The 143,614-nt window shown below is 40.9% G+C and overlaps 2 protein-coding genes across 4 annotated transcripts; both read right to left on the minus strand.

The window, feature by feature from the left end:
• Window positions 1–34,531: 34,531 nt before the first annotated feature.
• commd10 (COMM domain containing 10) lies at window positions 34,532–103,992 on the minus strand. Of its 3 annotated transcripts, XM_078396314.1 has the most exons (7): window positions 103,856–103,992; window positions 97,834–97,924; window positions 95,658–95,768; window positions 91,604–91,759; window positions 87,168–87,278; window positions 36,166–36,225; window positions 34,532–35,259 (listed from the first exon to the last, which is right to left on the minus strand). In XM_078396314.1, the coding sequence occupies exons 1-7, from the start codon at window positions 103,882–103,884 to the stop codon at window positions 35,221–35,223; spliced, it is 597 nt and encodes a 198-aa protein (XP_078252440.1). In that variant the 5' UTR covers window positions 103,885–103,992; the 3' UTR covers window positions 34,532–35,220. The 3 variants fall into 3 exon arrangements, with proteins under 3 accessions (XP_078252440.1, XP_078252439.1, XP_078252441.1); XM_078396313.1 differs by lacking the exons at window positions 34,532–35,259; window positions 36,166–36,225 and adding an exon at window positions 70,296–70,421; XM_078396315.1 differs by lacking the exons at window positions 34,532–35,259; window positions 36,166–36,225 and adding an exon at window positions 71,180–71,652.
• Window positions 103,993–109,188: 5,196 nt separating this feature from the next.
• Window positions 109,189–112,804, minus strand: LOC144592433 (ARL14 effector protein-like). The gene is made up of 4 exons (XM_078397023.1): window positions 112,752–112,804; window positions 112,367–112,517; window positions 110,937–111,073; window positions 109,189–109,417 (listed from the first exon to the last, which is right to left on the minus strand). The coding sequence occupies exons 2-4, from the start codon at window positions 112,505–112,507 to the stop codon at window positions 109,189–109,191; spliced, it is 507 nt and encodes a 168-aa protein (XP_078253149.1). The 5' UTR covers window positions 112,508–112,517; window positions 112,752–112,804.
• Window positions 112,805–143,614: the final 30,810 nt, after the last annotated feature.

The raw sequence follows: 143,614 nt of genomic DNA on the forward strand, positions 1-143,614 counted from the left end.
CAGTTTCCTCATTGTCTTGTCCTCCTTCCCTTCCATGCTCAAATAAACATAGAGCTCAAACTCCTCCCTCCATTGTCTCCACTCCATTGGCAGGTCCCTTGCCTCAAAATTCATTTGCCTAGGGGGCTTCAGCTGCTCCATTTTCCTGATAAATCCGCCCCTCTATCAATGGAAACAATGTAGGCCCCACAGTCGTCTCTCAGCAGTAAGTACTCACAAACATCGTCTGCTGTCGTCCTTTCGATTGATCCTGAAGCAGGCCCTGATCTGACACCATGTTTTGTTTGTGTGTTTCCTTTCTGTAACCTGCTACAGTACAGCTACACAACTAATTAACAAAGGCTTTACACTCGAGTCTACAACGGTTTTTAGGGTCGAGTGCTTGTTTCTCAAGTATCTTTGGTAGAAACAGAATCTATGAAGGTTTTTAAGGTGTCCTTAAATAGCCACCTTGAAAGCAAGAGGGTGAAAAGTTACTGTGGATTGACCACAGGGCGGAGTTGAGTATAAAATCGGATATGAGCTTATTACATGATTGAGCAGGCTTAAGGGGCTGAGTGGCCTACTCTTTAATGCAAAGGCTGATTACATGTATGTTAAAGACCAGGTTCTGGTTAATACCTTTTCCTTTATCACTATCCTTGTGCATCCCCCTCAAAACCACAATGTTAACAGTGTTCAACACTTATAAATCAGGTCACAATAAAAACTTTTACATTGCCAAATGGTTCAGGTTTTGTTGAGATGAAAATCAATTCACAGTGGGTTAATCTTCCATTTTGAGTTATTCTGATCTTCACAAACACCAGCTGTGTTTCTGCTGCAGTTTCACACATTCCAGCCCTTTAACTGCAAAAGCAAAGATAAACCTGGGAAAATAATATGCCTCATGCAGGTAGAAATATTTAATGTGAGATCTTTTAACATAAATTCTGTTTTAATTATATGAATAGCATTACACCTGTCTATTACCTTTTACTCAAAAATATTTTCTTTCATTTCAAATTAGGGACCCAAGGCAAAGAATGCAGAGGAATGCTGGACATTTAGAGTGTAAACATTAACAAGGGGTTGCCAATAGACGATTATTTCCATCTCATATTTTACTTTTTAATTATTAATTTAACCATGTAATTCGTTTTGTAAAGGTGTTCTTTGTTGATGCACCAAGAACTGAGTGAACTAGAGGCTGCATTGACAAAATCACCATTTATGAAATAGTTTAAAAGACAATTAAAGGTCCAGAGAGCCCCATCTGCAGCAGGATATGATAACAGTGGCAAGAAAATAAGCATCCGCATCATGTAGACTTGGAAACAGATTTGATCGATAGAAAGAACAATGAGCCATGTAATTTTGAGCAGTGAAAGGATATAGTTGGAGAACACCAATGAGGCATGTTTACCTTCCTCTCATCCCCACCTCCCACCTAGAAAAATAATACAATACTGTCATGCTCACTTTCCACCCACCAGCCTCCACATTCAATGAATAATTCTCTGGAGATTTTTTTCTCTCTCTTCACTGCTGGTGATTTCAGATTTTGTTTTCCACTTCAGCGACCTGAAATGTAAAGTCTGTTTCTTTCACCGCTGAATATTCCCACCATTTTCTTTTTTTTTCCATGGTCCAGTCTAAACCTGGATATTGGAGACACAAGGAACAGCAGATGCTGGAGCCTTAAGCAAAAAAATGAAGTGCTGGAGTAGCTCAGCGGGTCAGGCAGCATCTGTGGAGGGAATGGACAGGTGCCGTTTCAGTTCGGGACTCTTCTTCAGTCTGAATATTGCTTGTATATGGCTGGATCTGGAACCATGAAGAATTGAAAGTGGAACTAAATCTGTAAGTATTTACATGTCTGTCCCTAATAATAAAATAGGAAAAGATGGCTGGTGACTATCATTTATACTTTCGTTAGGCATGTAATCAGACTGAAGAATTTACAGGCACTTCCCATTGATGTCACACACCCTGCCCTGATATCACAAGAGCTAAAGACAGGCACACTCTTCGCTTTTAGGATCTGGAGCTGAATGATATTGGCAGAACCTAAGTTGGGCATTCATTAGGAAATTATCAGCAAGTGTCACTTGACAGCATGGTTGATACTACTTTCCTTTTGTTTACATTCAAGGTTAAACTGATGGGGATATAAGTGGCTGTATTTCCCTTGCTTTTTGAGGATGACTATACTCTGGTGATTTTCAACTTTTCAGGTAAGTGCCTGTATTATTAATTGCATTTAAACAATATGGTTAGGGGTACCCTTATAACACAGCACTAGCTCTGGGTGTTGTCAATGGACTTAACATTTCTTGACCTCTCTATGAATGAATCAAAGTTGCTGAACAGTGACTTCTGTGAAAGTCTGCATCTCTGGAGATGGGAGAAATGGATTATCCTCACACTTCAGGATCAAGACAGTTGTAAATGCTGGGGCAATGGTGCAGTCTTGTCTGACACTGATCTCCACTGAGATTGGCTCTGTTGTCGACCTGTTGGTAACCATCATGCCTTGCATGCCATCATTAAGAAAACATAAAATGGAGCAGCACTTCTGTGGATAGCCAAATTTGAGGAGTTTGTTGCAAAGTTTCTCCTGATTGATGGAGCCAAAGGCTTGAGTGAGATTGATAAAGGCCATGCACAATAGTTGGTGCTGCTTGTGTCGGAAGGAACTGCAGATGCTGGTCTACACCAAAGATCAACACAAAATTCTGGAGTAACACAGCAGGACAGGCAATCAGTCTGAAGGGTCTCGACCTGAAACATCACCCATTCCTTCTACCCAGAGATGCTGTCTGTCCCACTGGGTTACTCCAGCATTTTGTGTCTATCTTTGGTTGGTGCTGCTCCGTCCATTTATTTTGGAGTCATCAAGTGGTGATGATCATGTCTACATGCCACTAGGTGAATGGAATCGGCAATGCGATTCAGGAAGCAGCCCTCCGGCCACTGGGAGGAGACAATTTGGAAAGACTCTTGCGATGACTCAGTCTATCCCTCACTGTGTTCTTCGTTCTTAGTGGGGTGGAGCCTTGAGTGTTTGGACAGTAGATGGGTTTTACAGTACCGAAGAACCCACACATGTCACGACTCTTGTCACGTTGCTAAGCATCCTGCACTCCTTTTATCCACCATCTGTTCTTTACATCACGGGCTCTCTGCTGGGCTCCTGCCTTCAATATACTTGTAGAGCTATTTCTATTTTTCCTTGAGGAAGGGTTGAACTTCCAATCCAGGAATGCATTCCATTTAAAGTCAGAATGTCTACAAACAAATCCTTGTAGCATTTGTGTGTGCATTCACGTATTTCCAATCTAGCAGCTATCAATCCTGAGTATTGGTAGTATGATATAACAGGCTTTATCTTAAAACATCCTTGATCACTTTACTTTGGACTTTAGACTTTATAGGGACAGCGTGGAAACAAACCTATCGGCTGCACCGAATCTGCACCGACCAGCGATCGATCATTCCATACACCAACACTATCCTACACACAAGCGACAATTTACAGATCCTAATTAAGGTCATAAGATTATGTGATAGGAGCAGAATTAGGCCATTCGGCCCATCAATCTACGCCATTCAATCATGGCTGATCTCTCTCCCTCCTAACCTCATTCTCCTGCCTTTTCCCCATAACCTCTGACACCAATACTAATCAAGAATTTATCTCTGCTTTAAAAATATCCATTGACTTGGCCTCCACAAAGAATTCCACAGGTCCACCACCCTCTGACTAAAGAAATTTCTTCTCAACTCCTTCCTGAAGGAACGTCCTATGATTCTGAGGCTATGACTGGTCCTAGATTCTCCCACTAGTGGAAACATCCTCTCCACATCCACAATTTACAGAACCTAATTAAGGTCATAATATCATGTGATAGGAGCAGCATTTCACTATTCGGCACCTTTCAATGAGCCCCCCCCCCATTCTTCTAAACTCCAGCGAGTACAGGCCAAGTGCTGTCAAATGCTCGTCATAAGTTAACCCATTCATTCTAGTATACTTCCTCTAGACTCCCTCTAGGGCCAGCACATCCTTCCTCAGATTAAATTACAAACCTGTACGTCTTTGGCATGTGGGAGGAAACCGGAGCACCCGGACAAACCCTACGCGGTCACAGAGAGAGCGTACAAACTCTGTACAGAGAGCACCCATAGTCAGGATCAAACCCAGGTCTCAGACGCTGAAATGCAGCAACTCTTATGTTGCGCCACAGTGCTGCCCATTACATTGTAAGTATTTGTTTATTTCTCCAGGAACTCTGGAACTTTACTGTCCTCTGCAGCATCTTAAATGGCATGGAACCACACCATGAACAGACCTCTCAACCTTTCTCTAACTCAGCTTTGAAATGAATGTTTCACCAAATGCTTGCAACATGTCTGCCCAGCCTCACAAATTCTCACTGTGAGCATTTTATGTTCCAATAGCCTTTCGGTACATCAGTGTTTGATCAGATAAGTTTGATAAGTTTTATTGTTCCAACAATGTTCCTTATACCTGCAATGGCACAGGAAATACAACGAATTATTGAAAGACAATTAGATAGGCAGCCAGCAAAATAATATTAAGCATGTGTCCCTCTCCACATCATAATCAGTATAAATGTAGTATGCAAATAATACCAGAAATCCCCAAATGCCACATAAAATTCTTTGCATCCAGCTGTACAGGTTTGCCTCTGCTGAGTATAACACTTCAAATTAATATCACATTAATGTTAATGTTAAATTGACCCTATGAGATCAATGCTTTGATACAAATTCTCTACATTTCCCGATGAGTAGCAATTTCCTAAAACAATTATAATTTCAGCACAAAATACGCTCTCCTCAGATCATTTCCAATAAACAGGTCAAAATGTTGGTTGAAATCTTAGTTCATTGTTCAACATCGCTGGTGGCTAGACGGGGGGGTTGAGGGGGATGGAGTGGGGGGAGGGGAGAGGGAGAGGGGGAGTGGGGGAGAGAAGAGGGGGGAGGAGAGGACGCTGCACCAATGCAGGAGAGGTTTGGGCCCAACGGGTCCACTTGGTCTAGTCATCATTCAAAATGTCTGACCCAAAGCTGGGCTGGCTGGCAGACCATGAACCAGAAACTTCTTGCCATTGCTTGATAAGCAAGTCAACGCTGTGGTAAAAGCCAGCTTCTTCCAACTTCGAACCATAGCTAAAATCAAACCTTTCCTCCAATTCGACGACACAGAAAAAATCATTCACGCTTTCATTTCCTCCCGCCTAGACTACTGCAACTCCCTATACATTGGGATCAGCCAATCTTCCCTGTCCCGCCTGCAACTGGTCCAAAATGCCGCAGTGAGACTCCTGACGGGTACCCGTAAAAGGGACCACATCACCCCGATTCTGGCCTCTCTCCACTGGCTCCCTGTACAGTACAGAATCAACTTCAAGCTCCTCCTATTCACGTATAAAGCCCTAAATGGACATTCCTCCCCCTACATCAAAAATCTTCTAACCCCCCTCTCTAACTCCAGGTCCCTCAGGTCGGCCGACTTGGGGCTACTCACTATCCCGCGGTCTAGGCTTAAGCTCAGGGGTGACCGCGCTTTTGCGGTTGCAGCTCCTAGACTGTGGAACAGCATCCCTCTCCCCATCAGAACTGCCCCCTCCATCGACTCCTTTAAGTCCAGGCTCAAAACCTATTTCTACTCCCTAGCATTTGAGGCTCATTGAGGAGGCGCTGTGAACTGTTTGCGTGCTACTGTATGTTTCATTTTTTTTCCTTAGTACCTAATCAGATGTACAGCACTTTGGTCAACGTGGGTTGTTTTTAAATGTGCTATACAAATAAAATTGACTTGATTTGACTTGACTTGCTGTTTCACTTTTCGCCTTGAAGTCAGGTCTCTGCACAACTTGCTCACAAAGAACCTGCATGTGCATTGGGGTCAGCGTTGTGGTTGTGGGGGATGTCAGCACATTTCTCTGATCTTGCAATAAAGAGACAATATTTTTATTTCCAGTAGAAGAGTGATCTGTTCATTATGGCTGCCCTCTCCTGCTTTCACAGGGGAGCAATCTGCTGATGTGTTGCATTCCTTCGCTCCCGCAAATACTAATGGAGGGAATCCCTGTGTCTGTTGCGAACAGCAATCTCTCTGCTCAGTGAGGACATCAAGCTTCTCCCTGATAGCAGAAACTAACTGGATCAGAGTGAGATGGTCTTGAGGCAAAATAACTTTATGTGCCCTCCATCTTTGCCTCCCCATTAGTTATTGCCTTCATGAGCAGGTGCAGTGAGATGGGTTTGTAACAAGCTCTTGCAAATCAGTGTGCATAATCTCCAGAATGAACTCTTGGCTCTGCATGACCTCCCCATTCAAAATAGAGATAATTAGTTTGGGGTTATTATGGGAATCAAGGGATATGTAGTTAGTGCCTGAAACTGGTGCTGATCAAAAATCAGCCATGATCTTGTTGAATGGCAGAGCAGGCTCAAAGGGCCATATGAACACCTCCTGTTATCATTTTTATGACGTTTCTTGTCATCTCCTGCATTTAACCAGGAAAGCCCGATAACGCACCACCAACTAACTGATCAGACTTTTTCATGTACTCCTCCCATTTGTGGCTTTGAGTTGAGTCCTCTGAGTGAGTCTGGATGCATGGAGTCTGCACAGCTCCTGCACCAGATTCACCACTCCCACAGCCAGGCTGCAACCCATCCATGTTGCTGCATCTCCCTGTGATGCATTCATGCATTGCCAATGACTTACCGTACTGATTATCATAACCCCCCCCTCCTCCCATTTACTCCACATCTTCCTCTCCTTGGGAAATACATGGACTAGTGAGGTACACTGCAAAAGGTAGTTCTTCCTGTAAACAATGCCCAAATTACCTTTATGGTGATGCAGTCTGCTCTGAAGTAAATCATAGCCATTTCCATTGCCACAAAAAACTTTGAGTGAGCTTACCAGGTAGTTTTCCTTTACCCTGTGCTCTGCATTCCTCTGCTCTGAGTCTGTTTGGTCATGAGGAAAAGGATGGTATCTTGTAGCTTAGTGAGGTCCTGAGGTATTAGTGAAAGAGCTGATGGCCATATAGGCAGCCCTGATTTCAATTAAAAATTGTACAGCGATTAATAACATACTCCATCAACTCTGCATATTTCCCGTTAGTTCACACAGACATTATCTATGCAAAAAATATATGCATGCAAATTGGACACCAAATTGGAAAAGTAGGTTAAGTTAGGAATTTCAAAATGAAGAATGTTAGGGATCCATGATGAAACCCTTTATGTCTTACAAGAACAAAAGGCTTCTACTTTTCTTATGATATTGATTTCCGAAATCATAGAAGGGGTCACAGTTTAAGAATAAGGGGTATTAATTAATTATTATTAATGAAAATTACGATGCCAGATAAGGAACAGTCAGTGTATAGATGGAGACTCAACTCTTTACTATTGAAAAGACAAGACTTCTGTGATTTTATTCGAGGACAAATTGAATTATATTTGGAGACAAATTTAAATTCAGTGGATGATAAATTTATTGTATGGGATGCAATGAAGGCTTATTTGAGAGGCCAAATTATAAGCTACTCATCTAAGATAAAGAAAGACTATAGGAAGGAATCTGAAAGATTAGAAAAAGAAATCACCGTATTAGAAAAAGACTTACAGAAAACTTCTTCAGATACAAAAAAAACCCAACTTGCAAATAAAAAATTTCAATACAATACTTTACATACTCACAGAACAGAAAAACTAATATTACGAACTAACCAAAGATATTATGAATTAGGAGAAAGAGCGCACAAGGTATTGGCATGGCAACTGAAAGAAGAACAAATATCAAGAACAATAAATTCAATTAGAACAGATCAGAACATTATTACTTATAAACCTAGCGAAATCAATGAGGTATTTAAGCAATTCTACACTAATCTGTACCATTCTGAATCTGAAAATGATGAAATTAAGATAAATAATTTTTTATCCAAGATACAATTACCAACAATCTCTAATGAGGAGCAGATGGGACTAAATGCCTCCTTTACTTTGAGAGAGGTGGAGGAAGTATTATATTCTTTACCAAGTAATAAATCTCCAGGGGAAGATGGTTTTCCGCCTGAGTTCTATAAAAAATTTAAAGATTTGTTGTTACCACTATTTATGGAAGTGATACATCAAGCGGAAAAAACTTCTACATTACCAGACTCCTTCTCATTGGCAATTATCACTGTAATTAAAAAAAAAGGGAAAGACCCTTTAAATGCATCTTCTTATAGACCAATATCATTGCTGAATGCAGATTATAAAATAGTTGCTAAACTTTTAGCAAGGAGATTGGCAGAATATTTACCGAAGCTGGTTAAAGAGGACCAAACTGGATTTGTCAAAAAAAGGAAAATATCTGATAATGTAGCAAGATTTATAAGTATTTTACATTTAGCACAGAAAAGAAAGGAATTGAGCGTAGCAGTTGCTTTAGATGCTGAAAAGGTGTTTGACAGGTTAGAATGGGATTTTTTATTTAAAGTATTAGAGAAGTACCGATTAGGAAATGGTTTTATTAACTGGGTAAAAGCTCTTTATAAACAACCTAAAGCCAAAGTGGTGACAAATGGCCAATCTTCTCAATCATTTAATTTGGAAAGATCTAGTAGACAGGGATGTCCCTTGTCACCGGCTTTATTTGTATTGGCCATTGAACCTCTGGCAGAGCTAATAAGAGCAGATTTAGATATTAAAGGATTTAAAGTTAATCAGGAAGATCACAAAATTACTTTATTTGCTGATGATGTCTTAATTTGTCTTACTAGACCATTGGAATCCTTAAGAAAATTATATTTCAGACTGGAAGAATATGGGAAAGTATCAGGATATAAAATTAATAAAGATAAAACTGAAATAATGCCTCTTGTTGAAGGCAATTATGATCAATGTAAAAGAGAAAGTCAGTTTAAATGGCAAAAAGAAGGCATTAAGTTTTTAGGAGTTAATGTAGATAATAAGTTAAATAATTTGTATAAATTAAATTATAAACCACTAATAAAAAAAATAGATGAGGACCTGAAGAAATGGATGAATCTTCCAATTACATTGATAGGGAGAGTGAATTGTATTAAGATGAATATTTTTCCGAGGATACAGTATTTATTTTCAACACTGCCTATACCTTTGCCAAATAATTTTTTTCAAGAATTGAACAAAACTGTGAGGAATTTTCTTTGGAAAGGTAAAATGCCAAGAGTGTCTCTGGAAAAATTAACATGGAAATTTGAATTAGGTGGATTGCAATTACGAAATTTTAAAAATTACTATCTGGCAGCACAAATGAGTTTTATTTCATCCTTTTATCAAGAGGGTGGAAAAACAGCATGGGTTAAAATTGAAATGGATAAAATAAAAGAATCTTGTCCAGAAGAATTTATATATAAATGGGAAGCGAAGCTATTAGTTAAGGATAAAGAGTCACCTTTGCTAAAACATTTAATTAATACATTGTTGAAAACAGTTAAAGTTAAGGATAAAAGATTTTTCTTAACAGCTAAAACTCCATTAGTAAAAAATGGATTATTGCCGTTTGCTTGGAATAATCAAATACTACAACTCTGGGAACAGAAGGGTATTAAAAATATAGGAGACTGCTATGAAGGGAATATCTTTTTGACATTTTCGCAATTGAGAAATAAATATCAAATTCCAGGGAATAGTATTTTTTTCTATTATCAATTACAATCTTTTTTAAGGGAAAAGTTAGGTAATTCAATGTCTCTATTTCAGATTAAAGGAATCGAATCCTTGATTCAGGGCAAGGGAATGAAAAAAATTATATCATCAATGTATAAACTACTACAGATATCTAGTCCAAAGATAGGAATTCATAAAGCAAGACAAAGATGGGAAACAGATCTTAATATTATTATTGATGAACCAAGTTGCGAAAGACTGTGTTTAAATAGTATGAAAAATACTATTAATGTGAGATACAGCTTAGTACAGTATAATTTTTTGCAGCAACTATATTTAACCCCGGAAAAATTAAATAAATTTAAACCAAACTCATCTGAAAGGTGTTTTAGATGCAACCAAGACGTGGGCACTTTTATACACTCTACATGGGCATGTCAGAAGGTAATTCCTTTTTGGCAAGACCTAAAAAAGTTTTTAGATCAATTGATGAATAAGATCATACCAATGGATTCAAGGTTGTTTTTGCTAGGAGATACAAAAGGAATAATACCAAAACTAAGTTTGGATAAACATCAGGAAAGATTTCTCAAAATATCATTAGCAGTAGCAAAAAAATGTGTTGCGGTCACATGGAAAGAACAAAATGAAATAAGATTTGAAAGATGGCATGCAGAAATGCGGAGTTGTATCCCATTAGAAAAAGCAACGTATAATCTGAGAAATGGATATGACTTCTTTTTGAAGGTGTGGAACCCATTCATGGCAAAGCTAGGATTAAGAATAGGAAGTAGTTAACTTCAGGATTGCTTTGATACCTAACAAGAATTTAAAAAGAAATTACTCGGAAGTGACTCCCTCGGGACTCCAGGTTTTTCTTTTTCTTTCTTTCTTCTGCTTTTTCTTTTTCTTTCTTTTGAACTGGGGGGTGGGGGGGTGGGGGGGAGGGGAGAAAATACAGAACAATACGTGTATAATCGAAGTTATAGGTCAGTGACTATTGTTTACCAAGGATTGTAAAATGTATAACGTATGGGTTCTGTTAAAACTTAAATAAAATATTTAAAAAAGAATAAGGGGTAGGCCATTTAGGACTGAGGTGAGGAAAAACGTTTTCACCCGGAGAGTTGTGAATCTGTGACAGATTCTGCCACAGAAGCCAGTGGAGGCCGGTTCACTGGATGTTTTCAAGAGGGAGTTAGATTTAGCTCTTAGGACGAAGGGAATCAAGGGATATGGGGAAAAAGCAGGAACGGGGTACTGAATTTTAGATGATCAGCCATGATCATATTGAATGGCGGTGCTGGCTCGAAGGGCCGAATGGCCTACTCCTGCACCTATTTTTCTATGTTTCCATGTAACAGTTGTTGACTTGTTTAATTCAGTTACTATCCATAATTTAAGAGGTAAATGTTTGAAAATGATGTCAATTCATTAGATGTATGTTGATAAATTTGTTTTAATTTTTTTTTAATAAGGCAAACAATTAAATTGTATGTTGCAACAAACAACTTCAGATGCTGGAAATTTGAAACAGAAACAAAATGCTAGAAACACTCAGAAAGTCATGTAGCATCCATAGATGTGTGAAACAGAGTCAATATTTTAGCTCAAGGACCCTTCAACAAAACTGAAAAACTGTGGGACAAGCAGCTGTTATGTTGCAGATAAGGGGTAGGATGGAGTAAACAAATGGAACGGTGACAATTACTTTAAAAAAACAGCAGTTGGAATAAAATAATAGAAAAATAATTTGATGGCAGAATAAAAATAATTTTCTGCAAGACAACATTAAGTCCTAAGTGTGCAATACATCCAGATGGGAGATGGGGCATTGTTCCACAAGATTATGCTGGGCATCAATGACACAATATAGAAAGTTACTGAGGCCAAATTGGGATTGACAATTAAATTGAAAGGCAGCTGGAAGCTAAGGGATGCTCTTGTGGTCTGAGCAGAGATGTTCTGTAAAGTGATTTTTGTTTTGTGTCAGCATTTTGTTTTTCCAGAGTAGGAAAGATCACATCGTGACCATTAAATCCAATGTATTAAATTGGAGGAAGTGCAAGTGAATTTCTATTTCACCTGGAAGGATTGTTTGGGTCTGCAGATAGTGGGAAAGGAAGAGGCAAAAGGGCAGAGGTTGTACTTTCCCTGATTGCTTGGGAACATGCCATAAAAAGGATTGCAGCTGGAAGAGATGAAAGGATGTACTAGAGAGCAGGAAGTTAACAGTCTCTTCACAATACTGAAAGAGAAGGAAAGATTAGTCCGGTGATGAATTTCCATTGGGAATTGAAAGATGACCCACTGCATGTGGAGGCTGGTAAGGTGGAAGGTGAGGACAAGGGGAAGAACAAAGGGAAATCAGTCCTTGTTTAGGTTGGGAAGAGATGAAAAGAGAGTAGAAGTGGAGGAAATAAAGGACATGCGATTGAATGCCTGTCAAATAAGATGGAGGGGAAGCCACGGTTATGGAAAAAAGGTCAGTTGTGAAAAGTCATAATTAAATTAATAAGCTAAGATTAAATGGAGGGTCTATTTCCTGGAAATTTTGCAATTTTGACCATCTGTTAGGTTTCCACAGCAACCAATTTGAAGGCACTAGAATGTACAGGCAGGTCTGTATAAATATGGTTCTTATTATAATCTTTGCCTTGACCTTTATACGTCAACTGTTCAAGAAATGAGCTCGATTAATAATATTAGAGCAACGTTTAAGAACTTACCTCTAGATATCTTTTACCTCATTCAATTACATGCAATGATTTACTTTTATTGTACCAGTAAAATTAACATCTCAAAGAGAACACTTAGAATGCAATGAATGAATGTCAGTTGGAAATTTAATGTCTGTAACCAATTAGCCAACTCCAATAAACCTGGGAAATATTAAGATTAGACGTAATTTCTTTTCTCTACCTGCCTCCACTCCCACACAGTTCCAAATAGAGAGATCATGCAGTGTCAATTAAAATTTTCAGCGAGTGCTTGATGAATATGTGCTTCTGAATGAGAGCAGGAGTTTAAGAATAAATGCACTTTTGTGTGTCATTGGAATTGTGAAAATATAGATAAAGAATGTCGGAATTCAGGTTAGATAAATACAAGTACTTGGAAGTTTCAGTTAATTAACAGTTGAATAATAGGTTGAAACTTGCAGGTCATTTTTAGCAGGACAGTAAATGTATTTTGTGGAGAACATGTATGAAGGATTAGCACCTATAAATTCAATTACATAGCATTTTCTTCAGCATTAAGCATTCATCTTTTCCTTTTCTGGGTCATTTTACATTGTTTGGAAAATTCCTCTGGGTACTTACAGACAAGACTGTAAGACTCCAATTAGTATCAACTTCAGGAACATTTGGGATGAGGTTATTCACATGGTAGCATCTTTTCCAAGTATTGTGGATGCAACATGAATGACTGGGAAAAATGCCCTGCCTAAGGGAAAGAGCATGCATGAGAAAGACTGGAAAATCATCCTGGCAAAGAACGTACAATAGAGACAATATCAAAATCCCATGGAGTGAATGAAATTAATCTGCAGGAACAGGAACAAGGTCAGACCCAAAATACAAATACAAAGTACCTGGGTGCCAGATGAGACTATTCATGGAAAAAAATACCTACCATTTACTTCAAGACATTGGTGACATTTCAAATTTTCTTAGAAGCATCGAGCATTGTCCTCCCAAAATGAGGTACAAAATGCTTTCAGAGCATGAGAGGGTTTTTTAAAATCTTTTAGATGCTTTTACAGTTTTTAAATAGGCATCTGGATCTGCAGGGAATGGAGGGATATGGATCATGTACAGGCAGATGAGATCAGTTCAGCTAAGCATCATGTACGGTACAAACATTGTAGGCTGTTCCTGTGCTGTACTGTTCTCCGTATGGGTTCAGCTTAAATAAATACAAGTACTTGGAAGTTTTAGTTGAATGACAGTTGAATAATACGTGGAATTTTGCAGGTCATTTTCAGCAGGATAGTGTTTCATGAACATGTATGAAGGATTAGCATCTATAAAATCAATTACATAGCACTTTCATCAGCATTAAGCATTATTTTGCCTTTACTGGGTCATTTTACATCACTTGGAAAATTCCTCCACGTACTCACAACCTTGTGGCTTCCATTAAGCAATAACCTCAAGGTGGTGAATTTGAAACCAATGGACCATATGCTGCTGATATACAACAAGGCTGCACTGAAGATACTCTCAGGATGTAATGAACCATAGGATCAAGAGATATGGTTTTAATTTTCTTGCAGTAGACCAGCAATATGTCAGCTGCAGGACGGATAAAGGTACTCTGTGACAGATTCTGGAAGATTGATTCAATACTAGCAAACACTTGAGATGCGCGACGGACAGAAGAATATGCAGATGTCCTTCATGGAACATGGGAATAAGAAGGCAAATGCTGTCTTGTCCTGGATGAGAGGAAGCTGCCAGTAGTACACTCATGGAGGCAGGTTCCAGTGCCACTCAAGAAGAAAGTTGAAGGCAGGGACAGAAGCTCTTGTATTCATGGCTACCTCTTGGGTGAAATCAAGTGGCAAACTGAGAATTTGCCCAGATCAAGATATTTTAATGGAGCTTTCAAGAGGAGCCATCACCCCATGGATGATAGATTCAGAGAACGACACAGCACTGAAACAAGGCCAAACTCACTTCTATAGCTGAACTAGTCCCACCTGAAGTGTTGCCTGCCCATTTCCCTCCACAGATGCTGCCTGACCCACTGAGTTCCTCCGGTACTTTGGTTTTATTTATGGTTTGGATAGGCAAGGGCTGTTTAAGGATAATCAGCACAGCTCTGTGTTTGTTGCTTGACCCACTAAGTTTGTTCAACGCTTTGTATTTTTTCCTCAAGACTCCAGCATCTGCAGTCTTGAGTCTCCTTGCCTATCCAATACTGGTTCATTCTGTCCCTCAGAATCTCAAACAGTAACTTACCCACAATTGTTGTCAGGCTAGCTGGCCTGTTCTTGTAACCTTTTCATTTATACATTAGCCATCATCCAGTCTTCCAGTACCTCTCCTGCAACTAAAGATGATGTAAATGTCTCCGCCAGGGCTTTAGATACTTCTTCCTTAGCCTCACAAAATGTCCATGGATACACATGGTCAGGACCTGGAGATTTATCCATCATAATATTCTTTCAGACTATTAGCACCTACTCCTTCTAATTCTTCACCACTCATTTCTCTCCGTTCCTTTGATTCCAGGACCTTCTCCTCAGTAAATACAGATGAGAAATACTCATTCAACTCCTGGCCCATCTTCTATAGCTCAACATCTAGACAAATCATAGAACTCAGAGTATGTTGGATGCAAACAATGGTTTTGGCATATAGAGCTGGAGAAAAAGAGCTGATTTTTAATAATTATGAAGTAGAGACTGTTGGATGAGAATGCTCCTTGTAATCAATACACCACCAGAGGAATTTCAGTTAAGTCATGGAGTCGTAGCATCATAGAACAACAGTGTCCTCCATACTGTTTGGGACAAAGACCCATCATTTATTTATTTGCCTCTGTACTACACAATTTGAGATTTATAATAGAAGAAATCACATGTGGTTAGAGTGCATATATTGTAATAAAGGCAATTTTTATACATCTTGGTTTCACCATGTAGAAATTACAGCAGTGACTATACATGGTCCCCCCCCATTTCAGGGCACCATAATGTTTGGGACACATGGCTTCACAGGCATTTGCAATTGCTCAGGTGCGTAATAATTGCCTCCTTAATGCAGGTATAAGAGAGCTCTCAGCACCGAATCTTTCCTCCAGTCTTTCCATCACCTTTAGAAACCTTTATTGCTGTTTTTCAACATGAGGACCAAAGTTGAGCCAATGACAGTCAAAGAAGCCATGAGACTGAGACAAATGAATAAAACTGTTAGAGACATCAGCCAAACCTTAGGCTTACCAAAATCAACTATTTGGAATATCATTAAGAAGAAAGAGAGCACTGGTGAGCTTATTAATCGCAAAGGGACTGGCAGGCCAAGGAAGACCTTCACAGGTGATGACAGAAGAATTCTCTCTATAATAAAGAACAATCCCTAAACGGCAGATCAGAAACACTCTTCAGGAGTCAGGTGTGGATTTGTCAATGACCACTGTCTGCAGAAGACTTCATGAACAGAAATACAGAGGCTACACTGCAAGATGCAAACCATTGGTTAGCCACAAAAATAGGATGGCCGGGTTACAGTTTGCCAAGAAGTACTTAAAAGAGCAACCACAGTTCTGGAAAAAGGTCTTGTGGACAGATGAGACGAAGATTAACTTATATCAGTGTGATGGCAAGAGCAAAGTATGGAAGAGAGAAGGAACTGCCCATGATCCAAAGCATACCACTTCATCTGTGAAACACAGTGGTGGGGGTGTTATGGCCTGGACATGTATGGCTGCTGAAGGTACTGGCTCACTTATCTTCATTGATGATACAATTGCTGATAGTAGTAACATAATGAATTCTGAAGTGTATAGACACATCCTATCTGCTCAAGTTCAAACAAATGTCTCAAAACTCATTGGCCGGCGGTTCATTCTACAACAAGACAATGATCTCAAACATACTGCTAAAGCAACAAAGGAGCTTTTCAAAGCTAAAAAATGGTCAATTCTTGAGTGACCAAGTCAATCACCTAATCTGAACCCAATTGAGCATGCCTTTTATATGCTGAAGAGAAAACTGAAGGGGACTAGACCCCAAAACAAGCATAAGCTAAAGATGGTTACAATACAGGCCTGGCAGAGCATCACCAGAGAAGACACCCAGCAACTGGTGATGTCCATGAATCGCAGACTTCAAGCAGTCATTGCATGCAAAGGATATGCAACAAAATACTAAACATAACAACTTTCATTTACATGACATTGCTGTGTCCCAAACATTATGGTGCCCTGAAATGGGGGGACTATGTATAAACACTGCTGTAATTTCTACATGGTGAAACCAAAATGTATAAAAATGGCTTTTATTAAAATCTGACAATGTGTACTTTAACCACATTTGATTTTTTTCTATTACAAATCTCAAATTGTGGAGTAAAGGCAAATAAATAAACGATGGGTCTTTGTCCCAAACATTATGGCGGGCACTATATATATCATGGAAACAGACGTTTGGCCTTAACTCGTCCATGTGACCTCATTAATCAACCAAGCTAATCCCAATTGTCTGCACCTGGCCTATATTCCTCTAAACCTTCCCTATCGATGTATCATTCAAATGTCTTTTCTCTTAATGGAGGAGAAGCCACAGCAAATGAAATGTTAGCCTTTGGAAACAGAGAACGAGTGGAAGAAACAAAGTTAGATCATGATGACATAAGAGAGTGCAGTCACTGGAATCTTGAGTGAAGACTGAATGAGCAAACACTGAAGTTCAAAGTGAGGGAAGCACCTTTCATAGTTCACAATCGACGAAGGAAACAGTAAGCCCAAAGGGTGTTGCAGGAGTGCAATATTTTGCACTGTTCTCCTAACTGTCTGAGCATGTGCCTGCCCACCTGAGCGAAGAATTGTGAACCGCTCAGACAGCTCACCAGGGATGGCATTGGTTCGTGCTCACGCGCAAATGAACAAGTGAATGAAGGAGACAGGCTCAGCCATGTCTGTGATGTGACACAAATTGCTGACACAGCAGGAAAATGCCGGAGAAGGATCCTACAATTAAGAAGAAGGGTCTTGACCCGAAACGTCACCCATTCCTTCTCTCCTGAGATGCTGCCTGACCTGCTGAGTTACTCCAGCATTTTGTGTCTACCTTTGATTTAAACCAGCATCTGCAGTTTTTTTCTAACAATTATGATCTCGGTAGGAGGATCGGCCAATAGCATACACAAGCATGGAGGCACAAACTGAGAAGGAGCTGCCTATTGTAACTCTAGAAGAAGGCTGTTGCACGATGAGCAACTGAAAGGGCACCTGCCGGTTCTTTAAGCTGTTTCACAAATAAAGTGCCTTCAGTCATAATTTGAATTCCTGACTACTTTGAGAATCTTAAATATTAAATGAAGGAGATATTGGGACAGTGTGGAAGGAAGAAAGGATTCTTCCTGATAATTCTACCATGCACATTTTCATGAATACATCCGCAGAACATGACATAGTCCGTACTCACCATCACACAACAGCCAGGGAATGATCATCTGCAGCAAGAGAAAGTCTACTCAACAATCCTTGACCTTTAACAGCATTGTTACTGCTGTCTCTGCAACTATCAACTTAACTGGAAATAACTGTTGACAGGAAGTTCATCTAGCCTGGATGTTGTTGCTTTATCCTTTGAGATTGAAAATGACAGTGACATTATTCTGACATTAATGGCAGATCAGGGCAATTTGAACTTCTAAATGACTGTGGCTTGCTAACCAAGATGTGCATTTTGTTATAATGATAACAGCCAACTCTTGCCGAAATGGGCCAAGGGGAGTGGAGGGAGTGGAGGGAGCCAACAGTATCCACGGCACCAAGAATGTCTCAGTGAAAACCAGGAGTCAAGAAGGAGAAGCAGGAGGAAGAGGTGGAAGGCAATCGTGGCATGGCCCGTATCAGGCATCCCCAAATACTATACTTTCCAGATGGCTGTGAGACAGCATTTTATCTCAGAAAGATTCTCATAAGCCCCACAACATCACTCCTTTCCGCATACTCATTCTGAAATCACACACCTTTCTAAAATCATCATAGTCTTCAGTCAGTGCCCCATAGTGCAGCCAAGGTGCAACAATAAATGATTTCCAACAAGTAGTGCAGGAAGGAACTGCAAATGCTAGTTTATACCGAAGATAGACATAAAACTCAGTTGGTCAGGCAGCATCTTTGGTGAAAAGGAATAGGTGATGTTTTAGGTGGGAACCTTTCTTCAGACACAAGTAGTGAACTGTTAGAAAGATAGTAATAAACTTCAAGGAAATATATACAGGCTAATGTAATGGACAGGTAAGTGACAGATGAAATGTAATTTTACACAACACAAAGTGTGGTTGCAAGAATTTTGTAGAAGGGCACAATTCTAAAAGGGAGGAAGAACAGAGAGATAAGGGTACACGATGAACCATTATAAAACTCTAGCTCAATTCCAAACTGCAAGATTGTATTCAATTCTGAGAATCACTATCTTGGCAAGATGTGAAGTGTCTGAGCAGTGTGCAGAAGCCATGTACCGAGACATAGAAACATAGAAAATAGGTGCAGGAGTAGGCCATTTGGCCCTTCGAGCCTGCACCGCCATTCAATATGATCATGGCTGATTATCCAACTCAGTATCCCATACCTGCCTTCTCTCCATACCCCCTGATCCCTTTAGCCACAAGGGCCACATCTAACTCCCTCTTAAATATAGCCAATGAACTAGCCTCAACTACCTTCTGTGGCAGAGAATTCCACAGATTCACCACACTCTGTGTGAAAAAAAACTTTCTCACCTCGGTCCTAAAAGACCCCCCTTATCCTTAAACTGTGACCCCTTGTTCTGGACTTGCATCTAGCCTGTCCAACCCCTTAAGAATTTTGTAAGTTTCTATAAGATCCCCCCTCAATCTTCTAAATTCCAGCGAGTACAAGCCGAGTCTATCCAGTCTTTCTTCATATGAAAGTCCTGCCATCCCAGGAATTAATCTGGTGAACCTTCTCTGTACTCCCTCTATGGCAAGAATGTCTTTCCTCAGATTAGAAGACCAAAACTGTATGCAATACTCCAGGTGTGGTCTCACCAATGCCCTGTACAACGGCAGCAGAACCTCCCTGCTGCTATACTCAAATCCCCTCGCTTTCTTCACTGACTGCTGCACCTGCATGCCTACTTTCAATGACTGGTGTACCACGACACCCAGGTCTCGTTGCATCTCCCCTTTTCCTAATTGGCCACCATTCAGATAATAGTCTGCTTTCCTGTTCTTGCCACCAAAGTGGATAACCTCACATTTATCCACATTATACTGCATCTGCCATGCATTTGCCCACTCACCCTGAGACGATGCCAAATGAAAGATTTTCCTGTAGTGGAGAAACTGGAGAAGCTTGTAAAAGAGGCTGCTGGGAGGAGGTCTGAGTGGCATATTTAAAATCATGAAGGAATATGAGCAGAATAGATGAGAGAAATTGTTCCCATTGGTGGAAGGATTAAGAAGCGTAGATGGCGTAGAGTGTAGACGATTGGTGAAAGGAACAAATGTGACTTGAGGAAATACTAATGTGGTGAATGGTTAGGATCTAAATTTTCCACGGTGTGTAGTAATGGAAGCAGTTTCAAATGTAGCATTCAAAGGGAAATTGATATGTACCTGATAGGAAAAACATTGTAGCACGATGCAAACAGGCCGGGGGGGGTGGGAATAACTGAATTGTTTTTAACAATAGGTTAGTAGGGCATCAATAAGCTGAATAGCCTCCTTCAGTGCTGCAACCATTCTGTAGTTTTATGAAGTTACTTAACTTCAAATCGAAGCAGAGTGGCACAAACAATTTGTGTTCTCAGCCTCAGTTTCACATGGCACCGAGAGGCTTTTCAGAGACACAAACTTAATTAAACATCCGTTTATTAACATGGTTCAACCTTGGAAAACAAGCATGTTAATCCTTATTGTACACATAAACCCAGCATCTGCTGCACCTGTAAGAAATCTGAGGTTGAACTCCTCATGTAGCTCACCACATCTGCAAACTACACACATGTTCATCAAAAGTCCTACTTTAAAATACTTGTAGTCAATGGACGTGAGCAGAATGCACAGTACCGGACAACTTAATGAGACACCTTGATTCAATGGGTAATGTGAGCAGCAGCTGCATATAGTCATCATTTCACCTAATCAAGATGCCTATTCAGTAGCCTCTTGATCTTATTTGAAACTGCTATCCAATCTGCAAGGAAGCAGCCCCTTAAGTACATCAGTCATATCCATTACAAAGCTAAGTTCATAGGTTGACATCACAAGGGGGTCATATTGCTCCCACAAAGCCTCTCTAAAAGAAACATGAAGTTGGAACTGTGCAACTATGTGCTTTAAACTGATATTTGTACCTCCACTCAGTTGTGAATCTTCCAACAATAACCTTTCAATAATAGACGGTTCTCAAGCAGAAAAATATGTGATGCAGCATGCCCTGCTGGTGTTTGGCATCTGTCAGCCTAATCACTACTTTGTGATAATCCTCACATTTCCAAACCATCACTGTCGTACAAAAAAGACACAGGGTGTTGGAGTAATTCAGTGGGTCAGGCAGCATCTCTGGAAAACATGGCTAGACAATATTTTGGCTCAGGAATCTCCTTCAGACTAATTGCAATAGGTTGAAGAAAATTGAGAAAAGAAGAGGGAGCAGAACAAAGCCTGACAAGTGATAGGTGGAATAACAAGGAACTGCACAACTGACCGTTCTGTCTTGGGTCCCCTCTGTTGCCAGAGTGAGGCCACAGGCAAACTGGAGGAACAGCATCTCATATTCCGCTTGGATAGCTTACAACCGAACAGTATGAACTGAATACTCCAATTTTAGGTAGCAACCCACCCATCCTTTCTTCCCCCTTCTCTTCCCTGTGCACCACCCAGATGCACACCCCTCTTCCCCTCCCCCTTCCACCTATATCTCTTCCTCTTGTGGTTTCACAATTTACTCCTCTTCTCCATGTCTTACAGCCTTTTGTCTCTTTAAATCTCCGCTCCACTCATCTGCTAATAAACTCCCGCTCACCTGTATCCACCTAACACTTGGTATGTCTTGTCCCGCCCCACCTCCCTTCTCGGCTTTCACCCTCCACCCCCAACTACAATTAGTCTAAAGAGTTTTAACCTGAAAGCTTTATCCACGTCTTCCAGAGTTGCTGTCATTGAATTACTCCAGCTCTCTGTGTCTTTCTTTTTGTAAACCAACATCTGCAGTTCCTGGCATCTTCACTTCTCTGGTTACTGGTTTGTCTCTAGGATTGCACTTGTCATGTTATCACTCTTCTGCTGTATGATTGCTGAGGAAATGCTGCCTCTTTGGTCAGTCACCATTATAAGTCACATCTGAATGAGTCCACTATTATGCACTGCAAACATAAAACATTGAGTTGTAAAGGAGCCTGACAGCAGCGGAATGCTGCTGGCAGTATGGATTGCTCTGTGTGGACAGACACCATAAGGAAACCCGGTTAACTTTGTGTGGCCTCATGGTATTGGCAGCGCAGACTGCTGTCATGCAGCTCGGCTCACTCTCCTCTCCTTTAAATGATGATCATGCAAAAACTATCCAAGGAGTGGACAAGCAGTGCACAAGAAAATGACATAATATGCAGCAATAGGCGACAACTTGCAATCTTTAGTCACTACCAGTTAGTTTAATTTGTGTCTTTCCTCATTGGTTAGAAGCCGTGCTATACAGCGTAGGTATTTATTCACAAAATGCTGGAGTAACTCAGCAGGTCAGGCAGCATCTCAGGAGAGAAGGAATGGCTTTTAGTTCAATTTAGAGATACAGCACGGAAACAGGCTCTTCGGCCCAAGTCCACGCCAACCAGCAATCCCCGTACACTAGCACTATCCTACACATTAGGGACAATTTACAATCTGTAACCAAGCCAATTAACCTACATACCTGCACATCTTTGAAGTATGGGAGGAAACCAGAGCACCCAGGGAAAGCCCATGCGGTCACAGGGAGAACTCACATACTCCGTACAGACAACACCCGCAGTCAGGATCAAACCCGGGTCTCTGGAGCTAGAAGGCAGCAACTCCACCGCTGCGCCACCGTACTGCCTTAAATTCCCCCTATGGTTGCAACTCAGCTGTTTTAAGATTGACTCCGAGATGCAGATATGTTCTTCCAACACCCACAGTGAGTGCATGCCTTTCATGGGTTAAATATGGACTGCAAGGATACCTGTGCCTCCAGACTGGAGAAGCTGCCTTGAGTGCATAAGTGGGGACAGTGCATGCGAGTTAGCAGCTGCAACCGATATCCTAGCTTCATGGATGAGGAGTCTTAGTTCTCACGCTGTCAACTACAGATACACAGTACCAGACAGACAATGGCGTGCACAGCTGGTGCTGCCTTGCACGTCTGTTGTCATGGCCTCCAAAACTAGAGCAAGACAGGCAAATACACACAGGAACTCAGCAGTGATGTCCAGCATAAATTGTGCAATAGAAAACGGAAAGGTTTGCATGTTACCTAATCCTACAGCAATGTGGGCCAAATTACTTCCTTCTATTCCTTTTTTCTTTTATATACTTAGAAATCAGATGGCTGTTGGTTCAGATGGTCCAGCTTTAAAGGATTGGAACTGGGTCTTGAACAGAAGCAGAAACCTGCTTCGTCTGTGGCTTTGTTTCTTCAGCATTGCCATTGTCACTGAAGGATGAGTCTAAAAATTATGTCTTTTTGGCGTAACACCAATGCCCAAGAGAATGTAGACATGGATTCCTCTTCACGCTACACCAGATCAGGCAGTTCTCCAGGCATTTTGGAATGCCTCTACACAAGCCTTCCAAGTGCCATTCTACCTTGGGGATCGTCAGTACGAACTGGGCTTAACTACTGTAGAGCTGAGGCAGTAGTCCCGCTTTCCTTTCTACCCGATTTTAGTTCAGTAGGGCCAGCTGTCTACTCTCATGAAATACACCCTCTGCTCTAATCTCTTTCAATGTGTCATCAGTTCCTGACCCAGTGCTCTGCAAGAACAGAACCAAAGCAGTCAATGCCATCATTTTCTTCCACTATTTGGATGATGCAGATGGTTTTTCTCGGCCAGCAGCATAATTCAATAGACAATAGAGGCAGGAGTAGGCCATTCAGCCCTTCGAGCCAGCAACCCATTCAATGTGATCATGGCTGATCATTCTCAATCAGTACACCGTTCCTGCCTTCTCCCCATACCCCCTGACTCCGCTATCCTTAAGAGCTCTATCTAGCTCTCTCTTGAATGCATTCAGAGAATTGGCCTCCACTGCCTTCTGAGGCAGAGAATTCCACAGATTTACAACTCTGAGTGAAAATGTTTTTCCTCATCTCCGTTCTAAATGACCTACCCCTTATTCTTAAACTGTGGCCCCTGGTTCTGGACTCCCCCAACATTGGGCACATGTTTCCTGCCTCTAACGTGTCCAACCCCTTAATAATCTTATATGCTTCAATAAGGTCCCCTTATCCTTCTAAATTCCAGTGTATACAAGCCTAGTCGCTCCAGTCTTTCAACATACGACAGTCCCGCCATTCCGGGAATTAACCTAGTAAACCTACGCTGCATGCCCTCAATAGCAAAAGTATCCTTCCTCAAATTTGGAGACCAAAACTGCACACAGTACTCCAGGTGCGGTCTCACTAGGGCCCTGTACAACTGCAGAAGGACCTCTTTGCTCCTATACTCAACTCTTCTTCCAATTCAGATTCCTTTCGTGCCTCTTTGAGGAAATCCTAAAAAGAAAAGAAATATATGCTGCACGAGCCTACAGCAATACTAAGCAGTGAATAATATTGTGTCTTATCACCAAAGAGGCCTTCTGCCATGAGCACCCTGCATCTTTCAGCGGATATTGACTTCCAAATATATCTGTAATCATTTGGTAATTGCGCAAGATTAATGAGTTCATGTTGAAGCTAAGGACCTTGAAATGACTGACACAAATGGATACATTTGCAATGAAGACTGGTATCACCCGAGGCTAAGATTATGAATATGTGCCCAATTACAAATTTTAATCTCACATCTGTAGCCTTATGCTTTCTGAGTCTTGCACGGTGTATCACGACATTCCCAACTATTGTTCCCACAAGGTATATGTACAGAAATGGAATCTAAGAATCAAATCAAGTCACGTTAATTGTCATGTGCACAAATACGGTGAGCTGCAGGCTAAAATGAAACATCACAGGCACACCAAATCGGACAAACACACAACACAAATTAGACATAAATTGCACATAAAACCTCTAAAAGACAGAAACCTATGCAAAAACATAATTAGACAAGGAAACAAGTCCATAGGAGTGTAAGAGGTGGGCAGTAGTGTTTCATTGTCAAGGCAGAATTAAGGTTGTGCAGGTCGCTTCAAGATATCAATATTCTATATTGACGAGGTTCCGCATGGTAGGCCAATCTGGAAGGTTAGATTGCACGGGATTCAAAGACAGCTGAATGGATAGAAAATTGGCTTCGTAGAAGGAAGCAGAGGGTGATGGTGGAAGGTTGCTTCTCGGACTGGAGGCCTGTGATTAGTGGTGCGCCTCAGGGTTCAGTGCTGGGCCCGTTATTGTTTGTCATCTACATCAATGATTTGGATGAGAACATACATAGTTATGTTATCTAGCTGGAAAGCATACAGAGAAGATTTACGAGGATGTTGCCAGGACTGAGCTAGGTTGAGTAGGCTGGGACTCTATTCGTTGGAGCACAGGAGGATGAGGGGTGATCTTATAGAGGTGTAACAAATTAGGAGAGGAATAGATCGGGTAGATACACAAAGTCTCTTGCTGAGAGTAGGTGAATCGAGGACCAGAGGACATCAGTTTAAGGTGAAGGGGAAAAGATTTAATAGGAATCTGTGGGGTAACTTTTTCCACACAAAGGGTGGTGGGTGTATGGAACAAGCTGCCAGAGGAGGTAGTTGAAGCTGGGACTATCCCAACATTTAAGGAATAGTTAGACAGGTAATTGGATAGGACAGGTTTGGAGAGATATGGACTAAACGCGGGCAGGTGGGACAAGTGTAGCTGGGACATGTTGGCTGGGGTGGGAAAGATGGGCCGAAGGGCCTATTTTCATGCAGTATCACTATGACTCTCTGATAGCTGTAGGAAAATAGCTGTTCCTGACATTGATGCTATGGGATTTTAGGCTTCTGTACCTCCTGCCCGACGGCAGCATTGAGAAGAGGGCAGGACCCTGACGGTGGGGATCTTTAACGATAGATACCGCCTTCTTTATGTATGTGTAAGTTCCCACAACTACTCTTTAGATCTGGAAGAAGTGAGCGGAGTTACAGAAGTTGTTCAATGCGAGAACTACTTCTTACATATCAGGACACAGGTTAGTCCCTATTTCGTGCTAATGGGGGACTAGTAATTAACTTTACTAGTTAATTACTACTATGGGCAATAGTAATTAACTTTGAATGTAGGTAAGGGCTCATTGCATGGCCCGTTTTTGATGCAAATATTACTTATTATAAGAAGATAACTGCAGATGCTGGTACAAATCGACGGTATTTATTCACAAAATGCTGGAGTAACTCAGCAGGTCAGGCAGCATCTCGGGAGAGAAGGAATGGGTGACGTTTTGGGTCGAGACCCTTCTTCAGACTTATTACTTATCAGTGCATGTCTGAATGTTATCTAGGTCTTGCTGCATGCAAATATTGATCACTTCTTATTCTGAGGAATTATAAATGGAATTTAAAATTGTGCAATCATCAGCAAATATCTCTACTTCTGGGTGTAGCTGAAGATAGCTGAGCCTCAGACATTGATTGGCCTCTTCAATGTTGTACATTGTTACCTAACTTAATGACACAAGAAGAAATCCTGATAGTAAGATTTTAATCTTGCACAAGTACTTGAAAAGGATACTCAAAGGCTCTGAACATTTACAGATCCCAGATAAAATAGGAGAGATTTTGGTGAGTTGTTTGTAAAATGCAGCACTCAATATTTATTTTCTCTCACAATGGACTACCAAGCATATTATCTGATTAACTAGCTTGAAAAGAGGCATATAATTAGTATATAACAGCCGCATTTTATACTTTTCAGATATCAACTCCAACAACAGGCATCTTTGATACACTGATGTTATCATTTTTTTACCCTTCATGGTAGATTCTTTAGGTCAACATAACACAGTATGAGTAACTCACTTGTAACCTTGTGTGGGTGTTAACAGAAAGTATGAGACAGCTATCGGGAATTTAAATGGAAAAAACCCGGAAGGGTTTCAAACAGAACAACTGACTTCCTCGTAATTAAGAAACAACTAGACCAAGTGGACCCGTTGGGCCAATTCCTCGTAGAGGGGGAACAGGGAAAGGGAGAGGGTGTCATCACTGAGTGAGCCCTGGACTCAAAGCCTCTCCAGTATTGGTGTAGCACCCTCAACCCACCCACCCACTCAATCCCCCTTATTCCCCACTCCATCCCCCCTACCCCACCCCCATTTGTCCCTCCCCTGCCGCCACCCCCATTCCCCCCTCCCCACCCCTATTCCCCCTCCCCCTCTCCTGACCCCCACCTCCCTCCCCCTCTCCCCTCCCGACCCCCACCTCCCTCCCCTCCCTCTCCCCTCCCTCTCCCCTCCCGCACTCTCCTGCCCCCCACCGTTCCCGCTGTCCCCTCCCCACTCTCCCCGACCCTCCCCCCCACCCCCCCTCCTTCCCCCATCCCCCCCTCCACCCACTCGGCTGCCACGCCCACTCCCCTCCGTGGAGCTGTTGGCTGCGAAAGGTACTTACCAGTGCCCGTGCGTTCAACGTTGACTGCCGACGTGCGAGTCTCCGCCGGGCGAGAGGCGAGGGGAGAGGTGCGAGGGGAGAGGAGAGGGGAGAGGAGGTGCGAGGGGAGAGGCGAGGGGGAACGACTGAGCGCGGTCGGGCAACGGCACTGCTGGTGGCCATCTTGTTTTGGCGAGTGAGGAGCAAATGAAGTCCAACATGGAGCACCCCCACTCTCCCCTCCCCCTCTCCTGACTCCCACCCTCCCTCCCCCCCACCCCCACTCTCCCCTCCCTCCCCCCTACCCTCCCCTCCTCCCCACCCTCACTCTCGGCTGCCCCCCACTGTATTCAATTATTCAATTATTCAATTGCTGCATGGTAGACAGGCAACTCGTTTGAACAAGAGCATCCTGGTTTTATTCCAAAGATGTGTTATGTCAGCCCATCTCAGTGAGCATATCAGTGAGAACATCAGACAAGGCTCATATGTGGTGGAAAGAAAAATGTCATCCATTTTCCTGCTCATTATCAGGATCCAGTAACCCTTGGTTGGTGTGCCTAACTTCAGGGATAAGGAAATAACTGGAAATAATTCTGAGCAGCAGGATTTACGCGCATTTGGAAAATCATTAATTTTTCAGGGAAAGTTAGCATGGCTTTGTGCATGGGAGATCCTGTCACACAAATTTGGTTGAGTTTTATGATGAAGTGACAAAGATGATAGACAAGGGTAAGGCAGTGGATAATGTCCACATGGAATTTAGTAAAACACTTGACAAGGTGCCTCACAGTAAGTTACACCAGAAGATTAACTAACACGTGAGCATGGTGAGGTAGTAAATTGGATAAACATTGGCTTTGTCGTAGAAGACAAAAGGTACAGGTGGAGGGGGTGTTTCTCTGACTGAAAGTCTGTGACCAGTAGTGTTCTGCAAGGATCAGTGTTGGGACCTCTGTTGTTTTATTTTATTTTTTTATAAATATTTTTATTAAACATAAGTACATATTAATAAAATATACTTGTCACATACATTCGTAATATTATTAATATTAACAATTATGTCTTATATATTTCTATACTTTTTTCCAGAGAGGGAAAGATAGAGAAAAATAAAATAAAAATAAGAAATCCAAATTGGAGAAATGAATGGAGTATTAAAAAAGTTATCTATCATTGGAGATATATCCATGATTTATTATACATAATTCTTCCTCCATTCCATTATTCAGGCCACAGTCAGGTCCTCGCACCAAGCCATTTTGACCCTTTAAATATGCAATAAATGGAGACCATATTCCTCTGAAAAGATTCAACCTGTCCATTAGTACAAGTCTCAATCTTTCCAGATGAAGTGTCTCCGACATTCCTGTAATCCACATTTTAATTGTGGGGGATGTAGGACCTTTCCAGAATTTCAATATTAATTTTTTCCCAATTATTAAACTATAATCAATAAAAATTCTTTGATTCATTGTTATTAATTGATCTGTTTCTAATATTCCCAGTATTATTAAGTTTGAGTCAGGGATCAGCTTCATATTAACAACATTCGAAATTATTTTAAATATTTCTGTCCAGAATTTAGTGATTTTTTCACAGTTTGTGAATATGTGCGTTAAGTTAGCTTCCAATTGCTGACATTTGTCACAAATGGCAGATATATTTGGAAAAATACTATGTAATTTAACTTTTGAATAATGTAGTCTATGTAATATTTTAAATTGTATAAGAGAGTGTCTAGCATTTAGCGAACAGTGATGTATGTGTTGTAAACTTTCATCCCATATATCAGGTCTAATAATTTGACCTAATTCATTTTCCCATGATTGTCTATATATTTCTGTCCTTGGAGCGTCGTTTTCCAGTAAAATATTATAAATATATGATATCAATTTTTCTGTATTTGGGTGTTTATTTAGACATTCATCTAAAATCTCTGTCTTTCTATTTCTAATTTCATGTGTATTTGCTTTTACATAATCTCTAATTTGTAAATATCTAAAGTAATCTTTTGAATGTAATCCATAAATTTGTTGTAATTCTTGAAATGAAAGGAAAATTTTTTCCCTATAGAGATCTCCCATCTTATTAATTCCACAGTTTTTCCATTGTAAAAAACCTTTATCTATCATTGAAGGTTTAAATGTGATGTTATTTACAATAGTAAGAGCTAGTGGTATACATTCCAATTTTAATGTTTTCTTTATTTGTTTCCAAATACGTATTCCACTATCTATTATAAGGTTTTCACTATAGGTTTTCTTACTTATTTTATTATTGGCAAATAAAATCGAACTAATTTCAAAGGGCGAACAATCTTCCTTTTCCATTTTTAACCAGGTTGGTTGTTTATCTGTCTCTACTAACCAAAAGTTAATATTTTTAATATTGACTGCCCAATAATAAAACATAAAATTTGGTAGAGCTAGACCTCCATTTATTTTTGGTTTACATAAGTGTTCTTTTTTTATTCTATGGCTCTTATAATCCCAGATAAAGTTAGTGACTATGGAATCAATCTTTTTTAAAAAAATTTTAGGAAGATATATCGGAATCAGTTGGAAAAGATATAATAATTGTGGAAGAAAAATCATTTTTATTGCATTAATTCTACCTATCATTGAAATTGGTAATGTTTTCCAATATAAAATATTTTTATTTAATTTATTCAATAAGAGCGGAAAATTAGATTTAAATAAAGAATCAAATCTTTTTGTTACATAAATTCCAAGATATTTTATTTTTTCGTTTGCTATCTTAAAAGGAAATTGTTGTAATATATGTAGATTATTTACCCTTATCGGCATAAGTTCACTTTTATTCCAATTAATACTATATCCTGAATATGATCCAAATTCAGTTATTAATTTTAGTAAATTTAGAATACTAATTTCCGGGTTTGTGATATAAAGTAATACATCATCCGCATATAAAGAAATTTTATTTTCAGTATTTGTGGTGTCATATCCATATATTTCAGGATGTGTTCTCACCCGTTGAGCTAAAGGTTCTAATGCAAGTGCAAACAATAGTGGGGATAAAGGGCAACCCTGTCTGCAGCCTCGAAATAGATTAAATTTATTTGATAGTATTTGATTTGTTATTATTCTAGCTGTTGGATTGGTATATAATAATTTAACCCAAGTGATAAACTTCTCTCCCAAATTAAAAAATTCCATAACCGAAAACAAATAAGACCATTCCACTTGGTCAAAGGCTTTCTCCGCATCTAACGAAATAATTACTAAGTCTTTATTAATACCTCTTTTCGAATATATAATATTATATAATCGTCTGAGGTTATATGAGGAATATCGTTTTGGTATAAATCCTGTTTGATCGGGGTGAATTAGTTTATTAATAACTGTGCTTAATCTTTGTGCTAATATTTTCGTTAGTATCTTTTGATCAGTATTTAAAAGAGCTATAGCTCTATATGATCCTGGGTCCTCCAGATCTTTGTCTATTTTAGGTATAAGTGTTATAATAGATTCATTTAACGTTTCTGGTAGTTTCTGATAAGTATAGATATTTTCATAAAGTATCTTCAGACGTGGTGTGATCAGATCATAAAATGTTTTATAAAATTCCGAACCGATACCATCTGGTCCCGGTGTTTTACCATTTTTTAATGATCTGATAGATTCTTCAACTTCTTTTACTGAAATTTCCGCATTTAGTGATTCTCTATTTTGTAAATCCAACCCCTTCAGATTACATTTTTTAAAAAATGCTTCTATTCCTATCCTATTTTCTGTCGTTTTAGCTGAATATAGATTTTTATAATATTGCAGAAATCTCTCATTAATATCTTTAGGTTGTACTAAAGGTTCGCCAGTATGTGATTTAATCCTATGGATTATTTTTTCTCCTTCCATCTTTCTAAGTTGACGAGCCAGTAATTTATGAGGTTTATCTCCAAATTCAAATTGTAATTGTTTGGTGTATTGGTAATGTTTTACGACTTGATCTGAGTATATTTTATTTAATTTATATTTCAGTGCAGCGATTTTATTATGTATTATTATAGATGGATTAGCAGCGTTCTCTGTATCTAATTGTTTAATCTCCTTTTCTAATTCCTGTTGTTCCCTCCGATTCTTTTTATTATAGAATGCTTGAGAAGACATCATAATTCCACGGACATATGCTTTAAAAGTTTCCCATAATAGGGCAGAAGATATTTCCGGTTTATCATTTATTTCGAAAAAAATCTTAATATGTTCTATAATATATTCCTGAGTTGTTTTATTTTTTAATATTTGTGGGTTAAATCTCCATTGTCCCCGTTTTTCCATTTTACCATTTATTTTAATCATAAATGTTAAAGGTGCGTGATCTGAGATTGTAATATTATGGTATTTTGAATTATAAGTGAGTGAGATAAGTTTAGCGTCGACCAAAAAATAATCTATTCTTGAATAGGTTTTATGTACAGGTGAATAAAATGAGTATTCTCGTCCAGTTGGGTTTTCCACTCTCCAAACATCTTTAATATTACTAGTATCCATATATGCATTTAATAAGTCACTGGAATGTGATTTGGTTTTCCTTTGTCTTGTTGATCTGTCTAAATAGGAATCTAAAGTACAATTTAAATCTCCTCCAATTACTAAGTTATGTTGTGCTATTTCCGGAATGCAGTTAAATATTTTCTTAAAGAACAGTGGACTATCAAAGTTTGGTCCATATACATTGACAAAAATCATTTTTTGTGCATTTAATTCTCCTATTACAATAATGTATCTGCCATCCTTATCGGTTATAGTTGATGTATGTTTGAATAAAGTACCTTTCCGAAATAATATTGCTATGCCTCTTGATTTATGTGTAAAAGAAGAATGATATGTTTTATCTATCCATTTAGCTTTCAGCCTATGCTCGGCATCTTTTTTTAAATGTGTTTCTTGGATGAAAATCACGTCAGCTTTAATTGCTTTTAAATGTGCTAATACTTTACCTCTCTTAATTGGTTCATTAATACCTTTAACGTTCCAACTGCAAAACGTTATTCCTTCATTCCCCGTATTCCTTTTTAAATCTTGCATTTTTTTGTCTATGGGGGTCTATAATAGAGCCAATGGTTCAGTTCGACAGACCCGACCCCGCACCCGAACTCTGAATAGATGAGTTTTAAGACTCTTAAATGCCTCTCACCTATATATCTCCTTTGCTCCAATTTGTAACTCCGTTCAAACTGAAAATAATAATGATAATTTGTAATAGAAAAAAAAAGAGAATAGGTTAAAAAATTAGTATTGTGCACAAAGAAGGAAAAAACTACATCTAATGTTAGTGCAGTTAGTGCTAGCCATACTAGCATGGCTACCCATCTACCGACTTCCGTAGTTGATGTTTCGAACTTATCCAGCCCCTATATTTCTTGGAATTTTTATTCCATAGCAATATTTTACCGGGGGTATATCAAATTCCAATAGTCGGAAGTGTTAAGATACAAATAATAAAACCCAAAGTTAAAGGAAAAATAAAAGTAAAAATAACAATGAAAATTACTAGCAGGAAATAAAAAAGAAAAAAGAGAGCAGATTTCCAAACATAACAAATAAAATCAAGCTCTGTATTTAACTCTGATCATTCCATTATAAGTAACTTTATAAGTAAGTATTAGTCATTAGTAATAATTATTGATTCTAATTATTAAAAATACCGCGGTATAATTTTAGTATTCATTAGTTAATTATATTAGTAGCGCAGTTATTAATATCCATGGCAGAATTTCCGATCCACTTCTTGATCCGGGTTAAAATGTAGGCGTCTGAATGGTATGTCTGCAGCTGGCATGGAAATTGAAGCTGTGAATAATGTGGAATGTTGTCAAATGACAAGTAGGATATAGATCAGTTGAAAATTTGTGCAAATAGAGTTTAATGCAGAGAAGTGTGAGGTGCTGCATTTTGGCAGGTCAAATGCAAGAGGAAAGTATTAGGTAAATGACAAGACCCTTAGGAGTCTTTATATACAGAGGGATCTTGGGATGGCGAGACAATAAATATCAGATGCTGGAATCTTGAGCAAAAAATAAAGTCCATAGTGCAGAGGTGTAAATGCTCAGCTCCCTGAAAGTGATAACCCAAGTGAATCAGATGATAAAAAGGCATTTGATATGCTTGCTTTCAACAGTCAGGTCACTGAAAGTAAAAGTCAGGAAGTTATTGTAGCTGCATAAAACTATGGTCTAGCCACATTTGGAGACGACATGCAGTTTTGTCATTGCATTGCTGGATGTGGAGGCTCTTCCAAAGAGACCAGGTAATTCCCAGCTTTTCAAAAATGAAGATTCATATTTGTTGGATTACACTATTTCTACTGAGAGGAAGATTGCTCAGAAAAACACAAGTTGCGTTCCTTTCTTAGGCAAAGGATAGAATGCAAGGTCAGCTAAGTTGCATTCAAATTGTACACTGCATTTAGTTCAGTATGGTTCAGGGTTCCCCTCAGTCTTGGATGGTCCAGAGAAAACAATCCAAGCGCAGCTCAAATTACTCTGGTTGTGGTCACCACAATACACAAAATATATGCTTCTACTCGAGGAGATTCATAGGGACATTGACGTATCTGGAAAAGAGTTATCTGGAAAGATTGGAGTTGTTTTCTTTGCAACAGAGGAAGCTAAAGAGAAACTTAATTGAGATGTGTAAAATTGTGAAAGCCAGGTGAGAATAGGATGGAAATTTTTCCCTCCATAAAGGAATCAAAAACCAAAGGACTTAGATCTAAAGTAGCTGGTAGTAAAAAATAGGTGACAGGAAACAAGAACTATTTCAAATACTAACTTCATATTTTAAAACCTGGATGTATACTTGAAATGCCTTGATCTGCAGGACTATGGACTAGCCTCAGAATTAAAGAATGTTCTTTTAGGAAAAAGATGGAGAAATTTATTTAGTTAGAGGGTGGTGAATCTGTGGAATTCTTTGCCATAGAAGGCGGTGGAGGCCAAACCAGTGGATATTTTTAAGGCAGAGATAGATTCTTGATTAGCACAGGTGTCAGAGGTTATGGGGAGAAGGTAGGAGAATGGGGTTAGGAGGGAGAGTAGATCAGCCATAACCTCTTTGCCCAATTCTAATGAAACACATTTTCATACAAGATTATAGTTGGGGATACAAAGAATAAATGTGCTCAAAACCTGCCATTAGTCACAAGTATAACTACTGCGTGCAACAAAAGCTTTTCACTGTACCTCAGTACACATGACAATAAACTAAACTGAACTAAATTACCGTAAATCATTTGCCACTGCAATTGTATAACCATAACTCGGTGAGCATGCTCGCAGGGGAGGGAAGGGGAGTTATTCACCACTTTCGTATAGCATCGGAAAGATACCACACACAAAGATCTGCACAGTAAAAATCCACATTCAAAAATCAACAATTCTGTATTTCATTTAATGCAGAGGATTCCACTTCAATCCTTTCATCTTTAGCCTGAAACTCTATGAACATTTAGAGACAACAGAATGGGTTGTTCTGACAATTGAACTCAACTGGCAATGAAAAAAATGGCATGGCATGTAACATAATTCAATTGTTGTTTGGTTTACTTGTACAATATGGGAAATGTGGCAAGAACAGTAAAGACACAATTGTAACTTTAGCAAGTGTAATTCTACAGAAGTTTGTGCTAATAGTGTGAAATTCATGCATGTCAAATACAGCTTCAGAAAGCAATATTAAAACGGTGCTCAATCTTTCCTAAAGTTATGTTATAATTTTTTTTAATTTTTTTATTCAAACATATCCTTTCTAATCTGGCAGAGGATAAATTCAAAATCACATCATGGTTAGAACATTAATATGTACTAAAATGCAGTCAATGAGCCTGAATTAAAAAGAGGCATTTCATGGTCCATCAGCATTCAGTTCAAGTGCTACTGAATTTTCAGTAACAATTTGTGAAAGCCAAGAAAAAATAATCAGTGACGATATCAAAAAGTGGTAACGACATAGCAATGCTACATAACTTGATGGAAATAATTCATTTGATTCCTGCAGCATGTATTACGTGATGAAAACTTCAGTTATTAAATTTACAGTTGACTAAAGTATGCTTCCAGTGGATGCGAACATCTTGTTCATGTAAGAGAGTCCAACTGTGCTTGAATAGTTTCCAACTACAGAAGATTAAAAAAAAGTATTTTAGATAACTCTTATGCATTGAACATTGTCACAGAAAACATTTGAATGTAACAAATGTGAAGCAGTGCAAAGGACATTTATTGAATTCAATTTGTCCAAGGTCAATTCAGTAAGGATTTATTATGTTTCAAATTCTGTCACCGTAGCCATTTTACAGGTCATACAAACCAAAAGCACAAACAGATGCAATGTCTTGGACTTGCAGGGAGAAACTGGAGCAGATATATCAGTGCTCACTGTTATAATGGAGAAATTCTAACAGCAATTTCCGGAGTTTGTAAGTTTGTCATTGAACACAAATCTAGAATCTGGTATCAGTGGAGTACATTGACCACATCTCTTGGTCAGGACAACCCCTGCAACTCTAACCCAGTGCCACTGCCAGGACAATGGGTCTTTTTGGCCAAGTTAAAACTACATTTTAAGTTAAACTTACTATTTTCACCTTCTTGCACTGATGTCAGATTGTGCTTAATCATGGTAAGATTGTTACTGGTCTGTATGCAAAAAAGGAATTTCAATGCTGACGGGGATTGTTGTGGGTGGATCACGACCAGGCACTGGCTTAAAACACAGTATAAAATTATATTAACAAGATCTATTAGCTATTCATTGCTGAAAACTTACACCAAGGACTGCAGAACTTTCAAAAAGAGTATGTAGTTACATTCATAGGTAAACTCTAAAGGCAGCGTTCTATGCCATTCGAAATAAATCCAAAAACTAGCTCTTCATGCTTTCTTCTCAGAGGAAATATTTTGTACAACTCTGAAGCCAGGAAGCCAGATATATTTCCATCCTGAGCATCTGCCCCCTCCCCTCTTCAATATTATTAAAGTAGGCTGTCAATTGAAATTTGCCATAAAATTGAAAAAACTCACCTTGTTGTAAAAATCTAAAAGTTCTCTATGGTTAAACTCCACAAAAATGTTTTCTGTATTCTGTATAAAAACAAAAGTATTATTTTATTCATTTGTGAAATGAATGCATTTTATTAGCCATAAAAAATGTAACTCCTTTTATTACACATGATAAAAGCATTCAGTTAATGTGCAGATGAGCCACCAATGGAATGGAGGACATAAATATTCTGAGCATGAAAATCAAATTAAATTGATCAAACATCTGCATTTTCCCACATCACTCAATTTTAGAAAAGTCAATTATTTTTCCAGACATCTTTTAACTTTGCAGTGATTGAAACAGTTGTAATGAATGCCAGTTGCCAAAGTCTGATCCTCAAAAACAATCAAACTTAGAATATACCCACAAGATCAACTAATGGAACATCAAACATTATGAAAATCTATTTACCAGTAAAACTTTATCAATTTGGTTAAAACCAAACTTTTTTCTAAAAATAGAAACGCAATATTGTATGCAATTTTCCACTTCTCAATTACATAATAGTTTCTATTAGTGATAAAACAGATAAAAATATGCAATGTATATGAAAACAGTGCTTCTTTAGTTGGCACAATCCTGCCTAGGCTGAACCTTTGGTGCAAATTAAAAGTTACAACAAATATTCCTATTCACCCAGAAAGTAGTGCTGCAGCATCATACTGTACAGATAAATCCAAGTTAGAGCCCATCAGTCTGCATGACTTTAAAAGGCAATTCAACTTTCACCATCACTCAACTTATTGAGCCCATCCTCCAGGCATTTTACATGTGTAGTGCTTTGATTTGAAGTTTTGTAAGGCAGCAATCAGAACATTTAATAGGAATATTTTATAACAATAATGGGAGTCAATTAGCTAACTTTTTCCATAATTGCACAATGATTTAATAGCAAACAGTTGACACTTTTACAGACATGCATACCAGCTATGCAATCTCCTCTAATGACTTTGCCATCTGTACAGTCTCAAGTGCTTGTATCATTCCCATTGTTTCTTTTTGCAAGAATCTTTTTTGTTAATTGTAGTTAACAATAAGTTCCTCCTCCAACACATACTGTCTTCAAAATATAGAGTCATAGAGTGATACAATGTGGAAATAGGCCCTTTGGCCCAACTTGCTCACACCGGCCAACATATCCCAGCTGCACTAGTCCTACCTGCCTGCGTTTGGTCCATATCCCTCCAAACTTCTCCTATCCATGTTCCTGTCTAACTGTTTCTTAAATGTTGAATAGTCCCAGCCTCAACTACCTCCTCTGGCAGCTTGTCCATACACCCACTACCCTGAGAGTGAAAATGTTACCACACGGATTCCTAATAAATCTTTTCTCCTTCACCTTAAACCTATGTCCTCAATTCACCTACTCTGGGCAAGAGACTCTGTGCATCTACCCAATCCATTCCTCTCATGATTTTATACACCTCTTTCAGATCACCCCTTATCCTCCTGCACTCCAAGGAATAGTGTCCCAGCCTACTCAACCTCTCCCAACAGCTCAGACCTTCTAGACCTGGCAACATTCTCGTAAATCTTCTCTGTACCCTTTCCAGTTTGATAACATCTTTCCTTTATTATGGTGCCCAGAACTAAAGACAAAACTCTAAATACGGCCTTACCAATATCTTATACAACTGCAACATGACTTCCAAACTTCTATACTCATACTCTGACTGATGAAGATCATCGTGCCAAAAGCCCTTTTCACCACCTTATCTACCTGCAACTCTACCGTCAAGGAACCATGCATCTGCACTCCTAGATCCCTCTGCTCTACAACACTCCCCAGAGCCCTACCATTCACTGTGTAGGTCCTGCCCATATTTGATTTCTCAAAATTCAACACCTCACATTTCTCTGTATTAAATTCCATCAACCTTTCCTCAGTCCTATCGATCAAGATTCTGCTGCGATTTTTCCCAATCATCTCCACTATTTGCAAAACCACCCACTTCTGTATCATCAGCAAATTTACTAATCTTGCCATGTATGTTCTCATCCAAATCATTGATACAGATAACAAACAGCACCAAACCCTGAGGCACACTCTTCTTCAGCTTTTAACAATAACTTAACAGAACCAGTCTTAAAATTCTAGATCATCCTAGATAATGGAAATCCAATTTTGAATTATTTTCTCTATTTTGCTGAAAAGAAATTCCTAAAATGATCTAGCTTGTTATTTCCTGCATCAAAAACAAGCATATTGGCATCAAGTAGGATGGAGTCCATTTTTAATTCAATTCCAGCCATTCTAAAACATTTGCAATTCAAATATTAGTTTATCACCATAACTACTTTTATCAAAAGCAGTGATGCACTTCAATCAGTCTGGAGCTTGCATCCTGTTCAAGTTCCCCATATCTTTGTTCCAGCTTGAAAGAATGCTTAGTTGTCATGACCTGCAAACATGGAATCTAACCAGAAGTTAAAACAGTCGCAACCAAACAGACAAGAGAGATAGTCCTGACATGTGGAAAGAGCAGTTATAGAGGCCCATAATTTAAATAGGTGTACACAACATTATATCAATTACACCGAAAGTCTGAACTATATCATCAAAAATGCTGGAAGGCACAAACAAGAATGTTAGGAGAAACAAGAAAAATCATTTCAAGATAATTATTTTCCCAAAAGACACTGCAACAGAAAATTGTTTACATTCAACAGTACCCTCCACACATGAAAGCTAGTTACATGCAAGTGCTGCCTTCTGAACACATTTCAGAGACCATATCACACCATTTCCACAGCGACAGACTCTCGGTGCACTGGAAACAACAAACTCACTGATTGTTCCAATGTACATCTACTTGTGTGCAACCTTCATCTCTCATGGCCTCATCGTATAGATATTCCCCTCATTCTAGCTATTCCTTCCCCACCTACTCTGCATCTGAAACCTAACTTGATTCCTCCCTTTAACAATCTGACAAAAGGTCGCAGACCTGAAATGTTAACTTTGTTTCTCTCCAAGGAGAATACATAACTTGCTGTGTGCTTCCATCAGTATCTGTTTTTAAACTAGAGTCTAAACGTCACAATTTTCTCTCGCAGCTTCATACACCAGCACCACCACAATCCAACGTCTAGAAGACTGGCCCGAGAAAATGTTTTTACAAATGAAAATGTGTTTAACTGCATTAAAAATCCTACCATGTTCAATAACCATCTTTCTCGATAAAACCATGAGATTTCTGTACTGTATTTTAGCACCGTGAATTATTTTGTTAATAGCATTGGTTTATTATTGCCACAGGTTTCAAGATACCATGAAAAACTTTGTGTGCTATCCAGTCAAATTATACTAGACGAGTTCAATCAAGCCATACACAAGGACAATAGTCTCGCACGCCACAGAGAGAACAATAATCGTGTATCTTGTTGCAGCATTACAGCTGCAGAGAAAGTGCAATGGCCACAATGAGGCATGATTGGGACTATATTCTTAGTTTGTGGGGGCGACCGTTCAGTAATCTGATAATGGACAGGAAGATGCTGTTCCTCAATCACGTGGCATGAGTTTTCAAGCATCTGTCCAATAGGAGAGGGGAAACGAAGGAATGGCCGAATTTGTCCTTGATTCATGCTTTCTTGAGGCAGCATGAAGTATAGATGGAGCTGGTGGGCTGCTGCATGCACCCGGTTGGTGTGATGGACTGGGTTACATACACAATTCTTTGCAATTTTGTGTAGTTGAGTATATGCCAAGCATTGTACATTTGAAAAAATACTAATTATTATTTTGCTCTTCTGATGAGTCAATCATAAAATGAGAGTTTGCACAAAATTTGGCCACAGCAGCATAGAGACCATTTAAAATGACGACAAGCTCTTAAACAAACCGCCTTCTCACTCTCAATCAATCTATCTTGATTCTAAAAGTTTATCTGCAAAGTTCCCTCACCATAAACTCACCCTTGTGCCTTTCTCCTTGTAAATATCCAAGACAGACAAATGCAACCACCAACTCATATTTTGCAATTTAGTGGACAGCAGAGCCTTCTTTACAAGTCAGATCTGCACATGGCAAGTCAACGAGCATGAACGGCTGGCAGCTAGGCAACGTTCAGCCTTGTGTTCAAGACCTCTGAATGCAAGTTGCACACTATTGTTGCACTGAAGGTCTCAGACAAAGTCTACGGATCAAGCCTATTAACGCTTGGACATTGAGATGCATGTAGGCCTGCCTGCAAGTGGAACATCAAAGAGCATGAGCAGTGCACCTATAAATCTGCACTGGACACGGAATCCACTTTCAGCAGACATAATTGGTATACATCAACCTGTTTAACCATGGTGCAGAATATGAAGGCAGATCTCATATTCCATTTCATCACAGGCCTAAGGCATATCTCCTTTATCAGAAGTTTGGAATTCCACTTGCAAACTCAGATCGTGGCCATTCGGAGTTCACTATCAAAGGATCTATAAGATATTCATATTGCATATTCAGACCCCCAACATTTGATTTTACAAGTTCAGAATTTTGATGTCCAAAATTCAGAATTTTACATCAAAATTCATAATATGGCGCGTAGTGCAACTTTTCAACAAAAAAAAGTATGCACGCCAAATGAGCGTACACGTTGCACTACATTCACGCGTGAAAAACGACTATTATTTTTTTCCAACAGTCTGTAGTTCTTGGACTACATATACAATGTCAGGCCTATCATGAGTATATTCTACTATTATAGAAAGGTTACGACAAAGAAAAAACTGTTGGTTTTTTTCAATTTTGCTTTTTCCTTACACATCCCAATTCTCTTGGTATTGAATAAAAGAACTATGGTCATAAAATGTATGATTAAGTTATGAAGAAAGAGTTTCATTTAAAAAACTGCACATACCTAATTTAATTGAAGACATACTTGCTCCAGTGGTCTTCAACAGCAAATCACAACGGTCCGTGTGTCCCCCAACCCTACTCCCCCCACCGCCCCATCTCCCCCCCACCTCCACTACTCCCCCCCCCCAGCGGCGAGGTGAGACCGGGCCAGCGGCGAGGCGAGAACGGGCCAGCGGCGAGGCAAGACCAGCGGCGAGGCGAGAACGGGCCAGCGGCGAGGCAAGACCAGCGGCGAGGCGAGGTTAGTACAGCGGCGGGGCGAGCGGCGAGGCATGTGCTTTGCGGAAAAATGTGAGGCAAAATCAGAATGGCGGAAATGAAATAAGAAAGCAGAAACATTCCGCCAAATTCGGGTTGGGAGGTCTGCATATTTATCGTTGTTGTTGGGTCTAATGTGCCTATAACGCTGCAGCAAGAAAGAATTTCTTTGTTCTGGTTTATATCTGATGCACAGGACACAGATGCACAAAGTCTTGAACTTTTGATGAGATATATGCAGCTATCCAAGTGCTAACACATTTACTCAGACTGCTGAGCAGTGCAGCTCATGGGAAGCGGTTAACATCTTTCACAATGGCAACATCTGTGATCGTACGACTGCTGCTTGAGCAATGCCTGTTAGGTGGCTAAGCCACACTGCTCCCCACTCCTGGTGAAACAGTTCAATTTATTATGTAGTCCATCACAGCCATTTGCAGATCCCATGCTCAGCTTGGCAGCTTTGCTCAACAATCCGAAAAAAAAATCAGTGGCATCATCAATCATAAATTATAACAACAGTATATCATATCTACAACATGGATTTCAAAAGCATGCCATGATTTCCTCAGTAATACCTGGAAAAGCTGTGACCTCCATCAGTTAAAAGGACAAGAGCAGCTATTGCCACCACAGAAAGTGTGTAGAAGGATGAAAAGCAAAGACATGCGAGAGATAGGTGCAAACAGAATTGTTGAGGATGATTGGTCAATGACTGCATTGACAAGAGACATAAAATTACTTACTGTTGATTTAGCGGATTCTTTTTGTCATGACGTATGCGCACGCAGCCATAGTGTTTATAGCAACAAGGGAAGGTTAACATAGGAGCTGTTATGTTTTCTAGTTGCTCTTCATAAATAGATGTAATGATTGATCACAGCTCAGCTTGTAATGATCATCAGTAATCACCACTGAGAAGGCATTTTTCTTCACCCACTGCAGTTCAAGTTAGAAGAAACTTCTACATTACTGTTAGCTCGGCACGCAAGAATTGTGGCACAGTAACCACAATGGAACAGCAAACCATTCTCAAATGTGTACGCCATATGATTTTAAAGCCACACTGCAGGTAGTAAAGTCAAATGATTGCCGCCTTTGTCCTTTTAGCTGATAGAGATTGCAGGTGCTGCAAAGGAAATCTTAGCAAGTTGGTGCAATCCATTCTCAAATTAATTACTGTGGAATTGTTGAAGCCAATTTAGGTGATTTATGTTGATTGCAAGAAAAATGCTTAAACTAACAAATGCTGCTCAACCATTTTTCCCCTAAAGATTAACTATCAGAGTAATTCAACAAATTAACGGTATAGGAAGTAGCCACTAAGAGCATTGTGTCAATGATGGCTGAGAAATCTAATTTAGATTAATCCCACTTCCAAACATCATAGTTCACAGTCTTGTATATAATGGCCCCACATGGGCTCCTCAGATCATTTTTAAGTTACTCTATGCACAGAAATGCAAGGACTACTGATACCAAGTAGTCATTCTTCTGTCAAGTGAAACCTACAAAACAAATTCTTCACAGCTGCAAAGATTTTAGATTTGTTTAGTCTACTTCAAGACATTGAGTCTTCAAAGGACCAGAGATGAAACAGTAATAAATCCGTAACCTAAAGCCACAGTCGCTCATTTATTAAAATACCTCTACAATTTTCGAGGGCACATATAAAGTTGATGAATGTTACATATTGTAGTCAACAGCAGTACTAACTTTGATGGGATTTATTTTGTCAGTAGTATAGAATTCCTGATGTCATAGTCTAACACCATAGTGCAATAGGTTGCAAAGTTAAATTTCACATGGTGAAGGAAGGGAAAAGATAACAAAGTTAGAGATGTCCAAAATCAGAAAGTGGTACATAGCGAAGAACCTGAAAATAAAATAAATTTTAAAAGGATATGTGAAAGGATTAATTTAATAATTTACAAAACCTATCCTAACTTTCATGTGGCGCAGTGGTGCTGCAGTAGAGTTGCTGCCTTACAACGAATGCAGCGCCGGAGACCCGGGTTCGATCCCGACTACGGGTGCTGTTTGTACGGAGTTTGTACATTCTCCCCGTGACTTGCGTGGGTTTCCTCCGAGATCTTCAGTTTCCTCCCACACTCCAAAGACGCACAGGTATGCAGGTAATCGGCTTAGTAAATGTAAAAATTGTCCCTAGTGGGTGTAGCATAGTGTTAATATGCGGGGATCGCTGGTCAGAGCAGACCCGGTGGGCAGAAGGGCCTGTTTCCGTGCTGTATCTCTAAACTAAACTTGATGCAGGCATCCCACTTTAACTTCCAGCTCACCCGTTCCACCCATACATAGCCCATTGATTTTAAATAAACAAAATTCATAAACAAATGTAATTTGCAAATAAAGAATCGGGTCTATTTGCAAACAGGTCCTTAAATTAGAATTTAATTAAAATTGATTAGGTGAATTATTTGGATAAAATAATCACAGGATTATATGCTACTGATATCACAATACAAATTTGGATAGAGCATGGTACAAATCGAAGGTATCACAAAATGCTGGAGTAACTCAGCAGGTCAGGCAGCATCGCATTCATGTTTCACTGTCCGATATTTATCCTTGCATTAGGGAGACAATAAAAATGAGTCATAAGTTCTCAAACTGATGTATATACCAAAGTCTTCTCTGGGTAACATGCAGGAGTAATTTCACATAGTTGGGTGGATTCCATTTTGTTTTGTAATAGTAGTGATATTTAACAGAAACCTACCATTCATTGACCAACTACAATGAAACGGCAGTCAAGAAGGCACATCAATGCCTCTACTTCCTTAAAATAATTCAGCATGTTTCCAATGACTCTTACAAACCTCTGCAGATGCACCATAGAAAACATAATGAGAGATTGCATCACAGCTTTGCCAAAGATCGCAAGAAATTGCAGAAAGTTGTAGATGTTGCCCAGTCCAATTACACAAACTAGACTTCCGCCCATCGATTCAGTCTACATTTCATGCTGCCTTAGAAAAGCGGTCAACATACTCAAAGACTTGTCCCACCCTGGTCATTCCTTCTTCTCCCAGCTCCTGTCAGGTAAAAGGTACAGAAGCTTGAAAGGGCGTACCATCAGACTCAGGAATCCCTTCTTCCCCTCTGTCATCAGGCTTCTGAATGGTCCTTCCATCAGCTAGAGTACCATCCACTTCACCTCGACCCAATTGCAGATATTCGACTCTAGAACTGATGTGCTGCCTGCTGAGAACTACATTCTGCACCCTGTATCTTCCCCTTTGCTCTACCTATTGTACCTGAGTTTGGCTTGATTGCATAGTATAACCATATCTAATTGAATAACATGCAAAAAAAAGCTTTTCCCTGTACCTCAGTAAACATGACAATAATAATAAAGCTAAACCTACCAGCTCCCACTGCTGGACTTAGATTTGTGTCCAAGCCAGAGGCCAAAAGCTCGGCCTCTGAAAGCCTGTGCACACTGGCCAAATGTAACAATGAGCTTAACTCGTCTCATCAGTTCTCTCAATTGCTCATCGATGGGCCCCACAATGAAGGTTGTGTGTTTACCAGGCAATGAGTCCATCTTTGTTACAATCGCACCACAGACTTTTTTTCCACCTTTCTCTCTGCAGAGTGCTGCTTCTGTGCTGTCCACAGAGATCGTCCAGATCTCCTGGGTCCTTTGACCACCAAAGGTGGTTCAAAACAGTAGTGATCTAGGCCTAGCTATTATCATTTCTATGCCACAGTTCCTCCTCTCCTAATTACGGTGGTTGGGATACAAAATGTGCTGAATCTCCAAGCAGGTATGCAAACAGGGTGCACTCAAACTGTTTTAAGGAATCAGTCAGTCTGAAGAAGGGTCTCGACCCGAAACATCACCCATTCCTTCTCTGAGATGCTGCCTGACCTGCTGAGTTACTCCAGCATTTTTTGAATAAATACCTTCGATTTGTACCAGCATCTGCAGTTATTTTCGTATGCTAATATAATGTCTGCTGATATTTACACTTTAATTATTCCAATAGCGATCACTGTGCCTTCAGATGTCTTAATTCTAAGCCCCGAATGCCTTCCATATTCCTCTCCATGTCTTCACTTTAGAATTTATCTCCTGTAATTTTACCTGACGTGACAAGGTGTCATTTTGTTCAAAAATGGTTCCTATGAAAAGCCTTAGGAGATTTTCATCAGAGGAGTCAAATCAAGTCAAATTGTTGTTACTGTTGCAGCCAGACAATGTACGTGGCATTAAATTGGTCTCCAATACTATTACCAGGAAAGCAGAATAAATAAGAAAAGCATATGACGAGATAGAAATTTTTTGAATTATACAGGCATCTTACACAGATGTTATCATGATTATTTTTATTTCCAAAATCAATATTTTTAAATGGAATGCAATAATAAAGAATACACCAAAACAACAAATATAAATTAAAGTGGAGACAGATGTAATGAAGGGTTAATTATAAAAGCAAAAATTATACTCAATTAAAATAAATGAAAAAAGATGAGACAGTCCATAGCAAAAATCTATGGTTACAGTTAATCCACACCAAAGAGTGTTGTGCTTTTGCAAACTGGTTTTGTGGGCTGGTCTTATGAACAATCCTCCAGCTTTATTCAAGCCAAAGGACACTGAAATAGAGCTGTGTGTGGTCCACATAATCGCGTTATAATTAGACGCAAGATAGCTTGTCAGTATATCTACTCAGCATCAGCAACAACAGTACTTGTTCAAACATGATCACTTCACACCAACACAAAGTTGCACATATTTCTGGATTTTATGCATTGGAAAAAAGTTTGAAATCAGAAAAAATATATAAAATATTCTCAGATCCTCAGTGGTCCTATACCTAAATATTTCTGTGTGCTTTTCCTTTACACTTAAAAAAAGTAAATGTAGAATCTTAAAGTCAGAGTCATACAGCACAGAAGCAGGCCCTTAAGCCCAACTTGTCCATGCCGAACAAGATGCCCTATCTCAGCTAGTCCAATTATGGGCTTAAAGCATTGTGAATCATCGCAACTAAGGACTCATATTGCAAAGTAAAAATACTTTTCAAATTCATAACGCCGGTAATATTTCACTCATTTTATTAATATAAAAATCACAAGTTCTGGAGTCAATTATTTACAGTCATTTGCCTCAGCTGAAGGATTGATGCAAACCAGCTTGGAGAGGAAAATGTGCTCCTTTTGCAGAGCACATTTTAAGCATACATTTCCTTTTGACACAAGAATTCCTTTGATTTATGAGCGCCAACAAGCCACCCCATTACAATTCTCAGAAGGGGAACTGTGGGAATGATGGGTATCTACATTTTAAATCCTAAATAGTCTTGGTCATATGTATTGTAATATTTTCCCGCTACTGAAACCGGAACGTTCTTATTTTCCCTTCCTTCCACCATCCCAACTTTCAAACAAACGCTCAATTGAAAATCAGGGGACAAACCGATTATTACAATAAACAAAGGATATTATCAGTTCCCCCAAAAAATGCAGATAGTGGAAAACCCACAGTCACAGGGGGAACATACAAACTTTGTATAGACAGCACCCGTAGTCGGGATCAAACCCGGTTCTCTACTGCTGCGCCACCGTGCCGTCCACAAATATTACCCCACTGTTCAAGAAAGGAGCAAAGCAGAAGAGTGGAAACTATAGGCCGGTTAGCCCAACTTCAGTGGTTGGTAAGATTTTAGAGTCCATTATAATGAGGTTTCCGAGTACATAGAAGTTCATGATAAAATAGGCCAAAGTCAGCATGGTTTTGTGAAGGGGAGATCTTGCCTGTTGGAATTCTTTAAGGAAGTAAATAGCAGGACAGATAAAGGAGAGTCAGCGGATGTTGTTTACCTAGATTTTCAGAAAGTCTTTGATAAGGTGCCGCACATGAGGCTGCTAAAGTAGAGGAGAGCTCATGGTATCAAAGGGAAGATACTAGCATGGATATACAGCATATAATCCTCCAACACCTTCGCCACCTCCAATGGGATCCCATGACTGGCCACATCTTCCCAACTCCACCCCTTTCTGCATTCTGCGGAGACCGTTCCCTCCGCAACTCCCTGGTCAACTCCCTTCCCACCCAAACCACCCCCTCCCTAGGTACTTTCCTCTGCAACTGTAGGATATGCAACACCTGTCCCTTTCCTTCCCCCCTCGACTCCATCCAAGGATCCCGACAGTCTTTTCAGGTGAGGCAAAGGTTCACTTGCACCAACCTCATCTACTGTATCCGCCGTTCCAGGTGTCAACTTCTGCACACTGGCGAGACCAAGCGCAGGCTTGGCGATCGTTTCGCTGAACATCTCCGCTCAGTCCGCCTTAACCTACCTGATCTCCCGGTTGCTTAGCACTTTAACTCCCCCTCTTTTCCCAATCTGACCTTTCTGTCCTGGGCCGCCTCCATTGTCAGAGTGAGGCTCAGTGCAAATTGGAGGAACAGCACCTCATATTTCGCTTGGGTAGCTTACACACCAGCGGTATGAACATTAACTTCTCGACCTTCAAATAGCCCTTGCTTTCCCTCTCTCTCCATCCCCTGCCCTTTCCCAGTTCTCCCACCAGTCATACTGTCTCCGACTACATTCTATCTCTGTCCCGCCCACTCCCGTTACATCAGTCTGATGAAGGGTCTCGACCCAAAACGTCATCCATTACTTCTCTTCAGAGATGCTGCCAGTCCCGCTGAGTTACTCCAGCATTTCAATTTAAACCAGCATCTGCAGTTCTTTCCTACACATACTAGCATGGATGGCAGGCCGGTTGGATGGCAGAAGGCAAAGAGTGGCAATAAAGGGGGCTTTTTCTGGTTGGCTGCCAGTGACTACCGGAGATCTGCAGGGGTCAGTGCTGGGGCCACTACTCTTCACGTTGTATATCAATGATATGGATGAGGGGATTGAAGGTTTTGTGGCTAAGTTTGGAGATGATGCGAAGATAGGTGGAAGAGCAGGTAGTGTAGAGAAACCAGGGACTCTGCAGAAGGACTTGGACAGGTTGGGAGATTGTGCAGAGAAGTGGCCACTGGAATACAGCATAGCAAAGTGTGGAGTCATGCATTTTGTAGTAGGAATAAAGGCATGGACTATTTTCTAAATAGGGAGAGAATTCAGAAATCGGAGATGCAAAGGGATTTGGGAGTGCTGGTGCAGGATTCACAAAAAGTTAATTTGCAAGTTGAATTGGTAGTAAGGAAGGCAAACGCATTGCTAGTATTTATTTTGAGAGGACTAGAATACAAAAACAGGGATGTAATGCTGAGGCTTTTTGTAAGGCGCTGGTCAGACCACATTTGGAGTATTGTAAGCAATTTTGGGTTCCATATCTAAGGAAGGATGTACTGGCCCTGGAGGGATCCAGAGGTTTCCGAGAATGTTCCCAGGAATAAGTGGGTAAACATATTATGAGCTTTTGACAGATAAATGCTTCAATACACAAGAATTCATCAAGATAAGCATAGAAACATAGAAAAGAGGCGCAGGAGGAGGCCATTTGGCCCTTCGAGCCAGCACCGCCATTCATTGTGATCATGGCTGATCATTCACAATCAGTAACCTGTGCCTGCCTTCTCCCCATATCCCCTGATTCCACTAGCCCCTAGAGCTCTATCTAACTCTCTTTTACATTCATCCAGTCAATTGGCCTCCACTGCCTTCTGTGGCAGAGAATTCCACAAATTCACAACTCTCTGGGTGAAAAGGTTTTTCTCATCTCAGTTTTAAATTGCCTCCTCTTTATTCTTAGACTGTGGCCCCTGGTTCTGGACTCCCCCAACATTGGGAACATTTTTCCTGCCTCTAGCTTGTCCAGTCCTTTCATAATTTTATATGTCTCTCTTAGATCCCCTCTCATCCTTCTAAACTCCAGCGAATACAAGCCCAGTCTTTCCAATTTTTCCTCATTTCACAGTCCCGCCAGCCCGGGGATTAACCTCGTGAATCTACGCTGCACTGCCTCAATAGCAAGGACGTCCTTCCTCAAATTAGGAGACCAAAACTGCACACAATACCTCAGATGTGGTCTCACCAGGGCCCAATACAACTGCAGAAGGACCCAAATCCTCTCGTTACAATGGTCAACATGCCATAGTCTTAACATTTCTAAGGAAAGCCTTCTTTTACTTTTAACTCGCCTCATAAGGGCTGAAAACTAGTATTTGCTATGGTCTGTTTGATAACTCATCAGGTTTAACAACAACAAAAAGGGGATACACAAAGGAACAGGAAAATGATATGCCCTCCAGGCTGTAGACTATAAAATGATTGAGGAACGTTTGAAATTTCAACATAACTGAGGCCAGTAAAGTAATTTATACAAGATGTAATTTTAACAGCTGAAAGCTCTTTACCACTTCATTGCCTACTTGCACTCAATATTATTACAATGCGCTAGTAACAATACTTCTATTGTTATTATACTGGGTATACCTAGGCGTATTCCAAAGCTTGGGGCTGCTGGCAATATTTTAAACCATTAAATTCACACTCAAGTTTACATAAGCATTGCTGATAACTGCATTAACTGTTCTATTGAAAATCAAGATTCTAATATCCTTAATGCACATAAATCAACATAATTCACTGCACACAGAAAGTAATTAAGAAAAATGGCAATTTTTTCATAAGAGTATTTTTGTCTAGAAATTAAGCTACTCAGAAATCAGAGACCCATAAAGGCTTTGCACTAGCAGTTTTTAAGTTAGGAAAAGATCACAAATTATGACCCTCTTCCAATCGAGTCCTCCTTACAAACACAACTAGAAAAGAATCTCCACCACATATCTCATGCCAATTAATATAATCTATACCAATGTGACACAGCTACAAACTTAGCTCCCTATTGCACCCTCATAGCACCAATATTGATGACACCTGCTCAATCTTGGCACAGCATTGTTGCCACTAGTTATAGGTGTTTTTGTGATTCAAATGACTGAGAAACAGGTAGGAAAAATAGAGAACATGCTTCCAAATTCAGATTTGGAAAGAATGAAAGAGATCCACAACTCGAAAGAGATCATTTGTGACAGGGAGGTGTGGAAAACTCGAGGGGTACAACCAAGTACTAAAGTCTAGGATCTCACGTAGTAAAACCCACAGAATCGAGAAAGAGGATGGAATACATGCAGCGAGGAATACCGTGATATACAAAGCTTAGAGATGAAAACCCCAAACTCTTGTTACTATTGACATATTCAGCAACCATTAGTTCCAACACTCTAACCATTCAACCAGCATTTCTTCCTCCATCCACAATCACAGTCTCCCTCTATCCTCCAAATCCTCCTGATCTATTTTAAAGTAATCAAGATTATCTAAAAGAAAAAAAAATCCCACCTCAAATATAAAATTAATATTATCATGGCATGCAGTATTTTCTTCACATATTCTATTTTGGGTGCAAGTTGTCTGTAAAGAAATACATTTGACAGCACAAATGCTGCTTTTTGACAAAGAAACAATTTGCATATTGTAGACAGGTGAGGCTACTTCATTAACAAGAAAATAATTTAAATTCATAGATTGCGTATGATCGAATCAAGTTATTCACTGTCCACAGTTATTCAGAATTAGTCACTAAAATTATTTTTCATCCGAAGAAGCACAAATTGTTTTAAAGACATTTCTTCCATGTATTTTAAAAATGTTTCAAATGATGTGAAAATTTTATGCAATTGCAGCAAATTGCATATTTCATTTCTAGGAAAAAAAGATTTGTTTTCCCAAAGATAAATATCCCTTTTCTCAACGATGTAGAGCATACACAAGTTCTTTATGAGTTTGTACAATACTGTATAACTTCACGCAAACATTAGATATATGCTGCAATGAGCAAAAATAGAACAAATGAAAGATTACTAATTATGTTTCATTAACCTTGCATTCATCCAGACCAGGGGCCTCCAAACCTTTCAGCATGAGGGCCACATTATATATTTGCCACATTTTTGCGGGCCGTAGGAAAAAATAAAGAAGTGTGAGTTTAATAAATTTAATGAACTCAAAGTTTAGACTAGGTTACATTAGATTAGATTAGGAAAGGTTAAACTAGGTTAGGTTAGATTAGGTTAGTTTACATTAGGTTTATATGGCAACAAATAAATAATATTCAATTTTTAAAAAGCGCTTGAAATATATATATATACCGTAGGTATACAATTATTTATAAAAAACAGAAAAAATACAATGACCACTACTGGGGGAGAGAGAGAGGAGAGAGAGGAGAGAGAGGGGTAGAGAGGGGTAGAGAGGGGGAGGTGGGAAAAACAAACACAAGGGCAGTTGTTTTTCAGAAGCCCTGCATCCCCGGGGTGAGCGGCGGTGGCGAGGAGGGAAGTTTCACTTGTGATTGTTCTTATTTTGCTGCGTTAGAGGGAGACGGGGCCGGGGAAGAGAGTGGAGGAGCGGCGCAGATCTCGCTGGCAATGGGAGAGAGGGGAGAGGGAGGGACCAGCCTCCGCAAGTGGCGGCGCTCCTTCACCGGACCCTCTGACACCCTCCCTCTCCCCGCACTCCCACTCTCATCCACTGCTCCCTCTACCCCGACTCTCTCCCCGGGGTGAGCTTTGGCGGCGGCGAGGAGGAAAGTTTCCTTGAGTTTGTTGTTTGTGAGGCTCCGGGTCGGTGGTGATCTGCTCTCCGGTGACCCTTCGCCGGCAACCTCTGTCCCCATCACCTAAGAGCTTGCTGCGGGCCGGATAAAATCTGGTGGCGGGCCGGATGTGGCCCGCAGGCCATAGTTTGGAGATCCCTGATCCAGAATATAGAAACCTAGGAAGTATTTTCTTAGTCCACAAAGTGCACAATATTTTAAACAATTTGTTGTTACAAATAATAGTGGACAGAATTTAGAAATATAATAGGACACAGAAGGTGGTATATTTGCCATCTATTAAAATGCAATTTTTGGTATTTCATCGTAACATGCCCTCACTTTAATGCCCTAGATGATATTAAAAATCCTACACCATGATTAGAGCAGCCTAAGGATAGTGGGTTTGAGAAATAAATTCTGTTTCTCCCACCACAGGTCCGGAGAAAAAAACCCCATCTTGGTCAAAGCACATAACAAAAGATTATCAGCGGTTCCTATTGTAAACATATTCAACTGAAACTAGAACAAAAGAGCATTATTTCAAGACCTAACAAGAGAAAAAAAGACCATGGAGTATTGTGTGTAGTTCTGATCGCACCATTACAGGATGTGGTGGCTTTGGAGAGGGTATTGAAGCCATTTACCAGAATGCTGCCTAGATTAGAGGGTATTAACTACAAGGAGAGATTGGACAGACTTGGATTGTTTTCTCTGTAACGTCAGAGACCGATTAAAGTATATAAAATGATGGGATGCATAGATATGGTCGAGAGTCAGAAGTTTTAAGGTGGGAGGGGTAAAGTTTAAAGGAGATGTGCAAGTTAAGTTTCTTGTTGCACGGAGAGTGGTGGGTGCCTGTCATGCACTGCCAAGTATGGCAGGAGGCACGTACACTTGTAGAATTTAATAGGCCTTTAGACAGACACGTGGATATGCAGGGAATGGAAGGATATGGATCACATGCAAAGATTAATTTAACTTGGCATCACATTCATCACAGATATGGTGGGGCGAAGAGCCTGTTCTTGTGCTGTACTGTTCTCTGTTGTAGAAGGATCAATGTTGGGAAAGTTATTTGAATGAGGATTCCATGACAAAGCAGAGAAATTGATCATTATGTGTGAACAGTAGGTCACGATTGACTAATGTAATCTAAAAAAAGACAAACTGCTGAAGCTACTCAGTGGGTCAGACATCTCTGGAGAATGTGGATAGGTGACGTTGACAGCCTTCTTTAGACTGATTGGGATGGGTGGGGGAAGAAAAATGGAAGAGAGCAAGAGAGGCAGAGAGACAGTACCAGTCTGGTAGATAATAGGATTATACAGTGGGTGGGGGGGTGGCGGGTGGAGGGGGGAATAGGTTGATAGACAGATGGTTGAGCAAAATTTAGTTACCTAAAATTGGAGAATTCAAAGTTCTTACCGTTGGGTTGTAAGCTACTCAAGCGGAATACGAGGGTCTTATCCTCCAGTTTGCATGTGGCCTCACTCTGGCAATGGAGGCCCAAGACAGAAAGGTCAGTATGGTAAAGGGTAGCAAAGTTAAAATGGTTAACAACCAAGAGATCCAGTTGACCTTGACAGACCGAGCATGTGGTCGGCGAAACGATCATTGTATCTGTGCTTCATCTCGCTAATGAACAGGTGGTCACATAGGGAACACTGGATGCAGTAGGAGTTAGAGGAGGTGCATGTGAACCTCTGTCTCACCTGGAAGGACTGTTGGGGTATCTGCATGGAGGTGGTATAGGGGTATAGGAACAGGTGTCATAACTCCTGCGGTTGCAGTGGAAAGAACCTGGGGAGAGGGTGGTATTAGAGGTTTGTTAGGAGGTAATGAGGATGGTGGCCGGGGCAGTATCTACCATCTTGTTTACATAGACTTCCAGAAGGAATTTGATAAACCAAGAAATTATCGGAAAAAGGTACATTAAATTGCGGTGATTGGATGGCAATTTGTCTGGGAGGTTGAAGAAAATAAGTCACTGCCTGAATGGATTTGACAAATGTGTTCCACTGGGGTTGCAGCTTTTCACCAAACAAATAAATGGCACAATAAAGAAATGGAAGGCAACAAAGAAACAAGACTGATTCTAATCAACTCTGCCAATCAGCCACATTGGAACAAATGACCACCTCCTGTGCAGTCATTCTGTACAATTCAAAGGTTATGATTGAGGCACAGAGTTACCCATCCAAATTTACAGCTGATAGATAGTAAGTTATGAGGTATAGTAAAGCAAAAAGAGCACAGCTTTGGAAAATGTTCAAAATGGCAATAATGAGATCAGTTAACATTAAAAACAAAATGAAGCATTTTCTTCTTTGTACCAGATCAAGCAGCATGCAAGAACAGCTCTTCAAGTAGTTATGTAAACATTAAAACTGGTGCATAAGTACAACATTTAAAAATGGACTGTTGACCTTTATCTCAAATAGAATGGAATTTTAAATTGAAAAAACTTCAACTGTATAAAAACGTACTGAGATCCCACTGGAGTATGGTGCTTGATACTGAACAGCACGTCAGGAAAAACACTTGGCCACCATAAGGTCACCATTATTTTATTACGGGGAGGAGCATTAAATTAAGAAAACAGGTGGTATTTGAGTTCATGGAATTTAATTTAAGTTCGCAAAATGATAAAATAATTTTCATAGATTTCTTTAAAAATATATTAGTCATGCCAGGGGAAAATATGGAGTTATCTTACAATCAGAACAAGACCAGAGAGAAGCGACATTAGGAATCATTTTTTCCACACGAAAGGCAGTAAAAATATGAAACTCACATGCCCAACGTGCCCTTAGATATGTTTAAAAAAAAAACTGCAATAAGACAAAGGGATAAAAGACAATACCAGGTAAAGGATACTGAGGTACAAATTAGATCTTACAGCATTGATCAATTGAGTTGAATGCTGAATAATTCACGGGCGTTTCTCTGATCTTTATTCTGTGTTCATCTTTGTCTCATCCAGAAAGCTTGACATTGGAATGGATGGAAAAAATTGCTAAAATGTTCAATTCAGCATCTTCTCAAGAGTACAAAAGAAAAATAAATACGACAGTATCTTGGAAGTATGACTCCCAAGGTCCATAGCGGAACGGTGGCCAACAGAACAAGATGTTACATTGCAGAATAGAAAAACTACATTTTCTACCACTGGCATGTAATGTAATGGATACTTCTGCAGCAAAGTTGCCTTAAATTTAGACCAACGGTCATATGGAACCCCGAATCAGACACTGTAGCTCATGACATTCCCAAATCATTCATTCACCTCTTTGTTCCTTACTAGCTTAATAGTTTGTTTTAAATTTTGTGGGCATGGAGTTTACAAAGGACCAACCAGCCATATTTGTGAATACATTTCAAATCAAAATATTTTGCAGTCAGATTGCTCTTCTTTCTTGTCAATCACCTATTCACTAATCTCACTCTTAACTAAAGCTTGTTTAAAGGCACTAATTTCCCTAGATGAGGCTTATCCAAGTGACTTGTCAAGTGATCAAAACTGTCAGAGATTTAATATTCATCAACATCTCTGACATTCACAAAATTTTAATTTGCAGTAATGTATGACTTTTTCAAAAAAAGATCTTAAACATTTCATTAAATGATGATAGTTATGCAGTAAACCCTAATTTTAATTGACCCTTCTACAACTGATTTCGGTTATAGCAGATGGACCTACCCTCGCCAACCCCGGCTCAGACCGTCTCCCCGAACGCTTACAGCACCGACTTCCAACGCCACCCCCAGCTCGCAAGATGCGCCAGAGAGCCCTCCTTCACCCACCAAATGGTCCGGTTAACGCGGCTGCTGTTGCAACTCACATTGTAACCCCGGGGACAGCACTTTCTTTAGGCCGTCACCACCAACAACAGCCGGGTCATGTGGTAACAGATGAAGGAAGGCTCGCTGGTGCAGACCAGCTGCATCAGCACTTAGTTTTAGGGTGAAGCGACACAAAGTGCTAGAGTAGCTCAGCAGACTGAATCAGTCTGAAGAAGGGTCTCAACATTACCTATCCATGTTCTCCAGAGATGCTGCCTCTTCACTTCAAGTGACCCATTTTCCCTCTCTCTGTTCCTCCCCACCCTAGTTCTCCGACTAGTTTTACTATCCTCCTGATTAATTTTACTGTTTGTATGCTTCGTTGTCATCTTTCCCTCAGCCAACGATTAACTATTCTACATTTCCTTGAACTTAGTCTGCTTTGATCTGTTGTTTTCACACCTTACCAAAGAGAATTCTTTGTACACATCCACATCTCCAATTTCCCTCTCCTCTGACCGTCTGATGAAGGGCTCCACCTGAAATGTCACCCATTCCTTCTCTCCAGAAATTGTACCTGCATTTAGAGTCTACAAACGATGATAACACCATACTCCGTTAAAGCGGACAATCTGCAATAACAGACACCATTCCCCCCCCCCTCCCACAATGGTCTGTTATAACGGGGGGTAAGTTATTTGAAGCATGTGAAAACCTTAAATAAATATATGCAAAGCATTCCCAGCAAAAAAATGGTTCAGGAATTTTTAATCGTTTTTTAAAAAGATACTAAAAAGACAACATTATTACACGCGTTTAAATTAACAATTTTTTTAAAAATCAGCAACATTGATACTCTTGCTCACAAGAGCTATTCTCCATTCCAATGAATGGGCTCACTGTTCCAACCTGGCACAACTTCAATGGATAGATTTCCCAAAATAATTCCTGAGAAGCCTGTGTAGGCTTATGCTTCACCATTAAGAAAATCTCTTGCAGTTGAGTGGAAATGTGTGTGGAAAATGTGAGCCTCATCATTCTTCTGAAGTCATTTACCTACAGTGCAGAAATATTAGCAAACTAGCCATTCTACATGCAAACATATGCAGAGCATAGCTTCTGCTGTTAGACTTAGATATTTCAATGTTTCTTGGTCTCTATTGTCAGGTAAATCCCCCAAAACGTTAGAGATTTGCTGTTGTCAAGGAAAACAATTGTTGCCATTTATTATCAATTACTAACTGCCCTTCTTAGAACTGAAGTTCAACCAGTTTTAATCCAGCAACAAAGAAACAATGATACATATCCAAGCCAGGTCAATGCGCAACATGAAGGGAACTTCAGATGGTGGCATACCTTGTGCTTTATGGGGATGGGAATGGTGCATTTAGGTGCTGCCAAAATAGCCTGTTATTTACCAGCTACTAAAAAAAATTGTTAAAATGCACCAGCAGTGGCAAGTCAATATTTAGTATTCTAAAGGTTACCAATTAAGTGAATACTTTGTCTTGGTTTTAGTTTAGTTTAGAGATACAGCACAGAACCCAGTCCACACCAACCAGCGATCTCCGCACATTAACACGATCCTACACACACTTGGGTCAATTTTACACATGCACAAGCCAATTAACCTATATACCTGTACATCTTTGGAGTGTGGGAGAAAACCCACGCGGTCACGGGAAGAACGTACAAACTCTGTACAGACAGCACCTGTGGTCGGATCAAACTTCGGGATGAAGTTGAAAGGCAGGGCAGCAGTTTCTCGTGTACTGCAAGATAAGCACGCCTTGTATTAGATGTACCTCTGCCTTTAGTATTCACTCGAGTCAAATCATGCAATGCACCGTTATGCTAGACCTACAAAAAGAAAACTACATTTATACTTGCGTGTACCTATGACATTATGCTGTTTGTACTATATTATATTCCAGAATGAACTCAGTACCTCGCGAAATAAAATAGATAAACAAATGAGTTATAAAAATAACTATAGCGTTGCAGCTGCAGGATGTGACGATACACCATTCTTCAACTCTCTTTCCCATAAATTTGCAATAGAAATAGTTGGTGACAACTTCAGGCCTTTTTCAAGATACTGATTGGGAATTTAAATACAAATTCACACCTGCTTCCTTGTAACTCCACTCAGATCACAATAGAAAGTGATAAACATTTCCTCTCAAACTTCCTGTATCTACAAGGCACATTGGCATCAACATTCATTTCTCAGCACCCTTCCCAGAAAACACTGGCAACAAAAAAGAAGCTGCACAAACACCCAATTCTACACTGTACAAATAAAAAATAATTAATTTTCTGATAATCATCTTATATCCTTGATATATTCAGGATAAATCTATAAATGTAGAAAATATTGATGTACTGAATCAATTTGATACCTTAGTTGTGGCAGGTAGTAGTACGTCAAAATACCTTTGGCATTACTGTTAATAGATCTGCTATGAAAGTGTTAATGTATGACCTGAATCAGAAAACTCCAGAGATTTCCAAAGTTAGCAAGGTCCCTCAAGACACTAGTAAAGGACAGCATATGCTGTTCATTTGCCGAACAATTGAGAATCACATTGGTTGGAAGTATGAACAGCGTTTGGGGCAACCAAGGCATCACAATTAAGGATCAGAAAGCCCTCTACCAATTAAGACTATGCTGCAGCATTTCTTGATAAAATAGATTGGTAATTATAGTGTACTACATCAAGGTTGAAAAATAATAGCACACTTCACTCAAATAGCTGAGGAAGATGGTTAAAATACTTACATGCTGTTGCCATAATATTTGATTTCTGATCAGTTCTTGGAGATTAAACAAATTGGCACAATCAAAAACAAAAGCAGAATAGTTAAGCTTAACTCTCAAATAACAAGAAACATCTTTCAATTTTTGTACTAGCCTCTATCTGGTCACTTCTTGTATAGCAAGACTGAGCCTTGGGCTTTGCCAAGTTGCTTAATCATCCAGACATAATGTCCATTTTTTCAGCATGCAGACTTAGTTAAAGCACAAAGAAATTTGTTATTGATATCTATCCCATCCTCAGTTGGGGATTTTGAACCTTTTCACAGTTGATGATTGAGAATCAAGGAGGAATGTACTGTTTTAGTGATCCTACAACCCGGACACAATAACATTTTTGAAAGATCTTCTAAATTTGAATCTCGATCAAAGGTAGCAGTGTCTTTACTACACACAAAGCTTTTTTGATTTCTCAGCTAAGAATTGTTCCTCATTCTGCATTATTTGATAATTAAAAGATGTATTTCCTACTTTCCTATTTTAGTTGTGCTGTTTAACTCAAATAATTAGGCCATACAATTCCTAAATTCATTAAGTGTTCATATTATTAGTAGACTGCAGTTTTTCCCCATTAGTTAACCAAATAAGTTTCTAGAAGAACCTGAATGTGGAGGAAGACATAAATGAATCTGTTACACATATCAAATATTGTAATGAATATAGATGGTATATATAAAATAAATTCTAAAGGCTTACAGATATACTGTTCAAATAATATGTGGTTTCACATAAAGATGTACCATGTTTCAACAACTTAAAAATGATTGGGAACAAAATAAAAATTAAAATTAAAATACGTTAAAAAAAGCACTATTTTCAATTCTAATACACACATTTCACACTAGTTTTTAAATATTAAATGAATACAGTAAACCCTCATTATAACAGACGGGGGGGGGGGGGGGGGTATGGTGTTCATTATTGCTGATTGTCCGATATAACAGAGTAAAGTATTATCATTGTATGTGCTTGAAACAAAGAACTGCAGATGATAGTTAATACACAAAGTGCTGGAGTAACCCAGCAGGTCAAGCAGCATCTCTGGAGAACATGGATAGGTGACGTTGGGATCCTTCTTCAGACTGATGAGTTACTCCAGCACTTTGTAATTTCACCTTAAAACTTGGCGAACCTAGGTCTGCACCAGCGAGCCATTCCACATCAGTTAACATGGCTGTTGTTGAAGCTCATGCTGTAGCCCCCAAAAGTACATGCTTTCTACAAGCCGCCACTACCAACAGGACGTATTCTGCCATCGTGGGGTTCCCTCCCCTCTTACTCGTCGCTTTGTCAGCAAGGAAGGGCCATTCAATGATGTCTAATTTAAGAAGGTCAAGGAATAAGGGTTCAATAAATTTTAATTGTTGCTTTTATTGTCATTTTTAAAAGAAGTGCTTACAACAAAAGGCTGCATGGTAAAATATGCACCTTGGCGAAAATATCAGAAAGTATCAAATGAGTAGGTTTTGAAATGGGCTAATTAAAGAAACAATTCACTTTGGCCAAATTAATTATTTCTCACAGAAGATCTGATTCTTATAGACTGTAGAATTAGGAAGCTCATTATAACTTGAAAAACAATAATTTATGCAGATTTGTTATCCACTACAAGTATACAATACTTCCCACAAATATCTAAAATGACAATGGTCAATACTTGATTGCAGAACCGATTTTGCTACAACAACCTTTCACAATGCTTGTGAAAATAAGAGGTGCCATCTCTACAGTTATACATCGTTAATTTGTACTTGGAACTGTTCATTCTACTCAATTTACTTACATCTTTCCCCCCAGATTAAAAGTAACACTGATGTAATGAGCCTTATTATCGCCTGGACACGACAGTTACAGCTTCTGGTATGCAACCTTTACTAATCCACACTATAGTACACGATCAACTTTACAGTATTACTGTGGGAACAGAAATCCAACAACAACAAAACTTCACAAAATATTCTTTAGCTCTGAACACAAAGCACCCAGGAATTCACCATTTTCTGAGTGTCATCAATAGGCCAAAGGCTGAGCGATAAATACTGAACAAGTTCTTTGTGTATTCATATTTGACTTACACGTATGGCCAAATTCCACTGCTTAATTCAATACAAAAAATATAAACACAGCAAAATAATTCTGCGATGAAATTAGTATTCTGGCATTGGGTGCCAAATAGCTTTATCCCCAATGTGTAGTTTAAAAACAAGTCTGTGAACAACACTACTTGCCACAGGCTGATCACTTCTCTCTTGGAGCCACCAATTGAATTTTGAAACAAGGCAAGAGAAAATTACACAGCTTCATCTACAATCACTTTCCAATATCCCTCACTCAGGACTGCATATAGGAGAGGTGCAGGGACCAAAACCAGGCAGATTTCAGTACTGTGAAGGTAGCCATTTTAATTGGATGCCTTTTAGTTTCTCGTGATCTTCCATCTTTTCAAACAAAAGTTTGAACATTCCATAGAGTTGTCATTCAATAATGTAGGCTACATTTCAAACATAGTTTTACCATAGAATAGTGGACATATGTAAGGTGTTCTAGCAAAAATGGTTAAAATACTTATCATTCATGTTTTAAGGCACAGTTTGGAACAGGGGAAATAGTTACAGATATCAAAGCAGAAATTAATCAATGGATTTATTCACAAAATGCTGGAGTAACTCAGCAGGTCAGGCAGCATCTCGGGAGAGAAGGAATGGGTGACGTTTCGGGTCGAGACCCTTCTTCAGACCAATGGACTTTGAATAACTTCAAGACAGCTGGGACCAAGAGAATATCCCCCATTTTTTGCCATTAGCAGCTTCTAACCATATTGGGATTGTTTCTTCAAAGTTCACTTCATTCCCATGGAAACGCGAGGGTGAAAATAAAAGCCTCTTGCATTAGTTCAGCACATTGATTTCTTGATCATTTGGGGTTGCTACCTCCCTCAGCCTCTAACAGTGGGAATGCACATAATCCTGATATGCATTATCTAGTCCAATCAGTATTAAACTATAGCCAAGAAGAAAGAATGACATAAAACATAAAAAAATATTTCAAAGAAAACACTTTGTCTCGTATAGGTTATCTGGAAAAGTGTAGAATTAGAAGAGGCCCTACATAGTTTGCAGAACAGTGACAGCTGCCTTAAGGGCCTGTCCCACATAGGCGATTTTAAGGCGACTGCCAGCAACTAGGCTGTTGCCGACAGTTCGCCGGGTGTCGCGAGCATGATCGTGAGGAGTCTTCCAAAAATCGTAGTGGATCTCAGCGCGTCGCTGAGAAATCATCCGGTTTGAAATTTCTCGGCGACAGCTGGCTTGTCGGCACGTATTGTTACTTATTGCGGGCGCTGTCGCATGCTGTCCCCAGGTTTGATAGGTTCTCTTGGATGCATTTAGAAGCACATAATATTAAAATAAGTAAAGTCATTTCAAAATACCATAAAATGCTTGTGATTAACCAATTTATTTACCATCCGGACATTTTACAGGTAGATTGGAGGCGACAGTTTGACGGTCAGGTAAGTGTGGGAATTTTCACGATGTTTATGGCCATCAGCCATTACATTTAAAGTGGGCTCCAATCCAAATATGCAACCCAGAAACCAGATTATGCATCTCCCGTACATTTTCAAAGAATGCCCACACACTTTTCACAAAAATCCACTTAACCACTTTTTAAATTTTTTTTTTTTAAACTGCTATTAGTAAACTGGAAGTAAATCCAGTTTATACCTTGTTACAGTGAAGCTTGATTTTTAGTAACCCATACAAGATGTTATAGTTCAAAACTCTCAAGTACTTACCAATGTCAGTGATTTCAGTGAAAATTAGGACGCCGGAGAAGCATTGACAGCGTGGGAATTTCGCAATGTTTCCGAAGACGGTGTAATCTCGACCTGACTCGGCATTGTCTTGGTCATTGTCGTCGGGTAAAAGAAAATTTTGCCGATCTGCTACGACTTTGACAGTCGCCGGCAGTCGCCAAAGAAAATCGCCTAAGTGGGACAGGCCCTTTACAGTTTCGGTGACCAGAGTTTGATGCTGACGCTCTCTGCTGCCTGTGTGGTGTTTGCACATTCTCCTTATGACCATGTGGATATTCTCTGCGTGTTCCAGCCTCCTCATGCATCCCCAGTGATGTATTGATAATGTTAATCCTTGTCAAGTGGATGCTGGGAGAATCTGAGGTGTTTTTGGAGGTGGAGGGTTAATCGGCGTGTGCGAGAGAATCAATGACTGAAAAACATGGCGTGGGTTGGGCAGAATGGATTGCTTTGAAAATTGGCATAAACTCAATAGGCTGAAAGTCCTCTCTCTATGCTGCAAGGAAGTGTGAAAATCACCCAAATTTGGCTTTCAAGATTCCCAAGTCAATGGAATATGCTCTTACAACAATAGCTTGATATGATGTAATTAAGTCCATCTAGTAGCCACTGAATTCAAGTGAGAAAGTGGGAAAAAGTGATTTTCTTAGAGATTATCAGCCTTTGGACAACATTCCATGTTTGGTCATGGATGGCCAGTTTTGTGTTTATCTTTAAAATATTAGTGACAGGTCTGTAGAATTATGAGGTGAAAACAAAACAGTTAGTTAGAAGCTCAGTATCAAGGTTCACCTTTTGCATTCAAAGTGTTTAGAGAGGAATCTTTGAGAATTTTCATGAATTCTGTAAAGACTAAAATCAAGGGCCCATCTAAATGCAGATGGTAAAGAGAGAAGCAAGGATAAGAGTGGAAGTATAAGTGGAACTGAAAGGAAAAGATGTTGATAACCTTTCCACTTGTTGAATAGATAGAATTGAATTGAAAAACAAAGCCATTTAAACTATAATTCATTGTTTTCTGTTCTGTAGAAATGCTGGAACTTATTTATGCTTCAGAAGAATAACATCAAAGAATACACAAAAAATACTGGTGGAATTATACCTATTGGGAAGCCTATGGAGAAATTCCTAACTTTCCTAAGTTATAACACCATTAGACATCGGAGCAGAATTAGTCTTTTTGACCGCAGAGTGATGTGGCATTCTCTCTATAATCTTACTAATCAAGAACCTATTAATCTCTGCTTTAAAACATCCAATGACTTGACCTCCACTGCCATCTCTGACAATGGTAGATTCACTACCTCTGACTTAAGCAATTCCTCCTCATCTTCATTCTAAAGGTATGTCATTTTATTTTGAGGCTGCGCCCTCTGGTCCTAGATTCTCCCACTAGTGGAAACATCCTTTCAATGTCCACTCTTTCTAGGCCTTTCATTATCTGGCAGTTTTCAATGAGATCCCCCCTCATCCTTCTAAGCTCCAACAAGTAAAGGCCCAGAAAAATCAAAAACTCTTAATACATTAACCCAATCATCCCTGGGATCATTCTCACAAAACTCCTCTGGACTATCTTCAACGCTAACACATCCTTCCTCACATATGGGCACAAAACTGCTCACAATATTCCAAATGCAGCCCCACCAGCACCTTATAAAGCTTCAGTTGTCGCCGACAGGGTCGTCGCATGTCGTCTACAGAGAGTGGTGAACACAGCCCAGTCCATTACTTCTTTCCATTCAGTTCACCACCATTATGCTGCATCAAGAAGGTTGGAAGAATGAGCAAGGATGACAGTCATCCTCCCAATCCAGTTAATTGCCAGGCTTTATTTATAATACTAGTTACTCTCCAAAGGAAAAGACAAGCAGCATTCTTAAATTTTACTTGGATTGCCATGTTAATTTTGATATGTAATTAACCTAAATACCAAGATGCTACATAATTTATTTGTGCTAATGATGAAATTTCAAATGCACTAATTCATGCCATTTAAGTAATTAACTGCACCTAATAGTGACGTCAAGGATGAAATTTCATCATAGCCACCATCCATTAGCACCTCCAGCAGTGGAACCAAATCAGTAGAAAATCAAATTTTATGACTGATATTTAAGAACAGTGAGAATCGTTTACCAATTTGAATAAAGTAGCTTTATATCTAGTCGTGATAACTATAAAAAACTATGTCATTTAAAATCAACATGGTTTAACTGGATAAAGATTTCCTGTAAAGGTGCTACACGTTTAAACTTAATAGTAATAATGAATGATTTCTAATCACGGTGTCACAATGATTGCTACATCTGTATCATATTTAAACTGATCCAAAAGGTATATACTTTTCAAATACTTCAAACAACAGTAAAATTGAAATAATTGGGGGACTGAGATTCTAGGTTATAGGTGAGAAAAAAAATCAGCATTATAATTCAGGATCTTAAATTTATAGAACTGCCTGCAAATTCCAATGTAACAGAACAGAACAAAACAGGAATAAATAGTCTAGAGATTAAGAATTAAAAGAAAACTGCATAAGCTCTAAAGCATTTGGGACATCCTGAAGTTAAGAAACATTCAATATAAACTCGTCCATCTTTCTTTCATCATTGGCTGGATGACTGAATTCAATCCAAAAGCTAAACTGCTGACAATAAGCCAATATATAAAAAGTCAGGAGGGGTTTAATGAAACGCAGAGTGCACCAAACTGGCTAAATCAAGGGACTGCATTATTTGAACTGAATACAGTTGTAAATTAGGATGATCTTGTACAAGGATCTAATTAAAGTGAATTTTCTGAAACGAGTCTTTGAGGCAGTGGTGACGAGTAAACTTGCGTGGGTGTAATCCGATTACAATTTAGAGAAACGGTTTAGTTATTAAACACTTGCGTCATGATAAGATTACTTAAAGCCATTCACAGGGCAGAATGTGCTAATGTTTCCGATTCTCCAAGAGATTATACTTGTGTTATTTCCATATGCTCACACCTTCCATCAACCATAATTGCTGGAAGTAAAATCTATTTTTTCTCTTTTGTTACACCTCTCACTGAGAGAGGGTGAACAATAAAAAGAAAGTCCAAAGGCACTTGTCCAAATCATCAAAACTTTACATGTACCTTGTGAATTTGCGATATTTGGAAAGCACAAAATGCCACCTTAACCCCATTCTAAACTTTGTACATGAAGTGATAAGGCAATTGTGACATTTCCAGTAATTCACTTGCATCCACATAGAGAAGGCCAGCAATGTCAGAAAATGTAAAATATGGACTCCTCTACTGAAGCCGATTTCTTGATTAGTAACCCGTTCTATCTCTGCCTGCATTTTAGTCAGACCCACGTGCAGTTACAAAAACCAATACATTTTGCTATGGGTCATTATAGCATGAAGATGGTACCATGTGCTTTCAATGTAAACAAAAAAATTTAAAGGCTCATAAATGCTGATAAAGACATTTCGCATAGCTTCAGGAATTTCAGATTTGAAAAAATAATCAAGGTATACATCAAAGACTCAATACACATATGAAGCCGAGTTTCAAAAATTCACGAAAGTGTCTGAAAATAGTTATTTTTAAACCACCATCATTAAAGAGATTTGCTGACTTATCAAATTGTGGAACCTGATGCACGAAATCAAGCAACCACAGTTCCACAAGTGTACCCACTCTTCTTTCCCACATGTGAGATGGCAACGCTGGATCTAGTATTGAGAAATTGGGAAGGGCAAGTTAATGAAGTGTGTGTGGAGGAGTCCTTTGGGACCAGTGACCACAGTTCGATTAGGTTTAAGATAGTTATGGATAGGGACGGAGAGGGTCCACGTGTTAAAATGCTCAACTGGGGTAAGGCCAACTTTGAGGGTATGAGAGAAGGTCTCGCTCAAGTTGACTGGATCAGATTATTAGAGGAGAAAGGAACATCGGCTAAGTGGGATGTTTTTAAAAGTGTATTGAAGAAAGCTCAGGATGTGTATGTCCACGTTAGAGTGAAGGGCAAAGCAAGCAAATGTAAGGAAGCTTGGGTGACGAGGGAAATTGAGACATTAGTCAAATACAACAAGGATGCATGGGACAGGTATAGGCAGCTGGGATCATGCATCCCAGGAGGAGTTTCGGGAACTAAGGAGTAAACTAATAAAGAAAATCGGAAGGGCAAAAAGGGGCCAGGAGATAGCCCTGGCGGATAGCATGAAGGACAATCCCAAAAGATTTTATAGATACATAAGGGGGAAAAGGGTAACTAGAGAGAGAGTGAGACCTCTCAGGAATCAAAGCGGTCACCTCTGTGTGGAGCCACAGGAGATGGTCAAGATGCAAAATGCGTATTTCTCCTCTGTATTTACCGAGGAGAAAGACAGCAGGACGAAGGAAATTAGAGCAGTCACTGGAAGTGTCTTGAGAGCAGTCAGGGTTACTGTCGAAGAAGTATTGAGGGTACTGTTGTGTTTGAAGGTAGACAAATCTTCTGAGTCTGATGTGATATATCCGAGGTCATTAGTGGGAAACTAGAGAGGAAATTGCGAGAGCCCTGGTTGAAATTTACGAGTCGTCCTTAAATACAGGAGAGGCGCCGGAAGACTGGAGGATGTCAAATGTTTTACCTCTTTTCAAGAAAGTCTGCAGGAAAAATGCTGGGAACTATAGGCCGGTGAGCTTAACATCTGTAGTTGGTGAGTTACTAGAGAGTATTCTGAGGGATAGGATATACAGGCATTTGGATGGGCAAGGGCTGATAAGGGATAGTCAGCATGATTTTGTCCGTGGGAGGTTGTGTCTCACAAATCTGATTGATTTTTTTGAAGACGTGACCAAAAAGGTTGATGAGGGCAGAGCTGTAGATGTTGTGTACATGGACTTCAGTAAGAAGTTCGACAAGGTGCCGCATGCTCTGGAAGGTTAGACCTCATGGGATCCAAGGAGAGATAGCTGAATAGATAGCAAATTGGCTCCACGGAGGGAAGCAGAGGGTAATGTTGGACAGTTGCTTCTCAGACTGGGTGCCTGTAACGAGTGGTATGCCTCAGTGTTCGGTGCTGGGCCCGTTACAGTTTATCAACTACATCAATGATTTAGATGAGAACAGGGCAAAATTAGCAAGTTTGCTGATGATACAAAAGTTAGAGTTTTGCAAATAGTGAAGATGGTTGTGAACGATTGCAGCAGGATCTGGATCGATTGGCCAGGTGGGTGGAGGAATGGTTGATGGAATTTAATACAGAGAAATGCGAGGTGTTGCATTTTGTGACATCCAACAAGGGCAGGACCTCCACAGTAAATGTTAGGCCTCTGGGTAGTGTTGTCGAAGACAGCGTAAAAGCAAAAGGGAAGGCATATAATATAGCAAAGATTAGTGGGAAGCTAGAGGATTGGAAACTTTTTAAAACCAACACAAGTGAACTAAAAAAGCAATAAGGAGAGAAAAGATGAAGTATGAAGGTAAGCTGGTCAATAACATAAGAGGATACCAATATTTTTAAAAGATATATAAAGAGTAAATGAGAGACAAGAGTGAACATTGGACCACTTGTAGTAATGGGGAACAAAGAAATAGCAAATAAACCGAATATGTTTTTTGTGTCCGTCTTCAAGACTCCATCTACATGCCAGAAATTCAAGAGTCAGGTGGCAAAAGTGAGTGCAGTTGCTATATTTAAGGAGAAGGAAAATAGCAAACCTAATTCCACTGGAGCGAGGAAAAAGAAAGAACAATATAAGCCAGTTAGCCTAACTTCAGTGATTGGTAGGTTGTGTCCATTATTAAGGCCAAAGACAGCATGGTTTTGTTAAGGGAAAATCTTACCCCACAAATCTGTTGGAATATTGCCGCACACGAGGCTGCTAATCAAAATAGCAGCCCATGGTATTGAAAGCAAGGTGGTAGCATGGATAGAAGATTGGCTGACTGGCAGAAGGCAAAGAGTGGGAATGTAGGGGGTCTTTTCTGGTTAGCTCCCAATATCTAGTGCTGTTCTGCAGAGGGTCACTGTTGGGTCTGCTACAGTTCACATCATATGTTAATAATCTGGATGATGGAATTGATGGCTTGTGGTCAGGTTTGTGGAAGATACAAAAATAGGTGGAGGAGCAGGTAGTGTTGAGGAAGCAGGGAGGCTGCAGATGGAGTTGGTCACCAGAGTGGGCAAAAAAGTGGCAAATGGAATACAGCATGGCAAAGTGTACTTTCATGCACTTTGCTAGAAGGAATACAGGTGTAGAATATATTCTACATAGGTAGAGTATTTAGAAATCGAGGTGCAAAGGGACTAAGGAGTACTGGTATAGAATTCCCAAAAGGTTAATTTTCAGGTTGAGTCGATAGTGAGGAAAGCAAATGAAATGTGAACATTCATTTTGGGAGGACTAAAATATGAAAGCAAGGATGTCATGCTGAAACTTTATAAGGCATTGATCAATCCACATTTGAAATATTCTGAACAGTTTTAGGCCCCATATCCAAGGATGGTTGTGCTGGCTTTGGAGAAAGTACAGAGCTGGTTTATGAGAATGATGACGTGGATGCTTGGGTTAACATACAAGGAGCATTTAATGGCTCTGGGCCTGTACTCGCTGGAGTTTAGTAGGATGAGGGGGAATCTCATTGAAACCTGCTGAATAATGAAAGGCCTAGATTGAGTGGATGTTTAGAGGATGGTCTCAGCAGTGGGAGTGTCTAGGACCAGAGGCTGGTGAATTTGTTGAATTAATCGCCGCAGACGACTGTGGAGGCCAAGTCATTCGACATTTTAAAACAGTGATTGATAGGTTGTGAATTAGTAATGGCGTCAAAGATTATGGGGAGAAGGCAGGAGAATGGGGTTGAGAGTAAGAAAATACTAGCTATGAGTGAATGACAGAGCAGACACGATGGGCCAAATAGCCTAATTCTCCTCCTATGTCTTATTAGATGTGTTTGTATCAAATGTTTTGTGATATCCTGAAAGATGCTATATAAATGCATTTATGTCAATAATTGTGAGCAATTTAAACACTAACACAATGAAAACTGCACACGTTTACTAGTGTGCCTATGACCACTTATCTAATACTGAAAGAAAATGAAATGTGAAAAACCTTTTCCGTTGAAAATTTAAAATGTTGAATAGGTTGCATTACTGCTTTTCAACATGCATAGACTCAACACTCGCAAAATCCACTTCATAAATGCAGTACCCTAGTTGAGATTCCTGATACACAATTTTATTTTTTAATAACCTAATAATCTACTTAAATTAACTAGATTTAATTTACTGAGTCAATAGTTTAATTGTTAAAATAAATTTGAAAACTTGCAGACTTCAGCTACAATGTAACACCAGATATATACAATTGTGTTAAAGAATAAGCTAGTAATGCTCAAGTGATTCAGTATTGGCAGGTTTCTATACCAATTTATTTCTGGCAGATCCAGTTTAATTTGGGTCCTCCATTAAAAATTAATGTATGTCACAGATACTTGCAATTCCATGGTGTCACTCACTCCAAGCATCTCAATTTAAAAAGACCTGTTACTGTTTTATATCTACATGCACAGCAGCACGACTCATGCATAACAAGACACCCTCTTGTGACCTGGATTGCATATGTATGCCCATTGCATGTTTCTATAATTTCTTTCAAAATAGAAAACTAAATACCAAGTGAAATGAGATCAGACACACACTATATATATATATATCTCATAGATGAATATATTCACACACGAAGGCAAAATACAAAATAGCTGCTTTATTGTAATTCACTTAATTCAATCTGTAGAATTTATCACAGAGGAATGTTGCAAAATAAACATAACCATTTTGTTTGGTTTAAATAAGATAGTTTTAATTACCCTTCAACATTTTTAACCATCAAGGAGATAATAAAAAGTATTGATTCGTACAGGTTCAAATATTCAACTGATGGAAAACCTGAACTTTCATTCCCATTGAGGTGAATTAGCTTGCCCTCTAATTCTACCTCAGTTCTCTTTGAAAGTTTAGAGACACAGATACGTGAACTGGTTTGGTCGATGAGGTTCATGTAAAGACTGGGCAGTATATAACCATAGTAGACGTTCCTGCAAAACCCAGCAGGAGTCATGCCTTGAATTTAGCAAATAAATCTTGGCGTGGGAGAAGAAAGTGGAAAGAGACAAAAAATCATCTGTTATGAGTTAATTATGGCTTTTTTAATATACAAGTGTGCCGGTGTACTTGAACAACATCTGACATCTGGAAAAGCAATACTGTACGAAATGTATTATCCCATCTTATTGTTTTACATTTAAATATTACTATAGGCTCTGAGAATTTTAAACCGTCAATAAATATCCTTTAGATCTTCAAAATTACTTACTGATTCAGTAATTATTAACAGTAAACCTCAATAAGGGTCAAAAGACAGATCCTTTTTTAGTCCTTCTATATCTCCAGGGCACATAAAATGTGACCCTAGTTCAATTCAAAGCACTTGAAAAAATGTCTGAACTTCAGCTGCACAATTGTCTAATTTCTTAGCTTTGTGGGAAATCATGGCATCAGTCTCCGCTTCGTTTTGAACAAAGTCTTTGAACAAATTTGAGGGAAGAATAATGGTAATTCAGATTGTTCATTTGTACATAAAAATGAAAAGCTAAGAAATAATTCATCATTGTCAAGTCAAGTTTATTTGTCACATACACATACACGATGTGCAGTGAAATGATATACATATAAAATTTATAATTAAAAACATACACAATAGAATGGTTATAATTTCTTTTTGATCACCACACTTCAGGGCTAATCTAATAAAACTATTATTCCTGCAATGCACCAGGCCAAGACAAGAAAACCCTTACATGATGCTAAGATCAACTTTTGCTATCCATTCTTCAGTACCAATATATTTATTGCTTATTTACATTTAATTTGCATTTTGAATAAAATATGATTATCCAACAGGAAACTCAAATAAGCAAAACTCAATAATCTCAGGGAAATGATCCGATGAATTACAAGTTTTAGTCCATGATTAGCATAATGAGGAAGTAAATATTAATGTAGATGGGGACCAGAGATATATTAACATACAAAACACTGCAATTGGAATGACAATACCTCAAGACATGTTTTCATGGTTTATTATATTAAGTTGTAATACCACAGACACGGCACATGATGACCATTTGCAATAAAATGTGCTGAGCTAGATGACATGGTGAATGAATCAGTAGGCTGAATCTTCTAAGCCCTGCCAGTGGTCACTCCCATAATTTATTGTTCTAACAAGCTTCATTTTTCGTAAGGTTGGCAAACCAATGTAGGCACTGCTTAAGTTCATTTGCCCATCTTCACATTCATCAGCACACTGGCCTGAGGAAATGGCAGTCAGAACATCCATACCAATAACAACAGTTCTCATACAAGTAACACTCTAGAAACATACGAAACTGCAGGTGGTGGAATCTGGAGCAAAAAAAAAAGTGCGGGAGGAACTCTGAGGGTCAGGCAACATTTATGGAAGGAATGGACAGAAGAAGAAGGGTCCTGATTAGAAACTTCAGCTATCTATTCCCTCCACACATGCTGCCTGACCCACTTTCAATACTCTACACTATTTGGGACAGGTTATATTTGGGGTGCTTAAAGCAGTAGTCTGCAATGAGAAGTGATACCACCACAGATTTTAGACGTAGTAGTCGACAAGTACAAGTACATTTACAATATACATTAATGACTTGGATGAAGGGATTAAAAGTACAATTAGCAAATTTGTAGATGATACAAAGCTGGGTGGTAGTGTGAGCTGTGAGGAAGATGCTATGAGGTTGCAGGGTGACTTGGACAGGTTGTGTGAGTGGACAGATGCATGGCAGATGCAGTTTAATGTGGATAAGTGTGAGGTTATCCACTTTGGTGGTAAGAATAAGAAGGCAGATTATTATCTGAATAGTGTCAAGTAAGGAAAAGAGGATGTACAACAAGATCTGGGTGTCCTAGTGCATCAGTCACTGAAACGAAGCATGCAGGTACAGCAGGCAGTGAAGAAAGCCAATGGAATGTTGGCCTTCATATCAAGAGGAGTTGAGTATAGGAGCAAAGAAGTCCTTCTGCAGTTGTATAGGGCCCTAGTGAGACCGCACCTGGAGTACTATGTGCAGTTTTGGTCTCCAAATTTGAGGAAGGATATTCTTGCTATTGAGGGCGTGCAGCGTAGGTTTACTAGGTTAATTCCCGGAATGGCGGGACTGTCATATGTTGAAAGACTGGAGCGGCTAGGTTTGTATGCACTGGAATTTAGAAGGATGAGAGGGGATCTTATCGAAACATATAAGATTATTAAGGGGTTGGACACATCAGAGGCAGGAAACATGTTCCCAATGTTGGGGGAGTCCAGAACCAGGGGCCACAGTTTAAGAATAAGGGGTAGGCCATTTAGAACGGAGATGAGGAAAAACTTTTTCAGTCAGAGAGTTGTAAATGTGTGGAATTCACTGCCTCAGAAGGCAGTGGAGGCCAATTCTCTGAATGCATTCAAGAGAGAGCTAGATAGAGCTCTTAAGGATAGCGGAGTCAGGGGGTATGGGGCGAAGGCAGGAACGGGGTACTGATTGAGAATGATCAGCCATGATCACATTGAATGGTGGTGCTGGCTCGAAGGGCCGAATGGCCTACTCCTGCACCTATTGTGTATTGTCTATTGTCTAAGTCCCATCTTTTTTTTTGTATCGCTTCTAAAATAAAGGTACAACATGAGCTACCCTCCAGTATTCCAACATCTCATCAGTGTCCTACAATGATTCAAACAACTCAGCCAGGACTCCTGCAATTTCTTTTCTAGCACAGTGTCCTTGGATACATCTGATCAGGCCTGGTATATTATCTAGATAGAGACTTTCAACAAACATCAAAATAGGCCTCAATTCTCCTAAAATAATTACTCCAATGGTTGAAGACAACATGGTATGTGCAGTTACAAATTTCCACAAGTGACATTAATGATCATTGTATGCCATCTAGTGGCAATAAGTGTTCAGCAACCTTCACACAGAAAATAGAACATAGAACAGTACAACATAGGACCAGGGCCTTTGGCCCACAATGCCCACGCTGAACCTCAGCCAGCATATGATCCATATCCTTCTGTTCACTGCACATCCATGTGTCTTTCTAAAAGACTATTATACGCCTCCCACCACCAACTCTGGCAGCACATTCCAAGCACCTACCACTCACTGGAGAGGAAAAAAAACATGCTCCACACATCTGCTTTAAACTTTGTCCTTCTCATGTTAAAGCTATGCCCTCTGGTCTTTGACATTTCTACCCTGGAAAAAAGGCTCTGATTGTGTACCCGATCCATGCCTCTACTAGACTTCAGACATAGCATGGAAACAGGCCCTTCGGCCCACCGAGTTTGTGCTGACCAGCGATCACCCCGTACATTAGCACGAGGCCACACACTAGGGACGATTTACAATTTTACCGAAGCCAATTAAACTACAAACCTAAACACCTTTGGAGTGTGGGAGGAAACCGGAGCACCCGGAGAAAACCCTTGTGGTCACAGAGAGTATGTATACATTCCATACAGACAGCACCTGTAGTAAGGATTGAACCCGGGTCTCTGGCGCTGCAAGGCAGCAACTAAACCGCTGCGCCACTGTGCCGCCCCCTTTTTTTAATGGATTCACTTTTCACTGATAATTTTATATACTTCAACCTTCAACATTCTAAATAAAACAATCCAAGTTTATCCAAACTTTCTAATCTCTAGTACTCTCTAATCCAGGCAGAATTCCAGTAACCTTTGTGAAAAATACACCATTCTGCAAAAGGACCATTCTAACCAAAACATTAAAGGTTTTCGCAAGAAGTTAAATACAACAGAAATAAATTAGGGATCTCTGCCAGTTAATGAGTAAACAGGAAACAAAGAAAATCTGAAAGCCAGTTGATAGATTGAAATCATAATCCCTGATTTGAATCGACTCCACCCTCCAGCAGATCTGTACAATAGAATACCTCTTTGAATAATATAGAACGCTGCTTTAAAAAAGTGATACCGCGTAAAGGGAAACGAAAAATACAGATTTTCATATCAAAGTCAAGGGACAGGTTAAGCCAATATCTGTATTGTTAATTTTGTCTCTGGCATTCCATTCATTTTGACGTGAATTTTTTTTTGATACTGGCACAATTGGATAATCCAGTGGTGAAGCACCTAAATAGAGTCATGGAGTCAGAGCTATACAACATGGAAGCAGGCCCATCGGTCCACCACGCTAACCAAGTTGGCATATTGGGCTAGTCCCATTTGTTTGCACTTGGTCTACAGCTCTCTAAACCCTTCTGTCCAAATATTTTTTTTAAGTCATAATTGTGTCCACTTCTATTGCTTCCTCTAGCAGCTCATTGCAGATATGGACTACTCTCAGAGTGAAAAAAGTTGCCGAGGTCCCTCTTAAATTTCCCGCTCACCTTAAGTCTATGGTCTCTAATTTTTGAATCTATACTCTAGGAAAAGGACAGGACGTTCTTATCCTTGCCCTCGTGATCTTGTATACCTCAATAAAGTCACCTCTCAGCTTCTTGTATTGCGAGCAAGCAATTGGAACATATTATGCATAGCAACATTATGGGACATCTGGGGAGATTCTCACTTCTCTGTGACAGACAGTACGGATTTAGGAGAGGACGATCTTGTGAAACTCAGCTAGACTGGTTAATGACCTAGCCCACGTTTTGGATGCAACGGGTCAAGTCGATCTTTGCATTATGGATTTTAGTAACGCTTTTGATGTGGTGCCCCACCAACGCCTGTTAGCAAAACTTGACCATCTTGGCATCCGAGGTCCTATCAAGAATGGATCGAAAACTTTCGAACCAAACGACACCAGAAGGTATTAGATGACGGTCAATCATCATCCACATGTCCAGTGTCTTCAGGAGTACCCCAGGGTACTGTCCTGGGCCCCCTGCTCTTTCTAACCTACTTAAATGACCTTTCAACTTGTGTAACATCTTGAGGTGATTATTCGCAGATGATCTGATTCTCTACAGACCCATACATTCTCTGAATGACTAATACCCTTCAACAAGACATCAATTCACTCTGCAAGTGGGAATCCTCTTGGCAGATGAAATTCAACAAATTCAAGTGCTATGTCATGAGAATGACCCACAAGAAGAATTTTCATCATTACCAGTACTTCATGGGAAACTCTGCACTCCAGGAGGTAAAACATCACCCCCATTTGGGTATCGAACTGTCAAAAAACCTCAGTTGGGCAAAACATATTAACCAAGCTATCTCAAGCTCAAACAAAATCCTTGGTCTCCTGTGACAAAATCTGTAAACTCGATTGGTTTAGTTGAGTTCCTGGTCTGTTGTTCCGACTGTGTGAAAGATGGGCAATGTTGGATGGAGCTAATGAGTGGGTTTCTTTGTAGACTGAAAAAACAACCCTCAACAGCTACAGTTTTTCTCCTTCCTCCAAAACAATTTTGAAACTAAATCGGCTACTCACCTTTGATTCAATGCGTTCTAACAGACTGGCCCCTCAAGTGGAACCTTGTCAAAGGCCTGGCTAACGTCCAATTTTCCCACCTATGACTCGGGCTCACTGACCTGTAGATCCCTGGTTCCCTTTACGGCCCCTCTTAAATAATAGTACATTAACCACCCTTGGGTCTTCTGGGACTTCATCAGTGGCTTAAGATGATGTCAATATTTCTGTAAGGTTCTCCATAATTTCTTCCCTAACTTCCAAAATGGTTCAAGGATTTACTTGATCAGGCTCCAGGGATTTATGAACCTGAATGCACTTAAAAAACACCTATATCAAAACTTTGGTCAGTCATGTATGATCTAAGACATCATAACTCTTGCCTCAATTCCTTAGCTTCCGCGATCTTCTCCTCAGTGAAAACAAATGAGAAGTATTTAACTAATATCTCCCCATCCCTTGTGGTGTTACACACAGACAGTAATGCTGATCTTTAAGGGGATCTATTCTTTCCCTAGTCACCTTTTAACTTTTATCTGTAGAAACTTGAGATTATCATTTACCTTGCCAGCCCCTTTTTCATGCCCCTTTTCTACCTACTTGATTCCTTCTTACATGCACTCCTCCAATTTTTATATTCGTGAAGGGATTCTCTGGATCCCAATTGCCTAAATCTGATGGAAGCGTCCTTTTTCCTGACCAGTGCCTCAACATCATATGTCAAGCAGGATTCCCCAAACTTGTCAGCATTGTCCTTAACCCTACCTGGAACATGCTGCCCTGTTCTATCGTTAACTCACTATTAAAAGCCTTCCACTTGAAAGCCATTCTCTTATCTGCAAACAGATTCCTCCAATCAACATAGAACAGTACTTTCGGCCCACAGTGTCTGTACCGAACATGATGCCAAGACCAACTCTTATCTGCCTGCACAAAATCCCTCCATTCCCTGCATATCCATCTGCATATTCAGGTCTTTATGTCATTATATCTGCCTCCACCACCACACCAGGCAGTGCATTCCAAATTCACAATACTGTTAAAAAAAAAACTTTCCCCATACAACTCCTTTAAACTTTGCTCCCTCACCTTAGAGCTTTCCATCCTGGGAAAAAGGTTCGGACTATCTACCCTATCAATGCCTTGCAATTTTATAAACTTCAATCAGGTATCCCCGCAACCTCCGGAATTCCAGAGAGAACAATCCACGTTTGTCCAACATCTCCCGATGACTGATACTCACTAATCCAGGCATTCACCACTGCAAGATCCTATCTAATGCCTCCAAAAGCGGCCTCGTCCCAATTTAGGACCTTAACTAGTGGACCAGTCCTATCTTTCTCTCTAATTACTTTGCAACTAAAAGAAATATGGTCACAGGTGATTATGGTCCAAATATATCGTACTTCGGAAAATAATTTGAAACTCAGGGCTCGTAAAACGTAGTCATCTATACAAATAAACCCTTAAGTTGCATCACACATATTCCCAAGTTTTCATTTTCTGTAAAGCCTATTTGCCTCGTTTCCCCAGCCTTTATATATACTTTTCTGAACATTTTAATTGTTATTCCTGCTGCTCCTTGTGTCAGCCTTTGATAATGTCTACATTGATTAAATAAGTTTTTTTGAATGTCAATTTTATGCATATTTTCTTAAAAGATTATATTTAGCCCATGTGTAATAAAAAAAATTAGAAGTTATTACAGTAATTGCTGAATGTTGCTATTATGAAGTAAATCTAGATGCAATATGCTTAGCTACAAAATTTAGGGTATGTTCCAGTTGCAAAATGTAGTGTATTTGATCCTTAAATTTAAAAAAAAACTACTGCGGAGCTGAGAGACACTTCAGTAAACCAAACTACCTTTAAGGTTTATGGCATACATCACTAAATTAATTAGTCCTTTGGTGATAAGGTTCTTAGCCCAGTGTGTCCAATTACTTAGACCTCACTACTCAGTACCAAACACCTGAACTAAGCTACACTCTGATAACTTCCTCATATCATCTTCCCTCATAAAGAAGGTTTATACATATTAAAGGGTAGAAAATACATGCACCCATATTGAGAATTAAGGTTTGTACATATTAAATGGAAGAAAATTAATGCACCCACATTGAGAATAAAGGCTTGTACATATTAAATGCTAGAAAATACATGCACCCATACCGAGAATATGGAAGATGCTAAATCACCTCCATACCCATCAACATGTCAAAAGCCAACATAGTGAAATGGAATACCAAAACAGAAAATATTGGAAAGCCTCAGCAAATCACAGGATTTATGGAAAGAGAAACTGTCAATATTTCAGGTCTGTGACCCTTCCTCAGAACTGGGGGAAATGGGACATTACTGCAATAACCAAGAACCATGGCTGCAGCAAGGAGCAGATAGAGCAAAAAAAAACTTGAGTCTACCCACTGCTCTAGAATGGCTCATGAATGGTTCAGGATACTGTAAAGGCCTATCAGAAGCTGAGCACAGCCAATGGAAGATCTATAATTCTGGCAAATGATTTAAAGAAAAATTCACTAATGTTTCCTCTGAGGAAAATTTTACAGTATTTTTGCTTCACAATCCAAATCAATGTAAAATAGCTGCACGAAGAGGAGACAATAAACAAACTGGCGACACAAGAGACTGCAAATGCTGAAATCTTGACCAAAAAACAAAGTGCTGGAGGAACACAGCAGGTCAGGCAGCATCTGTGGAAGGAAATGGACAGACAACGACCCAAAACGTCACCTGCCCATTTCCAAGTGGGTCAGACAATATCTGTGGAGAGAGAAGAACAATGGAATGATGTGGAGTCATGATCAGAAACATCAGCCATTCCTCTGCATCCATAGATGTTACATGAACCCCCACCCAGAGTTCATCCAGCAGTTTGCTTGTTGACCCATAGTAAGTTTGTTGGAGATGAGTTGCAGCATTATGGCAGAAGAGATTGAACACGAGAGATTGGGGCATTGACAAGGTTTGTTTGACACTGATTTTCATTGACATTGGTTATGTCATAAATCCATTGGTGAGGATCACCAGACATTAGCCAGAGCATAAAGCAAACATGGTTTTCACAAAGCCATTTGAGCTTTCCAACTAATACCAAGCGCATCAATTAGAACCTTGATGACGCACAATGCACCAGCAACACTTCAGCCAAGTAGCTTTATGTAAGCTAATAACATAAAATAGCTGTACTGTAAAATCCAGCTTTATTTACTCTGAATGCTATCTGCAGTATACTAAAAGTAAATCAAGAAATATATTAACAATGTGTTATTATAAATGCTTAACACAGTTAATGGAATTATTCAAAAGGTTCCCCAAAGCAGTTCATGGACTGATGTCCCTATTTTTATAGTTAACCCTGTTCATAATGTTGAGAATTCCAAAGGTTCAGATTTCTGATCAAATATCCAGCCAGAGGAGGCACTGCTGTATTTAGCTCCGAGTAATAAAGTGAAGTAATGAAGCACTTCCAGCAGCCAGAGTGTATTTGGAAACAATGATCATAATTTATTAACAGTAATCAACAGCAATCAGCAGCAATCAGCAGCAATCAGCAGTAGCAGCAGCAGCAATCAGCAGTAGCACAATCAGCAGTAGCAGCAGCAGCAATCAGCAGTAGCAGCAGCAGCAATCAGCAGTAGCAGCAGCAGCAATCAGCAGTAGCAGCAGCAGCACCTAGCTGTGTTGCTTGGGAAGTAGTGTGTGGGGATTGTGTGTGGGGATTGTGTGGGGATTGTGTGGGGATTGTGTGGGGATTGTAAGGAGTAAGACTTGTGTGATCTCCCGGACTAGTTTCGATCGCCTAGCTTGGGGTCGGAGAGGAATTTCCTGGATTTTTTCCCAAATTGGCCTGGGTTTTTTATCCGGTTTTTCGCCTCTCCCAGGAGATCACTCAGTTCTTTTGGGTGGGCGGTTGGAGCGGTTGGAGTAGCGGCCGGGCGGTAGGTTTAGTAACCGAGCGCGGGGCTTTGTTTGGAGAGTATGACTGCCAGGGCAGTTTTTTGTTCTGGGTGTCAGATGTGGGGAATCTGGGAGTCTGATAGTCTTCCAGACATCCACATCTGCGCCAGGTGTGACGAGATGGGGCTCCTAAGGGACCGTATTAGGAACCTGGAGCGGCAGATTGATGACCTCCGTCTGATCAGGGAGAGTGAGGAGGTTATAGATAGGAGTTACAGGGAGGTGGTCACTCCTAGACCACGGGAGGTAGACAAGTGGGTCACTGTTAGGGGGGGCAAGGAACAGAGGCAGGGACTACGGAGTACCCCGGTGGCTGTACCCCTTGGAAATAAGTACTCCTGTTTAAGTACTGTTGGGGGGGACAGCCTACCTGGGGGCAACGACGGTGCCCGGGCCTCTGGCAAGGAGTCCGGCCCTGTTGCTCAGAAGGGTAGGGAAAGGAAGAGGAGAGCAGTAGTAATAGGGGACTCTATAGTGAGGGGGTCAGATAGGCGTTTCTGTGGACGCAGTCGGGAGACCCGGATGGTGGTTTGCCTCCCTGGTGCCGGTGTCCGGGATGTGTCTGAGCGTGTCCAGGATATCCTGAAAGGGGAGGGAGAGGAGCCAGAGGTCGTGGTACATATAGGTACCAACAATATAGGTAGGATAAGGGAAGAGGTCCTGAAAGGAGAATTCAGGGGGCTAGGAAGAGAGTTAAAAAAAAGGACTTCCAAAGTAATAATCTCAGGCTTACTGCCTGTGCCACGCGATAGTGAGAATAGGAATGGAGTGAGGTGGAGGATAAATACGTGGCTGAGGAACTGGTGCAGGGAGCAGGGTTTCAAGTTTCTGGATCATTGGGACCTCTTCTGGGGGAAGTATGACCTGTACAAAAAGGACGGGTTGCATCTGAACCCGAGGGGAACCAATATCCTGGCGGGGAGATTTGCTAAAATAACTGCGGAGACTTTAAACTAGTACGGTTGGGGGGAGGGACTCAAACACAGATAGCTAATAGGCAGTGTGTGAGGCAGGAGGCAGAAACGGGAAACACTCAGACCCAATATGTAGGAGAGAAAGAAGGGAAAAGAAATAAACTGAGAATAAGAAATGATGGGTCCCTTAAATGTATATATTTTAATGCTAGGAGCATTGTAAGAAAGGTGGATGAGCTTAGAGCCTGGATTGACATCTGGAAGTATGATGTTGTGGTGATCAGTGAAACATGGTTGCAGGAGGGTTGCGATTGGCAATTAAATATTCCAGGATTTCATTGTTTCAGATGTGATAGAATCGGAGGGGCAAGAGGTGGGGGTGTTGCATTGCTTGTCAGGGAGGATATCACAGCAGTGCTTTGGCAGGACAGACTAGAAGGCTCGATTAAGGAGGCTGTTTGGGTGGAACTCAGAAATGAGAAAGGTTTAGCAACACTTATAGGGGTGTATTATAGACCGCCAAATAGGGAACGAGAATTGGAAGAGCAAATATGTAAGGAGATAGCAGATATTAGTAGTAAGCACAGAGTGGTGATTGTGGGTGATTTCAATTTTCCGTATATAGACTGGGAATCACATTCTGTTAAAGGGCTGGATGGTTTGGAGTTTGTAAAATGTGTGCAGGATAGTTTTTTGCAGCAATACGTAGAGGTGCCTACCAGAGAAGGGGCAGTGTTGGACCTCCTGTTAGGAAATGAGATGGGTCAGGTGACGGAGGTATGTGTTGAGGAGCACTTTGGGTCTAGTGATCATAATGCCATTAGTTTCAATATCATTATGGAGAAGGTCAAATCTGGACCAAGGGTTGAGATTTTGGATTGGAGAAAGGCTAATTTTGAGGAGATGAGAAAGGATTTAAAAGGAGTGAAATGGAAATTGTTGTTTTATGAAAAGGATATAATAGAGAAATGGAGGATATTTAAAGGTGAAATTTTGAGAGTACAGAGTCTTTATGTCCCTGTTCGGTGGAAAGGAAAGAATAATAATTTGAAAGAGCCATGGTTTTCCAGGGAAATTGGACACTTGATTCGGAAAAAGAGGGAGATATACAATAAATATAAGCGGCAGGGAGTAAATGAGGTTCTTGAGGAATATAAAGAATGTAAAAGGAATCTTAAAAAGGAAATTAAAAAAGCGAAAAAAAGATATGAGGCTGCTTTGGCAAGTAATGTAAAAGTAAACCCCAAGGGGTTCTACAGATATGTCAATAGCAAAAGGATAGTGAGGGATAAAATTGGTCCATTAGAGAGTCAGAGTGGACAGCTATGTGCTGAGCCGGAAGAAATGGGGGAGATATTAAACAATTTCTTTTCTTCGGTATTTACCGAGGAGAAGGATATTGAATTATGTGAGGTAAGCGAAACAAGTAGAGTAGTGATGGAAATTAGGAGGATTAAAGAAGAGGAGGTACGGACACTTTTGAAGAATATAAAAGTGGATAAGTCTCCAGGTCCTGATAGGATATTCCCTAGGACATTGAGGGAAGTTAGTGCAGAAATAGCAGGGGCTATGACGGAAATATTTCAAACGTCATTAGAAACAGGGATGGTGCCGGAAGATTGGCGCATTGCGCATGTTGTGCCTTTGTTTAAAAAAGGTTCTAAAAGTAAACCTAGCAATTATAGACCTATTAGTTTGACGTCTGTGGTGGGAAAATTAATGGAAAAGATACTTACGGACAATATATATAATTATTTGGATAATCAAGGCCTGATTAGAAACAGTCAACATGGATTTGTGCCTGGAAGGTCATGTTTGACTAATCTTCTTGAATTTTTTGAAGAGGTTACCAGGGAAATTGATAAGGGCAAGGCTGTGGATGTTGTCTATATGGACTTCAGTAAGGCATTTGACAAGGTTCCACATGGAAGGTTGATTAAGAAGGTTAAATCGTTGGGTATTAATAGTGAGGTTGCAAGATGGATTCAACAATGGCTGAATGGGAGATACCAGAGGGTAACGGTTGACAATTGTATGTCAGGTTGGAGGCCAGTGTCTAGTGGAGTGCCCCAAGGATCTGTGTTGGGTCCACTGTTGTTTGTCATTTACATTAATGATCTGGATGATGGTGTGGCAAATTGGATTAGTAAATATGCAGATGATACTAAGATAGGTGGAGTAGTTGATAGTGAGGTAGATTTTCAAAGTCTACAGAGAGACTTGGGCCTTTTGGAAGGGTGGGCTGAAAGATGGCAGATGGAGTTTAATGCTGATAAGTGTGAGGTGCTGCATTTTGGTAGGACAAATCAAAATAGGACGTACAGGGTAAATGGTAGGGAATTGAGGAATGCAGTGGAACAGAGGGATCTGGGAATAACTGTGCATTGTTCCCTGAAGGTGGAATCTCATGTGGATAGGGTGGTGAAGAAGGCGTTTGGTATGCTTGCCTTTATAAATCAGAGCATCGAGTATAGAAGTTGGGATGTAATGTTGAAATTGTACAGGGCATTGGTGAGGCCGAATCTGGAGTATGGTGTGCAATTCTGGTCGCCAAATTATAGGAAGGATGTCGACAAAATGGAGAGGGTACAGAGGAGATTTACTAGAATGTTGCCTGGGTTTCAGCACTTAGGCTACAGAGAGAGGTTGAACAGGTTGGGTCTTTATTCTTTGGAGCGTAGAAGGTTGAGGGGGGACTTGATAGAGGTTTTTAAAATTTTGAGAGGGACGGACAGAGTTGACGTGGGTAGGCTTTTCCCTTTGAGAGTGGGGAAGATTCCAACAAGGGGACATAGCTTCAGAATTGAGGGACAAAGGTTTAGGGGTAACATGAGGGGGAACTTCTTTACTCAGGGTTGTGGCTGTATGGAATGGGCTTCCGGTGGAAGTGGTGGAGGCTGGCTCGATTTTATTATTTAAGAGTAAATTGGATAGGTATATGGATAGGAGGGGATTGGAGGGTTATGGTCTGAGTGCAGGTAGATGAGACTAGGTCAGGGAGAATGGTCGGCGTGGACTGGTAGGGCCGGACAGGCCTGTTTCCATGCTGTAGTTGTTATATGTTATATGTTATATGTAATGGAAAAGGACGGAAAATGAAATATAAAATTATCCAAGCAGGGGAGCAATAATTAGAATCACAGATTAGTAATGAGACTTCAAAAATAATAGATTGGGTACACACCAAATACATCCCTGCATAAGAATATCTGAACTGGAAAACCTCAAAACTAGAAATAAATTCCTGGATTCGGCTGCAATGCTGACAACAAAATTACCTGGTTTTGCAGAGATAAGTTTGTGAATCCAATAGCATTTTTGCAGGCTATACTGTTTGAATCCTTTCTAATGGAATCAAGAAAAAATACCTGCACTGGGTGGCTATTATGGTTCTCATCTTTTAGTTTAACTATAAAAGATTCAGAAAATCATGTCCCTGGTCTAAGTAAATTTTAGTGTTGTAATAAATTATAATTACTGCTTAAAAATGTCTATCCCTAAAATCTAATGTTTTATAATGTCCTTAATTATATTTCAAAATTCAATGCATTTAAAAATTAATAAATAAAAAAATAAGATAATTACACACTAATCTTCCATTATTTACCCATCGCTACAAAGTGCTCAGCAGGTCACTGCTGCTGTAAATAGGGAGGAAAGAGAGAAATAACAGATCAGGAGGTAGGTTTCTCATCAAAGCACTTCCTCTTCAGACATATTGCCCCTTTTCAGTAAATAATTCATGTAGCCTACTATCCCAAAGTCTCCCCTTGCATTGGTGTAGTTGGAGAATCTATGAAACTGATCCCATACTCTAAATAGAAGATAATGAACAAGAGCATTGTGGTTACCAGAGCATGGATCTAAGAAACCTACCTCAACTGCTAACAGTTGTGCAAGAATTAGTTTAGGCCACAACATACACGATAAGGTTGGCATATAGTCACATCTCGCTTGGAAAACTGGTAGCAACTTTGTAATTGAAAACAAATCTCATGGGCAAGGCAGCCCTCCCACTTAGTACATATACATATATATACAGCCGGAAACAGGCCTTTTCGGCCCTCCAAGTCCGTGCCGCCCAGTGATCCCCGTACATTAACACTATCCTACACCCACTAGGGACAATTTTTACATTTACCAAGCCAATTAACCTACATACCTGTACGTCTTTGGAGTGTGGGAGGAAACCGAAGATTTCGGAGAAAACCCACGCAGGTCACGGGGAGAACGTACAAACTCCTTACAGTGCAGCACCCGTAGTCAGGATCGAACCTGAGTCTCAGGCGCTGCATTCGCTGTAAAGCAGCAACTCTACCGCTGCGCTACCGTGCCGCCACTCACTAAAGATAATGCGAGCCACCAGCTGGTTCTCAGTGCATTACCGTCACAAATGCCTGACAATTAAAAGATGTCCAGGTAAATACCCTTACAAGAGATAAATGGACAAAGCAAGGCAATTGGTGAAAAATATAAACACAATGGAAACATATGACCAAAACAATGAATACAAAATAAATGATAGAGACAAAATGCTGGTGTGACTCAGTGGGACAGTCAGCATCTCTGGAGGAAAGGAATAGGTGATGTTTTGAGTTGAAACCCTCAGACTGGTTATAACACAAACTTGCTTCAAAAATTGAATGCTTTATGGGCATTGTGATCTCTAATTTAAATCTTACAACTCAAATGATATTGAGATTGCATCTCGTATAACGGAACATGAAAACGTGTTTATCATAAACTCTTGGGGTGACCTTCGAATGGCTTGAGAGCCAATCGAGTACCCAAACCAATGAAAAGCTGGCCAAAGCAACTAATCTAAGTGCCCTCTCATTCTGATGGTGGAACTCACCATCATTAACTGCCCATTCACATTAGACACAAACTAAGGAGATCGTCAAGAGCCAATCACATTGGAGTACATATGACTGTAACTGCAAGAGTAGGTAAAGGCAGAAGATTTCCTTTCTCGAAGCACATTATTGAATTGCAACAATCCAGTAGTTACAATGATTAGCTTTTGGTTTATAATTCCAGATTTATTAACTTTAATTGCCATGGTAGGATTCAAGATCTTAACTCTGGATCAATGTTTCAGAGCTCTGACTACTAGACCAGCATCTTAGCCACAATATTACAATCACCATACCACTGCTAACACTGAAGTTATGTCTTTATTTTTAGATAAGATTCAGAACAGCTCATTCCCTATCAAATGCTGCCAAGCTCTCACTGTGATTTCACTGACAATTTTCAGAACACTCAATAGACTCGTGTCTCTTAGTTGAATTTTCCTTTTTATTTATTTATCCAAGGCCAACAATTATTGCCCATCCCCAAAGATGTGATTGCTGTTGATCTCACTCTTGAAGAATAAGTAACAAAGTTGCTAAAAGGTCGCACTGAGCACATAACCCTACTGCAATTATATTCTTTGAGTACTAAATACCCCAAAAGTACTTGGCAAAAATATTACCAAACAAAACAAGGGACTGACCTTCCAGAAAGAAAGGAACAGGCGAACATTAACTTAATCAGAGAGTTAGGTTTAAAATAAATATCCAAACAAAGAAATAGAAGGGGGGGAATGAGGTTTAGTTAAGTGGTTCAAAAACTATGGCAACAATTAAACTTAGGGAAACCCAAGAGACTTGAATTTTAAGAAAAAAGATATCTCAGCGACATTGGACTGAAAGAAGATGAAGCTGGATAAAACTAAGTGAATGGAGGATCCAAAAGTAAAGATCTAGCAAGACCTAATGGGCAGTCACTCCTGAGCTTAAGCCTAGACCGTGGGATAGTGAGTAGCCCCAAATCGGCCAACCTGAGGGACCTGGAGATAGAGTGGTGGGTTAGAAGATTTTTGATATGGGGGGGGGGCAAGCCCGTTTAGGGCTTTGTATGTGAATAGGAGGAGCTTGAAGTTGATTCTGTACCGTACTGGGAGCCAGTGGAGAGAGGCCAGAATCGGGGTGATGTGGTCCCTTTTACGGGTACCCGTCAGGAGTCTCGCTGCGGCATTTTGGACCAAACGGCAAAAGGCCCATTACCATGCTGTGTGATTCGATGACTAGATTTTTTAATGTATCATTGAATACACTTTCTACTGCTATACACACAAGAAAAAATAACAATTTGTACCCTCAAGAAATTCAATTATACCTGCGTAGTTTCACATTGATCAATCACAATTAAATAACCTTACAACAGTCAGCGCTTAAAGCACAAAGAAATAAAATACTTCCTTCAGTAAGATATGGAACTGTAGGCAATATTACAGAAAGTAATTGAACAGTATTTGTCAATTCAAGCAGAAGGGAAAGGAATAAAGGTGCACACAACAGAATAACCTACCTGGCATAAATCAATTAAACACACAATTTAGATCTGAATGCATAATAATAAATTGTTGCAGCTGATTAGCAAAAAGTATGTTAAATAGTCCCACAGAGCAATTTACCCCTTTATAATCATTTTTATTTACCTCAGAATCTTCACTGGTAATTCCAAGTTCAAGAATAGCATGGGGGGACTTCATTTTCGCTTGCAGTGACTGCCCCATTTCAAGGTTAAGACACCACCCAATTTTTTCAAGCTGCAAACATGAACACAGTTTTGACAGATTAAGCACATTTTGTTGCATCTATAGTCTAATACTGCTTAATTTATTATAGCACTTCTAACCCAATTTACTGTGCATCAGGGAAAACCTACTAGCTAAGAAGGCAAATTTATTTCCATTAAGGCATCAAAATATTTGGGACTCAATTTATATCATGGTAAATTTACTATCTATGTATGATTTTTTTTTTTGAAGAGTGGTTTATAGCATCTAAATATTTAGAGCAATCAACAAGTTAAAGTTAGCCATGTTCTAGCACAATTAGTAATATTGCTCAATTAAAGTTTATAGAAAAGAGCATTAGGATGTGGTGTAGAAAAAGCTGTTACTTTGCTCACTCATTGATGCTAGACATCACTTCCTAATAAACGTTCATTTTGCATACCTGTCTGCAAGACCAAACATTCAAAAATGATACATAATAATCATTTGGGCTCATAGATCTCTGTTCTAATAGATAAATTTAAACCTGCAACATTTGCAGGTTTTAACAGGATAATGCCTGATGATTTGAGACAACCAACACTAAAATTATGTGACAAATGCAAGAGTTGACAAAGAGAAAAGGGTGTCAGATATGAAGAGAAGGAGTGAAATGTAAAGCCCGAGGGTGGGATATTGGTGGAAGGAGACAAAGGGGATTGGAAAGAGGGGAGATAAACGGAAAAAGGCATCTGAAAAGGAGCCACTTTGGGAGCATGAAATACCGTACATAAGGTTTGAAGAACATATAACAATATAACCATACAACCAAAGAGCAGGCCTTTCAGCCCAAAATGATTGTACCATCCCCAAAATGCTCTTCCACTATAACACAAGTTACCTGGCCAGGCTCATTTCACAACACAAGGTCCAATATGTTCCCTTCTTGGGTTGGATTATCCAAATACTTTCAAGAAACCCTCTTATTTTTAAGCTCTGTCCATATCGTTTCAGCAGACAAACCCATGGTGTGTACTTTGAGTGCACCATGACAGACTCCCTGATTAGTAGCACAACTCCAGTCTGAGGAAGGGTCTCAACCTGAAGCATCACCCATTCCTTCTCTCCAGAGATGCTGCTTGTCCCGCTGAGTTACTCCAGCATTTTTAGTCCACCTTCAGTGTAAACCAGCATCTGCAATTCCTTCCTACACAACTCCTACACCTATTTGTCCTTCCGCCCTATCACGTCTAAAACATCGAAACCATGGAACATTTAGTCCTTCTCGCAACCACATTTTCGCAATGGCCACAATATCATAGTTCCAAGCACCAATCCAGGCTCTAAGTTTATCTGCTGTCCCCAGAATACTGCTTGCATTGAAATAAACATAATTCAGCCCCTCAACATCACCATATACCTTTGCATATTCCTGTCTGTCCTATCTTTGAGACTTACTGGTCCTAATCTCCACCTTCCCATCACTCTTAATTTCTTACCTACTCCTCTGGTTCCTACCCCCACCTCCTCTCTAGTTTAAACCCTCCCAAGTAGTAGTAACAAACCTCCCTGCAAGGATATTGCTCCCCCATCCAGTTCGGATACATCCCACCCCACTTGTGTAGGTCACACTCTGCCCTACAAGAGATCGCAATGGACTAAAAATCTGAAACCCTGCCCCAACACCCAAGCCACACATTTGTCTACCCTGTCTTCTTATCTCTATCTCACTTACACGTGGCACCGGGAGTAATCCAGAGATTACAACCCTTGGAGTTTTAATCTTCTGCCTAACTCCCTATATTCACTTCACAGGATCTCATCCCTTTTTCCACCCATGTAATTTGGGTAAATGTGCAGAACGACTTCTGGCTGCTCACTCTTCCCTTTGAGAATGTTCTACAATCTCTCAGAGACATCCTGGACCCTGGCACCAAGAAGGCAAGACACCACCTTTTCCTACTCCCATAGTGCCTCAGAGCCAGGCTCGAAGCTGAAGACCAGACCAATGTTCTCCTCCATAATTGTTTGCAAAGTCATAGAGTCATAGAGCTTGGAAACAGGCTCTTCGGCTCAACTTGCTCACACCAGCCAACATGCCCAACTACACTAGTCCCAACTGCCTGTGTTTGGTCCATATCCCTCCAAGTCTGTCCATTCTGTGTACCTGTCTAACTGTTTCATAAACGTTGGAATAGCCCCTGCCTCAATTACCTCCTCTAGCAGCTTGTTCCATACCCCTCCACCCTTTGTGTGAAAAAGTTACCCCTCGGATTTCTATTACATATTTTCCCCTTCACCTTAAACCTATGGTCCTCAATTCATCTACTCTGAGCAAGAGAATGTGCATCTACCCGATCTATTCCTCTCATGATTTTACACACCTCTAAAAGATCACCCTCATCCTCCTGCACTCCAAGGTATAGAGTCCCAGCCTCTCAATTGTTCAGACCCTCTAGTCCTGGCAACATCCTCATAAATATTCTCTGTACCCTTTCCAGCTTGACATCTTTCCAAAACATGGTGCCCAGAACTGAACACAATACCCTAAATGCAGCCTCACCAATGTCTTATACAACAGCAACATGACCTCCCAACTTCTATATTCCAATACTGACTGTAAAGGCCAATGTGCCAAAAGCCTTTTTAACCACCCTATCAGCCTGAGACTCCAGCACCCCTAGATCCCTCTGCTCTACAACACTCCCCAGAGCCCTACCAATCAACGTATAGATCCTGCCCATGTAATACTTTCCAAAGTAAAACACCTCACATTTTTCTGTATTAAATTCCATCAATCATTCCTCAGCCCACCTGGCCAATCGATCAACATCCTGCTGTAATTTTTGATAACCAACTTCGATATCTGCAATACCACCCAATTTGGTGTCATCTGTAACCTTACCAATCATGCTGTCTGCATTCTCATCCAAATCATTGATATAGATGACATATAGTAATGGGCCCAGCATCAAACCCTGAGGTACACAAGTAGTCACAGGCCCCCAGTCCGAAAAGCAACCTTCCACCGTCACCCTCTGCTTCCTTCCATGAAGCTAATTTTCTATCCATTCAGTTATCTCTCCTTGAATCCTATGCGATCTAACCTTCGAGAGCAGCCTACCATTCAGAACCTTATCAAATGCTTTACTGAAGTCCATAAATACATCTACAGCTTTCCCCTCATCGACCTTTTTGGTCATGTCTTCAAAAAACTCTGATTTGTGAGACATGACCTCTCATGTACAAAACCCTGCTGACTATCCCTAATCAGCCCTTGTCCATCTAAATGCCTGTGCATCCTATCCCACAGAATACTCTCTAGTAACTTTCTAACTACAGATGTTAAGCTCATTGGCCTATAGTTCCCTGTATTTTGCCTACAGCCCTTCTTGAATAGAGGCACAACATTTGCCTCCCTCCAGTCTTCCAGCACATCTTCTGTATTTAATGACGACTCGGAAATTTCAACCAGGCTCCCACATTTTCTTCTCTAATTTCCCACAATGTCCTTGGCTATATCTGATCAGGCCCAGGAGATTTGTCTATCTTCATACACAATAGTACCTTCAGCACCTCTTCGACTGTAACACTGACTATACTCTCATGTCACTTCCATTGACTGCCCCAAGGTCCTCCGTCCTCCTGTCTTTGTCCTCAGAGGAGAAATACTCATTGAGGATCCTGCCCATCTCCTGTGGCTCCACACAGAGGTGACCACTTTGAATCCTGAGGGGTCCCACTCTCTCTCGTTACCCTTACGTATTTATAAAATCTCTTGGGATTGTCCTTAATGCTATCTGCCAGAGCTATTTCCTGGCCTCTTTTTGCCCTTCTGATTTTCTTTTTGACTTTGCTCCTTAGTTCCTGAAATTCCTCCAGCGATACACTTGATTCCAGCTGCCTATACCTGTCCCATGCATCCTTCTTATTCTTGACCAATGCCTCAATTTTCCTCGTCAGCCAAGCTTCCTTACATTCGCTTGCCTTGCACTTCACTCTAAAGGAACACAATTGTTGTCAAGGTAATGGCCCCAGAGGTGCACATGAACCTCTGTAGATTGCAATTACTTTGTTTCACAAGATATATTAAAATATGTTACATATTTGTCTTTAATGGTTCATGTGGACACATGGCAAAATGTAACAAATATAAAGTAATTCTACAAAGGTCATAGTCTATTCTTTCTCACCACCTCTAATAAGTACTACCAAATTAATCACTAATTTCCTTGTAAATACAGTAATCGCTCTGGTGATACCATGGCAAATACACTTCAACGTACTTATTTTGGGATATTTATGAAGCGTCTAATTTATTTTTGAAAGAGAAATCCTCATCTCTATTAAATTTTGACCTGTAGGCTTGTTCTTACCCTTTTAGGAGCAAAAGCATTTTGCCTCAATTTTTCAATGAAATCTTGACCCATATTTGTCCAAGCCTGGGAAAAAGCTTCTGCTTTCTCCTGATTCAGGTGGATATTTTGTAATTGTTGCTGAAGAGCAGTAGGTTTCACATTGTAGTAGGCTGCCTGGTGAGAAATGACACAAGCAAAGTGAGACACACATTTAAGAAAATTTAACACAAATTAATTACACATGCATTTGTATGACTTTTTTTTAAACAGACGTTATTTTCTAAATTATTGACAGTGCTTCAACTTTTCACGGTCACAAATTACGCTTATTTGATTGCAACATAATTTTTATAGCCACTGTAAATAAGCTTGTAAATAAGAAATAACGTGAAACTGAAAAAATAAAATGATCAAGATGTCTTGAAACATTTGGTATTTTTACTTCACCAAAGTTAGTTCCAATTCCAATTTGGACCAATGGCCAATATCATGTTTCCTACATCAGAAAACTGATTTGACACCAAAATTTTAGTGGAGGTTATTATTGAAGCCTTGCAATTACATGTCTTTTTTTACCCCCTGCTTACAGTGCCCTCCATAATGTTTGGGACAAAGACCCATCATTTATTTATTTGCCTCTGTACTCCATAATTTGAGATTTGTAATAGAAAAAAATCACATGTGGTTAAAGTGCACATTGTCATAAAAGCCATTTTTATACATTTTGGTTTCACCATGTAGAAATTACAGCAGTGTTTATACATGGTCCCCCCATTTCAGGGCACCATAATGTTTGAAACACGGCAATGTCATGTAATGAAAGTAGTCATGTTTAGTATTTTGTTGCATATCCTTTGCATGCAATGACTGCTTGAAGTCTGCGATTCATGGACATCACCAGTTGCTGAGCGTCTTCTCCGGTGATTCTCTGCCAGGCCTATATTGCAGCCATCTTTAGCTTATGCTTGTTTTCATATCATATCATATCATATCATATATATACAGCCGGAAACAGGCCTTTTCGGCCCACCAAGTCCGTGCCGCCCAGCGATCCCCGTACATTAACACTATCCTACACCCACTAGGGACAATTTTTACATTTACCCAGCCAATTAACCTACATACCTGTACGTCTTTGGAGGCAAGTCCCCTTCAGTTTTCTCTTCAGCTTATAAAAGGCATGCTCAATTAGGTTCAGATCGGGTGATTGACTTGGCCACTCAAGAATTGGCCATTTTTTAGCTTTAAAAAACTCCTCTGTTGCTTTAGCAGGATGTTTGGGATCATTGTCTTGCTGTGGAATAAACGGCCGGCCAATGAGTTTTGAGGCATTTGTTTGAACTTGAGCAGACAGGATGTGTCTATACACTTCAGAATTGATTCTGCTACTACCAGCAGCAGTTGTATCATCAATGAAGATACGTGAGACAGTACCTTCAGCAGCCATACATGCCCAGGCCATAACACTCCCACCACCGTGTTTCACAGATGAGGTGGTATGCTTTGGATCTTGGGCAGTTCCATCTCTCTTCCATACTTTGCTCTTGCCATCACTCTGATATAAGTTAATCTTCGTCTCATCTGTCCACAAGACCTTTTTTCCAGAACTGTGGTTGCTCTTTTAAGTACTTCTTGGTAAACTGTAACCAGGCCATCCTATTTTTTGCAGCTAACCAGTGGTTGCATCTTGCAGTGTAGCCTCTGTATTTCTGTTCATGAAGTCTTCTGCAGACAGTGGTCATTGACAAATCCACTCCTGACTCCTGAAGTGTGTTCTGATCTGTCAGACAGTGTTTGGGGATTTTTCTTTATTATAGAGAGAATTCTTCTGTCATCGGCTGTGGAGGTCTTCCCTGGCCTGCCAGTCCCTTTGCGATTAGTAAGTTCACCAGTGCTCTCTTTCTTCTTAATGATGTTCTAAACAGTTGATTTTGGTAAGCCTAAGGTGTGGCTGATGTCTCTAACAGTTTTATTCTTGTTTCTCAGTCTCATAACCGCTTCTTTGACTTTCATTGGCACAACTTTGGTCCTCATGTTGAGAAACAGCAATAAAAGTTTCCAAAGGTGATGGAAAGACTGGAAGAAAGACTAGGTGCTGAGAGCTCTCTTATACCTGCATTAAGGAGGCATTTAAACACACCTGAGCAATTACAAACACCTGTGAAGCCATGTGTCCCAAACATTATGGTGTTCTGAAATGGGGGGACTATATACAAACACAGCTGTGATTTCTACATGGTGAAACCAAAATGTATAAAAATACCCTTTAATAAAATCTGACAATGTGCACTTTAACCAAGTGTGATTTTTTCTATTCCAAATCTCAAATTGTCGAGTACAGATGCAAATAAATAAATGATGGATCTTTGTCCCAAACTTTATGGATGAGAATTTGCAAACCTTTGTTTGTAATTTTGCAGGTGACAGTAAAATATGTGGTATAGAAACATAGAAACATCGAAAATAGGTGCAGGAGGCCATTTGAGCCAGCACCGCCATTCATTGTGATCATGACTGATCCTCCACAAACAGTAACCAGTGCCTGCCTTCTCCCCATATCCCTTGATTCCACTAGCCCCTAGAGCTCAATCTAACTCTCTTTGAAATTCATCCAGTGAATTGGCCTCCACTGCCTTCTATGGCACAGAATTCCACAAATTCACAACTCTCAGGGTGAAAAAGTTTCTTCTCATCTCAGTTTTAAATGACGTCCCCTTTATTCTTAGACTGTGGCCCCTGGTTCTGGACTCCCCCAACATTGGGAACATTTTTCCTGCATTTAGCTTGTCCAGTCCTTTTATAATTTTATACGTCTTTATAAGATCCCCTCTCATCCTTCGAAACTCCAGTGAACACAAGCCCAGTCTTTCCAATCTTTCCTCATATGACAGTCCCGCCATCCCAGGGATTAACCTCGTGAACCTACACTGCACTGCCTCAATAACAAGGATGTCCTGCCTACTCAAAAGTCTCTTAAATGCTGCAATTGCATTTGCCTCCACCACCATACCTGGCAGTGCATTCCGAGCACCCACAATCATCTGTGTAAAAGAATTCCCCGCACATCTCCCTTTAATTGTTCCCCTCTCACCTTAAAGATATGCCCTTATTTGATTTTTCCATCCAGTGAAAAGGGCTCCAACTGCCTACCCTATCTATCCATACCTCTCAATTATATATACTACTATATAACTGTGAACTGTTTATGTATGTGCTGTTATGTTTGTGTGCCACTGTATGTCCGTTTCTTAGTACCTGAACTGATGTACAGCACTTTGGTCAACATAAGTTGTTTTTAAATGTGCTATACAAATAAAATTGACTTGACTTGACTATCAGGTCTCAACCTCTGACATTTCAGAGTAAACAATCCAAATTTGTCCAACCTCTCCTTTCACCTCTAATCCTGGAATCATTCTGGTAAGCCTCCTCTGCACCCTTTCCAAAGCAACATCATCCATGTATTAAAGCAACTAGAACCGCACACAACACTCCAAATGCGGCCTTACAAAAGTCCAATAAAGCTGCATCATAACTTTCTGATTCTTGTACTCTGTGCCCCGACTCATGAAAGCAAGCATACCATATGCAGTTTTTACCACTATCTACTTGTGTCACTGCTTTCAGGGAATTATAGACTTGGATCCCAGGGTCTGTCTGTACATTAATGCTGTTAAGAGTCTTACCAATAATTGTATAATTTCCCCTTACATTTGACCTCCTAAAGTACAACACCTCACACTTGCTTGGATTAAACTTAATCTGCCATTTCTCCACCCATTTCTAGAACTGATCTGTGTCCCGCTGTATACTTTGACAGCCTTTTTCACAGTCCACGACCCTAGCAATCTTTGTGACATCTGCAAACTTACTAACCAACTCACCTACATTTATGTCCAAGTCATTTCTATGTATCACAAACAAAACTGGAAAAAAAATTACGGGCTCTTGAAATTTTCTAAAAAGAATACTATTTAATGGTGCAGCTTTACTTGGTCATTGCAAAGTATTAATTAAAAGAAGAACATGCTTGGGTCCAGACATTACACAAAGTAAATTCCTTTTATTTCACCTGTTCCAAGATAAAAGATACAGTTTCCAGCACCAAGCGAAGTTCATATTTTTCCAGAGAAAGTGCTGCTTGGAGTTTTTCTCTCTCTTCTTCGTTAAATGAATGTTCATCCTAACACATTATTTGATTAGTACAGGACAAGAAAAGCTTTAGCCAACATTAAGCATTATTATAAAATATAGAAAATGTTAATTTCTGAGTGATAGCTACAACATGACAAAGCTACATTTAAAAACTTTTCTGATCCAAACTAAAATGAGACACAGAAATGTGAACCCAAAAATAGGTATAAGGGCATGTTTGGACGAGGATTCTACAACTCTGCAATGGGTATAGAATGATTGAGTGTCGGGACGAAAGGTTGGCAAATGGAATTTAATGTGGGAAAGTGTGAAGTCTTGTACTTCAGTGAGGACTGCAAAGGCAGATTACCTAAATTAATAGAAACAAGTGAAATGCAGAGGTATTTACCTGTTTCTGTGCATGGTTCACAAAAAAAAAGCAGGCAGGTGCAACAAATGGTTAAAAGAGGCAAATGGAATAATGGCTTTTATTGCAAAGAGGCTGGAGTTTGGAAATTTGCAGAGGGTGTTGTTCCCACCACCATCCAAATGCTCCCTATCCAGAAGATTGAGGAGATTTGGTATGTTGAGAACTCTATTAAACAGGTGTACAATAGAGAGCATACTGATTAGTTCAGTAACTCGAATGCCCAAGAATGAAGGAGGCTACTGAGAGTGGTAGACATCGCCCAGTATATCTCAGTATTGGCCACCCCACCATCAAACTGATCTGCAGGAGGTGCTGCCTCAAAAACAGATAATGTCAGAGACACACACAACCCTGGCCATGCTCTCATTTCACTCTTAGCCTTGGGAAGAGTCATAGAGTGAAACAGTGTGGAAACAGCCCCTTCGGCCCAACTTGCCCACAACGGCCAACATGTCCCAGCTGCACTGAGGACCAGTGTTTGGTCCACATCCCTCCAAACCTGTCCTATCCATGTATCTGTCTGTTTCTTAAATGTTGGGATAGTCCCAGCCTCAACTACCTCCTCTGGCAGCTTGTTCCATACACCTACCACCTTTTGTGTAAAGAAAGTTACCCCTCAGATTCCTATTAAATCTTTTCCCCTTCACCTTGAAGAGTACAAAAGCATGAAAACTATGATCACCAATTTCAAGAATAGATTCTTCCTTGCAACTATCAGGCCCTTGAACATTACACAACACTAACCACTTCCTGACCAACAATGAGGGTGCTGGACCAATGCAGGAAAGGTTTGGGCCCAACGGGTCCACTTGGGCTAGTATATTTTAAAATGATCCGGAATTGAGAGCATTGGGGAAATAGCACAGCTGGGGAGTTGAAGCCTGAGCCATCGAATGGCATGGCAAACTTGAGGGATTGGATGGTGTATTTCTGCTCCTACTTTCTTACATGATTTTGTTCTGATAAGTGATCGTTGGTCTCAAGTATCATTGTTTCCTTCAATGATGCTGAATATTTCTACCATGTTTTGTTTATATTACTTGCATTATTTGCAAACAATTGTACAGAAATATAAGTGTCCATTTTCTACACACAGGTACAAGTGTGGTATAACCAATTTTTAAATGAATTAGTAGTGCAAAGAGAATGTTTCTCTGTTCTTTTAAATCTGTGAAACCACAGTGGTAATGAAGATAAATTATAAATCTGTCCCAAAAAGCAGCAAATCATCATCACAGGGGAATCGCACAGTAACAGGCCCCCTTTGGCCCATTGAGTATCATCCAACAATTATGTGAATTCTACATTAACCATGTTTTTCTCTCCCCATTAACCAACTCATTCATGGCAATTTACTGTGGCCAATTAATCCCAGAACCCATATGCCTTTTGGATATGGGAGTAAACCAGAGCATCCAGATGAAACCCCCATGGTCCCAGGAAAACTACACACAGCCAAGATTGAACACAGGTCTCTGGCACAGGCATGGCCTATTCCACTGTGATGCATTAATAAACCAGGATTTGTTACAAACATTCATTATGCCATAATTGTAAAGAGATTTAAAACATTTCAAAACATCAAATGCTATACATCATAACTGCAATAAACTATGTACAACTTAAGTAAATAACCTTTTATTTTATAGAACACAAAATAACTCCTTTGGTTTACAGCACGTACCTTCAAGTGAAGCTTCTGAAGAATACGAGAGAGTAATCGTGGGAATTTAGTAGTATCAAGCCCATTAATCAACAACACAGCTTGCTTTATGCTATTTAAAGAGAAAATAAGTCAGGTGAGTAAATGACAATAGTTTTGTTTTCTAAAATGTTAATACAGCATGATTGAGTATAAAATTTAGAGGCAAATTTTAGTTCTATATTGAAGGAATACTATGCGTTCCTGAACATCCCAACTTTTGATGAACCATGAAACTGAAGTCCATGGGCAGTGTGTTTTTGATTTTTTGGGGAAAGGGGCCATACAATGAATGCTCTTTTCTTTAGACATGGACAGTAAAGAATATAATCCTCTTGTACTGGAACAGTCAATAAAACTCAGGCTAACTTGAGGTCTACACTGAAGGGAGAAGAGGTGAGTAGGTAGTCCAGAAGGGGGAAAACACACATGGCCGACTGGTGATCAGAACCACCTCACACCTACAGAACCCTCTCTGTTACCAAAGCTCAGGACAGGTGCGATGAGTTTGATAGCTCCACCCCAAATTTATTCCCCCATTAGTAAAACACTTGTCCTTTCACGCAAGCTTTGTCCAGTCTGTGCCATAACGACAGGACTCGCCTAGTGCGGAGTCTGGCTAATAAGTATGGTAGTGCTGGCTCGAAGGGCCAAATGGCCTTCTCCTGCACCTCCCGAATTAATGGGAAGGAAAGTTCGAGAAGGTATAAGAGAGTAAGGTTAAGGCCAATAGTGACCGGTGTGAGAGGGGAGGTGAATACCGAAGCTAGTGTTGTATTTGAATGCGCGAAGTATAAAAAATAAAGTGGATGAGCTTGACGCTCAGTTAGATATTGGCAAGTATAATGTTGTGGGAATTAGAGACATGGCTGCAAGAGGACCAGGGCTGGGAGCTGAATATTCAGGGGTATATAACCTATTGAAAAGACAGACAGGTGGGCAGAGGGGGTGGGGTCGCTCTGTTGGTAAGGAATGATAAGTCAGTCCCTTGCAAGGGATAGAATCAGGAGATGTAGAATCAGTATGGACAGAACGGAGGAATTGTAAGGGTAAAAAGACCTGCATGGGAGTTATCTACAGCCCCCAAACAGTAGCCTGGATATAGGGTGCAAGTTGAATCAAGAGTTAAAATTGGCATGTAGCAAAGGTAATGCTACAGTGGTTATGGGAGATTTCAACATGCAGGTAGACTGGGAAAATCAGCTTGGTAATAGACCCCAAGAAAGGGAGTTTGTGGAGTGCCTCCGAGATGGATTCTTAGAGCAGCTTGGACTGGAGCCTACCAGGGAGAAGGCACTTCTGGACTTAGTGTTGTGTAATGAACCGGATTTGATAAGGGAACTCAAGGTAAAAGAAGCATTAGGAGATAATGATCATAATATGATCAGTTTTAATCTACCATTTGAGAGGTAGAAGGGTAAATCAGAAGTGTCAGTATTGCAGTTGAGCAAGGGGGACTATGGAGGCATGAGAGAGGAACTGGCCAGAGTTGACTGGAAAGAGACCCTAGCAGGGAAGACGGTGGAAAAACAATGGCAGGTATTTCTGGGAATAATACAGAAGGTGTAGGATCAGTTCATTCCAAAGAGGAAGAAAGATTCTAAGGGGAGTAAGAGGCGACCCTGGCTGACAAGGACAGTATAAAAATAAAAGAGAAAAAGTATAACATAGCAAAGATGAGCGGGAAGCCAGAGGATTGGGACTCTTTTAAAGAGCAACAGAAGATAACTAAAAAGGCAATACGGGGAGAAAAGATGAGGTACGAAGGTAAGCTAGCCAAGAATATAAAGGAGGATAGTAAAAGCTTCTTTAGGTATGTGAAGAGGAAAAAAATAGTTAAGACAAATGTGGGTTCCTTGAAGACAGAAGCAGGTGAATTTATTATGGGAAGCAAGGAAATGGCAGACGAGATGAACAGGTACTTTGGATCGAAGGAAGACACAAACAATCTCCCAGATGTGCAAGTGGACAGAGGTCCTAGGGTAACGGAGGAACTGAAGGAAATTCACATTATGCAGGAAATGTTGTTGGGTAGACTGATGGGACTGAAGGCTGATGAATCCCCAGGGCCTGATGGTCTGCATCCCAGGGTACTTAAGGAAGTGGCTCTAGAAATCATGGACGCATTGGTGATCATTTTCCAATGTTCTATAGATTCAGGATCAGTTCCTGTTGATTGGAGGGTAGCTAATGTCATCCCACTTTTTAAGAACGGAGGGAGAGAGAAAACAGGAAATTATAGACCAGTTAGTCTGACATCAGTGGTGGGGAAGATGCTGGAGTCAATTATAAAAGACGAAATTGCGGAGCATTTGGATAGCAGTAACAGGATAATTCCGAGTCAGCGTGGATTTATGAAGGGGAAATCATGCTTGACTAATCTTTTAGAATTTTTTGAGGATGTAACTAAGAAAATGGACAAGGGAGAGCCAGTGGATGTGGTGTACCTGGACTTTCAGAAAGCCTTTGATAAGGTCCCACATGGGAGATTAGTGGGCAAAATTAGAGCACATGGTATTGGGGGTAGGGTACTGACATGGATAGAAAATTGGTTGGCAGAGGCAGGAAACATGTTCCCAATGTTGTAGGAGTCCCAGAACCAGGGGCCACAGTTTAAGAATAAAGGGTAGGCCATTTAGAACGGAGATGAGGAAAAACATTTTCAGTCAGAGAGTTGTAAATCTGTGGAATTCTCTGCCTCAGAGAGCAGTGGAGGCCAATTCTCTGGATGCTTTCAAGAGCTCTTAAAGATAGCGAAGTCAAGGGATATGGGGAGAAGGCAGGAACGGAGTACTAATTGTGAATGATCAGCCATGATCACATTAAATGGCGGTGCTGGCTCGAAGGGCCGAATGGCCTACTCCTGCACCTATTGTCCATTGCACCTATTTTCTATGTTTCTAACACTAGGATTGTGAGCTGGCCCACTCAGCCTCTCCTGCTGTAAGACACACCATGCCGAATCGATCAATGGTTTCATTTTTGACATTTATGTAAAAAGAATGTATTTTTAAACAGTTGGTTGCCAATTCTAAAGAAAGTTGATTTAATTTATTAAATGTTTGCAAAATTCCACTTCAAAGTTAACATTTAGATATACTGATAAAATGTGTGCAAAACCAGAGATTCAACAAAATGTTTAACACACCAAATATTCTTTTATCAATAAGAAACTGTGAAGGTCTCTAACACACAAGAAATTACGTTTTATCCCATTAAATTTAACGCAACAAATTTATGTCAATTCCTTTGCAACAATTGCTCATATGAATAAACCAATTTACATCAACATACCATTAGTGGCTAACATTTTTATAAATTGTCATTATAACCTTTCCCTATTACTTGGTGACTACCAATGATATACAACACCAGCCAAGTCTCAATCGTAGTACATGATTTGAACTTCATCCTCAGTAGCCTTATACAGTCATAAAGAACATAAGAAATTGAAGCAGATTATGCCATTCAACTACCAAACATCCCCCCCCCCCCATGTCAGGTCTGTCGTTCAATAAGATCTTTCATTTCAGCGGGACTTCTGTGCACCAACTCTACATCCCTCGATTGCTTTTACCATCCAAAACTTGAGTATCAGGCAAACCATCTTCTTGTAACCCTTGTCCTTCAATGCTCAGCTCAACACAATTACTCTTTCTTGGCACTGCTGTCAGGAGTTGAAATCTTTTCAGACCATTTCCAGCAGCATCTTCCCTTGCTGTACCAATACATCTATTGTCAGATTCTTTTGAGACATTTTCAGGTTCCTTCTTCGCACTATGTTGACTCAGACTTGATCTGTTTCCACATGTACATCAACACTACCTAACAACTTCTGACACTTATTTTGACCCCTACCACTAATCCCCCTGGAACTTAAACAGCTTCAGGTTCCTGGGCATGAATATCTATGAAGACCTATCCTGGGCCCAGCTCATCACTGCAATCAGAATGAAGGCTCATCAATACCTCTATGTCCTTAGATGATCAAGGAGATTAAATATGTTGACGAGTACCTCATCGAACTTCTACACGTGTATGGTAGAGACCATATTGACTGGTTGCATAATGGCCTGGTTTAGAAACCCAAACACCCAGGAGTGAAGACTACAGAGAGTGGTGGACACTGCCTGGTCCATGACTTTCCCACCATCAAACAGATCTATCCGAGTAACTCAGCAGGTCAGGCAGCATCTCTGGAGAACATGGATAGGTGACATTAGGACCCTTCTTCAGGGATACAGTTTGCTGAGTTACTCCAGCATCTCCTATCTTTTCACCTTAAAACAAGTTGCCATGTCGCTGGTCTGCACCAGCGAGAACCCTTGTTCACCAGCTGCCATGCGGTCCAGTTGAAGCGGCTGTTGTTGTGGCTCACATTGTAGCCCCTGGCCAGCAGCTCTTTCTTCAGGTCATTGCCAATGACATGACGTGCTCGTTCACCATGGGGCTTCTCCCCTCTCAACAGCTTCTTCCTGTCAGCTGTCGTTTTGTCCACTCCCTTCCCCCACTGGCACCTCCTCCACTTCTGTCTCTCGTCGCTTTGCCCACTCCGCTGCTCCCTCTTCCTCAGAGTCACCGACATCTTCCAAGGTGGATTCTGTCTCCCAACTTCAAGGGAGAAGAGGAAGTGGCAGTGGTGGAGTGGGAGGCCAAATTGACAGTGCGACTGGAGGAGGAGGAAGAGGCAGCGGGGAGTGGACAAAGGAACGGTCGACAGGAAGCTGTTGCTGAGAGGGGAGGGAGCCCCACAATGACTGAGCTCTGTGTCAGCAACCAGAAGAGTGTTGTCACCAGGGGCTACAATGTGAGTCGCAACAACGGCCGTGTCATCCAGACCATGCGGCAGGTGAAGGACTCAGTGGTGCACCTTGCTTGACAGGGATGGAGTCGGCAGATCTGTCCGCTATAACCAAAATCTGTTGGAAAGTGGTCCATTGAAAGGAGGGTTTATTGCATACTGTGTGTTACTGCAGACCTGCTGCAAGTAAGAATTTAATTGTTCTGTTGTCAGTACATATAACAATTCAATACTCATGACTCTCTGACCTTTTAGACCAATGGGTAGAGTTTTATAAACTTATTGCCTCAACCAAAACATAATAAGAACAAGACTTCAATTCAGGCCTTGCTACCATCCACATCTCAGCACAACATTCCCTGGTAGAGTTGCGGCCTTACAGTGCTTGCGGCGCAGGAGACCTGGGTTTGATCCCGACTACAGGTGCTGTCAAGATTCAAGATAGCTTTATTTGTCATCCAAATTGGACGACAATCTGTACAGTTTGTACGTTCTCCCTATGACCTGTGTGGGTTTTCTCCGAGATCTTCAGTTTTCTCCCACACTCCAAAGACGTACAGGTTTGTAGGTTAATTGGCTTGGTATAAATGTAAATTGTCCCTAGGTGGCATTAGTGGTGGGCACGGACTTGGTGGGCCGAAGGACCTGTTTCCGCACTGAATCTCTATACTAAACTGAACAGTTGTAGGAAGCTAAACAAAGTGGTGGCACCTCAAGCAGACCTCGCAGTTCCATTTTATATCAGAACCCATCACCTCCCACTTTCCCTGCTCTGAAATAATCATCTCTGTAATTGAGTCTGAAGGACCTAACTTGAAACATCACCTATTCCAATTTCTCCAGAGTGAGATTGCTGCCTGACCCGCTGGGTTACTCCAGCACTCTCTGTCTATCCTCATCATCTCTGCAGATACATGGAACTACAGATGCTGAAATCTTGATCATAACACAAAGTGTTGGAGTAACTCAGTAGGTCAGGAAGCATCTGGGGGAAGGGGAGACACAGTCTCCCTACAGATGCTGTCTGACCCGCTGAGTTATTGCAAACTTAGTGATTTGATTGCTGTCTCTGCCCCGGGTGCCGGCCTCAGCCCACAGAACCGACTGTATCAATGCAAATCGCCGCTGTTGAATAAAGAGGCGAGGGAGACTTGCGGTTGGTGCAAAGAGCGGGAGCCGCCGCAATGGTGTCGGACCTCCCACCTCTGGGTCTCTTTGACGATGGCTGCCATCCCGCGGCCCGCGCCCGGCAGCAGCTCCTCACGCCCGGGCTCGCGCTGCTCCGGACCCGCCCTCGTCACGCGCAACCTCCAACGGCCGCGCCCCAACCGCCGCCGCACGTCACGCGCAACCTCCAATCGCCGCCGCACGTCACGCGCAACCCTCCAACTGCCGCCGCACGTCACGCGCAACCCTCCAATCGCCGCCGCACGCCACGCCGAACCTGCAACGCGCACTCCGGGACCAGCTGATCGGGCCGTCGCACAGAGAGTGAGGCTGCGCAAAGTGGTCACATCCGCACAGTTGAGTACGACCAACTCTTATCCAACTGTCAACTGAACTGGGCGCGGCACGATAGCCTTGACTTATCAGGAATCTGCCAGTCTCCGATTATTAATTTTTTTTAAAAAATCTTTCCTGTGTGGCAAATAAAGGGGCACGGAATAACGGTGTGGAAACAGTTCCGGTAAGGATGTGGCTGTCAGTACCACACAAGACCTGGAATGTGTGCAGGTGTGTGGACCAGCCAAATGTGGATCCTGTTGTGCCGTTAATCCAGGAAGGTCGTGGCTGACCCAATTTTCCCATCCTATCCCCAAAAACCAATTCCTTTATTAATTACAAATCTAAATGTTTCCGCTTTGAATTAATACACGGAACCTGCTTCTCCAGTTTATTCAGGTAAGGAATCGCACAGACAAAACTAAGAAAATAAACTACTCATATTTGTCGTAAATGCGTTCCCTCTTATTGTGAGAATATGCCATAGAGTCATAGAGAGATTAAGCACGGAACAACCCGTCAGTGCACTGAGTCCACATCAACTACCCATTTACACTTACCCTACATTGTCTGCTCCAGCATTTACTCCAGCATTTTGTGATATTTACATTGTCCTCAGCTCCCCTCAGTTTCTACTCTGGGACCAATTTACAGTGGACAATGATCCTACCCGCGTGCATGTCTTTGTGGGATGTGGGAGGAAACCAGAACCCTTTGAGGAAACATATACACAGAGTCCCTGGGGAGTATGGTTGATATGGTATGTGTAATTTCCACTGGAACCCAAGAGCCTTCGCCAAGTTCTGAACTCATTTACTGGTGAAATGAGTTCCTCTGTCACAGTCTATTCCCACGGGTATCCTGACCAGACATATATACAAAATCAATTTACAAATTCTCAAAAGCCATTTCAGGTTGTGGTAGGTGATCAAATTTTGCAGGCGTCTTCCCTCTATTATTTTGTTGACACACCAGACATGTCCTTGCAACTTTATCAATTATGATTGATATACCTGGTGCAGACCATTGGCAGAGAATGCGTTTGCCATCCCCCCCTTTTACCATGTGAGCCTGTCCTTGGGCGAGGCGAGACGGGCAAAAATAGGCTCCTGGGGCAAACTATCTGACCATCAGGGTGGACCCAGATAATGGGGTTGTGATAACACCCTGCTTTGCTCCATGGAATTCTTTGGGCATCCTGTAACTGGGTTACATCAATGCTAACTGGGAGCTTTCCCTCCGCTGCAGACTTAATTTTAGCCGCTTGTAATTGCGGGGTTTGCCTGAGGGCAATCTGTTTGGCTACATAATCAGCTGATCTGGTTCCCTTTGATACATCATCATCCGAGATGTATGAGCTTCGCATTTAATTACTGCAATTTACTATGGCAACTGGATAGCATCCAATAAATTTACGACCAGTTTATCATGCTTAGTAGTCTTTCCTGTGGATGTGATGAATCCTCTATTTTTCCATAACTGCCCAAAGCCATGTACAACCCCAAACGCATAGCGAGAATCGGTGTAGATATTAGCACTTTTATCTTTTGCCAATATGCAGCCAAGAGTCAGGGCATACAGCTCAGCTGCCCGAGCAGACGTTCCGGATGGTAAAGCATATGCCTCCAACAACTTGGTGTAGCTTGACCACCGCATATCCTGCTAACAATCTGTCATCGCTAGGTCGGTGTGAAGAGCTATCAGTAAATAGGACCAGATCAGGATTATCAATCGAATGACTATGTAAGTCCAGCCGGAGAGTGGCAGTGGCTTCTGCAAGCAATAGACAATCATGGTCACATCTTTCTTCTGGCAGTGGTGCAAAGGTAGCTGGGTTTATAGCAGGTGTTCGCTGATAAATAGAGTTCGGATGAGATAAAAGGATAGCCATATCCTGTTCTTCTAGCGGCTGTGAAATGTTGTGTAGCTGCAGAGCTCAATAATAACATCACGGCATGAGGAACAGTCACTACACATGGGTGATCAAGAACGATGGGGATTGATTTTTCCATCATCGTAGCTGTGGCCGCTTCAGCTCGCAAGCAGGCTGGCGTGCCATTTACTACAGCTGGTAAAGCCACAGAATAATGGGCTACCGGTCTTTTTACCCTTTCCGTGTTCTTAAGCCAGGACCCAGGTTGCAAACCCCTTTGATTCGTTTAGATAAAGTTGAAAGGGCTTTTTATAATTTGGCAATCCCAGTGCTGGAACAGTAACCATAGCGTTCTTTAGATTTCTATACGCCTAGTCTCTTTCTGCAATCCATTCTACTCTGGAGGGCTCAGTCTGCAAGGTGGCTGAACGCAATGCTCCATCTAGTTCCCTGTAATCATGGATCCATTGTCTGCAGTAACCCACCATGCCTAAGAAGGAGAGAATATCTTTCTTTACAATCAGGACCTGTCACAGAGGCTACCAAAGGTCATCGACATACTGGATCAAAGTAGACCTCTCTGATAATTGACATTCCTCAAGATCATTTTTCACCACTGCTGCATATATGGCCAGGCTTTCAGTATACTCCTGGGGTAGCCTAGTCCAGGTGTTTTATTGATCTTTGTAGGTCAAAGCAAACAGGAACTGGCTGTCTTTATGCAGGGGTATGGAGAAAAAGGCCGAACATAGGTCAATTACTGTAAAGGTGTCGGCTTCCGCCAGTATAGATGACGGAATAATGTTGGTGTCAAGTACTAAAGGAGCAATACGGATCACTATGTGATAGCTGTTGATAGCTCTCAGGTCTTGGACAAAACGCCATTCATTAGGTCTTCCTACTTTTGAGATTGGCAGAATAGGAGTATTACATGGACTTTGCGTTTTCACTAATACTCCTTGTTGTAATAAAGATATGATGACTATAGCTATCCCTTCTTCAGCCTCCGGGGTCAGTCGATACTGTTTTAAACATGGCAAGGCAGCACCCTCTGTTAAAGTCACTTTATGTTCAGGGGCTGAACGCACTCGCCCCACATAATTCTTATGCTTTGCCCATAGTTCAGAGGGTATTTGGACCAGAGCCATTGGTAATCTTGACGGATCCTCAGAAGGCAGCTGTTATTTTTTTTAAATAGTGTCCCACTCCTTTCTGACCCATGTGATCTTTCCTTCTATGTCATTACAGAATCAATCTGGATTTCTCCTTCTGCCATTGGTAACTTTAAAATATGAATTGACTGTTTGTCCTTCAGCCCCTTTATAATTTCTATTTACTTCGCTGTTGCAGGAGGTCTACTAGCTACGGTCAAGTGTGACTCAGAAGTGTCTCCCATCTCAAATCGATCCCTTTAGTTTTGAGAGAGGTGGGCCAATATTCTTAATCCCGGGACCCCAAAAAACAAAAAACAAATGCACTGTTAATTTTTCGAGTTTATTCAACCAGGGGGAGACTCTTTCCTGGTACTCGGGATTAGGGAGGCGCATATATAATGCAGTGCGAAGGTATTTATTTCACAAAATGCTGGAGTAACTCAGCAGGTCACGCAGCAATCTTGGAGAGAAGGAATGGGTGGCGTTTCGGGTCGAGACCCTTCTTCAGACCCGAAACGTCACCCATTCCTTCTCTCCAATATGCTGCGTGACCTGCTGAGTTACTCCAGCATTTTGTGAAATAAATACCTTCGATTTGTACCAGCATCTACAGCTATTTTCTTACACTATAATGCAGTGTAATGTGTTCGCTTATGTTCTTAGCTAGTTTCAACAAGATACTGTAAATACTGGCCTTTTGAATCCTGCACGCTTTGCAGAGCACAATGGATTTGATTAATTAATTGACTGTACGGATTGCTACTCAATTGCCAACAATATAGGATGGGCATCGTTTGCCCTTGTTCTTCCTCCTTAATTAAATTTAGCAATTGATGTAGCTGCATTTAAGGGAGTTACATAAACATGCCGTCTGCAGTACAGTGTAAGACTGCTCCCAGTTTGCACAGAGCCCGTCTTCCCAATAACGGGAGTGGGGCTGTTGTAGAGATCTCTCGCTTGGGCAAACAGCCCCTTCCTTTCCATGTTCACAAGCGCTGTTATCACATTTTCCCATGACTTATTTTGCCATTCTAGATTAACCAATTTCAAAGCTTGAGCCTGTCGGGGAGGCAAACAATTTACTAAAGTTTGAACAGCTAGAGGCCCATTTTCAGCTAGGGGCACTCCGGCATGTTCTTCCCACTTACTCTTAAATCGGGCTATAAAATCCGGGATCGTCTCGTCTTTGTTTTGCAGACATAGCACCACCTCCCCTATATCACTATGTTTTCTCGCTCCCCTCATTATAGCCTTCTTTCCTCTGTGGGCCAACCATTGAGTGAGGGACTCATTTCCCTGAGCCTGCTGATCATTATTTGTTCTCCAATCTCCATTTTCTCCGGGAGGAACTGCAAACCCATCTTTCAGGGTAGCCCATGAGGTTCCATTTGCACTTTTCAGCAGCATTTGCACATCGGCCGGGAGGGGGTTGTAAATGCTGCATATCTGATTTAACCAATTAAGAAATGCACTGGATTTTTTTAAGGGATCAGGAGCTTCGGCAACCATGGCTCTAGCTTCACCTGGGGTCCAGGGTTTCAACACAGGGACGTCTATCATAATATTATTCTTCCGCATCAGTGACTCGGGCTTAGACTCTTCCTCAACATTCATCATCTGGAGCTAGTTCTACTTTACCGTAATCAGCCATTTCTAGCAACATCCCCAGCTCAAAGAATTAAGAACATTATCAAGTTCCCTTTACTTCATTGCTATACCCTCTCAATTTCCTATTCAAACTAAAAAAAAGTTAAAGCACTTTGTGTGATACAATGAAATCATGTTGTACTTTTAGGTCACTTCAGCTTAAATAAAAATGATGCAAGTAGCAATTGTTTGTAAACTATTCTTTATTCAAACACAAGTAAAATTAAATACTATATACATCAATTAATAACTATAAGCAAGGGAAAAAAATATCAATTGTCAATGTTTGTTGTGATGCAAAAATTACAATGTTTCTTTATTTGTACTGGAGATAAAGATAATTGAAAATCATATGCACATCAATAAGGGTCCAAATTAGGGAACTTTTGCACTATATCGGTTCCTTCAGTTTCAATTCCATCATATATCCACTTTCGGTTGCAGCGACATTTACAACCACATTTCCAAGAACTACATTTGGAACAAGGATAGAAACAGCCAGGGCAGTTTACATCCAGACAGTCGCAAAGGTCTATGCCATTATGCAGCAGTTTTCCAGTGTTGTCATACTTCCTCTGCCTGACACCTCTGTTTAAGAAAATAATAATAATTTTAAATTAGGTCAAAATCTAGCCAATAAATCTACCCTACATAATATGTAGTACATAATACATAAATTCTGGACATTAGCAATGAACGCATAGAAATAGAATGCAACAAAGTCATCCTTTATAAGTCAATCTTTATTAAAAACTAATTTGGTCTCAACTGGAATATAGTGTTCAATTCCGCTGATCTCTCTAGGAAGAACATAAAGGAACTGGCGAGAGTGCAATCAAGATTTAAGAGAGTGTTCTTGGGTGAGGGACTACAGTTACAAGGGTAGAATGGAGAGGGTAGGACTATTTTCTTTGTAGGAGATTGAGGGGACATCTAACATGTTTATAAATAATGCAGCATCTAGATAAGCATGAATGCTATTCTTTCCTGTGGTGGGGTAGATGACCAAAAGTCACGAAAATAACAGAGATTTAATATAAAAATAATGAAAATCCCTCAAAATATGTAGTACATGTTGGAATTTTGGAAACAGTCTTGCAGATTTGGTGGAGAGTGTACCATAGAGGCCCTCAAGAGAGAAGTCTCTATGACAAGGAAAAATATACAGGACTACAAGATGGGCAAGGATGTGCAACTCATATGTTACCCTGGCACAGAAGTGGCATGCATATGTGCTGAATGGCCATCTGATCAGGGAATGGTTAGAGCACTAAGGATCCTCACAACACGTTATTGCTGACTAACAACAATGATATATTCAAAGCAAACACAAATTCTGTCAACACGATTGGAGAAGTTTTTGACTTTTTGACAGTTTTCATGGTTTTGACAAGGTGAATGGCTGAAGAGTGAAAATAGTTTAATTTGCTATTAATCAGAATTCATTGCAAATACACATGGAGCAATTTTTTATGTGTCCTGTGAATATCCCCTCATTTTACCCATGATTTTGGGCCTATAATTGCTTTTTAACTCGAGAGAAAACCAGAACCACCAGGAGCTATTTCTCTTGCTGTTCTTCAACAGCCACAACTATAGCCGATATAATATTTCCTGACTTTAAAAAATCTAATTCTCAATTTTCTATAACATGTTCTCTACATGAAATAACACATCTCTCAAATTACTTCTTGCAAAAAATGGCTAAATTCGGCGCAATATCTCCTGTCCTTCTTTGCTTCACACCTCCTGCCCATCCACCTCCATTGCTTCAAGTTATTTGAGATAAGCAGCGCTGCCTGCGTGGGTACAGGCACAAACTTCCCAAACCATTGGCCATGGGAAAAGGCAGATACCATTACTCCATGATACAGATATCTGTATCCCAGGGTATAGATTTTTTTTTTTTTAACCAGACTATTTGCAATGTAATACTATTACCGTAAGCATTATAGCCATTTTAACTGGTCACTGACAATTAGAAATAATGAATGTAAACATGACAATTGAAAATGTAATCAAAGTTGAAAAGAAATTGAAACAGCAAGAGAAAAAGAGATGGTGGATGAAAATTGAGGATAAGTAATTTTAATGAAAATCAAGTTACTTGTTTTCAAAGACGAGCTGCCTTAGCTTTGTCCTGCGAATCTCCTTTGTCTGTAATCTGGTCTCCGGGTTGAACTCAGCTAGCAAAGGGCCAGGATTCCGAAATGCTAAACATTTTAGTTGCCGTTCCGTTTGCTTCTGCAGCAAATTTAGAAAGAATTGTGAAACATTCAAAGTTAAAATCATGATCAACAACACATCTGTTACTATAAAAATTAATTCCCATTTCAAATACAATTATAGTTCAAGCACATCGTTGTACGAGCAAAGTCTGATTACATAAAATGACAAAGCAAGTTAAGAAACCCCTCCCAACAATTTTAAAATAAATATATACAGTGAATCATAATTTAGGAATTAGCATACATTTATATTTGGAAAACTCAGGGTATGCAATCAACTTGCATACAGAAGTGTACAATATTTATCTGTGCAATTTGATATAATTGCTTCATTCTGCTTTGGATGCTAAACCTGTAGGTTCATCTGGTTTGAATGTACAAAATATTCTTGACATCATTCTAAATTACAAGTGCACACAAATCATAAATGGCTGGAAGTGTGAAACTGATCTGTTGACAAACACAACAAACACAACTGAATTTTGGAGTTGTGTGAATTTTGGAAAAGTGAAACTTGTCAGGGGTTATAGAATATAATGTGGTGTAACCAGAAATTGTGATATGTGTGAAACGTAGAAGGGAATGGGTGAAGGAGCCAACAAGCTTTTCACTCCACTTGTAATGACATTTTTAGGAAGGACACTTAGGCAATTAGGCAATCTATGTAATGGGCAGTTTAAATTACATTTTCTTTCTTACAAAGTTCTGTATAACCTTTGCAAAGAGCCAATAAGAAAAATATTTATGTGACTATTTATGTAAGTAGAACCGGCATAGCTTCCAATGCAGAATTAAAGCATCTGCAAGTCAAAAGCCTCCAAACTAATACATTTACACTTTCATGTGTAACCACAGACAAAGCTACTGATGGAAGGAAAAGAAGGCAATGTAGCTGCCTGATATTTCAATTCATTCTGAAAAAAACCTCACCCCACTAATAAGCAAAAAGGTGTGGGGAATGAGAGGGAGGCTGGGAGGGTGTTTGAAATATCTCTTAAGGACACCAAAATAAGATGAATGTTTGAGGTTATGCAATCCTTGTATTCAAAAGAGAATATCTGGGAAGAATTTGCAGAGCACGATTCTGAAAAGTTTCTTCCTCGTTCTACCGAATGTACTTCTGTATGACAGATTATATACATGTTCATGTACACTCTGATTTGATTGTATGCAAAGGCTTTTCATTGTATCTCAGTACACGTGATAATAATAAACCAATACTAATTAAGTTAGAGAACAAAACATAACCATTGGTTGCAAAAATGCAACCAATGCATTCAGGCTTCTTGGCAAACCTTTCCACCCTTACCATTTTCTTCTGAGTATCTGTATCAAATACATTTTTCTCTTGCAATGTTTTCCTTTGGGTGTTGAGGGAAATATTTTGAGCATTTATTATCATCCTGCCATGGATACTAGTTGTCAATTCAAGCACCTGTGCCCCATTCATCGCTACAGATCTATTGGAAAGATATTTACAGAGCAAAGACAAAGAGTATTATAACGTTTCAAAAGGTTACACCAATCAGCTTATTAGTACTACACAGAAATGAAATTAATTTTAAGATTCTATTCACACAAAAAAACATTATAAATCTTGAACTAACAGCAGTTAAATGACAAGCGTGCAACAGCAAAATTGGTTGGAATGCATGGCTGGGTGTTAAGTTATAAACTATTAAGGAACTCAATACCTGATGGTTAAAGCATGAAATCCTCAGACTGGGGAACAGCTTCTTCCCCTTTGTCATCAGTCTTCTAAACAGTCTTTCCATAAGCCAAGGAATTGTCTGATTTTCCCCAACCCTGTTGAGGACATTGAACTTTATCACTGGAACTGATCAGTACTATGTTCTGCACTCTATCTTCCACATTACTTTATCTATTGGTACTGAAGTATAACTTGATTGTATCCATGTATGATGTATCTAATTGATTTGGATAGCATGCAAAACAAAGTTTTTCATTGTACCTCAATGCATGTGACCTAAGCACCCTCTTAAACTTAAAATTTTCACTGCAAAAATGCTATGATCAAAAGGGAATGGACAGAATGAAACACCTGTTTTTATATTGACATATTGAGAAAATGAAGGTTCTTTTGCTATGTACTGTTGATATCCTGTATGAATAAAATGGTCTATTGTACAGAATACATTCCATGCACAATAATAATAAAAGTATTTTATAATGTAACCAGTCCTGATTTTCAAATATATACATATTTTATAACACATTTTCAAATACATGCATATTCTAGCTAATGTGACTCCTTTACTTTTTTTTCTCACATTTACCTTGCTAAACTGCGCCATCTAATTTATGTATAAAGTTACTGTAGATTACTGCACCCTTAGGTTAAACGTTGGAAACAATCAATGGGCAACACACCAAAACCAGTATTTCATTAATACGAGGATCTCAGCGGGTCAGGATAAAAGGAATAGGTGACGTTTCAGGTTGAGACCCTTCTTCAGACTGAGTCGGGAAAAGGGGGATGAGTGATACTTAGATCATAAGTAATAGGATCAGAATTAGGCCATTTGGCCCATCAATACTCCGTCATTCAATCATGGCTGATCTACCTCTCCCTCCTAACCCCATTCTCCTGCCTTCTCCCCATAACCTCTGACACCTGTACTAAACAAGAATCTATCTATTTCTGCCTCAAATATATCCACTGACTTGGCCTCCACAGCCTTCCGTGGCAAATAGTTCCACAGATTCACCACCCTCTGACTAAAGAAATTCCTCCTCATCTCCTTCCTAAAACAACGTCCTTTAACTCTGAGCCTATGACCCCTAGTCCTCGGCCCTCCTACAAGTGGAAACATCCTCTCCTCATCCACTCTATCCAGGCCCTTCACTATTCTGACATTTCAATGAGGCCCCTCTCCTCATTCTACTAAACTCCGGCAAGTACATGCCCACTTAAGACAAATGAGTGGAAGATAGACAATAGACAATAGGTGCAGGAGTATGCCATTCGGCCCTTCGAGCCAGTACCACCATTCAATGTGATCATGGCTGATCATTCTCAATCAGTACCCCATTCCTGCCTTCTCCCCATACCCCCTGACTTCGCTATCCTGAAGAGCTCTATCTAGCTCTCTCTTGAATGCATTCAGAGAATTGGCCTCCACTGCCTTCTGAGGCAGTGAATTCCAGATTTACAACTCTCTGACTGAAAAAGTTTTTCCTCATCTCCGTTCTCAATGGCCTACCCCTTATTCTTAAACTATGGCACCTAGTTCTGGACTCCCCCAACATTGGGAACATGTTTCCTGCCTCTAACGTGTCCAACCCGTTAATAATATTATATGTTTCGATAAGATCCCCTCTCACACTTCCAAATGCCAGTGTATACAAGCCTAGCCGCTCCAGTCTTTCAACATATGACAGTCCCGCCATTCCGTGAATTAACCTAGTAAACCTACGCTGCAAGCCCTCAATAGCAAGAATACCGTTCTTCAAATTTGGAGACCAAAACTGCACACAGTACTCCAGGTGTGGTCTCACTAGGGCCCTGTACAACTGCAGAAGGACCTCTTTGTTCCAATACTCAACTCCTCTTGTTATGAAGGCCAACATTCCATTGGCTTTCTTCACTGCCTGCTGTACCTGCATGCTTCCTTTCAGTGACTGATGCACTAGGACACCAAGATCTCGTTGAACGTCCCCTTTTCCTAACTTGACACCATTCAGATAATAATCTGCCTTCTTATTCTTACCACCAAAGTAGATAACTCACACTTATCCACATTAAACTGCACCTGCCATGCATGTGCCCACTCACACAACCTGCCCAAGTCACCCTGCAACCTCATAGCATCTTCCTCACAGCTCACACTACCACCCAGCTTTGTATCATCTGCACATTTGCTAATGTTACTTTTAATCTGTTCATCCAAGTCATTAATGTATATTGTAAATAGCTGCGGTCCCAGCACCGAGCCTTGCGGTACCCCACTAGTCACTGCCTGTCATTCTGAAAGGGACCCATTTATCCCCACTCTTTGCTTTCTGTTGTCAACCAATTTTCTATCCATGTCAGTACCTTACCCCCAATACCATGTGCTCTAATTTTGCCCACTAATCTCCTATGTGGGACCTTGTCGAAGGCTTTCTGAAAGTCGAGGTACACCACATCCACCGGCTCTCCCCTGTCAATTTTCCTAGTTACATCCTCAAAAAATTCCAGAAGATTAGTCAAGCATGATTTCCCCTTCGTAAATCCATGCTGGCTCGGAACAATCCTGTTACTGCTATCCAAATGCTCCGCAATTTCGTCTTTTATAATTGACTCCAGCATCTTCCCCACCACTGATGTCAGACTAACTGGTCTATAATTTCCTGTTTTCTCTCTCCCTCCTTTCTTAAAACGTGGGATAACATTAGCTACCCTCCAATCCACAGGAACTGATCCTGAATCTGTAGAACTTTGGAAAATGATCACCAATGCGTCCACAATTTCCAGAGCCACCTCCTTCAGTACCCTTGGAAGGAAGCCCATCAGGCCCTGGAGATTTATCAGCCTTCAGTCCCATCAGTCTACCCAACACCATTTCATGCCTAATGTGAATCTCCTTCAGTTCCTCCGTCACCCTAGGATCTCTGGCCACTAGAACATCTGGGAGATTGTTTGTATCTTCCTTAGTGAAGACAGATCCAAAGTACTGGTTCAACTCGTTGTTGTAATATTACAAGGACTACTTAGTTGTACCACAAGGACTACTTTATTTGCCTGCGTAGTAACATGTATATAAGAGAATTAGGTGATTTGGTGGTCACTCTGATTCCAGGTGGCCGTGGAATAAACAGCCTGGATTTAAGCTCCAGTTTACAAACCTTTTAAACACGTGTACTTGTGGTCCTTCCAGAGTCATAACAAAGGTAATAACAGATACCGGACCACTAAGTACAACATGGTGGCAGTGGTTTGTTGATTAGCCTAGAAAGGTAAAGAAAAAAACCCCAGGCAAAAAGGTTCGAATTTTTTTTTAAAACATAGAAAGCCCTAAAGAAAATAAAAGATGAATGCTTTCCAGCTCCATATGGGATGCTAGGAATGCATCTCGACAGGGCCACTATATGTGTGCATAAATACCTGGTTGAGTAGTCAGCGCCGAGCCACCGTCGGGATGCTGCAAGCTGCTGAGGGCAGTGAGTGAATGCCCACATCGCGCCCTAGCCCTGTGCAGGTCCGAGTTCAGAAACCAGAGACTGTTCCTCGGAGGGACCGCCACCCGCGGAGGCGCGGCGACCGGCGAGACCGACACCCACGGAGGTTCGGCGACCGGTGGGACCGACACCCATGGAGGTGTGGAGACCGGCCACCCACGGAGGCGCGATGACCGGTAAGGCTGGGAGACTGAACACTCACCCAGGTGCGGAGAGTCGGGACGGCCCTGGGCCCGAGGCAGCGGCAGTGCGTACTGACAATAAGCGGTAGTGGCGGGCGTGGCCAACGCGCACCGCAGCCGAAACCCGATCGCATCGCGGTTTCAGCAGCTTGGAGCTGCATAGTGCGAGCCCAGCAGTGTGAGCCCAGCAGTGCGAGGCCGAATCGTCGCGGTGGAGCAACAGCCTTCACTCATCTAGAGTCTACACTACGCTGATCTACACAGCAAGACTGCTTCTCGAAGAGAAGATATGGACTAAAAAAATAATAATCTGTAATAATCTGTGTGTAAGACTAAAAGCTTAATGTTTTGCATTTGAAGCTCTAATATATATATGTATAGATATGTGGATAGCATATAATTGTACACAGTAATACCGATAGCGAGAGGTGTGTAATCCTGTGATACGTTTGTTTTGATTCCATATTTAATATTTCAAGTTACCGTGTTTACGCCGTAATATGGCATATTACGCCGTATATGGCAATGTCCAGCACTTTCCAGTTCATTTCAGGTAACCGAGTCAGTTACTTGAAATGACTCAGTTACCTGAAATGAACTGGAAAGTGCTGGACATTGCCAATGAGTTCTCCTTGTTCAAGCAGAGAATGAAACTGTGCCTGCAAGACTTAGAAATCGCATCGGAGTCTAAGCAGGCAACAAAGATAAAACTTGCCTTAGGAGTAGAAGGACTTCGTCGTTAGAATGCGTCATGTCTGAGTGAAGAGGATCAGAACAAGCCAGAGGACATATGGACATTCTTTGAGGGCCAGCTGAGGACGAAGGTAAATTTCAGAGTCCACAGGTTGAAGTTGATGTGGTATTGCCAGAAACCGGAAGAATTGCTCGATCAATTTGTGACCCGGTGTTGAGAAAAGAGTCTCCGGTGTAACGTCACTGATCCTGAGCTCAATGAAAGCGTCATTGAGTTGATAATCGCGTCAACGCCCTATGAAGGTCTACAGTGTGAGCTTCTACAGAAGCCTGCAGGACACGCCATTCCAGAGGCGCTTACATTAGGCAGGCAATATGAGGCCATTGCGGCAGGCAGACAGTGCATTGCAAATTTAGAGCCCATGTCTCGCAATATAGATGCAGTCAAGGCAAGAGGGACAACAAAGCAAAAGCCGCAAGATAAGGAGAGACAAAACCCTTGTGGCCAATGTGCTTTGTTTCATAAGCCCAGGCAATGCCCAGCGTATCGCGACACATGCAGGAAGCGCAGCAAGAAAGGGCATTGGGCAAAATGTTGTAGGTCTAAGATGGGTAATATACGCCCATCTAAATTGTCAAGTGGCAAATACAATTGAGTTGACGAGGTTCAGCAACAGTCCCAAGGAGGTTATGCATCGTACTGTGACAGTCAAGATGAAGGATCAAATATGTTTTTCAATACTATCACCATTTTGAGTATGGACAGGATGCCTCCAATAGGCGATGAGGCATTTGCAGTGTTGAACATCATATGTCCATCGATGCAGGGGCAACATCGACTGAAGGTGAAGATAGACACCAGAGCTGGAGGAAATACCCTTCCCCTTCGGGTCATACGAGATATGTATCCACATGACAAATATAAGCAGCACCTACGGCCATGTAAAGTCCGACTGACGGCACATAACGCGACAGAAATCCTTTGTATTGGAACTATATCCATTTCATGCCGATACCAGGGATCGAAGTGGTGTCCTCAAGAATTCTTCGTGGTAGATGTGGCAGGACCCGCTGTCATTGGCCAACCAGGTATTAAGCAACTTCAGGTCATCACGATACATGCCATGGGAACAGAAGAGCACCCATCAGACGCTCGGAAGGAGCAAGACAGTTTCAACTCGGTGGGAGACCTAATGAAGAGATGGCCTAATCAGTTTGACAGGATTGGCAACTTCAAGGAGCCAGCCACCCTTCATCTCAAGGAGAAGGCTACTCTACACATTGATGCACCAAGGAAATGCAGTATCCATCTCAGAGACAAGTTGCGGGCTGAGTTGGATAAACTGGAGGAGGATGGAGTCATCAGAAAAGTTACTCACCATACGGACTGGTGCAGTTCAATAACTACCTCCATTAAGAAAGATGGATCAATCAGGGTATGCCTAGACCCAAAACGTTTGAATGCAAGTCTCAAACGCTGCCCACACAAGATCCAAATCCTTAAGGAAATCAATCCAGCTTTTGCCAATGGGAAATTGTTCACCAAACTTGATGCAAAAGCGGGCTATTGGTCCGTCCGACTTGTTGAGGCAAGCCAGGAACTTACCACGTTCCAGACACCTTTTGGCAGATATTGCTACAGAAGGTTACCTTTCGGATTGTCGGTGAGTCAGGATATATTCCAGCAGCGTATGGACACAATCATAGAGCAGGTTCCTGGATGCATCTGCATTGCAGATGATATTGTCGTAGTGGGATCCACGGAACAAGAACATGACTGTAATCTGAAGAAGCTGTTGGAGACAGCGTCCCGGGAAGGACTAGCTTTCAACAGTGCAAAGTGCATAGTGAAGGCTAAGTCCATCAACTTCTTCGGGACAATCTATTCAGACACAGGCATCAGACCAGATCTTTGTAAGGCGAAGGACATTCACATGATGCCAACACCACAAGACAAAGAAGATTTACAACGGTTCCTGGGGATGATGAATTTTTTATCGCCCTACATCCCAAAATATGCTGACCAGGTCGCCATTTTGAGGGATTTACTGAAGAAAGATTTCCCATTATTGTGGCAAGAAGACCACCAGATGGCGTTCCGTAACCTGAAGAGCAGCATGGGGAATCTGTACTCCAGTACTACCGCCCAGATGCTCCTGTCACCCTTGAGGTAGATGTGTCAATGAAAGGAGTAGGAGCATGCCTTTCGCAGGAAGGACGGCCTGTTGCATACGCTTCGAAAGCTCTGTCTTCATGCCAGTCCAACTACAATATTGAATGCGAGACTCTTGCCTTAGTCTTTGGAATCACAAGGTTTCATACGTACCTATTTGGGCGAGATTTTAAAGAGCTGACAGATCACAAGCCTCTTGTCACTATCTGCGGCAAACCATTCACAAGTGCCCCACCCCGACTGCAGCGGATGCTCATCAAGGTGCAAGGATACAACTTTGTCATAGAGCACAGACCTGGGGCAGAGATGATCGTTGCTGACACTCTCAGCAGACTGCCCAATCCGCAGAAGACAGAGAGCATAGATCTAGATGTACATGTAGAGAGCATCTTCTTCGACAACATCGAAGACACACTACATGTCGATTTGATACACTTCGGCAAACTCAAAAGGGAGGAGCTGCAGACGGAAACTTGTCGTGACCCTATACTGGATACGGTCATGCAGTATATTCATTCCGGATGGCCGGCGACCATACAGGAGATACCTGCTGACCTGCGGCCTTACTGGTCTTTTCGAGACGAATTGGGCATGTCAAATGGGGCCATATTCAAAGGAAGGCAAGTAATCATTCCTGAGTCAATGAGACGGGATATCCTGCATCAACTTCATGTTGGCCACCAAGGCATCGAGAAGACGAGACTTCTAGCGAGACAAATGGTCTATTGGCCCAACATGAACCGTCACATTGATGACCTTGTACGAAGGTGTAGTCAGTGCCAGATGTACATGCCAGAGCAAACGAGGGAAACACTCATACCACACGAGATACCAGTCACACCTTGGACCAAAATAGCAATGGATATTTTTGAACTTGACAATATACAATATCTTGTCATGGTAGATTACCATTCCAAGTTTCCGGTGGTGCATAAGCTGACAAGCACCACGAGTGCCATGGTTGCTAATATGGTGACTGCAACATTTGGCCTCCTAGGAGCACAGACAGAAATCATCTCCGACATTGGCCCACAATTTGTTGGAGAACCTTTCAAGTCCATGTGCAGGCAATGGGGAATCACCCATACGACGTCCTCACCTAGGTACCCTCAGTCGAATGGACTGGTTGAGAGAATGGTACGAACAGTAAAATCCATCATCAAGAAGTCCTTGACAACGGAACAGAGTGTAGAAGCAGCTTTACTCAATTTGCTTACTACGCCAATTGATTCCAAGTTACCGTCACCAGCAGAGATGATGTTTGGAAGACAGATTCGGACACCACTACCCATTAACCTTAACACGAACAAGGCATACGAAGGGCAGAGGAACTTTGAGCGACTTGAAGAGCGCAAGCAGAGTATGAAGGCGCATTTTGACAATTCGGTCAAGAGACAAGACTTTTGAAACCATTACACATTGGACAGAAGGTCCAGGTTCTGGATCAAGCGACTCATGTCTGGATACCAGCAGAAGTGAGATTGATCTGTGATGAACCCCAGTCAAGATCTTACATCATTGAAACGCCAAATGGAAATAGATTAAGGTGGAATCGAGTGCAGTTGAGAGATATTCCTCCACTGGAGAAACTAGGTTTTGGTCCCCACTGCGTCACTCCAGATGGCAACAGGACTGAGACCAAATATGAAGAGGAGGAACGACCGGCACATAATGCTGATGGAGATTATGTGACACGTTCAGGACGTGTTAGTAAGAAACCTGCACGTTATCGTTGATAATCGTTACTATTTATGGTGTTTATAAAAAACATTTGTATTTAGAGTTTGTTGTTAAATATATTTTATTTTATAAGACAAGGGGGATGTTGTGATATTGCAAGGACTACTTTGTTGTATTACAAGGACTACTTTGTTTGATACAGAGTGGATCTCTAGAGCAAATATTCAATCAGTAACATTCAAAGTTTAAAGATCACGAAGCAGCAACTCTTCAAGAAATAGTTATAAATGTCAACTTATCCAAGAAGTGAAGTTGAACAAAAACATTGTTTGCGAACATTTTATGTACGAAGAAATCGCAGAGCGGATGCTGCGGGAGCGGCTGCGACCCGTCTCCGGAGGCTTTGGCGCAGGCCTCGTGGATGTCGGAAGCCCGCAGGCCCCTGGGTGGGGGCCGACATCGGGAGCTCTGGCAGCGGCAGCGTCTTCGCCCGCCCCGAATCGCGGGGCTTGGGTCGGCCCGCCGCGGACCTTTCACCGTCCGGTGTGGCCTGAAATAGGCCGCGGGATTTTCTCCGCCCGGCGGGGGCTTCAATGTCGGGAGCCACGACCGCCCCGATGTGGCAACTCCAACAGTCTGACCGCGGGAGAAGGCGGCAGAGGAAGATAAAATACATTCTGGCCTTCCATCATAGTGAGGAGGGACTGGAGGAGACTCACTGTGATGGATGTTTCTTTTGTTTGGTGTTAGTTTATGATTGTATGTGTTATTGCATTTTTATTGATTATTCTTATTGGTCTTATTGTTGAACTGCGGGTAATTTTTCATTTCACTGCGCATTTATGTGTATGTGACAAATAAATGACTATTGACTATTGAGTTGTGAACACTGCCCAGTCCAAACTACAGAATCTGCTTACTAAAATGGCGTTGAAATATACCCATGACATATTACGGTTTTAAGAGTCTAGTGGTCTATCTTGCACCTCTAGCATCTTTGCTGGTAGCTCCACAAACCTGAGACGTCAGCTGCTTTGAATAAGCTGTGAGTAACAACTCACTTCAAACTGACATGTCAATTTTCTTTCTTTGTCCCGCTCCCTTGACATCAGTCTGAAGTGAAGAAGGGTCTCGACCCGAAACGTCACCCATTCCCCCCTCTCCAAGATGCTGCCTGACCTGCTGAGTTACTCCAGCATTTTGTGATACTGTCAATTTTCAACGCTCAGTTTAGAACAAAACACAAAGTGGTGGAGGAACTCAGCCGGTCTGGAGACTGAGTCTGGGGAGGGAATAGACAAGTGACGTTTCAGGGTCGGGGTCCTTACTTTATAACAGATGACGACCCAATTTCATTTATAATATATTATTACTGTCAGAACTAAACTTAAAAACACCTTGCGACTCCAATATATAGAAGATGTATATATACTAAAACACCACATTTGTATATAATAATTAAATAACAACCGCGTTCAATACTTACAACCTATTCACACAAATAAGCTTTGTGGTGCAATTATTCCCCACAGTAAGAAATAATTAGATACCCGGGGCACTATTTTAAAGGGAATTGAATATATCTGCGCGCGCGCGCGCACGCACGCACACCCCCACAAACTAAACGTGGTAAGATTGCAACAGCTGATACTCTAGACTCTCCCTGTAATTATCTGAAAATATTTTAACTTCGCGATTTTTTAAAAACCATTTTAACTGTTAATTATTTCTATTCACCAATCGCCTCTTAAGACTTGCTATCAAACAAATGCGAATAATGAATGCCGGCGGGATCCCAACCTCCTCAGTTAACAGTTGCGCCGGTTAAAGGTCGACACAGAATATTAAATAGGGCGAATCAAAGTAACAAATTGCAGGGGCTGGAATCTTAAGCAAAGATTAAAAACAAACCGCTGGAGGAAATCAGCGGGTCGGGCAGCATCTGTGGAGTGAATGAATGAATGAACAGACGACTCAATTTGCAAAGTCCGAGGCATGATTCGGGTACAGGGCGGGTGTTGTAAGTAAACAGATAGGCCCTTCATTTGTTTGCTCGACCACAACCTCTTACATGGAGCAGTGAAAGTACCACTAGGTGGCAACGTGACCCAGCTAAGTGGGGGGAAAGGATGCGAAGTGCTGGAGTAACTCCGCGGATAAGGCAGCTTGTGTTGGAAGTACCTGCAGATGCTGGTTTATACCAAAGACCCCGAAGGGCAGCGTCACTGGAGAACATGGATAGGTGACGTTTTGGGTCAGATTGATTGTAGGGGGGGGGAGAGAGAGAGAGAGAGGGGGGGGGAGAGAGAGAGGGGGGGGAGAGAGAGAGGGGGGGGGAGAGAGAGAGGGGGGGAGAGAGAGGGGGGGGAGGGAGAGAGGGGGGGGGGAGGGAGAGAGGGGGGGAGGGAGAGAGGGGGGAGAGAGAGGGGGGAGAGAGGAAGGGGGGAGAGAGGAGGGGGGGAGAGAGGAGGGGGAGAGAGAGGAGGGGGGGAGAGAGAGGGGGGAGAGGGGGGAGAGAGGGAGGGGGGGGAGGAGAGAGGGAGGGGGGGGGAGGAGAGAGGGGGGGGGGGAGAGAGGGAGGGGAGAGGGGCTGAAAGAGAGGAGAGGCAGGATGAAGTCTGGCAGGTATAAGGTGGCGGAAGCAACTGCAGATGCTGGGTTACACCGAAGATAGTAACTCAGCATTTTTGGAGAAAATCCCAGCGGTATGAATATTGATGAAAAATATACTAAAAAATATATTTTTCATATTGTCATAAAAGACTAAATAGGAAATATGTTTTGGATTATATTTCACTTCAAGAACCTTGAAATAAGTTATACTAAAATATTACTGATTTTGTTTACTGTAATTCTCCAACAATTAAATACTCAAATGGTTCTATGGTGGGAATGGGAATAAAGCAAACGGAAATCAGTAAAAAAAACTATATTAAATATGTGAATCTGCCTATAATATGTATTTATATTCATTTTGAGTAACTGATTAGTTCTGGAAGAACTGGTTGGGAGTTCATTATTACAGTTTCAATGTGCTCAATGTGCACACTTTTGTTTGTATTTTGTGTTTTGTGAAATTCGACTTGAATCAGTGAAGCCAGCTGATTATAAGTTAACTGATCTTTTATCTAAAATAGATAAGAGTTACAACCACTGACTCAACATAATTATCCAACTCTAATCAATAAACAGCAGTATATCTTTCAGGTTATGGGTTCTAATACCTTATATATGTTTCTATGTTTCTAATACCTTGTCGCTTACGATATACATCTTTTTTTTTTAAAAACATTGTATACTTAGCAATTTATAGCAATACACAATTATGTGGTCTCCCACTCCAGCTCGTTCTTGTATCTTTTTAATTTGTTCTCAAATGCCATATCTGCACTATAATTGAAGCCCATCTTCTGGGTCATTTTCCATTACCATGATAGTTTTCCAGGACTTTCCACTCTTTCCTACTCTCTTTCAAATTGAATGATCTTCCACACTTACCACAAGATTGTATCCATTCATTTACATCACTTTCCTTTAAATCGGCTGCTTCAATCATGTAGAATCCAATCCTCTCGCAATGTTTCTTCCTTTGTCTCAAGTCTTTTTACATATCACTTGTGGTGCCTTTTAAGTTCTTAGATTGCCATCAATGTGCATTTATCAGGATTTCAAAGTTGGTGGCATTTATCTCCAGATTGTTTAAATGGCCCAGAACAGTTGAGTATCTATTGTTTGGAGCCAAAGCTGATCCTGTTGCTGAGATGTAACTAATTTTCTCAAAGGGGATGATTTCACTGCTGGGTTGGAGTGTAAAGATTTCTCCTGGGACTTGGATTAATGAGCTCAGACTAATGAGCAGAACGTTTCCTCTATCAGTCTTTATCGTCCTATTATGATTGAACATAAACAGTTTTATTTCAGTTTTTGTGAAAATAAAACAACTCAGACTGTTACATAACCTATCAGCAATGTGAATCTCACTCAGGCATGGGGTTTGTGATTCTTAAAATCTATTGTTAACGATGAGAGAAATGGAATCCATTTTTATTTTTGAATAACGTGTTCTGAAAAAATGTTCAAATTTTTATTGTAAAAAAATCACAAAGCTGATATGCAGATGGAGCAGACAGTTACAAATGCAAATAATGAGGTGTTCTTTATTGCAACAGAATTTGAGAATAAAAGTAAAGATGTCCTATTGCAATCAAAAAGAGCTTTTGTGACATCACATCTGGAGAACTGTACAATTTTGGGCTACCTAGTATAATGAGAATGCAGCAAATATCCTCTAGACTGGTTCTTGGGATGAGTCTGCCAAGCCTCTACTCTTTACAGTTTAGATGGAGGGGTGACATCATTGAAGACAGCTTGACAGGTTGTTTCCCTGGCTGGGGAGTCCAAAGTTGGGGTCAAAGTAAGGGGCAGGTGATTTTTTTGTTTCCAAGTCAATTTCTTTTTTCAGTTAGAGTGATGAATCTTTACAATTCTCTAACGGTGACATGATTGATCTGTTTTAAATAAAATGGTTTGTTTTTTATGAGATTAGATGAGAAATTTGGTAATAGTTTTGAGGTAGACGATCAGCCGTGATCTTATTCAATGCTGAGCAAGTCTGAGGATCTGAAAAGACTAAAATGTTTACATTTCTTAGTTTTGCATCTGGTTCCACCTTGTAAGGTTCAAACACCAACAAATGCTGCAGATGCTGGAAATTTGACAAGTAGCAAACATTGAAAATACAGGCAAAATCTGAGGAAGGAGAAAAATTATCAATATTTCAGGTAGATAACCTTTCATCAGAACTGAGAAATGTTTGAAATAAAATGCATTTTAAGTTGGAAATTTGGCCTCCTTCACTGCTAAAAATACAATAGACTGTGTGTGATGTATACATGCAACAATATGGTAAAGCTGCTATGTGATGTATACATGCAACAATATGGTAAAGCTGTGCCTGCGCATTTGCTAAAATACACAGAGAGTTAAAATAGTGATCATGTGTCCAGACCTGTGTTGTTTTGGTCTCCCACTCAATGCGTGCTTTTGAGAATGATACTGAGTAGAACATATCACTGTGATTCTGATGAAGACGTCAGATGACTTGTACAGAGTTGCTTATTACATTGTCAGGCCTGTAAAACTCATCAGCGAGCATAAAAAAAGTAATGTTCTAACCATTTGCAAAGTCAGGAGACATGACCTGCTGGCCAAGAAGTAGCAGGATTTAATGCACGAATTAACATGAGAGATATAGATCATAAGTTATAGGAGCAGAATTAGGCCATTCGGCCCACCACGTCTACTCCGCCATTCAATCATGGCTGATCTGTCTCTCCCTCCTAACCCCATTCTCCTGCCTTCTCACCATAACCTCGGACACCTGTATTAATCAAGAAACTATCTCTGCCTTAATAATATTCACTGACATGGCCTCCACACCCTTCTATGGCAAAGACTCATCTGAGGCAAAGCCTCAAAGACTGAGATGTGTTCTCAGCCTCCTTCTATACTCCTTACACACTCTCAACTGTGCAGCCAAATACCAATCCAACTCAATTTACAAATTCATAGATGACACCACCAGAGTGGTCTGGATATCAAATAATGACAAGACGGAGTATAGGAAGGAGATTGGAAACCTTGTAACCTGACGCTGAGACAATAATATCTCCCTCAATGTTAGCAAGACAAAGGAGATTGTAATCTACTTGAGGAAGCAAATCTGTGCACACACCCTGGTATACATTGAGGGGGGGCAAAGTAGAAATGGTTGAAAGCTTCTTATCACCTTCTTATAAATATCACCAGCAATTTATCCTACACCAACCACATCGAAGCAATGGCCAAGAAAGCACACCAATGCCATTATTTCCTTAGGCTTAGGAAGTTCGACATGTCCCCAACAACTCTCACCAACTTCTACAGATGCGTGTAGAACGCATTTTATTGGGTAGCATCACAGCATGGTTTGGAAACAACTCCATCCAAGACTGCAAGAAATTGCAGACAGTTTAGGACGCAGCCTAGACCATGATGCAAACTAACGTCCATTCTGTTGACTCCATCTACACCTCATGCCCACTCAGCAAGGCCAGCAGCATAATTAAGGACCATTCTCACCTGGTCACTCCTTCTCCCATCAGGCAAAAGGTGCAGATGTTTGAAAATTAATACCTCCAGATTCAGGGACAGTTTCTTCTCGGCTGTTATCAGGCAACTGACCTGTCCTCTCACCAACTAGAGCAGTCCTGACTTTCCATCTACCTCATTGGAGACCTTTGATCGGACTTTATTAGACTTTATCTTGGACTAAATGCAATACCCTTTATCCTGTATCTGTACACTGTGGAGGACTTGATTGTAATCATGTATGGTCTTTTTGCTGACTGGATAGCACACAACAAAAAGCTTTTCACTGTACCTTGGTACACGTGAGAATAATAATAAATTATTATCCATCCATCTGCCAATCACCTCCCCTCCCACCCCACTGTATCCACACTTGTGAGGCTTTGCTCTTTCCCACTCCTCTTTTCCAGCTTTCTGTCCCCGACTCCCATCAGCTGATGAATAGTCCTGACCAGATATATTGTCTGTCCATTCTGTCCACAGATGCTGCCTGACCTGCTGAGTTCCTTCAGCACTTTGTGTTTTGTGCAAGGAATAGCCTAAGTTGTCATGGGGCCAGGTTAACAGAATTACCTAGAGTTGAAAGTATCACCCTAAGAGAAATTTAATGTTGTGATCACAGAAAAACTGCTTGACAAATAGTGTCAGTGCTTGTAGTTTGTTTAGTGTAGATTCATTTACAGGGCCTGGAGGACGATATTATTGCATTCTGTCATTCCCTAAACAATCAAAAGGTCTTCAGAAATCTGTGACGGACTTGGTGATCCCAATTTATAATGGAGGAGATAAAGTCCCTTTTCCCTGGGTGGTGTACCACCATGACCATCCCAATTTCATAGTATGCTACAAACTAGAAAATATGGCACCGATCAGACTCTGCTTCTTGGAATAATTCCGAAGGTGTCATTTAAAAGCAAGGTCATCTGTTTAGATTTTCTCTCATAGGAGGTAGTCACTGACTGGAACGTGTTGCTAGTTACTTGCTGCTCATTAGGTTGTTTGTGAATTTTGTCTAGATCCTGTCCAAGTCACCCTGCATCCTCCTGACATCCTCTTCGCAGTTCACACTGCCACCCAGCTTTGTGTCATCTGCAAACTTGCTTGTGTTAATTCTAATTCCATCATCCAAATCATTAGTATATAATGTAAATAGTTGCTGCCCCAACACCGAGCCTTGCGTCACTCCACTCGCCACTACCTGCCATTCTGAAAAGGACCTGTTTATTCTGACACTTTGCTTCCTGTCTGCCAACCAATTCTCTATCCATGTCAATACCTTACCCCAATACCATGTGCTCTAATTTTGCTCACCAACCTCCTGTGTGGGATATTATCAAAGGCTTTCTGAAAGTCTAGATACACTCCATCCACTAGCTCTCTTTCATACATTTTACTTGTCACATCCACAAATCCAGAAGATTAGTCAAGCAGGATTTCCCCTTCATAAATCCATGCTGACTCGGACCAATCCTTTTACTGCTATTCAAATGCGCCATTATTACCTCTTTAATAATTGATTCCAGCATCTTCCCCACACTGATGTCAAGCTAACTGGTCTATAGTTCCCCGTTTTCTCTCTCGCTCCTTACTTGAAAAGTGGGATAACATTAGCTACCCTCCAATCCACAGGAACCGATCCTGAATCTATTGAACATTGGAAAATGATCACCAATGCGTCCACGATTTCTAAAGCGACCTCCTTGAGTATCCTGGGATGCAAACCATCAAGCCCTGGGGATTTATCAGTCTTCAATTGCATCAGTCTACCCAATACTATTTCTCACGTAATGATTTCTTTCAGTTGCTTTGTCTCCCTAGATCCTCTGTCCTCTAGTACATCTGGGAGATTGTTTGTGACTTCCTTAGTGAAGACTGATCCGAGTACCTGTTCCACTCTTCTGCCATTTCCTTGTTATCCATTATAATTTCACCCGTTTCTGCTTTCAAGGGACCCATATTTGTCTTTACTTATCTTTTTCTCTTAACATACCTACAGAAGCTTTTACTGTCCTTTATATTCTTGGCCAGCTTTGCTTCGTACCTCATCTTTTCAGCCCGTATTGCCCTTCTTGCCAGCTTCTGTTGTCCTTTGAAAGTTTCCCAATCCTCTGACTTCCCTCTACTCTTTGTTATCTTATACATCTTTTCTTTTAGTTTTATTCCATCTCTAACTTCCCTTGTCAGCCGCAGTTGCCTCTTACTCCCCTTAAAATCTCTCTACTTTGGAATGAAATGATCCTGCATCTTCTGGATTATGCCCAGAAATTCCTGCCATTGCTGTTCCACCGTCATTCCTGCTAGGATCCTTTTCCATTTGACCTTGGCCAGCTCCTCTCTCATGCCTTCATAGTCCCCTTTGTTCAACTGCAACATTGACATTCCTGGTTTAACCTTCTCCCTCTCAAATTGCAGATTAAAACTAATCATATTATGGTCATTACCTCCAAGCGTTTTTTTTAAACCTTGAGTTCCCTTATTAAATCTGGTTCATTGGACAACACGAAATCCAGAAATGCCTTCTCTCTGGTAGGCTCCAGTACAAGCTGCTCTAAGAATCCATCTCGGAGGCACTCTACAAACTCCCTTTCTTGGGTTCCAGAACCAACTAATTTTCCCAGTCTACCTGCATATTGAAATCCCCCATAACCACAGTGGCATTACCTTTGTTACATGCCAGTTTTAACTCCTGCTGCAACTTACACCCTATATCCGGGCTTCTGTTTGGGGGCCTGTAGATAAGTCCCATTAGTATCTTCTTACCTTTTACAATTCCTCAACTCTATCCACAATTACTCCACATCGTCAGTCCCTATGTCACCCCTCACAAGGGACTGAATTTCATCCCTCACCAACAGAGTAACCCCACCTCCTCTGCCCACTTGCCTGTCCTTTCTATAGGATGCATAACCCTGAATATTCAGTTCCCAGTCCTGATCTTTCTGCAGTCACGTCTCTGTAATCCCCACAGTGTCATATCTGCCTATCTCTAACTGAGCCTCAAGCTCATCCACTTTACTTCTTATGCATCGTGCATTCATATACAGTACTTTTAATCCTTTGCTCATCTCACCTTTCACATCGATTCCTATTACACATTGGTCATTCTCTCCTATTCCTTCGTGAGCTTTCTGTCCCGTTAATTCTGGGGTCTTTCTTAACTTTTCCAATACTTTCTTTCCCTTTAACTCCATCCTTGTCTATCCCATTTGAAACACCCCCCACACTATTTAGTTTAAAACCACCTGTGTAGCAGTGGCAAACCTGCCTGCCAGAATGCTGGTCCTCCACCTGTTGAGGTGTAACCCGTCCCTTTCGTACAATTCACCCTTCCCCAAAACAGATCCCAGTGGTCTAAGAATCTAGATCTCTGCCCCCTGCACCAGCTCCTCAGCCACACATTCAGATCCCCAATCTCCCTTTTGCTGCCCTCACCAGCACGAGGAACTGGAAGCAAACCAGAGATAACCACCCTGGAGGTCCTGCTTTTCAGCCTTCCGAGCTCTCTAAAATCACGCTGCAGAATATCTTTCCTCTTCTTCCTGACATCGTTTGTGCTGACATGCACTACCACTTCCGGCTGCTCACCTTCACCCGTGAGGATGCTCTGCACTCGGTCCGTGACGTCCTGGATCCTGGCACCAGGGAGGTAACACATCATCCTTGAATCCCGCCTGTTGCCGCAGAAACCCCTGTCTGTACCTTGCACAATGGAGTCCCCTACTACCACGGGTCTAGTATGATGAGGAATAATGTCTCGAGATGAGACTTTTGCCTGAGGCAATGAGTTCCCATACCCCGGGGAATAGGTTGATCAGATAGATGTAGAATCAGATGTAGAGACGTTGGTCTCTTCGGCTTTGGCTGAGTGCTACGTTTCGCCTCACAGACTTGTTCGCCGCTCAGACTCCCATGAGAGGAAGGGTAAGTGGAAACGGGGACTTAGGATTGGACCCCAACTAAATTTAAGTAAGGGAAACGAGAACTTTGGAAAACCCTGCTCGATGGGAAAATACCGGCTGTGACCCAGACCTGAGGCAGAACACCAAGAGGAAACGGGAAGAAAAATATCCCACGAGAGGAAGGGAAAGGGAATAGACCCCAAATAAAATTAAGTGAAATTAAGTAAAAGATAAAAGGATTGGATTTTGGAGCGAGGACGTTATGAACTGAGCTCTTAGAAGGTTAAATTAAGAGTTAGAGTACGATTTAAAATAGTAAGATAGAGTAAGAAATTATAACCATTATATTTTAGTTGTTTAAGATTTGTGAAGTGTAAAATATCAAAATGGGAACCTCCAGCTCGACAGAGAAAGGTAAGAAAGATTTTCATAAATAACAAAATGCGCCGGATGGAAAGTTGCAGCAGGATAAGAAAAAGGCGCGAAGAGGATGAAAAATAAGAGATCAGAGAGGGTGATTGGGTGACCCCTCCTGGATCTCCGGCAGATGAGAGGTATGGTTGGAAATAGGAGACAATGGCAGCGGGTTCCTGCAGAAGGACTTCTCCGAAACAAAACGAGAAGAATCACGCTGAGAGCCTGCAGAACATGAGCAAACAGGAGCTGATCCGCGAGTACCTGGAGATGGAGGAGCGCCTGTACAGACTGGAAGACGAGAACAACCGGCTGAGATGCCGTGTAGAAGGACCCGGTGGCGAGCTGATGGAAAGTAAGCTACGAAAATTGGAAGCAGAGATTATGCAAAAACAATCTTGATTGACTTTTTGATCAACATGATTGACTTTTTAAATATGGAATAATTTTCAGAATAATAATAATGTGCCTGCTGGGAATACGATTTATTTGTTGCTTGTTACCCGCTATTACCACTGGAATACACCGTGGAGTGGTAACTTTAGACCCGGAGTATGACGAGGAGTAATGTCTCGAGATGAGACTTTTGCCTGAGGGCTATGAGTTCCCATACCCCGGGGAATAGGTTGATCAGATAGATGTAGAATCAGTATGGACAGAACGGAGGAATTGTAAGGGTAAAAAGACCCTAATGGGAGTTATCTACAGGCCCCCAATCAGTCCCATGGATATAGGGTGCAAGTTGAATCAAGAGTTAAAATTGGCATGTCGCAAAGGTAATACTACAGTGGTTATGGGAGATTTCAACATGCAGGTAGACTGGGAAAATCAGCTTGGTAATGGTCCCCAAGAAAGGGAGTTTGTGGAGTGCCTCCGAGGTGGATTATTAGAGCAGCTTGTACTGGAGCCTACCAGGGAGAAAGCAATTCTGGATTTAGTGTAGTGTAATGAACCGGATTTGTTAAGGGAATTCGAGGTAAAAGAGCCATTAGGAGGTAGTGATCATAATATGACAAGTTTTAATCTACAATTTGAGAGGGAGAAGGGAAAATCTGAAGTGTCAGTATTGCAGTTGAGCAAGGGGGACTATGGAGGCATGAGAGAGGAGCTGTCCAGAGTTGACTGGAAAGATACCCTAGCAGGGAAGACGGTGGAACAACAATGGCTGGTATTTCTGGGAATAATACAGAAGGTGCAGGGTCAGTTCATTCCAAAGGGGAAGACAGATTCTAAGGGGAGTAAGACGCAACCGTGGCTGACAAGGGAAGTGAAGGACAGTATAAAAATAAAGGAGAAGAAGTATAACATAGCAAAGATGAGCAGGAAGCCAGAGGATTGGAACTCTTTTAAAGAGCAACAGAAGATAACTAAAATGGCAATACGATGAGAAAAGATGAGGTACGAAGGTAAACTAGCCAGGAATATAAATAAGGATAGTAAAAGCTTCTTTAGGTATGTGAAGAGGAAAAAAATAGTTGACAAATGTGGGTCCCTTGAAGCAGGTGAATTTATTATGGGAAACAAGGAAATGGAAGATGAGTTGAACAGGTACTTTGGATCTGTCTTCACCAAGGAAGACACCAACAATCTCCCAGATGTAGTAGTGGACTGAGGTCCTCGGGTGACGGAGGAGCTGAAGGAAATTCACATTAGGCAAGAAATGGTGTTGGGTAGACTGATGGGACTGAAGGCTGATAAATCACCAGGGCCTGATGGTCTGCATCCCAGGGTACTCTAGAAATCATGGACACATTGGTGATAATTTACCAATGTTTTATAGATTCAGGATCAGTTCCTGTGGATTGGAGGGTAGCTAATGTTATCCCACTTTTTAAGAAAGGAGGGAGAAACAGGAAATTATAGACCAGTTAGCCTGATATCAGTGGTGGGGAAGATGCTGGAGTCAATTATAAAAGAAGAAATTGCGGAACATTTGGATAGTAGTAACAGGATCGTTCTGAGTCAGCATGGATTTACGAAGGGGAAATCATGCTTGACTAATCTTCTGGAATTTTTTGAGGATGTAACTAGGAAAATAGACAATGGAGAGCCAGTGGATGTAGTGTACCTGAACTTTCAGAAAGTCTTTGATAAGGTCCCACATAGGAGATTAGTGGGCAAGATTAGAGCACGGTAACATAACATAACATAACATAACATAACAACACTTTATTGTCACTCGGCACAACACCGAGCGAAATTTCAGCAGTCACACAAAATACAGCAAAAAGAAAAGAACACAGGACACCCGACCCCAACACAAACATCCATCACAGTGACTCCAAACACCCCCTCACTGTGATGGAGGCAACAAAACTTCCCCTCTCTTTCCCCCGCACCCACGGACAGGCAGCTCGACCCCTACCGAGGCAAACGACACGCACAGCCCCCGCAAGGGGATGGAAGGCCCCCCGGCCGAGCCGCCCCGGGCACCGAAACGTCCCGCGGCCACACCGGGCGATGTTAAGTCCAACGGCCGAGCCGCACCGGGCACTGAAACGTCCCGCGGCCGAACAGCGCTGACGATGTTAAGTCCAGCGGCCAAGCCGCACCGGGCACTGAAACGTCCCGCGGCCACACCGGGCGATGTTAAGTCCAGCGGCCAAGCCGCACCGGGCATTGAAACGTCCCGCGGCCGAGCCGCACCGGGCACTGAAACGTCCCGCGGCCACACCGGGCACTGAAACGTCCCGCGGCCACACCGGGCGATGTTAAGTCCAGCGGCCGAGCCGCACCGGGCACTGAAACGTCCCGCGGCCGAGCCGCACCGGGCACTGAAACGTCCCGCGGCCGCACCGGGCGATGTTAAGTCCAGCGGCCGAGCCGCACCGGGCACTGAAACGTCCCGCGGCCGAGCTGCGCCGGCAATGTTAAGGCCCGCAGCCGAGCCGCACCGGGCACTGAAACGTCCCGCAGCCGAGCTGCGCCGGCAATGTTAAGGCCCGCAGCCGAGCCGCGCCCCGGGGAAGAGACCTAATAAAATAAAGGTTTCCCCCGCCCCACCCCCCCCACCCCACCCCACACCCCCACCACACACCCCCACCACACATACACAGCCAAAAACAGAAACAAAAACCATCCCAACACCGACACAAACAAAAAAAAAAGAAAAAAAGACAACAGACTGCCAGAGAGCCGCAGCCGTTAGGCGCAGCCAACTCCTCCAAGAGTCCACACCTGGAACCTTGGGGGTAGGTTGCTGACATAGATAGAAAATTGGTTGGCAGACAGAAAATAAAGAGTAGGGATTAACGGGTCCCTTTCAGAATGGCAGGCAGTGACTAGCGGGGTACCACAAGGCTCGGTGCTGGGACCGCAGCTATTTACATTACATATTAATGACTTAGATGAAGGGATTAAAAGTGACTATTGTGTATTCGTGCTGTAATTGGACTATGAATAAATCTCGGACACACACAAGTATTCAAACGTGCCTGTATTCATGTTAGCGCCATCTTAAGTCTCCTTTGCGCATGTGTACAATCGCGCAAGTCATTTCATATTAAAAGTCATTTCATATTAAATCAGGTTCCCATACCCAACATTCCACCCCCTTTTACCTGGAGGTAGGTAACACAATTTCATTTCTAACGTCACATAATATCAACCAACTGACCTGCATATCGTACGAACATGTGTCAAACAAACTACACAGTACATTGTTAGTATATACATAGGTTCACTTACACAGAACATAATCGTCAAATCTTTTACGTGTTCTTGCAATTCTATTAGACCTGCGTCTATCTGTCTGTGTTGGATTTTTCATTTGTTCCGAAATATCCGGCTGTGATGTTGTGTTATCACTGTGGATTAAATGTTCGTCAATATCAGGCCCTGGTTGTGATGTTGTGTTATCACTGTGGATTAAATGTTCGACAATATCTGGCTCTGGTTGTGATAGTCCACCGAGAAGGCAAGAAACACCAGAATGCAGATGCGTTGTCGCGCTTGCCGATCCACAAAGAGGACTCTTCATGGAATCATCCGGAGCTCGCCGAGCTTGATAAAGCAGCAGAGACACACATCAACATGCTCACCAATCTGGACACACGCCCTGGCCAAGTGCAAGGAATCTTCCAGAAGTAGTAAAGCCCTTTGCCATTCTTGTTTAGTCGATGTCCGAGATAGTCGACTGACTCTTGCATCAGTGCACACTTCTCCTTCTTTAGACGTAACCCATTGGTCTCTAGTCTTGATAGGATCACTTCCAGGTTCCTGAGGTGCTCTTCGTCAGTCTTTCCGCAGATGATGATATCATCAAGGTCTGGCTTGCACATGGGAATATCGGCTAGCAGACTCTCCATTGTTCTCTGGAACATGGCTGGTGCACTGGATATCCCAAAGGGCAGTCCGGTATATTTGAAGAGATCTTTATGTGTGTTAATCGTGGTGAACCTTCAAGCTCCAGGGTCTAACTCTATCTGATGATAGGCATGGGAGAGGTCTAGTTTAGAGAACTTTTCTCCTCCTAGTTCCTGCAGTAGATCCTCCAAAGTTGGAAGGGGATACTGTTCAACTTTCAGCTACTGGGATCCAGCCTAGGGTCTTTATTGAGTTTGCTGAAGACTTCTTCTGGTACGATAGTCCATGGACTTCCCGTGTCAACTTCTAGTTGTACCTCCCTGCCGTTCACTATCAAAGTGGCTTTATACAGTTCAGAGTTCGACAACGTTGATTGATTCATCGTCCAAGTGGCTCATGGTTTCCTCTGATGATGAATTCGAAGCTGCCTCCTCCAAGTAGTTTGCTTTTTTCTGGGATTGTCCTCTCCTCCGCTGGTAGGCTCTAACAGCCTCACACTGACTCTTAGTGTGACCCATTTCAGAGCACCTGAAGCACCTGCCATCTCGAAATTTGCACCTCGCTGGCTCGTGGATGCCACTACATTTCCAGCATTTCTTAGAGTAGTGACCCTCATCTTTGGGTGTTCTTGGTTGACTCCTTGTCTTCTGTAGCTCAAACGCCTTCCTTTGAAGCTGATTGACGGAGGTAGTATTCTCTGGAGGCCTTCCGATCTTCTGGATCTGCTCTTCATCTTGTTTGGCAACCTCCATCGCTGTCACCATATTGACTGCGTTCTCAAAGGTTAATTTTTGTGTACCCAACAGTTTCCGCTGGATGTTCACATCTGCACACCCTACCACCAATTCTGCTTTTCAGTAAAATACTGTAAATAGCATAATTGAGTCCCATAAACAAAACATCAGCTGTTCAAATGACTGAAATAAATGGGTTTTGAAAATTATGTTGATTTAAACTAATCATTTATGATGATGTGCAAACAAATACATTTTCTTTCCTTGTTTAGAGTTCCTTGAGCTTGATGTGTGTTAATTAACCAAATGGCGCATTGGGCAAACTGAAAGGATTAAAAAGAAATCCCAGATGAAATATTCTCACTTTTGCTAAATTACCATCCTTTTGCCTGTCCATCCATCCATGTAGATTCCCTGAATGAGGTTGGTGATTTTCATAGCTTTTGAATTTGGAAATGTGTATTGTCTGCTCCACAGAGCTATCATTAATTTCTAACTTTTAGCAAATGGCAACCAGCTGTTTATATATTGATTTGTACTTGAATTGCATTCTTTGCATTTTAAACCGTTTGAATAATATTACAAGTGTACACAGCTGCATGCATCTGTCCATGTTAATTCTAAGGTTAAGCTGATGAAACATTATCAACCTTAAACATTTGTTTTTTTGCTTTATTGTGGCAGTTTGACCTGCTGAGTGTTTCCAGCATTTTCTTTAATCATAGCACAATGAATAGTACAAAATGTGAGGATAACATAGTTGAGTGAAGCAGTTATATAATAAATACAACACTGCAATCCTGGGTTATCCACTTGCATACCTGCAAAGTTAACATCATATTCCTGCTGTTCTACTTTTGAAAGAATAATAAATCCTCGTAATGATGATCAGTTACACATGAGTTCTCTCCTGGAATGTTACTGTGCAGTTTTGCGATGCAGGAATCAAACCGCCAATTTGCCACAAGTTTCAGTGTCTCCTTCCTTTTGAGGAATGCAAAGCATCATCTCCTGTTAGAAAGGAAATTTTCTAACATCTGAAACAATTGGACCGTGGAAACATGCCACAGAGTAGAGCATTTGTCTCTTTGGAAATTGGAATAAATTATATCCCACAGTACTATAATCCGGATTTGGAACAAAGCACTTAATATACATCAGAAAATCTGGTCACTCCCCTCGTCCCAGTTTAGTCATATGATTACCCTTTTAATTAGGTCCAGCTTTGGGCACTGAGATTTGTGTCCCAGTGGGCTGCATGGTGGCGCAGCGGTACAGTTGCTGCCTTACAGCGCCAGAGACTCTGGATCAATCCTGACTATGGATGATGTTTGTACAGAGTTTGTACTTTCTCCCCCTGACTACGTGCATTTTCTCCAGGTGCTCCCACATTCCAAAGATGTACAGATTTGTAGGTTATTTGGCTTCTGTAAAAATTGTAAATTGTTCCTGGTGTGTAGGATAGTGCTAGTGTATGGGGATTGCAGGTCAGCGCAGACTCAGTGGGCCCAAGAGCCTGTTTCCACGCTGCAACTTTAAGCTAAACTAAACAGCGACTGTGTAACCACGAGTGGGTGGGAGGATATCTGTTGCCTTGTGATGTTGATTGAACTTGGCATTTGGCTTCATTGTGGTGTCACCTAAAAATGGGGTCACATCATTTGTGATGCTGCATACCTACTAAGAGTGCCTTGGAGTGGGGAAGCTAGTGAGAGGTTAGATCGTCAGTGCATCAGCTTGAAAATTTGGCGGAACTAAGGTCTCTTGTAGAAAAGGCTGAATAAATGAGAGCTTCAACAATGAGTATAAAGTTTAGGAAGTCAACAGGAAGTCCCATTAGTCTAGAATTTGGCCTCCTTGCTTTTCTACATGGAAGCTAAGATTTTGTGGAAAGATGACTCGTGCAACTTGTGAAGTACTCAATACAAGTAGTGACAGGGATTCTGCTGTGTGAGCATGTAGTTAGTGTCAGAAAGAATTAATGGAATGTTGTATTTGTACTCTCCTTTGTGGACCATGTTTGGTGAACCGTTATAGCAGTTGAGCACGCTGGCGCAGCGGTAGAGTTGCTGCCGACAGCACCATAGACCCGGATTCGATCCTGACTATGGATTTATATGGATTTTGTACATTCTTCCCCTGACCACATGCATTTTCCCTGGGTGCTTTGGTTTCCTCCCACACTCCAAAGACTTACAGGTTTGCAGGTTAAATGGCTTTGGTAAAATTGTACAAATTGTCCCGAGTGTGTACTAGTGCTAGTGTACGGGTGATCGCTACTTGGTGTGGACTCGGTGGGCCGAAGGGCCTGTTACCATGCTGCATCTCTAAAGTTTGAAGTAAAGTCTAATTCACTTCATATAACAGGTAGATTGGAGGCGACAGTTTGACGGTCAGGTAAGCGTGGGAATTTCACGATGTTTCCAAAGACAGTGTAATCTCTTAGCCAGGTGCTAGTTTCACAAAAAAAGTAATATGTATCGACCTGACTCAGCATTGTCGTGGTCATTGTCATAGGGTTAAAGAAAATTTTGGCGATCTACTACGACTTTGACAGTCGCCGGCTGTGCAGTCGCCTTAAAAATGCGTAACTGGGACAGGCCCTTTAGTTAATGGAAAAACGACTTTTAAGACATCCACAAATGCTTTTCCCTTTGAAAGGCAAGTTAATATGGATTATTGTGCTCCAATTTGGGAGTACATAATACTTCTACTTTTAATACCCTGGAATTTAATGTTCTCGTAATGTACTAGTAAAGTTTTTATTGCTTGCTTTTATTACAAGTCAAAACTGACAGAACTGATACAAAACTGATACAAGTCAAATGTTGTTGTAGTAATCAAAGGGTTTAAAATCAACCATCCCAGAACAAATGAATTGCTGGGATGTTCAGTTTGAAGAAACATTTGGAAGTTATCAAATATAAGGATGATTAATGATCTGAGAAAGCTTAAAACAAATCAGGTAATTGAAAACAATTTTATTGAAGGAATGCATCTCTGTGTTTGAAGAATCATAGTTTTTTTTCATTGAAAACTGATTTGAAAAACCATTGATGGCTTTTTAACTGAAATGCACATACTACATACTAAAACCAGACCTTGAGATAAAAGAGCAACATTAGCAAGCAACATTCTCTCATTCTTCTTATTTTCCTTTTAGGAGTTGGCCAGCTCTACTAAATTCAAGACCTTGGAGACCTAATATATTTAAACACCACAACAGCAGTCATCTGGTTATAGTGAGATAAGAAACAATAGAACCAGTCTAAAACAGCTCCCATGGCATCTAAGATCTCAACAGGGGACAGTGTTATTATGGCAATTAAAGATAACTAGAGGCCAGGGTTAAGACAGCAAAATACCTATGTGATGAGACCTGCCACATAATCATGTGGGGAAATTGTCAGGAGCAAGCCACAAAATTGTGCAGCATCCTAATTATTGTTTCTGAGCTACAGTAACAATTATTTGTCTACACTAGTGTTTCTACAGTAAAAATTATTTGTCCAACTACAATAAAACAAATATGGACAGAACGGGTCTGATCTGTTCTGGAATATTGTTCTGAAATGCTGGAGTAAATCAGTGGGTCAGGCAGCATCTCTGGAGAAAAAGAATAGGTGGCATTTCGGGTCAAGACCATCCTTCAGACTGAGAGTCTGGAACATTGATGTGGAGAACAAGAGAAAAGTGGATCTTGGAAACTAGATTTAAATTCTTATTGAATCCTGCAACATGAGAACATGGGAATACTGCAAGGTCCAAGGCCTAGCCCTAGGAAAGTAGGAACCCTGGATCTGCGATTTGGGGAACAAGGGAACTTGCAGCCCTGATTGTCACAGCAGTGGAAATAAAGAACATCCATTAAATGGAAACAAGAATGACAGACAAAAGTCAAAGTGGTTTCTATTAAACAAATGAGATTGGTGATGAGGTAGGCATTCAGTGCACTTTACAGTGATCACGGAGAATTTCTCAATTTACATATCATCAAAATACTCTTTCTCATGTGCTCTGCCTCCATAGCATCGGTGGTTGTTTTTCTAGCAACTTCCAAATCAAAACATTTTTATACAAGGAAATTTGTAGAGATCATGTTTCCACTTGTGGGGAGTCTAGGACTAGAGGTCATAGCCACAGAATTAAAGGATGTTCTTTCAGGAAGAAGATGAGGAGAAATTTCTGTAGTCAGAGGGTGGTGAATCTATGGAATTCTTTGCCCCAGAAGGCTGTGGAGGCCGTCAGTGGATACTTTTAAGGCAGAGATAGATTCTTGATGCAGATGCAGTGTCAGAAGTTGTGGGGAGAAGGCAGGAGGATGGTTAGGAGGGAGAGATAGATCAGCCATGATTGAATGGTGGAGTAGACTTGATGGGCCATATGGCCTAATTCTACTCTTATCATCCTGCCGATCTGGAACACAAATCCTGGCTGCAAAATCACATCTGGATGAACCCATGTGAGAAATTTGGCAAGGTACAAAATTTGTAGATTCAGCAACAAAATTGCTTTTTTATTGGCCTATAAAGAAGTAAAAGCTTCCATGGCATTCAGACATGATTTGCCACAAGACAAACAAAACTTCAGTCAAATAAATTTTAAAATACACCATAAGAATTAATTGATTTATCTTGTAAGCATCAGTTGTTCACACAGCAATTGCTTAAAGATAAGTTCAAAATTTCCCCTGTGGTGGGGAAAATACATCCAGATTTCTCCTCTGAATGAGATATCTACTTTTAATTACAATGTCCTGTTTAGGATTCTTCACCCTATGTAAACTTAGTAAGGAGTAATGGTCATGAACAGAGCTGCGAGGAGGATGCAATGGGGCTGCAGGATGACTTGGATAGGTTGGTTCAGTGGGCAAATGCAGTATAATGTGGATAAATGTGAGATTATCCACTTTGGTAGCAAGAACAGGAAGGCAGATTATTATCTGAATGGTGTCAGATTAGGAAAAGGGAAGGTGCAACGAGACCTGGGTGTCTTTGTACATCAGTCACTGAAAGAAAGCATGTAAGTAAAGCAGGCAGTGAAGAAAGCTAATGGGTTGTTGGCCTTTATTGCGAGAGGATTTGAGTTTAGGAGCAAGGAGGTCCTGCTGCAGTTGTACAGGGCCCTGGTGAGACCGCACCTGGAGTATTGTGTGCAGTTTTGGCCTCCTAATTTGAGGAAGGACATTCTTGCTATTGCGGGAGTGCAGCGTAGGTTAACCAGGTTAATTCCCGGGATGGCGGGACTGACATATGAAGAATGGATTGACTGGGCTTGTATTCTCTGGAATTTAGAAGGATGAGAGGGGATCTTAAAGAAACATATAAAATTCTTAAGGGATTGGACAGGCTAGATGCAGGAAAGATGTTCCCCATGTTGGCAGAGTCCAGAGCCAGGGGTCACAGTTTAAGAATAAGGGGTAGGCCATTTATGACTGAGATGAGGAAAAGCTTTTTTACCCAGAGACTTGTGAATCTGTGGAATTCTCTGCCACAAAAGGCAGTGGAGGCCAATTCACTGGATGTTTTCAAGAGAGTTAGATTTAGCTCTTAGGACTAACGGAATCAAGGGATATGGCGAAAAAACAGGAACGGGATACTGATGATCAGCTATGATCATATTGAATGGCGGCGCTGGCTCAAAGGTCCGAATGGCCTACTCCTGCACCTATTTTCTATGTTTCTATTTGTCCGTATATGGTCAAATATATGGTATGTTCTGCAAACTACTGGAAATCTGAAGTAAAACAAGAAAATGCTGGTCAATTTTTGGCAAGTTGTCAAAATGTCACTTCGTTCTCTTGGCACATGGTAGCGTAAACAGTGATTTTCAGCTCTTTCCAACAGCTCTTCATGACACATAACCAACAGTTCCCTTAAAGTGGTGGACATATGGACAAATACCTCTTACACCTTCCACCTTCTGTTGGAACTCTTCAAAGCAAATGTGAGCAATATAAACCTAGAATTTACAATGCATTAGTAAATACAATATATTATTCATCCTAAAAAATGTTTGTGGGAATAAAGAACAGGTGTAAGCTGTCTCAATATTAAACAATTGTACACAAATATCCTCTTTAGTAATTTCTGGACCTTGGATTACCTTCAATAAATGTGTAGATTAGTAGAGATTTGGGGATTACGGTGGATAAATCTAAAAACCACCAAGTACAACAAGCAAGCTGACATACTAGATTGCATTAGTAGAACGGGAGCATACATTTGAATGAGGTCATTTTGTTGGTATGTAAAGGATTTGTTAAACTCCATCTTAAGAAGTGTGTGCAGTTTTTTTTCCCCCACAATCATACATATGTTTTACAAAGTTAACAGTTGAATAACAATGAAAAACTTATGCTAACATTTAAAGGGTTTGAGAAATTGGGCTGACTTTCTTTGAAAATGTGGCAATGGGAGAAATGTTCTAGAATATGAATGGAATTAATAATATTAAAGCCTGATATATAATTCATTAGAGTGATGATTAAATGCCCAGGAATAAACAACAATTAAATAAATGTGTTTTTGGGAAGAAAGTCAAAGCATAGCCTTTAAACCCAAGATGTGAGGGTAACTGAAGTAGGTGAGAATAAATTGTGAAAAAGATGGGTTTATTTCAGTCTATTCCCTTTTTGTACACTTTTTTTAAAATGTTGCTTTAACCTGCTTTAACCTACATTTCTACTCAACCATTTGTAAATTTTAAGATTATTTTTCTCCTTCCATTTCAATTTCTTTTGTAATATGTCATTGGTTTGTTGAAGTATTGCTGGCCATTCATCATCTTTAGCGGTATTGTTCAGAAATAGTTCAAACTATAAAATATAAAAAGTAGGGATAAGTCAAGTCATGGAACCATGCATATTGAGTTTCATAATACATTAGTGACTGCTCTTACATGTAAGAGTGCTTAAACATGTCAAACGTGTATGAAATACCTACTGATAACACTGCTCTGCTCTCTATGGTTTCATGTACGTAAGAATGCATATACAATATACCATTTATTATGCATTTTGCATCCTACAGATGTACCTATAACATTGTCTTCCTTTATATGACTTATGCTTAATGCATGCACTCTCTGATTAAAATATCTATCCTAACAATTCTTTCCTAGACAGAAAGTCATTATACCACCTGAACCCATTTGTTACTGAGATCT

The sequence above is a fragment of the Rhinoraja longicauda genome, chromosome 3 (genome assembly GCF_053455715.1).
Source record: "Rhinoraja longicauda isolate Sanriku21f chromosome 3, sRhiLon1.1, whole genome shotgun sequence".
NCBI lineage: Eukaryota > Metazoa > Chordata > Chondrichthyes > Rajiformes > Arhynchobatidae > Rhinoraja > Rhinoraja longicauda.

Bases quoted from the DNA above. Each gene is read 5' to 3' on its own strand.
- commd10 (XM_078396313.1), bottom strand. From the start codon at position 103,884: ATGGCAGCCATCGTCAAAGAGACCCAGAG. The intron at 97,925-103,855 runs GTGGGAGGTCCG...CTCTTTAAATAG, and splicing joins ATCGTCAAAGAGACCCAGAG to CATAAAGCAAGCTGTGTTGT. The intron at 91,760-95,657 runs GTGAAATAAAAG...ATTTCTCACCAG, and splicing joins TATCTTTTATCTTGGAACAG to GCAGCCTACTACAATGTGAA.
- LOC144592433 (XM_078397023.1), bottom strand. From the start codon at position 112,507: ATGAATGGGGCACAGGTGCTTGAATTGACAACTAGTATCCATGGCAGG. The intron at 111,074-112,366 runs GTAAGGGTGGAA...AATTTGCTGCAG, and splicing joins CAGATACTCAGAAGAAAATG to AAGCAAACGGAACGGCAACT. The intron at 109,418-110,936 runs GTAACTTGATTT...TTTCTTAAACAG, and splicing joins CAGCTCGTCTTTGAAAACAA to AGGTGTCAGGCAGAGGAAGT.